Raw genomic sequence first — 108923 nt, 5'->3', positions numbered from 1 at the left:
ACTTAAGTAAATTATTTATTAATAAATCATTTCACATCATTATAAAAGCATAACAATATAAACTTTAGAGGAATGATACACTTATACATAAATTTAATACAATCAATATTGAAAAAATAAAATTTTTTAATACTAATTGTGTTAAAGTTGTGTAAAATTAATAATTATATGTTTTTCTAAGTTCTAATTTTTTTTTTTTTTTGTATTTTTTTTAAGTAATGTTAAGTATAAAACTCAAATGCATAAGCATTTTATAAAAATATAGACTCTAACAAAAAAAAGGTAATATTCATGCGATGCTTGTAAATTTAAAATTTGTATATATCTTTTATCTTTTACAAAAGGATAATGTTATTATGTTGTTTTATTTTACTTATCATTTTAATCATTTATATATTTAATTTTTTTTATATTTTTTTATTTATTTATTAAGAAAATAATTATTAGTATATTAATATTTTTCATATTTTTTTAAAATATTAAAAAATATAAATAAATAAAAAATGAGAATTTAGCTTGGCGGCACCTAACTCTTTAAAAAAAAAAAAAAAAGGTGGGACAGAAGATTGGCGCCACGTATTCAAGAAGAGGGGAGGTGGTGACGTGGATAGAGTTGAGAAGTGAAGGGAGTAGGGAGGGTGGGACGGGAATGACCTTGGAGTCGGAGAAAATTAACTGAAAATGGGTTTTAAGGTCCAAGATTGAAGGAAGTCTTTTCGTACTTGAAGGGAAAAAGGGGGAGACATCGACCGACCAACGTCATTTCTCATTTATGAAAGGAAATTGCACATGCCGTATGGGTTGAACTTGTGTCCGAGTAGCAGACTCGTTTTCAAAAGGTTAGGCGCGTAATGAAAAATTATTAAATAGTTTTTAAATAAAGAAACCATAGTACTATTAACTTTTTTTAAAAATATATAACTCTCATATGTTCTTATTAAAAAAATAGACATATTATTATAAAATATTTTTTTATATGAATCTTAAATTTATTTAATAAAAAATATTTTAATTATAAAAAAAATTATATAAAAATCGATATACAAACTAACGTGATTTGACGTAGAACGTTAAATTATACAATTAATTATATTGTAAAGTAAAATTAACATATCATATAAAATCACGTTAACTTGTATATTTATTTTTATAAAATATCTTTATTGCTATAACATTTTTTATCTAATTAATTTAAGAAAAATATATAAAATTTACACACTTTAAAGTTGTATAAATTATTTTATGTTTATCTTAGCATGTCGTAATATTAAAATTATTTATAGAAATATTTATTTTTTATGACATGACATTATTGAGAGTACTACAGTTCTTCCTTTAAAATTATCAAATAATTACCCTTTTAGAGACCTATTACTTTAGACAGGAGGCCCCATGCTATTTATTTTTTATTTTTTATTTTTTTCTCATAACTCAACCCCATAAAAAATAAAATGAAAACAAAAATATTTTAAAACTCCCAATCCAATTTAGAAACAACAAATTTGTGGCAGTCTCGTGCCTTCCAATATTATTAGTGTGGTTTGAGGAAAGAAAAAAAAAAAAAAAAAGTCCCAACTGTGCCTCTCAAGGACTAGCTATATGTATAACATGAAAAACTTGAATGCAAGTCACCATGCTTCAATCCATGGCATAACAATTCAATTGCTTGCCTGCAAATATCTTGCCATTGTCAAACTCTTTTATAAGGTTACGTTTGAATGTTGAGATGAGTTGAATTGTAAATAATAATATTTTATAGATTCCGTTTAAATGAGTTATTTTTTAGGTTAAGATGAATTTAATTTTGTAGGTTGAATTGTATGAAGTAGATTGAGATGAAATTAATTTTTTTATAAAAAAATAGTAAGTTTTATAAATGATTAATTTGAGATGAATTAAGTTAAGTTCAGTTTAACAACACAAACATAGCCTTATGAAGATTATGCAGGTCCAGGTTGATTTATCAGCAGCATCAAATGATTCAAATCATTACAACCCTATGCCACAAAGCAATACATGGCAACATTTTATAATATTATTATTGTTTTAAAATTTGAAAAAATTAAATTATTTATTATATTTTGTGTAAAAATATTTAAAATGAGATGAGTTGAGATGAGTTGAAAAGACTTTTATATCCAAACCAATATTTTGAATACTGTTTCGGTGACTGTTTCAGTCGAGACATTAAAACGAAATATTTCAATATCAATATCGTTTCGAATATCGTTTCAGAATAGTCTATATATAAATAAATTATATATATATAAATTATATTAAAAAATAACAATCTATATATGATAAATTATATATATAAATAAATTATAAATAGTCTGGTTTGAATTGGAGGTCTAAAAATAATCTGTAGTTTGAAAAAATGAAAAATAAATAAATAAATAAAGGTCGAAATATGTATATCGACCGAAATCAGAAATATCTCAACCAAAATTTTAATTGGTACAAAATTATAGCATTTTCTATACCGATTAGCTAATCAGTACGGCATATTTCGACCGTACCAACTAATACAAAAATAAATTCAAAACGTTGATCAAACCCCAAACCATGTTTGGTGATTCATGGACTTGGTAAATCATTCTACAGGGAAATAACTTTCGCAATCGTTCTATTGGGTCAGGAGCAAGTAAATATGTCCAATTACATGGTAATATGTTCTCAGCTACAATCTCTTCCATCATTTCACAGGTAAACTTTTTTTTTGACTGAATTTCACAGGTAAACTTGTAACATCATGAAACCTCGTTATCGAGTTTATTGTTTTTGCTGCACGTTTGGTCTTCTAGATTATCGTCCTTTGGACGACAGCAAGCAGTTAATGATTAACCAAGACTTAAAAAAGACCCTTCCTTTTCACCACAATTCACTAGTTAAAAGCCCCCGAAAAGACTCCGCAGCAAAAAGTACCATCTAGTTACGCATGAACAAAACATTTGAGAGTGTGCGGAATACATTTTTAATTAATATATACATACACATACCCAAGGGAAGCCGTTTATAGGTTCCCTCTTTTGTTTTAACAATTCATTTTAATTATCTTGATTTATCTAATTATTATAATTTTTTTAAATTCATATATATAATAAAATAAATAATTTAACATTTTCAAATCTTAAAATAAAAATAATATTAAAAATATATATTTTAATAATATTTTATTTAACTTTTAATTTTAATATCAATTCATCTTATCTTAACTGTAAAAAAAATAATAATAAAAAAATAAATAAAAATTTATAAATAATTATATTAATCTGAGATGGTCTGCAAACAATTATAGTCCCAAACACATTCTAGAGTTAATTCATTTCTCGATATAAGTGAATAATTATTTCACTAGGATAGCGGAGAACGCTCCATAAACAGGAAGCAAATCAAAATTGAGCAACTCCTATAAAATATTTTTGATAAGTAAAAGAAACAAGTTAAGAGAACTCCTATAAAAAAAAATTTTGATATGTAAGAGAACTCCTATAAAATTACAAACAAAAGTTCTAAAGATCAAGCAATTCTGCAAAATCCATGGAAAAAGCACTGCTTAAGGCATATATCCAATCATATTCTGAGCTATTTAGCAAGAGAAGGCAGCTGAGCTAGGAGTAAACACTCGCACCATCTCCATTTAGCACAGATTCCAGCTTTGTTTCTCAAGCCTGTTTTTCCTTCGGGAGAATATTTCAAAATGAGCTATACACCACACACAAGGCATACATTCATATCTTAATACATTAGTTTAGAGCCACATAATTTGAACCCCAGAATCAGAATAATCTGGCTAATAAGTATGCATATATAGCACGACTAGTTTATCATTATCTAAGCCTTACAGATTGATTGGAAGCATAATCCCTTGTTATATAAGAAAGCTTCATGACTACCATAGATTCAAAATTCATCCAATCCGGCACTTGAACACGACCCCTGTCGAACATTTTGATAAATTAACACATCTTAATCAATTGAATGAATATTGATAAGAACTTTTCTATATATGATGCCAAAACGCAGTCAGAGGCAAGGCTTGTTTTAGGTGAAAAGCCTTGCTATTGCATTGCAGTTTGCTGGGAAATTCTCCTCTCATTTTCACCCTTTTGCTACTAAAACGTGCCCCGTATGTATTGCTAAATATGACAGTAACTTGTAGTTTTCAAGAGCAATAAGAGCATTAGACTGCACCCAAACAACTTAAAGTTTTGGTTCAGAAGTATCTATATGCAGAACAAATGAAATAAAAGAAAATCGTTTCTTTTTGAATCACGCATGTGTATCTATCTATATAGGTTAAAATCAGAATAAAGAGAAAAAAGAAAAGGCATTTAAGCATTTACCTTTCGAATCCACCAATTCCTGAAATCGTTTTTTTTTTTTTTTAAAGTTAATTCATAAAATCATCCTAAAAGCATCATAGATTCAGCGCACACACTCTCCATGCAATGAAATCTCACAAACCCCTAGCAAATTCCAGATAGGACTATGGGAGAGTCCTCCCATCCACATGCATACAAAAGCTCCACTTCTTACATGATAAATTTCTCGCTGTACATTTAAATGATAAATTACATGTCTTAGAAGTTCGAAATAAAGTACTGGACAGTCTTGTGGCAATCCCAAAACGAAAACCTTAAGGGGCGTTTGGATTTAAAGATAAAATGAGATGAGTTGAAATGAAAGTTAAATAATATATTATTAAAATATTATTTTTAATATTATTATTGTTTTGAAATTTGAAAGAATCGAATTGTTTATTATATTTATGTATAAATTTGAAAAAATTATAATTATGAAATAAGATAAAATTAGTTGAGAATTCTTCTCAATCAAACGGGGCAAAAAGAGCAAGTTTAACACAAACGATTCTCTGATGTACATATACCATGTTAGAGTCTCTGACATCAACCAAAAATGATAAGATACATTGATTTAATGCATTGACAAAGAACAACATGTGGGAAATCCTCAATTAGCAATGATAAAAAAAGCATTTTTGCGTATCCGAATACAACATTATGGTACAACATAATTAGATGACGGTGATGTTAATCCAACAAGAAGAGCTACAGTAACGAACACCACCACCAACCTCTAATTGCCATCAAGGCAAAGCCGTGTGAGCCTCGCCTCGAACACGAACCCACGACAGAGCCCATCGCCGACGCCGCTCCCGGGCACCACGTTGATCCACCGCCACTCCCCTTTCCCTTCACAGCAATCCCACATGGCCAATTTTCCGACCCTCTTGCCCGAGAAGCAGACCCTATCACCACCCCCAAACACCTTGAACTTGCTCGACTCCTTGAAGCACTCGAACATCTCCCCGGGCATGCGGCCCGCCTCGTCCCACTCCAGCGTCTCCAGATCCAGCCTCAGGATCAGGATCGTTGAGCACGACGCGTTCAGTGAAAACGATGACTTCAGCCCCCCGATCATCAGGATTCGGTTCCCGCTCCCGCGGACCAAACGCGGTCGTTTTAGGATGTCGAACACGTCCCCCCACACGTGGCGTTCCAGGCGAGTCCAGGTCTGGCAGTTCCGGGCGCTTGTGATTTTGCAAGCGAACAACTTCCATTGGCTTCGCCAAGGTGAACCGACGTCGCAGAGGGCGTAGACCGACTCGGAGACTAGGATCGGGCTTCGGGGTTTCGCCGGGAGATTGGAAGAGAATTTGAGCCACTGATTCGACCCGGAGAAGTATAGGGCCGCGAGTTCGGTGAGTACCATAACCCGGTTAGCCGAGTCGACGAGGACTGAGCCGTGGCGCGACCAGGCCGAGCCGAGCTGGGGGAGAACTCGGAATTGACGAGTTAACGGGTTGCAGACCACGAGGGACTTGTTGGGCTCAGACGAGTGAGGCGAGTCGGCCCAGAGGTAGATGAGTCCGAGGGAGGACGCGACGGGGTGCGGTGACCGGAAGGGGAGAAAGTCGAGGGTGAATCTGAGCCATTGATTTTGGTCGGGGTCGAAGACGTTGAGGGAAGGAGGATACGACAAGTGGCGATGGTGGTGGTGGTGATGAGGGGGCCGGAGAGCGATGAGGGAGAGAGGCGATTGGGAGGAGATAAGGTCTATGAAGCATGACGAGGTCAGAACCTGGTGGAAGAGCTTGCAAACCGATCGGCAGATCATAATCTGACGGAGTGGAAGGCTCGAGAAGATCTGGTGGAGAGTGTCCTGCGGGAGCCGGTAGATCGGAGACGATTCCATTTTCCGGTGGCGTGGCTGAGCAGAGGATCGGGACGATTTGGGTGTGATAGAGAGAGAGAGAAGGGGGGGAACCGGTAGGTTGAGTTGGGGAGGGGGGTTTGATGGGGATTTCGGGAATTGTGGGGGAGAGTGTGGTCATACGTGTTCATGTTTGCCTGCTGCTTGTGTTGACACTTGTGTTGTATGTGGTTAGTGAATTCCCTAACTTGGCCTTTCTTTCTTGGAGTTGGATCTATACATTCATCTCATCAATTAATTGAACTCCATTAAATTAATTAAAAAAAATCCTTTAACATAATTTAATTTGATATATAGATTATAAAATTATTTTTATTATAAAATAAATTTATTATATTATATAAAATTTATGAATTTATTTTATAAAATTAATTTATAACTATAATATTTTTTACTACTTAAATCTTTTAGAATTGCACAAAATTAATTAGGTGTAAATATAAGAAAAATGTTACTTTGTACATTCAAAAATTTTTTTTTATTTTGACATCTTATGTATTTTAATTTGTTTTTAATTTTTTATTTATTTTATAGTTAAAGAAGTGATTATTAGTGTATTGATTTTTTTTATATTTTTTAAAAATATTTTAAAATAATAAAAAATGAATAAAAGAATTGAACAAAAATAAAAAAGCCAATTTGGCCTAACAATCAATTGAAGTGGTCCTACTTAAGTGGCAGAGTAGTACCGCTCGTAAATATAAAGCATAGAAGTGTGGCAACTCTAGACAATAATCATCTTTGTTTAAATTATAAGGATGGCATAATGGTAGTGAGCGAGATCCGGTTTGGATTAAAAAATTATTCAAACTCATCTCATTATTATAATTTTTTTAAATTTTTACACAAAATATAATAAACAATTCAATTTTTTAAAATTTCAAAACAATAATAATATTAAAAAATAATATTTTAATAATATTTTATTTAACTCATATAAAATCATTTCAACTCATCTCATTTCGTCTCACTATTCAAACCACACCTAAATCAAACATCTTGAATTCGAAATTCTCCTATTTTTATTCTTAATAATTAAGATCATTCTGATTAAACAAATAAAATAGATAAGATAATCGGTAGAGATACAATTTATTTTATAATATTAAAATAAATTATTTAATTTCTAAAATTTAAAGGCACCAAAATTAAATCAATAATTAACAAATACTTTTAAAAAATTCAGATATTAATTTGTTTGTATCACAAATTTTTATTTGGATAGAAAAATGGCAAAGTTGATATTAAACGAGTAAGGATATCACACAATATATTTAACTATATATTTTATAACATATATTATAAGATAGAAGTATTTTAATAAAATGATAATATCTTTTTTAAATACTATTGTATAAAATATTATAAAAAAATAAAATACAAGTTGAATCGAGAAAAATGACATATAAAATTGATCGATTGAATTTTTTATTTTTAATTATTTTTTACTTAATAATTAATAAAATAAATATTATTGAATTGATATTTTTTATTTTTTAAAAATGTTTAAATATATATAAAATAAAAAAAAATAAAAAAAAATACATTTAGGCTACGTTTGGTTGTAAGACTCAACTGAGTCCAGTTTAATTTTAAGTTGAATCTAATATCCAAACACCCAACTTTCAAATTACTAAACTCATCTCAACTAAAAACTTCTTTATACGTAAGACTTAGGGTAGGTTTGGGGGTGAGATGAGAATTTTATGTTTTGTTTTGAAGTTTAAAATATTAAGTTTTAATATTATTATTGTTTTGGGATTTGAAAAATGTGTATTGGGATTTAAAAAAGTTGAATTGTTTATTATATTTCGTATAGGGATTTGAAAAAGGTGTAATGATGAGATGAGATGAGATGAGAATTTTATATTTTGTTTGAGGTCCCAAACCTGCCCTTACAATCTTTTATATTAAATTCATTTTAACATCCATACATATTTTACATTCAATTTAAATAAATTATATATAACTTATTCTATTATTCAACTTATTACTATTTATAAAAAATTAAATTCAAACTCCACTTTCAAACCTCGTAAAATAAAATAGGTGTATTCGTCATTTTTCAACCTCACCTGAGTCGGTCAAACCAATGTTAACGAGGAAGAGTACTGCTAGCATTACCGCCTGCATATTGTATTTAAATTTTATTTTTTCAATAAATTTTTTAACATTCTTTATTATTAAAAAATAAAAAAATATATAATTTAATTAATAATTATTTTCTTAATCATTAAATAAAAAAATTAAAAAAATTAAAGTAATCAAACAATAAATTTTGAGCCATAACTTTTGAGAGATAGACCTCGTTTATATTCACAGTCCATCTCAATTTATCTTATTATTATTTATTATTATTTAATAATTTTAATTTATAAATCTCATTATTATTCACAACTCATTTCAACTCATATTCGAATCCAAACGACACTTCATTAGTATTTTTGGGAGCTCCTGTCGGTCTATTTTAAGTTTTTGTTTATATATTTTTAATATTTTTTTAAAAAAATTTTATATTATTAAAAAATTATTTCTTAATCATTAAATTAAAAAAAAAAAAAAAATGGGAGCGGGTGCTGCGGAGCTACCAACGGGATCCCTAGCTTTTTCCGAAAAGGAATGTATGATCTGTAGCTGCATAGGATTCTGCATCTGGGGGCAATTGTCTCTGGCTCTGAGTCTGACCTTGGCAATGGGACCCGCGATACAACTGCATGAATCAGCTCGCACTCCCCCATGCCGTCCCACGACAAACGTGGGATCCAAATAATGCACAGACACGAATTTATGAATGAAGAAAGACATGGTGGTTATCACTCATTTTCAGCCTCTCAACGAACAACTTGTCCCTTGTTTGTTTCTTTGTTTGACGAACGAGAAGATTCCTATAAAAGTATACAGCCTTTGCACTGCGAAACTTCCTTGGATGCAAGATAGTTATAGTCAATGTATCCAAAATTTGATGTGTTTTGCTATACAATTTCTATTATATTCTACATTCTATTTTTTTAAAAAATTTTTAAATTTTTTCATTTTTTTTTGAGTTTATTATTTTTAAATTATTTCAAATTTTCTATTCATTATTCATATAATAAATATTTGATAAAAAAATTATAAAAATTAAGAAAAATATGGAGTGTGAAGTGTGAGAAAGTTGTAAAGATTTATTTAAATTTTATTATTCTACAGTGCTAGTTCTTCCTGTCCCCATTTTTTTTTTTCGCCTGAACAAATCCTGATTGATACTAGTATAAAAAAAATTCGAATACACCCTAACATGGTATCAGGTTTTAAACCCAGAATTCGATTTTATTTTTTATTTTTATTATTATTCTGTTTTTGTTTGAATATTTTGATATTTTTTTTGTTCCTTTCTATCGACAGAAACTCAAAAAAAAAAAAAAATACATATTATATCTAATGAATCATTCATTTTATAAATTTTTTTACTCTTTTTTTCACGTGGCTTTTTATTGATGGTCAAGGAACATGTCGGTTTTGATTTAAAAAATTAAACAAATAGAGTTTGAATGCTGCATCAATATTTTTCTCATAAAAAAATATTCAGAACATGTAGGATTTGATTTAAAGAAAAAAATGGGTGCATTCCGGAACCCAAGTTCTGGATTTTTAAAATCAGTTTCAATTCAGGTTTTGGCCCGGTTTGACCTAGGCTAACCTGATCTAGGTTCTGGCCAAATTGGAACCCGGATGAACAGTACTATTCCGCACCACTTTTAGTTATTTCCCCATCCTTCCATGTATCAATTCTTTTTTTTTTTTTTAAATAAAATAACGAAAAATTCTATTTTGCAAATTCGTATGGATAACACGTATAGTAAAATACTTACGTGACATAATTTGATTTGATTTTTTTTTAAGAGAAATGTTTTAGTCACAAAGAGATCCCACAAAAATAAACTTATAAACTAATATGATTTGATGTGGTACATTATATTGCAAAGTTATTTTTATTGTTAAGTAGATCTAACATATCATATGAAGTTATGTCAGCTTGTGAGTTTATTTTTATTATATCTCTCTGTGGCTGTAACACTTTTTTTCTTTTTTTAAATTTAAATCTTATCAATCAAATTTTACTATATAAATGAGATAGATAATATATTCTATGCATCGGCTTAAAAAATAAAATAACTGGTAAGTACCGATTCACACAACTAGTATTTCTTGATTATTTACTTGGATCTGTCTAAGAGATTGAGCCTATTTTTCTGTAGTATCTAGAAGTGAATTTGAAAGTAACCTAAAGTCTAGAGAGTACCAAAAAAAAGAAAAAAAACAAGAAAGAGAGAGAAAGAAATCGTGAATCCTTCTTAAGAATGTTCCATCGTATCTCACTGATCGACAATGGGCTAATCCACGTAAAAGTAAGCCCAAGTCCCCTTGCTTAAAGTTCCACTTTTATGATATGACTGCAACCGGCCCATAATTTCAAGCTTTCTTAGCTTCTTGACAAGATAAATAATATTTACAGTCATGGAGTACGTAAGTATTGTATAATTTATTTTTTAAAAAATAAATAAATATAGAATTTACATGAAATAAAATTAATTTTTTAATAGTGAAACCACACTTTTTTTCAAAATAATTGTGCGGCGCTTGCACATTCCACAACTGTATGTAACATTACTTTTATATATCATTGCTATTTAAAAAAAGAAATTGCATTTTCGTAAGCTGGAAAAAGAACACTTTATATTTTTAAAATATCACTTGTACTCTAAATTATTAAAAACTGTCAATTTGCATCTCAATTTGCTACTTGTGAATATTTTGAAGGTTAATGATATCCTTACATCTATTTTATTACTACTTTACTACCTAACTATTTCTTTTCCTTTTACTTTTTGAATTTGGATTAAAAATTTCAGAACATGACTTTCTTGCATCATCTAAAAGAAAAGAAAATAAATTAACCAACGTAATCATATAATTTAATTAAAAATAAATTCAATTTTATAAAAATATCCCTTATGGCTTCCCAACCATTGCTGATAAGAAGAGCATCATATTCGTGATTCATTGCAGGGTGAGCTAATAGAATTTGAATAATACTAGGTATAAGTCTGATTTTTTGTCTAATGCTAGGTATGAGTTTTAAATAGACAAATCTGTTACGATCCCACATCGGCTAAGTATGTAATTGATGATGGTTTATAAGCCCCTAAGCACCATTCTCTTGTAAGCTAGTTTTCAAGGGTGAGTTCTACTTAGTGGGTTCATAACAAATGGTATCAGAGCCACCCCACATCTAAAGCCATGTTGCGACGGTTGCAATTGTGCAGCACGGAGGGTGATGCCGGCATGACAGTGTTCGCCCGGAGCTAGGAAAAGACCTAGTGCACAGCCAGCCGATACCAATTGTAATGAACCTAATGTGATGGTGATGTGATGATTGAATGTAAATAGGGAATGATGTATTTACGGCTAGAATGTTGCAGGCAATGGAATGTAAATGAATATAAATTTCAATACAATCTTCAATGCCTTTCTCTTGCTTCTTTTTTCCCCTTATACACGACGCACTCCCTTCAGTAACAGACTCAACAAACTCTTAACTTTTCTAAACTCACCAACACAGACTCTAAAGTAAATAATAGTAATAAAACACATCGTTTAGAGTATTTCACTAAAATGCTGCGTATGACCAACTAGGACACAACAGTAATAAAAATGACAATGTTCACTAAATGACACATCCTCAAGCTTTAATGAAACGCCTCGTTTCACCTCAGGTTCATAACAATTTTCCTCCTTTTAAAGAACCTTGTCCTCAAGGTTTAGAGAAAGGTTGCAACTGTTGAACGACCTCATACTACTTCCACATAATCTTTCCACAAGAGCAGCACTCGAGAAGCTTTCCATTTTTTTTAAACCCCATTTAATGTACTGTGACTTCAACAAGCGAAAAAAAATTATTATTTTCACCACCCTCTGGTTGTCTTCACAATTCCCATAGCTCCAAGACAAAGGTGTCTACTTCTTTTAAGAAAATACCCCCTTTCAACGGAATGATATCTAGTCTTGTGTAAGGAGTAGGAAAGCTACAAACCAAATCAGCACAACCCTTTTCTGAATATTTCTTTTTCCTGACCATACAAATTACACCTTGTGGTTGGGATATCCTATACCGCAATTTTACGCCCATAATAATCAACTAATATTGAATCTCAATGTCACCTCCCCACTTCTCTGAATCAACTATCCAAGCACAATACTCTTCATTTGGCTTTCTAAGAATTGCTTCAGAATATTCTATTGGATCATTTGCCACTGCTACAGCTATAACTTGTCTCAATTCAGATAGATGCCATAAAAGCTCTCCTTTTGAATCAATAGTAAACCCAACTGCCATGGTTCCCTTAAGAATTTGATCTCTTTTATGCTCATAATAACCCTCATAGAAAATAACTTTATCATGAGTGGAAAGCTGACACATGAACCATTCTTCAGGGCAAAGCACGTAGATGTATACAATGTTGATTTTCATAAGTGCACTAAGCTCAATACCAATGTATACTCCTCCTCTTCTCTTCCTCTATCAAAAAGCCTAAAAACAATTTTAAGGGGCACAACATCAATCTTCTGGAAAGCAAAAAGTTTTTCTTACCTATGGATCTCTCCACACCGATAACTTATTTCCTGTTATATGCCTTATAACAGAACAAGGTCCTCCACAAGAAGGACAAAAACCTCCTTATACTTACAGGCTAAAAAAATGTTGTCAATCTAACCAATTGAAGCTTCTTCTTTTTTTTTTTCTTTTTTTTTAACTGTTTGACCTCCCATGTGGGCCCACTTGTGGTAACTAAATTCAACTGGCTTCTCCTTACGGTGAACTCTTTTCACCTTTTCATCCAAAAACAATTCTTCCCTAATGATAGGAACTGCCAGTGTTAAAGCCCTGACATCATGTGTATGAGCTTTCACATAACCAACATAGGTCCATTTCTTCCTCGCTATAAAGGAATTTTTGTCATCACTAGGCCCCACTGTCTCACTAGAGAACTTATATAAAATAATCTGGCCATCACCACCAGTAGAGAGCACCCTATTATGGCTGGTAGCTACTGCCAGAGCATTCACATCACCTGTGTGGAGAGAATGTGCCTGCAAAAGTGTCCCATGCTGACTATTCCAAAACCGAACACTACCAATACTGTCTGCACTAACAAGAACCCCACACCTCAAAGAGAGTAACGACCATACACAAATTTCAGGTCTACCACTTGAACCTCCAAGTCCAGCTGCAATCTTATACATCTCAACACCAGCCAAATAGCGTGCAGTTGCAGCTGCATCGTTTTCTCCATTAAATCCTAAGGTTCTTTTAACTCTATACGTGTTGAGATAAGTAGCCAACATCCCTTCAAGCATTTCTTCAAGCAGCTTGGGCGCCATTCCTTTCCTCCACGCCTCTTTGCTATCACTTCCCCGAAAGCTGCCATTCCCTTGGTCAACCAAGGTACAATGTCGGTCCAGTAGTGACTCACGGGCCTGGTCAAATATTTCCATATGTGTATCTATATGCTGGTATTTTTCCCCATTTGGTAGACGCACACTCTCAATAGAGACATTTGGGTTTCCCCAAGAGAGAGTGTTAACAAGAGTAATCGGCAGTTTGACCAAAACATGGGAACCGAGCTTGTTGATTTGTTGTTGATCTACTTTGACCTCAAACGTTTCATCCAACACCTTAAGTACCACATTTCCTCTAATTAATTCTCCAGCCATAAAAGACGCTGCTGACCTTGGATCACAAGATCCTATGGTGGTGATGAGGTGCACACTTGCTCTAGCCAACTCGGCATTTTGGAAGAGGTCCAACAGGCCTTCTTTCAGCTTGTTCTCTTCCATGGTTATGGAGCTGAACTCCCCACACAGAATAATTGAGGATGAGGGTGAAGAGGAAGATGGCCTTGCGATAGTGTTTGTGGAGGTGTTAGAGTACCCCATGGTGGTTTGGTGAGTAGCTAGGGCGGCTCTCATCATCACTTTGTCGTCCCTTCCTCTGCGGTTTTGAGAGAGTGCGTGAATGCTCGGGTCAAAAATCCTTATAGGAATATCTCGATGGTAGTCTCCATCTCGATGAACATCACCCCTGGTTTCACACTTAATAATTTCCCTATCATGAAGCGGTCGCGAGGCTTGATCCTTTGAAAATTGAGAAATTAATTTTGGTTTTGGATTTCTAAGAACTGAAGGAAGGGAAATTTCTTGGGGATAAACCTCTATGGACACTGCCACAAATTCCATCACCGCCATTGGATTTTCTATGTCCTCCTCCCTTTCTACGGAACCTTCTTCACCGACAAGGGCTACTATGAGTTTTGGTACTGGTTCGACTCCGATAGCTGGTACCCCCTCAACCGCATCAAACACTTTTATCTTCATCTCATTTTCTACGGCCACCAATGTATTCCCATTGGAAATTTCGTTGAAATGTTGTGCAATTTCACGAAGATTTTCTGGAGTGAATAATGATATTCTTTTTTACAGCGGACAACCAATTTTAATCCATTGGAGTGATTGAGCTTTTTAAGAAATTGTCTCAATCTATGAAACCATAAATCAGCTACGAACCCATCTCTATCAATAGATTTCGAACCCATTTAGGAAATTAATTCAAGTTGGATCTAGGTTGTCATTTTAGCTCCCATGCTCCCATGCCCATGCGCTTTTTTTATGTTCACAAGTGGAAGATAACATGATAAAACCAAAGTGAATCAAGCCCATGTTTTGATATTTTCTGGCTATCATATATCATAAGAACTAAAACGCTCCACCCTTTTTGCCTAGGCTACAAATCAACAGTCTAATTTTCTGAAATGAACTCATTTGACAAAAGGTGAAGCAAGACATTGAAGAAGAAGAAGAGAGAGAGAGAGAGAGAGAGAGAGAGAGAGAGAGAGAGAGAGAGAGAGAGAGAGAGAGGGTACAGGTTGTTTAAATCTTTTTTCATAATTTTCTACTAACAAGAAGCATCAGAATAATTTCTATAAAAATGTTTCAAATCTTATTGTAGGGGCGTTTGGGAGAGAAAGAAATGGACAAGGGGAGAGGAAATGGCTACTGGGGAGAGGAAGTCGGCGTGTGGAGAGGAGAAAGGAGAGGGGATACACGAGGGAGAGGGGAGAGCATTAAGAGTGGAGAGAAATGAATTTTTTTTTATCATGCATGCGGGTGTAGAAGGGAGTTTTCTGCACCTCCTATGTGGCAAAGCAACATTGGCTGGTGTAAAAATTGGGAAGGCACCTGTCCAGCCTCGAGCTTTTTCCTAACTTGAAAGATGGAAAGCACATTGAAAAGTCTTTAATTTTTTAATCACTCGAGTCTCAAGCCTCTTAGCCTTTGGCTTCAAATCACCGTTGTTTTTTTTTTTTTTTTAAATTTTTTTTACTTATGGTTCTGATATATGCATGTCTAGTTTTATAGTCGATGTTAGCTTCGAAATACCATTCTCGTTCACTTTTTACAGTGTACATGAAAACTATTTTTTGAAAGATAGACTTGATAAAAACAGAAAAGGAAATGAGAAGACTGAGAGGAGACTTGATGTTGAGGCTTGGAACAGTCGAAAGTCTTGAGACCGATGACAAAGAACTGCCATGATTGAAGAGGAGGTGGGATTGCAATTGTTCGACGGCGACGCAAACGCGACGAGCTCTCTCTCTCTCTCTCTCTCTCTCCTTGACGCTATGCCTCTCGAACTCTGACTCCGACAATTTCGATCGAAGTCAGAGTCCGCTCCTGATTGGAGTCGGAGTTGGAGGCCAACTTCGACTTCGACAAAAGTCAGAGTTGGAGTTCGAAATTGGGCTTTCCGACTCTGTTGGAGTTAGAGCCCAACCTACTTTATACACATGATTTTTATTAATTTTTGTGCCAGAAAGACAAAAGTCATGCATACTTCCAAGGCAATGTGCCTTGTTTGCCTTCAAAATCCACCTCAACTCATCTTAACTTATCTCATCTTAACATTACAACTTTCTCAAATTCACACACAAAATATAATAAACAATTCAATTTTTTTAAATCCCAAAATAATTTTCTCAAATTCCCTCACAAAATATAATAAATAATTCAACTTTTATTCTACTATTCACAAACCATCTCAACTCATCTCTGAATCCAAACCACTAGTTGCCTTTTATTTCAATTAAGCATAAAGGAAAAGTATATTATAAAAATATAATAAATAATTTAATTTTTAAATATATATTATGAGTTAATAATTTAAGAAAATACTTATATAACTAAACTTAATAAATATAAGAAAAATACTTATATAACCAAACTTAATAAATATAAGAAAAATACTTATATAACCAAACTAAATAAATATATCCTAGATAGAATTAATAAGATTTAACTATGGACTATAGACTATGTCATAAACATTTTATACAAGATATCGATTATAATATATAACTAGTTCACATTTATTCGTAATAACTATAAATTATTTATTAGTTATATATATATATATATATATATATATATATTAGCAACATGGTATGTGTCTCATATCATACACATTACATAATAATATATAGTAACATCTCCTATATGAAATTATTAAGTCGTATCGACTAACTGTTGCATAAATTATAATTTAATGACTTAAAACAGTCTTAAGTGCTTAACTAAATAATATATATAGTATATTCAATATATATGCATAGGTGACTAGGTATAAGTAGTTATGTTATATATTATATATTTAATTATAAAAATTGACATGCTTATATATATGTATATACACATAAAGTTATGTATGTATTTATATATATATATATATATGCATATACATAAAGATGTATGCGCGCGCGCGTGCGTGCGTGCGTGATCGCGCACACACACACATATGTATGAACGAGCTTTAATCAAGTTGAGCAAACGAGTCAAGTCAGGGATAAACAAGTGAGTCTTAAGGAGTTTTAGTCGAGTCGAGTCGACTATAATTGAGTGTGTGTCATTTACAAATTGAGTGGGTATCAATTTTCACGGGCGAGTTTTTTTTTCAAGAGTCGAGCTCGATTCGAGTTTAATCCAATGAGTATCGGGCCGTCTATTAAACAGACTGATTCATTTACAACCCTATAAGGCTCCATGTAGACATATTCAGCAAGATAACTATGTAAAAAGGCATTGGACACATCCATTTGCCTAATTGACCAGCAGGGCAACTTAATGGTAAGGCCATTTAGGCCATTGCCTATTGCATAAGGCCCCCACCCTGTGCAAGGTCCCTAAAAACAAAAGTGATGTTTTAAAAAAATAAAAAACCATTTTATTAAATACAAATTTAGAGAATTTTATTTTTTCAGTATGTGCAAAGCCTCATGATACTAGATTTAATATTTAATTCAATGAATTATTTATATTTTTAAATAATTTTTTTAATATCTTACTAAATTGAGGCACAAAATTTGCATTGAGGCCTCATTTTAAGTTGTTGGAGAGACGAGATAAAGTATAAAAGGGAAGTCTTTTTCCTTTACCCAATTGACAAGAAGAACAAACAAATTCTTTATTGAAATCATTAAGAGACAATGGCAAGTCACAAGACTTAATTACTCTGTGGACTACATCATAAGAAGGATGTCCTAATCTAGACTGTCATCCCATAGAAGAGGTCTTTATTCCAATGAAAGTAGAAAAACCACGTCCATTATTGAGAGAATTATTTCCAAGCCTTAGAGGATACAACCCATTTTCACTTTTGCCATTCAAAAGAATTGCGTGATTTTGATTGTCCTTCACAAAAAAGTAAGAGGCAATAAATAGAAAATAGCAACTATTGTCAGAACAAAATTTCTAAATGGAAAGTAAGTTGGCAATGGCATGTGGACAATGTAAAACATTTTTAAGATGAAAAGAGGAATGAGTAGAGTGAAAGGTAGAGGAACCAGTGTTCTTGGCTTGAAGCCCAGCACCATTCCCTACTGCTACTGTATTAGCACTTTGAAAAGGTTGTTGTATGGTTAGGTTCTCAAGCTCCTTGGTGATGTATGCATTGGCACCACTGTACACATACCACTGATCAACGACAATGGCATTAGATTGTGCTACCATTATTGCTACCAACTAAGAAGGGTGATGACAACCTTGGTACGACTAGTCCATTCGGTGGAAGCAATCTAGGGTCTGTTGATTTGTTTTGTCACATATCTGACAAGGAACACGAGTGTTGGAGAAGTGCTGAGGAGAGGGTGACTGAGCTGATTTTACTAAAGAGGCAGAGTAGTTGCTGGATGTTGGTTTGGAAGCACTATACTGTGGAGAAGACTTTTGATACCACTGGTTTTTGGATTTAGAGTTGAAGGTTTGATTTGAACCATGATGTTGAGCTAAGAGAGCAAAGTTGGAGGCCTCTGCAAGTGCTGCCTACTGTTGGTTGAGAAGCATCTCGTGACTTAAGAGTTCATCATGAAAGTCATCAAGTGAGAGGGAAGTTTCACAGGTAGCAAATGAGAAGGAGGTGACAAAGGAATTGAAGGTAAGATTCAAGCCATTGATAATATAAGAGATTAGGTTTGGATACAAAAAGCCTTTTAACTCATCTCATCTAATTATTACAACTTTTTTAAATTTTCACACAAAATATAATAAACAATTTAACTTTTTCAAAATTTAAAATAATAATAATATTAAAAATCATATTTTAACAATATTTTATTCAAATTTCATATCAACTCACTATCCAAACCTCTTTAATTTTCATTTTCAAGAGGTTTACCCATAGCTGCCAATTGATCATCATAAAGTTTGGAAGTTTGCAGGTACTTAGAGCAAGAATTAGAGCATTGCTTGATGTTTTGAAGTTGTCTCTTCAAATGAGAGATTCGTGACCTAGGTTGGGAAGCAAATTTATTTGCTACAGTTACCTAGACCTATTTATAAGTATTTAATCCAAATACGGTGGACAACACTTTTTCTGAAAGGGTCACATTGATCCATCTAAGAAGAAATTGATCATTCTTACTCTAGGCTACAAAGGCTGGGTTAGGTAGGGGTACTATCCGCACCATACGGTGTGGGGTAGCCCCATCCCCGCCCCCCGACCCTCATGAGCCAGGAGTGGAGTTTTCACCCCCACCTCCGACCCCTACATGTTGGAGGTGGGGTATCCTGCCCCGCATGTCAGGGGGCGGGGTAGACTCCCAATCCGTCCCACCTCCCGCCCACTTCAATAATGGACTACAATCCATAAATCTAAAAATGATTCATGGGTCTAAAAGTGATCAAAAACATATTTTTGGACCCAAATTGTAAATTTAAATTTGTAAATATGACTATAAATTTGCTAGTGCATATTTTGTGTAAGTTATAGTGTAATAGGGTGATCATTTTATAGATTGTCTTCACAATACAAGTATTATACTTAAGCAATGTGGGACTCTTGTATTGTCTTGACAATCTATAAAAGGGTTACCTTACTACTAGGCTTGTGCAAGAAATCTGATGGCTCGATCAACCCGCAAGACCCGATTTAATATGATCCAATAAAGTCGGTTTGATATTAAAATCGGTTTTGACCCCCATTTTACCTGATCAATGTCGGGCGTCATTTTGAACCCGATCTTAAAACTACATTTTAGGTTGCGTTTGGTTCCCAAACTCAACTAAGTTCGGTCTAATTTTAAGTTGAGTCTAACATCCAAACACTCAACTCTCAAATTACTAAACTTATCCCAATTCAAAATCTTCTTACACGTGGGATCCACAACCTTTTTCAATTTTTCATAAAAGGTACTAAACTCATCTTAACATCTAAAAACACACTTTAAACTCAGTTTAGATGGCCCCACATAGCTCCCTCCACTACTTAATTCATTATTATTAATAAAGAACTCAATAGAATAAGTCCAAATATATGCTATCTTAGAGGATAATTATCCTGCTCAACATCCAACATCCTTATTAGAGCACTAGCATTGGCTTGACCAAATGCATCTTCAAAATTTAGCCAATATCACATTTTTTTTATATTTTTATTTTCTATTTAAATTCAATCTCCACATTGGATTAGCCATTTACTCTTTATAAAATAATAAAATATTATTAAATTAATAATTTGTTTATTTAATTTATTTATATAACATTTTATAATTCTACTAATCTAATATTAATAATAATTATATTCTAATTAAATTAATATTAAAAAAAATCATATTTTCAATGGTCATTTAAGACTAATAACCAAAAATTGAGATTAAACTTATCTAAATTTTTATCTAAATTTCTTATTTACTAACCAAATATCTAATATTCTATCTAAATATTCACTAACCATATTTTCAATAGAGTGAGAAATTATTATTTTAACTTTTGGTGAATCAATTTGGTTCTTCAAATTTGGCTAATCATTGTAGCAGAAATCTAAATTATTTTAGAGATGTCCAATCTAATGTGAGGTCTTTTTAGTACAACTTATCTAAATTTTGACAAATTTTCAATTTTATCCAAGCCAATATTAGTGCTTTAAGTAGTTATACATAAAGCCTTATCTTGTGGGCAGTTGTGCTGACCCGAGTAGTTGGGTTTGACTGGACTCTATTCTTTAACAAAGCCAACTCCTCCATTTCTTCCTCCTCACAACTTTCTATTCCTCTCTTTCTGGCTCGCTTATTGTGGAGGAGGACCTTACTATTGTTAAAGTATATAGTGCAGCCACATCAGACCCCTCAATCTCCAGCCCTACAGGTCAAGCACAGAACGAGTGTCTAAGCAGTAAGCAGTAAGCAGTATCATTATCAATATGGCAAGAACACCTCATCAAGATCATGACTACAAACCTCCAAACAGCCAACCTTACAAATATGCAAGCTCACACTTAAAGGCAAACCGCTGCAATAATCAGCTGCAATAATCATGGATTATGCAATATATGTCTTCAATATAACTCTGTAATCTCATTTATTCAGCAAATCAATAGCATTTATGTTAATTGTATCATTTGCTACTTTGTACAGAAGATATATAATATGTAACTACCTATATAATGAATACACAATATACTGGTTTGGTGTGAACGCCAAAACCATTTTTCTGCAATTCTGTTCAGCTATCTCTGTGAATCTTCTTTTCGTTTTCTTTATCAAAGGGCATTCCTTTGGTGGAGAAGGGAATAAGCTATGGTTGGGAGCATTGAGAAGTGTGGGGCAGAAGATATTCTGTCAGATATTTCCGTTCTAAAGGATGTGGTCGTGGGGCAACAGTTTTCTCCGGTGGTGGTAGCGAACGGATATGTGAACGGAGGTAGGGAGATCGTGCTGGGACGGAACATTCACACAACATCTTTGGCTGTGACGGAGCTCGATGCGAACGACGAGTTCACCGGGGATAAGGAGGCTTACATGGCTAGCGACTTGGCTGGCTACAGAAAGACCCTCCTCGAAAGGACCAAATACCATATAGGTTGTTTATAAAATTTAATCACCCCTCAGCTTAATATTCATTGCAGAGAACCGTGAGTTTGCACTACGTGGATGGAATCCTTGATAGATTCTAGCCATTATTGCTTCTCAGGAGCGAGTAAATTTTCATAGGAGAGAGTTGCTAATCTTGTGAAGAACCATGAACTTGCCACTATAATATCAGTTTAGAGAAATCCTCTGGCCACGAAGGGATTATATAAAAATAATTTCACGAATTGATGTAATTTAATATAGTTTATCAAATTTTAAAATTACTTTTATTGTAAATTAGATCTAATGAATTATGTAAAATAGTGTCAATTTATAAAATTATTTTTGTATAACACTTCTCTAATTATAAATGAACATAATTTTTTGCCTTCGTCAACCTCACTAGTATGATTGATGATTTTTTACTTCTATCATGTTTATCTCAACATAATTTTTTACTTTGAAATGCTAAGATCTCCTCTTGCAGGTTATCCTGCTAATCTAGATTTCGATTATGGTGCTTTGGCGCAATTGCAGCAATTCTCCATTAACAATCTTGGTGATCCTTTTATTGAAAGCAACTATGGTGTCCATTCAAGACAGTTTGAGGTTGGCGTTTTAGATTGGTTTGCTCGTCTCTGGGAAATAAAGAAGAAGGCATATTGGGGGTATATCACAAATGGTGGCACAGAAGCTGTTGGGAATAACTGTATATCTAAGACTAACTCGAAGTATAGTAGCGGAACTAAACGAAAGAAAAGATGACAATCACACAGAAAGAACATCAAGAATTAAGTGGTTCGACTCAAAATGAGCCTACGTCCACTGGTGGGGTCGGTATCGGAGATTTCACTATCAACAACGATGGAGTACAGATGAATACAACAAAAACTTTACAAGGAAGTTATCTCTCAAAATATCACTCTATAACTTCTCTCTCAAGAAAACACTAAAAACAAGACAAAAAGGTGATTTCTGGAGTTGTGGGAGAAGTGGGCGCCGTTTGGTATTTATAGGAACAGTAATGTTCACTTCTGTGAACATTGGCTCGAGCGAACACTCGAGCGAGTGTCGAGCGAACGTAGGTTTTCTGTACTTCGCTCGAGCCAACACTCGAGCGAGGGTCGAGCGAAGCTCTCGAAACTCTCTGACTTGAACTCGCTCGAGCTGGGTGTCGAGCGAGGGTCGAGCGAAGCTCTCTGACTTGGATTCTGCTCGAGCTACTTGTCGAGCGAGGGTTGAGCGAAGCTCTCGAAACTCTCTGACTTGAACTCGCTCGAGCTGGGTGTCGAGCGAGGGTCGAGCGAAGCTCTCTGACTTCATATTGCTCGAGCTGAATCTCGAGCGATGCTTGAGCGAGACTCTCTGTCTGACTTCGCTCGAGCCAAGTGAAACTTCGCTCGAGCGAACCTACGACACATGCACTGTTCCATCTGATTCAAGCCACCTCCTAACAAATCTCCACCTTGGCTTGAACTCTGCCAAAAAACACAAAAAACCTCTGACCACAAAACCAATCCCCACCACCAAATCCCTTACGGGAATAACAAAATGCAAACACCAATCAAGTCCAAACAAAGTTTGAACTTGTATACTGCAACTGGCTTAGTCATCATATCTGCTGGATTCTCTGTAGTAGCAATCTTCAGAATCTGTATAAGACCCTCTGTAACAATCTCTCTGAGAAAATGATACCTGACATCAATGTGCTTCGTTCTCTCATGATACATTTGATTTTTGGTCAAATGTATTGCACTCTGACTGTCACAAAATACTGAGATCCTATCTTGCTTCAAACCCAAATCATTGACCAAGCCTTTCAACCAAATGGCCTCCTTAATAGCCTCTCCTGCTGCCATGTACTCTGCCTCGGTAGTTGATAAAGCAACAGTGGATTGCAGTGTTGCTTTCCAACTAATAGCTGACCCACACAGAGTGAATACATAACCTGTCAATGATCTTCTCTTATCTAAGTCTCCAACATAATCAGAATCAACAAAACCAGTAACTTTGGAACTGAGATCGACATCTCTATCAAAAATTAACCCAAAGTTCATGGTTCCCCTCAAATACCTGAGTATCCATTTCACAGCCTGCCAATGAGTCTTACCCGGATTAGCCATATACCTGCTAAGCACGCTCACTGCCTGTGAAATGTCTGGACGGGTGCAAACCATTGCATACATGATGCTGCCAACTGCGCTGGAATAAGGAACACTAGCCATGAACCGTTCCTCTTCATCTGTCTGAGGAGATAGGCTAGCTGAAAGCTTAAAGTGCGTAGCAAGTGGTGTACTTACTGGTTTGGAATCAAACATTCCAAATCTCTGAAACACTTTCTCAATGTACTTTCCCTGGGACAAGTACAACTTTCCAGCTTTCCTATCTCTGATGATTTCCATTCCCAAAATCTTTTTCGCAGCACCTAAGTCTTTCATTTCAAACTCATTTCTGAGTTGGGTCTTTAACAAACCTATGTCAGATATGCTTCTAGCAGCAATAAGCATATCATCAACATATAATAGCAAATAAATGAAAGACTTATCAGATAATTCCTTATGATAAACACAACTATCATAGTTACTTCTCAAATAACCATGATCAATCATAAATGAATCAAACCGCTTATACCATTGCCTTGGCGACTGCTTCAAACCATATAAAGATTTCTTCAATCTGCACACATGATCTTCCTTGTTTTCAACAATGAATCCCTCTGGCTGATGCATATAAATGGTCTATTCAAGCTCACCATGAAGGAACGCTGTTTTAACATCAAGTTGCTGCAGCTCTAAGTCATACAATGCTACTATAGCAAGTAGCAATCTGATCGAACTGTGTTTCACCACTGGAGAGAAGACTTCATTGAAGCCGATGCCTTCTCTCTGACTGAAGCCCTTAGCAACTAAGCGTGCCTTGTATCTTGCATCAGTATCACCCTGGATTCCCTATTTTCTTTTGAAGACCCATTTGCAGCCAACAGTCTTCACCTTCTTTGGCAACAGAACCAAATCCCATGTTTGGTTTTTGTGAAGAGACTCAATCTCTTCAGTCATAGCTGCGCACCACTGAGCAGATTCTGCGCTCTTAACAGTTTCTGAATAATTGGAAGGCTCCTGACCGACAATATTCTCTGCTGTAGTAAGAGCATACATCACCATATTTCTGCATGAGCATATCTCTGAGGTGGTCTAATCTGCCTCCTCTGTCTACCAGTCGCTATACTGTAGTCTTGCTCACCTTGTGCGCTGCTACTTGGATCAGAATCATGCTCATCTGCAATAGCATGATCTTGGGCGCCACGAGGCAGCCCTTGTGGTGCTTCAACCTGAAACTCCACCTGCTTTCTGACATCCTGTTCTTGTCCTGTAGACCCAGTAATCTCCTTTCTCGGAATAAGCATGGATTTTTCATCAAAAGTGACATCCCTACTGATCACAAACTTGGGTGATTTGGGATCAGTACACCACAACCTGAATCCCTTCACCCCACTGGCATACCCAATGAATATGCCCTTCTTTGCCCTTGGCTCAAGTTTTCCATCATTAACATGGAAATATGCAGGACAACCAAAAACTTTCAAATTCGAATAATCAGCAGGAGTATCAGACCATACCTCATTCAGAGTCTTCAAACCAATCGCTGTGGCTGGAGAACGATTGACCAAGAAACAGGCTGTGTTGATTGCTTCAGCCCAGAAATCCTTACCCAAACCTGCATTAGAAAGCATGCTTCGGGCTCTCTCCAAGAGAGTCCTGTTCATCTGTTCAGCTACTCCATTTTGCTGTGGAGTATGTCTAACTGTACGATGTTTGGCAATACCCTCATTCCTGCAGAATTCATCAAACTCATCTCCGCAGAACTCCATACCATTGTCAGTGCGAAGTCGCTTGATTTTCTTGCCCGTCTGATTTTCAATCAAAGCTTTCCACTGTTTGAAGTTAACAAATACATCGCTTTTCTACTTCAGAAAGTAAACCCAAACCTTCCGTGAGAAATCGTCAATGAATGTAAGCAAATACTGAGCTCCACCTTTTGACGGAACTGAAGATGGACCCCAAAGATCAGAATGAATATAGTCCACAGAACTTTTGGTTCTGTGAACCCCTGTAGAGAACTGAACCCTACACTGTTTTCCAAACACACAGTGTTCACAGAAATCCAGTTTCCCTATCTTCTGATTACATAGCAAACCCTGCTTACTCAAAATTGACATCCTCTTCTCACTCATATGACCCAAACGCATATGCCACAAACGTGTGACATCTGAATCCGGATCATCTGAAACAGACACTGCAGCTGCACCTGTCACCGTAGAGCCTTGAAGGAAATAAAGACCATTTGTCTTATCTCCCTTCATCACAACCATAGAGCCCTTACTGACTCTGATAGCTCCACCTTCACCAGTGTACTTATAATCTAACGAATCAAGTGTGCCCAAAGAAATAAGATTCTTTTTCAAATCTGGAATGTGTCGAACATTAGACAATGTTTGGACAATTCCATCAAACATCTTAATTCGGACCGAACCAATTCCAGCAATTCTACAAGCCATATCATTCCCTAACAAAACGGAGCCTCCGTTGACCGATTCATAGTTAGTGAACCAGTCCCTCTTGGGACACATATGGAAAGTGCAAGCTGAGTCCATGACCCACTTGTCACTAAAGCGACTATTTGAGTCGCTAATTGCTAGAACAAGGTCTAGGTCGTTAGACCTATCATCAGCAACACTAACGGCATTAGATGAACTAGTGCCGTCCTCTCTGTTTTTCAATTTTGGACACTCATTCTTGTAGTGACCAAACTTATGGCAGTAATGACATTTGACGTTCTTCTTACTGAACGTTGTTTGTGAACTGCCCCTGGATTTTCCCTTATTCTTATCTGAACCCCTGTCATTTGATCTACCCCTGCTTGAGGACCCCTTAACAAACAAGCCACTAGCTTGTTCATTAGTGTTCTTCACACTCAATTTATTCCTCAACTCCTTAGAATTCAAAGCAGACTTTACATCTACCAAGGAAATTGAATTTCTACCATATAACATGGAATTTACAAAGTTCTCAAAAGATGTGGGTAATGAACATAAAATAATTAACGCTTGATCTTCTTCTTCAAGCTTAATATCTATGTTCTTAAGATCCATAATGATTTTGTTAAATTCATCTAGGTGTTCAGTAATAAGAGTACCTTCCTTCATTTTGAGAGTGTATAACCGTTGTTTCAAATACAAACGGTTGGTGAGAGTTCTCTTCATGTACAGATTCTCAAGTGCCGACCAGAGACCAGTTGCAGTCTCCTCGTCAGCAACCTCTCTTAAAACTCCATCAGATAGTGACAAAAGAATAGCACTGTGTACCTTTTCTTCTTCTTCTTTCGAAGGAGCCGGAGAATCTTCGGATATCGACACTTCTAATACTTTTGACAAGCCCTGTTGTCGCAGTAAAGCCTTCATCTTGATGCGCCATAAACTGAAACTGTTCTGACTGTCAAATTTCTCCACTTCGAACTTAGCCATAGCCATCCCTCCAGATCTGTTTGAGCCAAGCTCTGATACCAGTTTGTTGGGAATAACTGTATATCTAAGACTAACTCGAAGTATAGTAGCGGAACTAAACGAAAGAAAAGATGACAATCACACAGAAAGAACACCAAGAATTAAGTGGTTCGACTCAAAATGAGTCTACGTCTACTGGTGGGGTCGATATCGGAGATTTCACTATCAACAACGATGGAGTACAGATGAATACAACAAAAACTTCACAAGGAAGTTATCTCTCAAAATATCACTCTATAACTTCTCTCTCAAGAAAACACTAAAAACAAGACAAAAAGGTGATTTCTGAAGTTGTGGGAGAAGTGGGCGCTGTTTGGTATTTATAGGAACAGTAATGTTCACTTCTGTGAACATTGGCTCGAGCGAACACTCGAGCGAGTGTCGAGCGAACGTAGGTTTTCTGTACTTCGCTCGAGCCAACACTCGAGCGAGGGTCGAGCGAAGCTCTCGAAACTCTCTGACTTGAACTCGCTCGAGCTGGGTGTCGAGCGAGGGTCGAGCGAAGCTCTCTGACTTGGATTCCGCTCGAGCTGCTTGTCGAGCGAGGGTTGAGCGAAGCTCTCGAAACTCTCTGACTTGAACTCGCTCGAGCTGGGTGTCGAGCGAGGGTCGAGCGAAGCTCTCGAAGCTCTCTGACTTCATATTGCTCGAGCTGAATCTCGAGCGATGCTTGAGTGAGATTCTCTGTCTGACTTCGCTCGAGCGAACCTACGACACATGCACTGTTCCATCTGATTCAAGCCACCTCCTAACAAAAGCCAATCTTCATGGTATTTTAGTTGGGTGAGTACGTAATCATGTTGAGCTTCAGTTAGCCTGAAATTATTTTTTTGTCTAAGGAGAGTGAAACTAATTAACGTTGCTTAACTATGCATGCAGGAGGGAAATGTTTCCGGATGGGATTTTGTATGCTTCAAGGGACTCGCATTATTCTATTTTTAAAGCAGCAAGAATGTATAGAATGGAGTGTGTGAAGGTTGACACTTTGGTTTCTGGTGAGATTGATTGTGCAGATTTTAAGGTTAAACTACTGGCCAATAAAGACAAACCAACCATCATCAATGTTAATATAGGTCTCTCTCTCTCTCTCTCTCTCTCTCTCTCTCGGGGTGTGTGTACGTATGAATGTATGTATGTATGCGCTTACGCACATGGATTCTCCTTCGTTTAATTGACGCAGCGAATCAGTCGTGTCACAGGGACAACAATCAAAGGAGCAGTTGATGACCCTGAGGTTGTCATAAAAGCTCTTGAAGAAACTGGATTCACTCATGATCGGTTCTACATTCATTGTGACGGAGCTTTATTTGGACTTATGATGCCTTTTGTCAACTGTGTAAGTCTTTGGTTCTAATGGATTGAATCATCTCTCCTGATTTTCATCTCATCACAATCAAATTCGCCTTCTCTTGTAGAGAAATTGGACCTGAAATTGTCCTAAATAGTTGACATGTGATGTTTTTTAAGAGTGTCTTTTGGTCTAGCTTGTTAGTGAATGGAACTTAAAAGCTTGTCCTAAATAGCTGTTGTAGTACTTTATGTTGCCTTACTTTTTTTTCTTTTTTTCCTTTCTCATATTTAATTATAATCTTACCTAAATATTGGGGCAATTGTTTCCTTTTGGCTCATTATTCTTTCTGGTTGACAGGCACCCAAAGTATCTTTCAAGAAGCCTATAGGAAGTGTTGGTGTTTCTGGTCATAAGTGGATTGGATGTCCAATGCCTTGCGGTATCCAGATAACAAGGCTGGAACACATCAATGCCTTGTCAAGGAATGTTGAGTACCTTGCTTCAAGGGATGCCACAATAACGGGAAGCCGGAATGGTCATGCTCCCATCTTTCTGTGGTACACCCTCAACAAAAAAGGCTACAAAGGGTTCAAGAAAGAAGTCCAGATATGCCTTAGAAATGCTCACTATTTGAAGGACCGCCTACATGCTGCTGGGATTAGTGCTATGTTGAATGAGCACAGCAACACAGTTGTGTTTGAGCGACCTTTGGATGAGAATTTTGTTCGCAAGTGGCAGTTAGCCTGCCAAGGAAATATAGCACATGTCGTGGTGATGCCCAGTGTCACAATTGAGAAGCTGGATGATTTCTTTGATGAACTAGTTGTAAAACGCTCATCCTGGTATCAAGGTGGAAAAGCCAAGCCTCCTTGTATTGCAGAAGAGATTGGGAGCGAGAATTGTTTTTGTACCTCGCATGATGGTGGAGTCTTAGGAATAGAGAATCGTCTTTGTACTCTGCGTGGGTGAGTCATTGTGTTCCCATGCATTCTGGTGTTGTTTTGTTTGTAAGAAAATGCTTGATTCAAGGAGAATTTACTTCCTGGGGGTGTTTGTTTGTTGTTTCCCTTTTCCAGTTTCAATGACGCCTTCATGTTTGCTCGGAATAAGATAAGAAAAAATTAATAATGCTTCATTTGCACACTATTTTTTATTTTCCATTGCTGATTTCAATACATCCTCTTCACAAGCTGTTGATTATAAGCTGTTGATTAGACAGCACGATCTGTTTAGATAAGAGAAATGATATTTGCACTATTATAGTATGTAAGCTCCGCACACTCTTTTTGAAAAAAATAGGTAAATCTGAGACCTATATAAAAAAATCATTTTTTTAATAATAGACTCTACTTTTTTTAAAGAGTATACCGTATACGAGACTTGCACACCTAGAACTATATCTAGCATTGCTCCTTAGATAAACATATGTTGAGCTTTGGAATGACTCAAAATTTGCTAACAATTAAATAGGCTGGATTTTTCTAATATCCTACTCGTTTAATCTGATTTCGTTTTGCTTCACTAGCTCTTCAAATGACAAGAATGAGCAATGGCTGGCTTCCGTACCACTTATATGGACTCCTCTTATTTCTCATTCACCAAAATGGAAAGTTTCGAAGTTGTTACATTATTTGATAAAGCAATGGATCAGTATGTCTCTAAACGGGACAGTTGATTTTAGTATAAGATAGGTGTGTTCCAGGGGATAATGTTGTTTGGTCTTCTTCTCCTTCTGCTTAAGCTTTTATATTCACTTCCTCTGTTCTTGTCTTTCTATGCTTTAGGATTTTCTTTGACAGAAACTTTCACACAGGCTCAACAAGAATTGGATACTTGTTTTTTGGCATTCGTACAAGTGTTGGTTGCACTGATTCATCTTTCTCCAGAGGTCTCCACCTGTGATAGAAATAAAAATTTCAGAACTTGGAATTGTAGTTATTCTAATGAGGAAATGGTTAGTGTTAAGTGCTATTCACAGCAAAAAGATCCTTTTCCCAAACTCTATGAATCTTAAGAAAGTATTTGCACTGCTAACCGACAGTTTGAAGCAATTTTTCAATAGTGTTTCAGTTCAGATGATTCTTTATAAATAGCATGCACAATTATCTGGTTATTCAAAGCCTTGATGAGAAGCATTTAAATTAATTTTTGTGCTTTTTGCTCTTATATTTCAGTCCTTTTAATATGTTCATCTTACTTGTATCTGCAGACCAGGTAATGAATGAAAATGCATATTTCAAGTTTGGCCAGGTTGATTCCAGGGCACATACGCGGTCCACTACCAAAACCAAGATAGCTGAAAGGCCTTAGTGGTACCTGCATTTGATAGGAGATATTATTTCTCAGATGAAAGTGGTAGCAATAGAAGTGGACTGCCAATGGATGAATTACAAAGAGCTTACATCAAATCTGGAAGGGTCAAACTTTTGGGGATTGGGGAAAACTCCTGGGTCATGGTGGATGGACACGACATCCAGGTTAATTGACCAACCTTTCTTGATGTTGTATCCTGTAATATCCAAAAAAATATGTTACAACCGCAATTATATTAGCATTGGCTATCTGATTTTTTGAGGCATACCGCCAATCTCAAAATCCTGGGCTGCTTTTCTTGAATACCAAGGTAATATCGTGGCTCTCCTAAGAGTTTCACTAATTACCTGCACTTGAAAGAAAGACCAAAGAATTAAGAACCTGTGAGCTGTCAACAAAGAAATTACTGTTAAGGTTAATTGAGGTTAATGAGTGTCAACATGTAGCTCACTTTGTTGGTGTAAGGCATACTGTTAACTTCAGACCATGTGAGATATTCTCCAACCTCTCTGTTTGCTTGGATTTTTCTGTGTTCCTCCTGCATATCCACAACCCAAATTTAATAGAGGGTCTAAAGCTGAAGAAATTAAAACTTTCCATTATGAGCTGTCAAGTTAATAATACCCTGAGTTGTTCCAGAACTGCAGGATTTTCTCCAAGGAATTTGATCAGCCATGTGAGAGCAGCAGTTGTGGTGTCGTGACCAGCAACTAACAGAGTTAGGATATTGTCTTTCAACTGTGAATCAGTGAGTTTTTCTTCAGCATCTCCTCCACCTGCTCCTTTGCTATGTTTCATTACCAATGATTCCAGGAAATCTTGTTGGATGCTTTCTCCATTTCTTCTCTTGGAAATTGTGGAATCTAACATGGCGTACATCCTATCCCGTGCCTGGTCAGACAGATGAAACTTTGTATGAGGAAAAACTTGGAATTTCCTGTCTTTATATTTGAAGTAGCTGCACTTCTGATGGAAGATGTTATGCATAAAATTTGATACCATCATGAGGTGTTACCTTGATACCCTTATAAAAAGCTGTCCCTGGAATTTTAAATGGCATAGATGCAAATGAGGAAGAAATGAGTTTGAAATTGGCCCGAAATTTTTCCTGCTCCTCGCCTGTGGGCTCTAAGCTCATTATCATGTTTCCAATCACTTTGAGAGTGAACTGCACAAGTCAAAAGATTTCGTTATTTCTCTAGAATCAGCATTTGGGCTAGGAAATGTGCCGTTTGGACTCAATAACAAAAACTTACTGTAGAAGCCTCTTCAAGAACAAGAACTGTTCGTCCAGGCCATTGATCCAACGTCTGGACTGCCAGCATATTGATGAATTGGAAATATTTCTTCAGGCCATCAATTGACAGGGGCTCAGCAATCAGCCGTCTAATCCGTTTATGTGCTTCTCCGGTGGTCTGGAGCAAGCTGGAAGGGCCTAGCACCTGCTGACCTGTATAGAAGAGGTTCAAGCTCACCATCCCATCTTTTCCTGTTAGCAATATCTTGCTTGCTTCTCTCCCTGTCATGAAGACAGTGAATCTCCCCAAGACGAAAGATTTGAATACTTTTCCATACCTACAAATAAATTCCCCAAGTAGAAAATGTCAAAACAGACTATTTTTGGAAATTGTGGTGCTTGTTTATTACATTTTACTTTTTGGATTTGATGGATTACCTCTTCTGCCTGTTGTTCATGAAGCTGAAAATACCAGATGGACTAGAAAAGCTCGAAATGAATGAGAAGCTTTCACCTACAATAGGCCAACCCAAGCTACCTGGGATTTCCTCCATTTCTTTTGGTGAAGCCCATGTTTTCTTCAGCAAGATGAAAGCTGAAAGCACAAAAATGGACAGGAGCACCAAGGCAAGTAAGATGCTCAAATCCATTGCCACTCACTGAATCAGCAGAAAGCATCAAATGTGTGGAAACCATGAATGAAGCTCTGTATATATATACATGTGAATTGATTTGCCTCATGGTATTCATGTCAATTCTAATATTCTGGAACCTAGGCAACAACCATAACTTGGTGATATTTACAATCACATGAGACAATTTCTACATCCTCCAGTAATTATCGGTAACAACTTTTCTGTCTTTCGATATGTTTAAGTTGAGATTTATCAGATTTTACTATAAAATTCGGCTGGTATCTAGGGAGTCTTGTTCTTCTCATTGTCCTTTGTCAATACCTAAAACAGATATGACGGACTAAATATTTCAAGAAGACTCCTTTCTTGCTGCTAAATTTCTTTCTGACATTAGTCCATGGCATATGGGAAATAAACAAAATGCTGGACAATTCACGATATCTAGACTAGTGTAGCTGATAATGATATTTTGTCTGCCGTCCTTGGGCTTACATTTCACTAAATTTAAGGTCTAAAAGTCACAGTCTCACTATTTTTAAGAAAAGCACATGAAACCTCACTTCTTTTGAGGGTGCTAATGAATTGCTTATGGATTTACTTCCTTGTAGGTGGGGGCGATTGCTCGAGGATTGGAAAGGGATATTGGGACAAAAATCTTTCTCTGCTATGAACGCCCTTGTTTTATTGTAACAATGTAAATGGGCTGGAGTTGTTCATTGCATCCTAAGATAAGTTTGTGCCTGCCATCATTGTCCAAGTTCATTGGATTTGCACAACTATGCAAATCCCAGATTTTACTTTTGCCATAAGTTTAAGTGCCATGTTTCTAATTAAGGGAGTTTGCATGTTAGACTTAGTTTTCCCGCTCTTCTTCAATGTCATCAAACAGAAGAAAAAAAGAGAGGAAGATTGGAACTACTTCTTTAGTAAATTCTTGGGGTAAATGTTTCTTACCTAAAATTTACCCAAATGATGTGAATGTCTTAACCCTGAATTATGATGCTCGGTTTCGCAACTCCAACTTTTGCCATTAACGCTAGAAACATTTTCAGGTGCTCAATATTCGATCCTTTCATGGCCATGGGAATGTGATTGGACGAGGCAAGGCTTGTGTTGCCGTTCAAGTTTGGTTCTGTTAGTCATACTATGAATATGAAATGTCATAATGAATCGATCACTGAACTATTCAGGGGACAACTTCGTCTGTTTCAGCCCCCTCATCGAATCTTGTTTATTTTAAATATCAAAAGTTGTGAGTGACAAACAAGAAATACAATTTTATTTATGCCATAACACGATTTTGGATATCACAGAAAGCATAGACCTCAAATACTGCCACAACTGCTGGTGTCATGGCAAGAGAACATTTTTTTTTTTTTAAGTAATCAATAATATATTAATAGAGATAGGCAAAACCCAAGTACCCAAGATGGTATACAAGAGATAGGACATATCTAAGTCGAAGTAAGGGAAATTAGAAAATCATGAAAGTTCAGGCCATTAAAATCTAAAGCGATGGCCCATAGAAATAAAGCATGAAAAAATAGTGTTCTAAGTTCCTTCGGAGACCGCTCATTGTTTTTGAAAGTCCGATCATTGTGCTCTTGCCATATACACCACATAATACAGATCATGATTATTTTCCACACTGCCTTGATTTGTTGAACTCCTCTTGGAAGTGTCCAGCTGTCCAATAGATCTACCACAGTTGCAGGCATGACAAAGGATATCTCTATCAGGCTAAAGACTTCGACCCGCAAGCCCTAGTTGTCTCACAATGTAGCAAGAGGTGTTCCATTGTCTTACCAAATCACTTGCACATGTAGCAGTCTAGTATAACTATCCGGTCCTCAAATTGTCGGTAGTCAGAATCTTACCCAACGATGTTGTCCATGTAAAGAAGACCGCTTTCGGAGGCGCCTTATTTCTCCAAATTCTCCTCCATGGGAACATAATATTTGCGGCTTGAGAAAGAGACTTATAAAATTATCGAACTGAGAAAATGCCCTTTCCCACGGAAGTCCACCACATCCTATCAACTTGTTGTCTACTTGGGTTCATAGAATAAAGAAGGCTAAAAAAAGCCTCAAAGATGGCCATTTCCCAATCTTGCGCCGCTCTACTAAAAGTGATATTCCACTGCACTGGTCCCTTGATAGAAGCCTAAGGTCCTTTATTGAAGTTTCCTGGTTGCGTGCCAACTGAAAAATAGCTAGAAATGTATCATTTAAAGCCTCATTCCCACACCATATGTCATTTCAAAACTTATTGCGAGAACCCCTCCCCAACACCAATTTAGAAAGGCTACTAAAATCCCCCTACCCCCTCCTAGGGATAATACTCTTTTTAATTATGAAACCAACTCAATCTTGCACAATAGCTCTTTCGATAAAAGGGCTCTAGCCTCCAGTATCTACTCAAATTGTTGCAACTCCTCCACCATGAATTTTTTTTCACTCCCTTATATCTCCAAAGGATTGTGAATTCCAAAACTTAAGGTTATTTTTCAAAGATTTTAACTTATAGGCTAGGATGTATGAGAGGTTACCATAGAATTGGTAAGAAGACCACCATTGTCTAACCTTATCCACAAAGTCTTCACTTTTCAACCACATGTTTTCAAACTTGAAGTAATGATGCCCGCTTTGAATGCCGCAACAATCTAACAATATAGGAAAATGATCTGAGCAAAGACGTGGCTGCCTCTTTTGCCACACTTTCAGATAGTGCACCTCCCACTTCGGTGAGATTAGGAATTTGTCCAGTCGAGATCATGTCTGATTATTCGACCAAGTAAAGGACCCCCCCCAGTAGAGAAATATCCAGTAGGTTTAAGTCAAAGATACAATTTGAGAATTCTGTCATTGCTGGGCACATCCTACTCTCATCAGGTCGTTCACTAGGGAATCTGATGACATTAAAATCCCCTCCTATACATCAAGGAAGCTCCCACCAGCTATGTAACCCAGTAAGTTCCTTCCATAAGAAACATCCATCGTTGTCTACATTTAGACCGTATACACCTGCAAAAGCCCACACAAAATTATCCGCCACGCTCTTAAAAGAGCATGCCACTGTATACTCCCCCACAAATTTCTTCATTTTTCTCAACAACTCTTTTATCCTACATCACTAGGATTCCACCCGAAGCCCCATTCGATGCTAGATAATCCCAATCTGCATAAGTACAACTTCAAACACTTCGAATTAACCTTTTAGAAACACTTTTCAGTTTAATTTCTTGTAAACATACCATGTCCGCCCTCCACTCTCGCAGCAAGTTGTTTTATACGAAGCCACTTGTTCCCCTCATTTAATCCGTGGATGTTCCAAAACACAATTTTTGGCTTCATAAAGAATAAGCAAGCACATTCCCTTTGGATCTTTCACAGCTTGAGCTTCCTTAATAATTTAAAGACCAAGTTAGGCACTTGAGCTCCCGCTATTTTTTCAACCCTGATTTCTTTGATTGTGTATGGCCCGCTTCAATTGCAGTAAGTAAAGTAAAAAATTGCTCTTCATAGCCCACACATTCCATACCTATCCAATAACGCATTTCTTTCACCTTTTGAAACACTCAATTCGAAACATTTGATTCATTGTAGCAAACGGTTCAATGGGATAGACTCTCCTTCACTGGAAGCCCACTACAGATTAGGAGTCACCCCCCTTTCTTCCTCCCTAAATAGGTTCTTGCCCTCCCATTCAATCACAGCATTACTAGTGGGAGATTGAGTCTCAGAGATCATCATTACCTCACATCCATGACTCTGATAGAGCCCATCATCAACCACCTCCACCCTTGCACCCTCAGCCCCTAGAACTTGAGCTTCAAAGTAGAGGTTTCCCACCACGATACAATCAAGATGATCCTCGAGTTGAAAAGGAACATTTTTATTTGAAATTTTGCCTTGGTGAAACCACCAACAAATATTTTAGGTATAACAAAGTTTCTCATGAATATTAGAGAACATGCTTTTTGACTAAACACGCATGATTTACTCACTATATATGATTTTGATGTTCCATCTGTCGCAGTGCCCCTTTTTCTACACCTGATGAAAGATGGATGGTGATACTTACAATGACCTCAGGGCTCAGTCCTGTCTCTTAACCAGACCCGAAGTGGCATGAACCTGACTGTTTAAACCTCAAATAATTTGAAGGAAAAATAGAAAATATTCCCCATAATACAATCAGAAAGGATGGTCTAGTAAGTTTTACTGAGGGTGAAAAATGCTTCTGATTTTCTCATCCTGGCCACAAGAGAAACGTTCTCAAGGAGAGATATGAACCATACAAGTTTCATGATTCTAAACCATAAGCTCCTTGTCCCAAAAGAACAACGTAACAGTGTTCATCCAACCATTGGTTTTTCTAAGAGGAGTTACTCTAAAGCATATGTTAAGTTAATCCTATCCTAGGAGTAGAACTGTAGAAGAACCACAACACTATCGAAACTTATACAAGGGACTAATCCAAGCAACACCCTTTCACAATTTCTAACGGCACCACACATATATATAAATACAAACATGTACAAGATGCTACTAGGGATGGATAACCCTACGCATCAATTTAATGCTAAACCTGTGATGTTACTAGCTCCCTTGGTTAAAGTCCATAAAGCTAGGGCGAGGCTGCCCATTTGAAGTCTGGTCCCTGGTAGATGATTGCATCACATGAAGCTGTTGCTGGGACGGAGGGCTACCAAAGTGATGCAAGGCTGGCTGCTGGGAGGAATATTGAGGGGGTAACCCTCTGTTGAAAGGGTTGCTGCTTGCAGCTGAAAGTTGGCCTGCTGCTATCTTCAACCTCTGCACTTCTTCCCTCAATGCTTCATTCAGAGCTTTAGAAAAGACAAAAGTTATAACTATGTTAATTCCTTACCCAACATAATTTGATGCTGAAAACTAACTAGTTGATAATGGAGAAGCCATCAAACTCTGAACATTATCAACTCTAGGAATTTGAAAATCAGAGGACAACCATGTATTGTCTACTATTTTCAATGCCAATTAGGATAAAGAATTCATAAAATTGAAGAAATTTTATATATTAGATTGTTGGGTACCGACTTTCGTATGAAATTCTGAAAGTAAAAAATGTGTCAACCAACCCATGAGATTCCATAATCCCATTATAGATAGCATGAACACAGTTGAAAAAATGCATACCATCTCTAAGATGTGATTGTTCCTCCATAGCTTGTAATCGCAGTTTGAGTTCCTTATTCTCAGCAGTCAAGCCAGTAGTGTCTCTCTGCATTGCATGAAATAGGCATGATGAGCTTCCTCGCTTAAAAAAATCTCCTTTGATCGTTTCTGTCTTTCCTTATTTTCCTTTTAATGTGTAAACTAAAAGCAATATAAATAGCCTATAAGTTGCAACATGGGATCAAATTTAGGTGGCTGGTGGCCACGGACTCGGCCCAATAAAATTTGTATCCATCTATACAGTAATCTTTGTCATCTAGTATCCTAGCTACAACAAAAGTAAAAAATCAACTCAGATGAGTATAATATGTAAAGAATGCCAAAAGGTGAATGAGAACATGAATAACATATGGGGCATCTGCTAGAAATTTTGATGTCAAATCCTAGGGAAAACGCTAACCACATTTGTGCCCTACCTCACAAAGACTAGTTGCATTTAAATCTTCTTGTGAGCTCTTATACAATTCAGTTTCACTTAGTACACAACCAATATGGAACTTTTTTTTTTTTTTATCGGTAAACAAATTTTTATTGATCAAAAGAAGGCAAAATGCCCAAGTATACAGGACATATACAAGAGCAACGCCTATGTGTGCAATATAATCCCTGAAATCCCTATGGAACTTAGCAGATCTGCTTTCACGATCTAATCCAATTCAAATATAATCCCTGAAATCCCTATGGAACTTGGCAGATCTGCTTTCACGATCTAATCCAATTCAGGGCACAAGAGTTTTGCCCACTGAAATCCCTAACATCCTCTTCAAGGTATGGGTTGTTCTACAATGACTTAATTCCATATGAAATTATACCAAATTTACTCTCAATGCCAATTATCACGATGCAGGAAAGTGCCAATCATATCTGCATTACGTCCTAAATACTACTTGCAACTAGGGCTGTTCAAACAGCCAAAAATTTATGACCTGGAATCCGATCCAACATATTGGCTCCAGATAGCACAAGGATCGATAATATTCTTGACTTGTGTTCTGTCGGAATTTGGAAGGTGGTCGATAAGATTACAACCCACCCCACCCCGACTTAACCCAACATGATATCTGATTTATATATGTAATAAAATATTTAAACAAAAGAAAAAACAAAATATATAACATAACCTTGGAATGGGTGACAGCTTTGTTCCCATTTACTTATCTTAGTGTTGGTACTAGCTAAGATTAGCCATGTGTATTTTGCTGGGTGTACCAGCATACCAAAAGAAGTTAGAGGGATAGTGATGGCAGATAAAGCTGGTCTTCTGAACTTAAGTTATAAAGTTTAGCTTGGCTCTTTCAACATTATAGAATTTGATTAATTCATATCGCACCACGTCGATTTGGGATTCACCGCCAAGGTGATTATACTGTTAACATGACATTCCTCCACCATAAGTAAGGCCTATCAATAAAATGCCTCCTTATTTTTAAAAAGAAAAGATTAGTCACATGTAAGGAGCTGATCCATCAGGTGGTTCATGTGGTGTAATAGCTGCCAACCAGCAAGCAAGTAGGCGGTGGTAAGACTTTCAAAATTCAGCTTTTTATTATTAACAAATTTCACCGACACCCATACAGAGGTTCACTACTCTCTCCTCTCTAATCACCTCCGTCCTCAAAACTTACTTGTTCTTCACTCACTAGGTTCTCTATGCAAGCATCTTTACGTTTCTCACAGAGAGAGAGAGAGAGAGAGAGAGGCAAATATCTGAGGAAAGAACAGTTGAGACTTAATTGCAGCTCCCTACTCACTATTGGAGACCCTATAATCACTTGAATTACCCGGTTTTACCTAGTACCAACCAATGCAGGCTTAACACCTCCCTTCATAACCATTGCTGGTATTTTTAGGGCTGGGATTCATAAAAAAAAAACCAATCCTTACATAGTACAAACTAGTAACCAACTCATCCCTTCATATTATCTAGATATAAATAACCAATCATGACATGATATAGAGTTTCTATATTGTAGCAACGTTTCTTTTTTTGCTTAAAAAGTAAAAGAAAAAAGAAAAACCAATCTAATTATATGTTGTGAAGCAAATACAATCGGGGGCATTACAATTGAGCAACAACACATATCTTGATGGAAAACATGCACATGAGGAGCACAAACCCAAAACAACACTTTTTGTTTTATAAGTAGAATGATAGTGAATACTCAAGACCTGACAGGCTTCAAAAACCAAAGGGAATGTTAACATTACAGAAATAGTATTCAAATGAATCAAATCTGGACAACATAACCTTTTAACCAATGGAACTGCAATATGTAGTGTCAAGTCACGAGTCATGAAGAAGAACGTATGGTACACACCAGATAACCAAGGACTGTTCTAGAAGGAGCAGAGAATTTCAGTTTTTAGCTTCCCCTATTGACAGAATCGATACCTCCATCATGTTGTTGACTTTAGTTCTTTTTTAATTGCTCCATACCTTTTTTTCCAAGCCAAACCAGGCCTTTATTGATATCATTTCCCATATAGGCAATGTGAGTGATTAATTTGAACAAGGGCTGACTGCACATAGACCAATATATTTTCCAGGTAAGTAATCAAGCTTAATTGCCAATATCTATACAACTGATGAGAGATACCTGGAGTTGCTCTGTTTCATGCAAAAGCTGGTGAGCTACCTATAGTGTCTGTTAAGCTAAGGCTCGGTTAAATGCACTAGAACAATGTACCTATAGATTCAAAACTTATTGCAAGGTCATAGCCCCCAGAAAGTGATACCGGTGTTAGCAGCAGAGATTGGCTAGAGATATCATAAAAAATTAGTTTGAATGGGCATAAAAATAGCAATAGACGTCTTGATCATGTGAGAGCTCATTGAATATCTACTGAATTGTAACTGATTGAACTTTAAAGTAATATATTAATCTATACTAAATTTAACCTGTTGACAACACTTTCTCACTCAGTTCTTACTTTTTGAGGATATTTTTTTCTATATTAATCATATCATGTCTGTATCCCTGGTTGGTATTGATAATCTATAACTCTTCAGAGAACATGGCAGAAAAAGAAAACAAAAAAGCTTTAAAAGGAAAGCACGGATGTAGTGGTTCCCTTTAAACCACAATTTGATCTAACTCATGGAACCGAATGGCTTAGGAAGAAAGGGAACTACCCGTATAGAGAACGAAAGTAAATTTCTCCGTATATTGGGTCCATTCATAAATGCACAGCCATGAGAACTGTGATGACCCCACAATTCACAAACAGTATGAATGATATATTCAATCCTAGTTAGCCAGTGGGTTCCAGTGTATACCAACATAAGATCTCTCTCAATCCATATATCACTCCTTTAAAGCTACAAGTGTAAAGATTCGTACCTGTAGCAAAGTGACCTGCGCAGAGAGGGTGGTTGCTTCCGACTGAAGCGTCTGTACCTTCCTCTCCAGCTCACTAGTATAACGTATCTTCCTTTCCTTTGAACGAGCGGCGGATTGCCTATTAGCTAGAATCCTGCGATGCAAAATGAAACCAACCAATTGCATCAAGTTCAAACATTGACGATCACTTCTTAATTCCGAAAATCTAAGCTAAGTAAAGGAGCTAAATCCCAATCATCTACCACTTCAAGAATAAATAAGGAACATAAATCCCGAAAGCAAACTGAAAATAAAAACATCTTTTTTTTTTAATCAGAGAAAGTTGTTTATAATTTAACTAAATAGACATCACAGAAAAAAGTTAACCATAGAGGATTCAAGTAGAGAAAAGGCCCTACCTTTTAGCTCTTTTGGGATCAATCAGAGAAAGCTCAGCGAGTCTATCAGGCCCCATGGCCGTCTTCACACCGTCCATAATCACCATGGCCGAGTCGGCCTCAAACGACCCATCCATCGAGTTGCTGTGCCTGTGATGGTGCACCCTCTTCTCCCCCACCACCACTTTCTCGTCGCCAAGGCCAAGGCCATCGAAGAAGTCGGAGTCCACGGATAGGCTCCGGAAGTGGTGGCCGATGGGCCCGGCAGAGGGCTTGGAAGAGGGCCTGGGCTTGTTGGACTCGTCGGAGGACTTGGAGGAGGAATCGATGGGCATGGGAGCTCCACCGGCAGTGGGTGAAGGGGAGGGGAGGGAGGAGAGGTCGAGATCAGAGGGGTCGAAGAGGAGGAGGTCGTCCAAGTTCGGCAAGCGGAAGGAGGTGTCAGAGTGGGCCCGGCGGTGGTGGGAGCCTCGGTGGGGGGTCTCAGGCATCTGATCGATGTCTAATCCTGCCAGTGGCTTTCCGGCGAACTGCGGGTCCATTTTTCTCGGAGCTGATGGTGGTAATGGTGGTTGGGCAGTTGAAGTGCGGTGGTTTGGTTGTGGGGGCGGGGATAATAAATGATGTCGTGTCGGTCGCGCAAAAGAGAGAGAAAAAGCGAGAGTGGAGTTGAAAAGGATTTGGACCGGCCCCAAAGGACACTCTACCATCAAGTATCAACTCCAGAAAAAAAAAACTCCACAATTTTAAAAGCTGTGTGGTTTGGAATAACGACTCAATTCAACCTCCACTGTCCACATTTGTCCATCATCATTTTGAGTCATATTATTCTTCCTTTTTAGTTTTATTATTTTCTCTCGTAATTATTTGAGTAATGATAGAGGGATCCCCCTCCCCCGCCCGTCCCGATCGAGAGCAATAGATCTCGTCCCGATACTCAACTTTAGAGTCTAAATTTACCCACGAATCAACTCGCCTTTAAGGAAAAGCATGCAATGATGACTGATGAGACGGACATGCCTGACGCTGCTCGGCCGCTTCCTGCTCATAGAGACTCATACAAAACAGAACGGAAAAGACGAAAAATCTTTGATCTTATGATAAGGAAACATCGACAGATAACCAACAAGACCTACAAAATAAAACAATCAGGAAGCCACGTCGCATTAATAACGCCGTCACATAGGCATGCCGCATTTAAAGGATTATGACAAAATGAATAATAAAAAGGACATGGGCTCCACGGGGGCAGACACGATCTGTCCTCCAAACTCTTGATATAAATAGCAATTTACAGGTACGAAAAAGTTCTCTAGACTCTCTCATTATTGACAAACTTCCAAAATACTCTATTGACTTTAGCATCGGAGACTCTTTGGCCCTAATGCCTCCATCTCATAGCTTCTTTCTTCTTTGTTTTCGCAGGCACAATTTTGAAGACCAGAGTTGTTGGAACATGATCCAAAAGCGTATAAAACACGACGTCAATACTTGTAATTCTATCACAACTTCAAATTAATCTATAAAAAAGTCGCCTCATTAAATGAGAGCTCTAACGCCTCGTTTGGATAGTGAGATGAGATGAGATAAGATTTTCTATGAATAATAGTGAAATAATTTGTGAAAAGTAGTGAAATGATTTGAATTAATATGTTTTATAGGATCTTGGAAAATGTGAGAGAAAAAGTTAAATAAAAATATTATAAAGTTAAATATTATTATAATATAATTTTTAATATATTATTTTTATTTTAAAAAGTTAAATTATTTTTTATTTGAAAGTTTGGAAAAATTATAATAACTAAGTAATAATTAGATGAAAAAAATTAAAAATTTGAAATTAAAAATGATTTGTGGTTGTGGTGTGTGGATATTGAGATGAGATGAGTTTGGAGAACTTTTCTATCCAAATCAGGCCTAAGAGATATACAAATTAATCATTTTCCTAATATAAGCCTATCAATGAAACACATAGGTTAAAATATATTACATCAACTATATTACATAAAAAATGTGATTAAAGATGATAAAAAGTAACATTTATCTTAGAGCAATTATACTTTTAATCTTAGATTTTGTTATTCTTGATTATACATGTTGGTGCGACATATTTTAAGTTGTTTTATATCTATTACTCAAATTAGAGACTTGTATTTCATCATTAAATGTGTATGGTGATAACAAAATCTAATGATTCAAATTTGAGAAAGGCTTTAAAAAAATACATACATGATTTTGAATAAAAGAGGTTGATCATAGATCTTGTTTATAAATTAACTAGGACAGTAATTGTTTTTCATAAAAAACATACCTCCCAAAAAGAATAAGCAACTCAATGGTCATATTCAAGGGGGAGTAGATCAAAGGCATAACATGTATGTTTTTACAAATATGAACTCTATGAACGTAGTTAAACGTACATTGCTTGCTTTGCTTGTCAATAAGAAAAGTCATGGCATTGCAAATGTATATGTGTGTGTCTCTCTCTCTCTATAGAGAGAAGTAGTGTTATTATAAAGTTTCTATGTAGAATAATTTGATTTGAAAAATAAATTTAAAAATTTAAATCTTACAAATCAAATCTTAATATTTAAATGATGTAAATGGTGTGCTTTACTCGACTTGAAAATAAAATAATTCATATATATATATATATATATCATATTACATCTTATATATGATCAAAAGCATAATCCAAAAAAGAAAACTTATCGCTTTTTGCTATTATTTTTCCTAGTCCTTCTCTAAACCTTCAATCATTACTGTCGGGACATGTCCAACCATGGTAGTACCAAAAATTCACCACCCCACATCTACACTTCACATCTTATAAAAAATATCCATACACTTTATGAAAAAAAAAAAAAAAGTAAAGGTGTAAGGTGTGAAAGTGAATAGTAACTGATACATAGAATTCTTCTATACATAAAAGTAAACTTATAAATTGACGTAATTTGGTATCATATATTAGATCTATTTTATAATAAAAATAGTTTTATAATAAAATTTATTTTGTAATTAAAAAACTTGTTTATTATATTTCATAGAATAAAAGTTGAGTCACAATACATGTGGGATTGTCTAAAACCAATCAAAGGACTTTATTTTATTATATTATATGCAAGTGAAAATGGCCCATTATTTAAAAAAAAAAAAAAAAAAAATGGCTGAGGTAACTTGGAAAAGAAAATCATTTTTCGAGGAATATTCCACATTTATTTATGGTGCGAGTAATATAATATGGATCGATGCATGTGACGATACAGACAAATGGCTAGCTTACGTCCAATTGAAGAAAAGAATAATTAATATCAAATTAATTACGACTTTGAGTTAATAGTACTATGGTTTAATTTATTTTTTAATATTCATGTCATGAGTGGTCAGATATGCGTGGACTTCCTTGGGTTCGGTTCGTGTTTGCCATTTAATTAATTAATTAAGAGTTGATTAATCCCTAGTAATGCTGATCTATCTGGACCTGTTCGACTCATTCATGAAATGCTGAATTCAGCCAGCTTCCACTTTGAACGTACACAAGTACCAGAAAAATAACCAAAACAAAGATTAAAAAAAGGTAAAGAGTTTAAAAACACCACTCTAAACGGCTTAATTCCTATTCTTTTACTTTTGTTTTTCAAAAACCTTGTATATCAAAATTGTTAAAGAAATAAATAATAAAATTTATCTATTTTTATAAATTTAAATTTTTAAAATAAGTGATGATTTAGCATGATATCATAGTAAAAATTTTGAGTTCAAATCAAACTCTACACTTTACTTAATTAATTAAATATTTTACACATTAAACATATTTATTAAAGAAAAGTCTGGCATATATATGAAAAGAAGAATTATCTTCTCATAAGTTTAAATTTTTAAGATAAGTAGTGAATTCATAAAAAGAAAATACTTGGTGTCTCGATATTGGGTCTCGATTGTTTTTATTTATTTATTTAATAATTAAGTACGTATAATTTTTAATAATATTATAATTTTTTAAAAATATTTCATAGGATTAAAAAAAATTACCAAAAAAAGTCAGAAAAAGGCCTTTTCTCGTGCTACACGTAGCATTGTCCTTTCACAAAAATGTTTTAAGTTGCACCCTTTGAAGATGCTTTTTTAAGTACTCTTTGATGGCTTTTTGTTTCATCTAGATTCTAGCCACTTTTCGTACCAGTTTTTCTTTCAATCGTGTGCCTTTAAGATGTGGATTCATTTTCGTCCCATTATATTGGTAGTCATAATGTGCAAGTTTCAACATATTTTTAAAAAAAAAATAAAAAAATATAAAATTTATATAAAAAAATATAAAATTTAAATAAAAAAATTAATTTTTTAATAATAGATCTCACTTTTAAAAAAAAAAAATTTATAACACTTGTACATTCTAAAACTGTATCTAATATTACTTTATATATAACACTAACCTTTTTGACCTTACAAGCATTATATAAAGTGATAAAATAACATGAATTCTTCCAAATATGTTTGATTATTTAGTCTCATCTTTTTGACATTTATAGCCACTGCATGCTTTATGTCGTATCCATAGATAGAGATATCTAATATTTGGGGTGGAATCTTCTGTTGAATTCCCTCAAAGACTCAAAAAGCATCTCCCATAAAGGGTACATGAGATGAGGTTCCTACGCATCCTTTTTGTGTTTGTAGTTCATATTTTAGGCCTTTATCTTTCATTTTTGGACGAAAGGATTATCAAATATCTGGGCTAGCTGGGGTTCCAAGGCCCCGGAGTTTCCCTACGTCTAATTTACCTCAACATTGATCAGTTGAACACATACATGCAAGGCCCGTACGTTTGAATTGAGTATAGAGTAGCTGGCTCACGTATATAAATTGATATGATTTTACGTGATACGTTAGATTTACTTTATAATAAGAATAATTTTATTATTTGACGTATCACATTGAATTACATCAATTTATGAATTTATTTTTATAAAATATCTTTGTAATTAAGACATTTCTCTTTATATATTACACAAGATCATTTACGTCGAATATGTAGGATTCTAGCTCGATCGATTTGCATAACTCCTCTCCCATATATGGTAATTCATTTCAATGATTATAAATCCACCACCCTTCTTGTGCTCTACTTGACCAAACAATCTGCAACTTGATTAACCTCTTGAAACGCATGGTGAAAAGAAAGAACAAATGAGATCATTTGGAACTCCAAAACTCCATCACTCAGCTCTTATGAGACACCATGCATGAAACATACCCGTTCCCTTTCAGCCATTCATCAAGCACTTTGAGTCTGACTCAACCTCAATCATGTCCAAAAAATTTCAAGCCATCCAAAATGGTTAATTCTCACCTCAGCCCATCTCTCTCTCTCATATTCAGTTCCAATTATGTCAAATATGTTGATATTTCTTGCATCGCAAAAGATTATAATTGGCTCTTTTTATAAAGGATCCTAATGCTTGGCAAGGAATATTATACGTATGCTGTCAAATCATTGAGGATAGGTGCGTATATTGTAACTCAGCAATTCAAGTTTTATGCAAATCATATTGAGAAATAATCTCATATTGTCTGTGGATAAGGTATTGGACATGTTTATAAGAAATGAACAATTCTTTCTCTTGTAGAACCGGTTTTATGAGATGAGTTAAACTTATAAATTTCTTCACATCAGGGCTTCTTGCTGTCATGAGTTTGACATGGTTCTGGAGCATCATGAACTTCTCAAGATTGAAATATAATTATTAATTTTGCTGTTATGCCATTGATCTTTTGCTTGTTTACTTTTGGATCTTGTTGATGAGATCTATAAGAGGGATTTTCAGAACTATACAAGGACACCAAATTAAGCCTTCAAAATATTAAGAGTTATGCTTTATACTTACAAGCTAGTGTGGAGAACTTCTCGAGCAAATTATCAAATTCTATAATGTCAGTAGATGGAGGACGAGTGAAAAATGTATCTTCCACACCGATTTACAAATATAATTTTTCGTCTTGAAAAATATGGTGGTTCATACTTTGAGCTTGGGCCCATTTTAAGGTCAATTCCACTAAATTTGAATCCAACTAGACCCAATAGATAAAATCCAGGCCTATCGGCTCTTGAGGATAATCTCAGGTTGAAGCCATGTAAGCCCACTACCAAAAAACACACTTTAATTAATGGGGGGGCAACATAAGGCAAGAAATCACCAATCCGAATTGGTTTTGATTTTCCCAAAACCTCCACCATGCATGGCTTTCTCCATGCACACACAACCCTGCAACTGCAGTACCCCAGAAGTCTGAAGTACCAGTACTACCTAACTTTATTGTTTTTTTTTTTATCATTTCAATGATGAAATGTTGGTCTTCCTATGGATGATCTATGCCTACTGCTTAAAAGCTTAATCCATCCTTACATGGTAAAAAGGCACAGCTTTTCTAAATCCACTATTACACTGTAGCTCATGTTTACATGAAATGAAAAAAAGTGAACGACAAAATCATTGAGGCAGAAATAAATTAGTAGTACTGTTGCTACGTCTCGGTAGGATTACAAATATCACATTCCCTTTTGTAGTGCATTCAATCACAAAGCAAGTCCAAGTCCCCAACCTAACTTTATTGGTTTTCTTTCCTTTTCAATGAGCATAACCAGATTTGGATAATTTAAGTGACCCCCGGTCCCCCACAACTTCAATTTTCTACAAACTAATTGTGTAATTGTGTCTACAGACAATTTGCTACAAGCTCGGAGTCGGAGTTAGAGTCGGAGCTGAGGGGAGTCTATGTGAATCAGAGTCTGATTCAACCTCCGACAAAGTCAGAGTCAGAGTCAGAGGTAGGGCACTCCGACTCCGAATCAGTCGGTGCTTAATTAGGCCTAGAATCCTCCACAAACCTTTTTCATACTAGAAACAAATTAATTACCAGTGTTCTTGTGTTCTACATGTTTAATATATAGCTTTACAGATCATAGATATATAGCATTAATTAAATCTAAAGGGATATATAGTGGAAGATTATAATATATATTGAAATGGATTAGATCAATATTATTGCATGGTCAACCTTATGACTCATTCAAACAAAGCAATGAACACTGAATAAATTCTCCATCAGATCATGGCTATAGAAGAATATTAGACCTTGTAAGCCACATAAAGGCAGCATGATTGGGAAGTTGAATGGAAAGCAAAGAATAAAGAAACCTCATTTCTGTTAATGGATTGAATAAGATAATGGAATCGTTGGTGACAATCGTGTGGATTGCACACTCTCTTCAATTACTTCGTATTTTCTCAGTCCGGCCACTCTTTTCCTCTCATCACTACTTTTATTTTGGACGAATGCTCCCTCACTAAAATATTAGTGCTTTCCTCTTCATCAATCCATTTATGAGCTTTGTTTATATATATATATATAGAGAGAGAGAGAGAGAGAGAGAGAGAGAGAGAGAGAGAGAGAGAGAGAGAGAGAGATTAGAGAGAGAGTTTCTTAAGGGGAGAAAAGGCAAGGCAATCAACTTAAGAGAGGTTGGTGCGTGCATGCTATAATGAATATTGAACGTGGACCCAAAAAGTTGATAGTGTCTGCTTAAGAGGATAACTTGCGCATGATTTATGTTGGATATTCTCAGAAATAATTGGAGGATATGGTAATATCACTAGTACTTGTAGAGTTTCTTTATGTGAAACTGTCTGATATTAATTCCACTCTTTTCAAAAGTAAAAGGAGCTGAACAACTTTACATGAATTGCTCAACTAGATATATCATATATATGGTTCCAATTAAAAAAATGGTTGACATTTATCTATCGAGAATTACTACAACTATAAAAAGATTTTACAAAATTAGTAAACGTACAAACTAACATGATTTTATATCAGAGTTAGTCTATATACAGTTTCCAAATAGGGACTACTCATGCAAGCCCATACAGTTATATTTAAAAAAATTTAAAATTTCAATAATATTATTTTTAAAATAATATTTTTCCCTTTTACCCTCATTCTTCAATTGGACTGCACATGCAGTCCCCACCCAGGACTGTAAATAGAATTTCTCTTCATATAATACATTAGATGTAATTTATAATAAAACTATTAGTTTTACAATCTTAACTACTAAATCAAGTCACGTCAGTTTGTACATAGGTTTATTTTTGTGAAACTTTTTTTTTATTATTAAAGCATTTCTCTTATCTATAAAGTTATATATCATAAAAAGAATAACAGCCAAATTTAATAGATAAAAAAAAAAAATCTAAGAACTAAGTTAGCATGCATGATCTTGGTATAAAATAAATAGAACCCTTAAAATTAAGCCATTTTGATCTCCAAAATTTTGGTTGGGCAACTTGATTTTCTCGATGATCTCGACCCCACTTAATTCCTAGCTAGTTAGATTCATCAGGAGTACTGATCAGATAGGCCGTTTTCATACTATACTAGCTAGCTGGTATTCATTGATCATGAAAAATGAGGCCGGAGGTGCCATGCATGCATGAACGGAGCCCTTAATTCATGTGGATATAGTACATAGTTAGGACTGTAAATGAACCAATCTGTTTCATAGTCTGCTCGGTACTCGCTCGATTAAATTCGAATCGAACTCGACTAGTGAAAAAAAAGCTCGTTCGTGAAAGCAGATACCCGCTCGAATTATAAATGATACATACCCAATAAAACTCGACTCGACTCGGTTAAGACTTGTTAAGACTCGCTCATTTATGTTCAAGTTGACTCGTTAACTCGACTCGATTAAAAATCATTCATATATTGATAAATATATACATACACCTAATAATATATTGATAAATATATATGTAGTAACTAATAATATAAGCATACAACTTTTATAATTAAATATATAATATATAATCTAATTACTTATGTCTCTATAGTGAATATACTTCATAAGTATATTTTATAATCTGTATAATAATTAGTTGATAAAATTTAATAATTTCATATACTAGTATGTGAGAACCATATATGAAATAGATATATGCTATCATATTAAGTATATGTATTAATAATATATGTATGCATATAATATATTGTTATTTTTTTTATAAATATAAACTAGTTAGATATTAATTATTTATAATTTTTTTAAAATTTTATAATTCAATAGAGGTTCTACTTGTTAGTTGTATAAATTTAATATTAGATTTTTTATTTATTTAATTTATTGATTATTAAATCTTATTCAAAAAATAAAAAAATAAACAGTTCGAGCTCGAGCTCGAGCTCGGCTAGACTCGAACTCATTTGTGGGACGAGCTCGAGCTCGAGTTGAGAATTTAGCTTATCAAAGTCGAGTTCGAACAAAGAATAAAAAAAAAATCTTGAACTCAGGCTCGAGTTCGAGTATTTTGAGTCGAGCTCGACAAGTCAAAGACCGGCTTGACTCGATTACATCCCTCAGTAACGTAGTACTTTGGCTGTTCTGATAATTAGGTCATGAGTAAAGGCAATAAGCCATTAAACTATCTGAACTCCACTCCGAATCTAATATTTCTGTGTGACTTGCCAACATTTTATAAGATTTATACGTTTTGTCAGACAATGTTGCTGAAACATACTACAACAGATCATCATATCGTGCGTGGGTTTTTGCAACGAAAAACTCTATTGTCGTGATATTTTTTGTTTTTGGTTGGAACTTTGATTGGAATTATTCTTGTAATTATGGTCGTTCCTCCGCCTGAGTGAGGGTTTTTATTAATAAATAGAGGTGTTGCCCTCTTTTTTCTTTTTAAAAAATACATGAACAAGTTCATGCAATTAATCCTTTATTAGATGATTTTTTATCATCGACTTTTTTTTTTTAAGAAAAGGATAAATGTATCACATCTTACATAATGAGATGAAAGTGTGGTGTACTATAACATTATTCTCTAAATATATATACTCTATATTATATGCCTCCGGTATAATATATATTTTAAGGACGGTGCTACGTCCACCACTCTCAGCTCGATCCCGTTGGGAGCTACTGTTAGGCATAATTGATCTATTTTTTGTTATTTTTATTACACGTATTTTTTTACACTTTTAAATATTTTTTTAGAAAATAAAAAAATTACAATATTATTAAAAGAAATACTTTCTTAATTATTAAGTAAAAAGAAAAATAAAATAAAAAATTTCAGCGATAACACCGAGCTGTAAGAACCAGTGGCGAAAGTATCATTTTTCTTAATTTTTAGGGTGGCACTACAGCCACTGCTGGTTCCCGCTAGTTATTTCGGTATATTTTTTTTTAGCTTTTTTACATGTATTTTTTTAACTCTTTTAAATATATTTTTTTTAAAATTCACAACATTAATAAAAAAATACTTCTTTAATTACGAAGTAAAAAAAAAAAAAAATGCCAGCAATAGCTCCCGGAGCGGTGAGACTAGTATTATCCATATTATAATTTTCTGATCAGAAGAATTTGAACCTTTATAATTAGAGGCAAATTGCCATTATTATGATATCAAAAATGTCAAATGAAGATCGATCCATGAATTCCATACGTTGTTTCATCCAAAAAGTTAGTGATCAAAGTCGACGTAGTTCTGTAACCGAAGAACTCGATCGAGCAGTTCAAAACCTTTTTCCGTCCGTTTTTCTTCCTTCATTTGTTACTTGAGGTCATGATGTTGGTTGTCATGCTTTAGTCATGAACAACAAAGCTGGCTGCATGTGTAACCGCCTTAAAGTGTATCTCCTTTTCTTTCCTTCTTTTAGGATGAACTTCTCGATCGGTGTCTGGTCTGATCATCTCTATTCTAGCTGATCTTCACAAGAAAACGTAATGCTCCCAAGAAAATTCTCTCCTTGCCGGCAGTTTTTTTTCCCCCTGTTTTGCTCACTTTCATTTAGGTTGCGTTTAGATCGAAGAACTTGGTATGTATATTTGAATTTAGAGTTGGATTTCAAATCAATCATGATTGTAATTAAATCTAAGATTTTGAAAAGCTTAAATGCTTGTTTGGCCTTGTTAATATAAATCCAAATCCAATCTTAATATATAATCTGGCCAAGTACAAGTGATTTGGATTTTAAAAGCCCCGGCCGGCCAAATCTAAATCCAAATCCCCCTCCTAAATCCATCCACCCAAACATACCATTAAAAAATCTCCCAATGTTTCTTTCTAGCTTTCTTTTGGCTTTAATTATTCATGTTGGTATTCTCCAGTTTGAAGAACAGAGAAATTCTCTAGTCACAAAAAGATTTCTCTAGCTAGTTATAAAGAGATTACACAAAAGCAAATTCATAAATTGATGCGACTAGCTTGATGCGGTATGTCAGATTGTAAAGTTATTTTTATTGTAAAATAAGTCTAACGGATCATATGATGCCATATTAATTTGTAAATTTATTTTTATGTAATTTCTTTGTATACGTTACAATTCTCAATACATAATTTGCGGTGATTTTTTCTTTCATTTTCTTCGCCTGGCTCCCATTTCCTGCTACGTACTATTCCCCAGATATGGCACTCAGCCTCAGTGTTTCAAACTTCCAGTATCCATTAGCTAATGAGACAGCCATTGACATGATTTTTTGGATCATTTACAAGGTATTTTTCTATTTTTTTTCATAATAAATAGAGCTGCATTCTTCTCTCAATCAGTGGGCAGACCCCACCATTGCCTCCACCATAATTAGAGATCTCCATCCATAAATACGTACGTACCCATCTCCAATTGCGTGTGTCCTCCACACTTCTCCATCTCCTCCTCTGCAGTTCATATCATTATTTGTTCATTACCAACCATGGCATCCAACCAAACATCCCTCAATGATGCCAAATTCACCATTCCCTCCACGGACCTCGAGCAACAGTCAGCCCTAGAGCTTGAAACCAAGGAATTTGACTACTCTAAAAGATCTCAATGGCTACGTGCAGCTGTCTTAGGAGCCAATGATGGGTTGGTGTCAACAGCCTCATTAATGATGGGTGTTGGAGCAGTTAAACAAGATGTAAAGGCCATGATACTTACTGGGTTTGCTGGTCTTGTTGCTGGGGCTTGCAGCATGGCCATAGGAGAGTTTGTGTCAGTGTACTCACAGTTGGACATAGAGTTGGCCCAGCTGAAAAGAGACAATCAAAGGGGAAATGGTGAAGACAGATCAGAAGAGGAAGAGAAAGAGAGTTTGCCCAACCCCATGCAAGCTGCTGCAGCATCAGCTCTTGCCTTTTCTGTGGGTGCATTGGTTCCACTGCTAGCAGCTTCATTTATAGAGGAGTATAAGGTGAGAGTGGGGATGATTGTTGGGACAGTGAGCTTGGCTTTGGTGGTTTTTGGGTGGCTGGGGGCTCTGTTAGGTAAGGCCCCTGTGTTTAGGTCTGTTGTGAGGGTTTTGCTTGGAGGTTTGATTGCCATGGCTATAACCTTTGGGTTGACCAAGTTGATTGGATCCAGTGGGCTGTGATATTAATATACCCCAATCTCCAACTACATATATAATGTTCTTTGTTTATGTATCCCTCTCTCTTTCTCCTAGTAATGTAACAAGTCATGACAGTTTTTTTTTCCCTTCCTCGATCTCTCTTCTCTGTTGCATCTTTCCTTGTATCAGATGGATGCTAAAACCAGTTAATCACGATTTATGACCTCTCTGTCTCTCTCTGTGTGGAGTGTACTCGGCCACAGATAAACACGCATGCTGATGATCAACAAATTGAAGTCCTCCGCAGCCACAGTTCTTATTAAACATGCGTGTAGAGCCTTGTGTTGTGGCAGTGTCTCAGAATGGATATTGTCAATCAAATGCAGCCTAACATGCCATTAGTAGAGTCTTTAGAGGAAGCTCTGCAGTCTAATATTATAAGTTATGGAATGATATGATATAATTAATTGGATAGGCACTTAATTCGCCCTCGCATTATATATATATATATATATATATATATATATATATATATATGCCTGCATCAGATGACAGATATGACAACCCAACATCCTAATTGGGAGATCGTGGCAGCTTTTGTCTCTAAATTATCTATTGCATGCCCCTTAATGTATTTGTCTTGGCCAAGCTTTTTTTTTAAAAACAATATATATCTATCTTTATTGAAAAATAGCGTTAGAGGAAGTGACACTACCGTACAAAACTAAATCAAGAACAAAAATGCGAATATATATATATATATATATATATAAGTGCTTCAATTCCAAAAAATAAATACACAAACACGGGCAGATTTTAGAGTGAGATGAAAATTTTATGTTTTGTTTTAGTATTTAAAATATTATGTTTTAATATTATTATTTTGTTGAAATTTGAAAAAGTTGAATTGGGATTTGAAATAGTTGAATTGTTTATTATATTTTGTATAGAAATTTGAAAAATGTGTAATGATGAGATGAGAATTTTGTGTCTTATCCCACCCTCCAAACCTGCCCTTAATATAATACTTTAAATTTTCTTTAACTTTACAATCTAACATACGTACGTACATATCATGTCAAACAATTCGTGTATTACTTTTATGCGATGATCCATATATATGCATCAAGAATCAATTACAATGCCAGAATGAAATATCTTCTTGCATCTATATAAGTATATATTCTTTATATATTTCATACATATATATATATATATATATATATACACTAAGAAACGGCCCCGGGTGAGTTAGCCTCGATGTGCACCTGACATAATGATTTAAATAAAAAAAAAGTGAAAAAGACACTAGCTTATTTGTCTGAGAAAAGAAAATACAAAATTAAAGAAAGACAAAAAATCAAAATTAAAAAAAAAATTAAACTTCAACAAAATATGAGCATTGGTCTGCATCCATGAATTATCTATTTAGTCTCTATATAATAATAAAATATTATTAATTTTTTATTTTAAAAAAATTGAAACAAAAAGAAAGGAAAATGAGTATACTGTCAGAACAAAAACGACATGAAAAAGAGACGCCAATTCATGTGCGCCGCAAGACTATTAAGAATTTTTTGATAAAACATGATCATTCATTAAATTCTACAAGAAAGCTACACACGGTCCAAATAGTCAAAAGTTTTTAAAAGTCTTTTAGTAAAACAAGACTTAATGGATTTAACAGAAAAATAAAAAAAGTTAACGAAAAAATAACAAAAATTAATATTCACATATTCACAATTTTATAGTGAGAGGGAGGGAGAGGGGGGGGGTGGTTAAGACTATAATATTCGAGTTGACTCTAGGTCATCATGGTCTCCAAGATTTCTTATTATGGAGGCCAAGGAGTGGATGAGAAAATATATTAAGATTTGATCTTAATTATGATCAGGGAGCCAAATTAATGTTCTTAAATTATGATTGCTCATATTAATTATTTATATCGGTCTTGATTATTATAAAGACCAAATAAACTTAACTTCCAATTGATCTATATGTTAAATCATAGGAAAAAAAAAATCCAAAATCAGTGGGGCAAGTTTCCTTCGGATCTGGGGTTGAGTCGATTTGAGAATTGAGCGTTTTGTTACTCATTATTTCTACACATCACATACTATATTTTTTTAATTTTAATTTTTAAAATTTAATTTATTTTTTTTTAATTTTATTCTTCTTAAATTTATTGAATTCTTCTACTCATCATCCATATACTATATATTTAATAAGATTAAAAAAATATATAAAATGATACGTAAAGATGATAAATAGAATTTTATATATATATATATATATTTTTTTTACAATAGCTTGATTAACTTGCTGTCTTTTTCTTTCCTTTAGACGCATAAAGCAAAGTTATACTGTTATAGTCAAGAAAGTTGTCATTTAGTAGTTCGCAAAACCTATAACTTTTATCCTGAAAGCACGATAAAAGATAAAGGAGCATATATTAAAACTATCTAATTTAGTTGGTTACGCAAACTGTTTTATCTCATTTAATTATTATAATTTTTTAAAATTTTTAAATAAAATATAAAAACAAATCAACTTTTTTAAATTTTAAAATAAAAATTATATTAAAAATTTATATTCTAATAATATTTTATTCTACTTTTATCTAATATTATCTCATTTCATTTGCGTAATCAAACGAGCTTGATTCTAATATTTTGCCATACTTTCCAACATGTGAACCCACAGATCTATCAGTTATCAACGCTAACCATGGCAACATTTTTTTGAAAGTGACTTCATGGCCTTTTAGCTTTTCAATATTGGATGATTTAACACTATATCCATACCTAATAGAATTTGTATCATGGTTGGCAATCTGAAAAAGCATTTGTTAGGGGGGCTTTAAGTGCTATTGATATAAAGAATAATGCTAGATACAATTTTAAGGTCATGTACATGTCTCGTGCACTCGCCTTAAAAAAAGTTGATAAATCTATAGATCAGTGCGTGAAGCTTGCACACTCCAGAATTGTAAATATTATTTCTCTGATATAAAAACTTAAGACTATTTGGTTAAACTTTTATAGTTTTTAGAATCATTCAGTTACAATTTATCTTAAGACCCCATGCTGGATCCCTTCATGTATTAAACCTCAAATTAAGGTTCACTGTAGATCTTAGAGTCCAAAACACTTGAGCATCTATCATCTTCGCCCAAACAACCCCACCAACTGAAAGAGGCTATGTTCTGGACCAAATTTATGGAATAGAACAGGAGAACCACTGAAATCATCATCCATTAAAATAGGAGATCCACTAAAAAATTGCAGCCAAATATGCTTTGCGCAAAATACCAATAGGAGCATGAATGCTATAACACATAATTTAGACCAATGTTTCACTTTCAACTTTCCCCACTTCGCAACTGGATGGACCCTTACGTTAACAGCACTTCCTCTGATTCATTAATTGCTGGTTTGATCCATTCTTGTACATTATGCTTTTGAACAAAAAGAAATGAAAGGAATTGCATATTTCATACCCAAAATGTAGAAGGGAGACATGACAATAAATGACCAAAAGATGAAAAAAAAAAAAGTTATATCTTCTGATACTTCTCTGTGAATTATCCATGAACTTTTACTTTTCTGGGATCAGTGTTTGAAAATACCAGCTGGTATATTATATTTTTTTCTTTTTTAAAAAAATTATTGCCAAGATATCAACATGATATGACCCCTCTATATAATCATTATTACATTCCCTCGATTGCCTGTTTGTACTCAAACCTCTTTCTTATGGCACCACAAAAAAAAAAAAAAAAACATGATTTTCACAAAAATCAAAAACCAATTTTATTGGTCACTTTGGGCAAAAGGGCTTTCCTGTGCAAGACAATGGAACCTTGCACCACCCTCCCCAAGTCAAACCAAGTGGCCAGATGATAGACAAAAGCTTCTTCTCCACCACATTCCTTCTGCATCATTGTTTGTAACAGACGAGTGTTGATGAAGCTCCTTGTTCTTGAAAAGCTACTCGAAAGTTGCCTCATCATTGTATCTTGAAAAGAGTCTTCAATTTCACAACCAACTTCCACTCCTCAATAGACAGATCATCCTGCATATTATAGAGTTACAAAATAAGCAACAATTTAAACATAATGCATGAAGAATGGCAAAACCAAGCCACCCGATGCCACCAAGGGTTAACGCGATGAAAGGTAAGAGTATACAACCCAATGTGTGAGATTCAATCACTTACCCTATAATTAGCTTTAAGTACATCAATTGACTTCCTTGAGATGTGGCTGACAAGTTCATCCTCAAGCTCAAAGTGCCTACCAAACATCTTTTGCTGTTCCTCAGGATTGGTGCCAACTATCTGTAAATGTCAACTAACATTTATGGAAGCAAGGGCATTGCATCGAGACCAAAAATTCCCATTTCTTATATTCTTTTTTCTTTTATATGTAATCAAAGAGTTCTTTTTATCAGCGCAATCAAAGATTTCTTTTTATCAGCGCAATCGAAGATTTTATTTAAAAGTTCAAAAGGTATAGTTTGAGTTATGTATACAAGAGGAACACCTAGATAGGAATAATTATGAAGTCATTTGGTTGAAGCACATTTGTTTAAAAAAAAAAAACAATAATAGACAAATAATAATTTTATTTGATAGGTACCAAAAATAATTAGGATTTACAAAAGAAAAAAAAAGGCAATTCACTTTCAAAAGCTTTTTGATGTTACTGAATCTTGTAAAGGTCGATTTATGGGGAGTCTAGTGGTTTACCCAAGAAATTAAGAAGGGCCCTGGCATATTTATTTTATTTGGAAATGCTAGTGCAATGACTCAATGATGACATGTGCACATGGCGCAGAACCAAAAGCTGTATGGACTCTGAGAACAATTTGATGTGAGATTTTTAAGAAATTCAGCACTAGACTAGGTTTGTTTATAAAAAAGATTGAATCCTGCATCATAGGTACGAACATATACCTTAATTGCAACCTTCTGTCCTTTCTTTGCAATATCCACAGGTTTATGATTATTTTCAATGGATGCAATTCGTCCAATATCAATAAAATCCCTCTGAGGAATACAAATCGGAGTCCCAACCTGTGCAGAAAGCAAATGACATCAGACGTGCTACACAAACTCTATGGGCATCTGAGAATAAGCATCATCTGAAGCCCACAACTAACCCACAGTTATAAAAGTCAACATTGTATAGAAATTTCGGGACTGGTATTCATTCACATCAAGACAACTCAGGAGTTCTGTGCCATACATGATATTTACTAGTCTACGACAACACAAGCTGTAAAATCAAGCAAAAGATCAGAGAAACTGAGTTAGCCTCAGTCGAAAAAGTAGATAGACAAGATGGAGCATCCCAGCCTCATTCAAGCCATAGAAAGAACTTTTTTTTTTTTTTTTTATAAGTATGCCATAGAAAGAACTTAAGCATACACACATGAATTATACAGGAAAACAAATAACAAAAGTCCCATATTTTGACAACTCTGCTAGGTCATACCATTCACAATGGACTACATCAACCCGTGAGCACAGAAAATAACAAAGTAGCATCCACGGGCTCTGTATCTGTTGACTACTATCTGACCAACGACCAAAGCCCCCAAATCATGCACAACTCAACAAGCCAACTAATTTGATATTATTATCATTATAACCTCATGAGTGTGTAGTGGTAACATTTAGAACCTTCCTCTTACTTCTCTCCTACATGACAGCATAAAGAAAGGATAAACTCTCAATTCCCTTTCCTTTCCCATCTCTTTCCTTCAATTTTCCATCCCTATCAATTCTAGTGCAGTTTTCTAGGAAGGGGGAAGGTGAAACCGAAGAACAAATAGAGTAGGTATATAAAACAATCTCTAGGGTAAACTTTGGCCTCAGAAAAGTTCACATATGTAGATGGCTTCACTGACTTGTTCTGTTGGGAAGTACTAAAGCCAGACCTCCAAATTGGTCACTACATAGCCCCCGGGATTTATACACAAAGACACAGATTCCTTATGTACATACCCAGTTTTCCAAAGCATAACTCCTAAGCAACTCGGCAAGTTTAAAATTGAATGGATATTTCACGGAAATTATAGAGCACTTGTTAAGCTAGCTTCTTGTTTTAAGTTTATTAGCGGTTTCCCTTTTTTCTCACTTTACTGAGGTCCAAAAGTAGCTGGTCTCAACGAGATCTCCTCTTTTCTCAAACCCAAGACTTGTGAGAGTAAAGTGCAGATATTATCTGGTGCCTATAAGGACATCATATCCTGACAAATGATATTTCACTAACAATATCGTGTCCCTCAAACAACAGAAAATAAGCCATATCGGCTGAAAAATAATTACCTTAGCAATGCCTTCAAGGACATCAAGCCCCAATACAATTGGATCCTTCTTGTTGAAAATGCAGTTGGGTAAAATTTTAAGGACACATGGGAAGACCGCATCATCAGCAGTTTCCTTCTTCTTTTCCTCCTTGAGGTTGTCAATATAGGCCTTAAATTGATCAAACAAGTGATAAATGATATCAGCCCGAAAAATTGTCACACTTAGAGACTCTGCAAGTTCCTCAGCATCCTTCATAATTTTTACATCAAATGCCAAGATAGTAGCATATTCCTTTTTCTTTTCAAGCATTACACTGGCCTTCATGACATCCTTTTTATGTACCGGGCCTATGCCTATACCACTAACAGGAATGTTTACAGCTGGGGACTTCAAGAACTCGAGCAATGCTTCCAACGAGCCTAAGGTAGACGCTTGTACGTAAACTCCCTCACCACTCTTGTCAATCCTGCTCATGACTGACTGCATATCTTCCATAGCTGATTCCTTGACATCCTCTAAATCATCATCTGAACCTACAATATATAGACCAGTGCCAGCTATAGCATGGTCAAGGCCCTGCATTAAAATAAAACACAATATATCAGGTACTTCCTTCAAAAGAACCAACAATGCTCACTTTAGTAGTGCAAATGTATTGCTTAAATAATAGATAAAGCTAATAATTAGGCAGGATTGGCCTGACCTCAATATGTGAAAAAAAATACCTGTGCCGTGATCTTGATACCCATTGCTGCCTTGATTTCCTTATGGTGCAGATAAGTCCCCTGAAATCAGCATCGAATTAGATATAGAAAATGATACAAGAAGATAATCAAAACTCAGGCTGTTATAATCTATAGTGGCTGCCCAAAGGAACAATGTATTGAAAAAAAAGATTTTAAGCTCATCCATTGTCCAGCAATTCTGATATTGTGGGATAGCAGTTCTAAGGTCAACATGACTTTCTGATACTGTGGCAGATTTTTGTAAACTTCTCTCATCATGTTGTCTTTAACCCTGCCTCAAAGGTTTAATGTCCCAAATAACTCACTGTTTAATTAACAGAGGGCAAGTAGTGCAGCTTAGCAACCTTTTTCAAGATTCCAACTACTCTCTTTTTGTCATAAGCAGATTCCAAGCATTCAACAGACTACTGTTGCAAATTACCTTCAAGACCTTGGTCTTGAAATTCAATCAAAGAAAGATTCACTTTAAAGTCTCTTCTGTATGTTTGTTCTTTCCAAACAAAAGTCTCCTGTATGTTCAGATAGAATTTAATGTAAGGCTCGACTATCTCTTCTTTGCCAGTTATTTTGCTAGCAGTTACTGGAGTTCTATTTTTCCTACTCAAGAACTTTTTTGTATGTACTTTTCCTTCTCAGGCACTACGAAAACAATGTGAGAATGTCAAAAGAGAGAACCATACCTTGACTCGAAGTTCCTTCATTGGATGGGGCGTCAATAAAGCTCGAATTGTGGTGACAATAGGTCCCTACAAAGCGAGATTCATTATTAAGGATTTGAAAGCAAGCATGAGATCATGAGGAAACATGCTTTATAGGTGCTTGCCTGCATGCCACAAACAACTATTTGATCTCCTTCATGAAGCACACCATTGACTAAAACAACATCAATAGTTGTCCCATGACCTTCAATGACCTTGACTTCCAACACTGTACACTGGTGGACAATTTACTCACGATCAGATTTTCCATTCTACTATCTTGAGGTACTCAAGCAAATCAAACATATCGAAAATATCACAAACCTGAACTTCATTGCTATATGTAAGTTTCTCAACCATAGTTTTCTGAGTCCATTGAATCAATAATAATAACAAATCTGGGATGCCTTCGCCACTGGATCACCCACAAAGCCAAAATATCAGGACAATGAAAAAAACAGTTTGGCAGCTGAAGAGCCCAAATAAGTTATGCCAATACAAGACTAAAGTCCACAATTTGTACCTAATAGCACTTGTAGGTACAATGCTAAAAGTTTCCCCCATTTCCTTATTCTTATAATACAATTCAGTATTTAGACCTTGCTCCTTGAACTGGGTTACAATCTGAAAACCAACAAAAACAATCAAAATGAATGAGTTATAAGTCAAACGGATAATAATGAAACAAATAAGAAACGGCGGAATGTACAAAACCTGAGTCACCCTCATGTTGAATTCATTTTGTACATCCTTAGATTGTTGTTTCATGGCCTTCACAATTGGTGCATTGCGACATGTTTTCCATCCATAGAGCCTATCCACCTGCTCAATTGAAAAAACAGTTCTTTTTTAGTATTGAAAAAACAAAATAAAATACCCACACCAAATGCAAATTAAATAACGAACCTCACCTTATTCAATGCAATAATGAATTCTGTATTCCTCATTTTCAAAAGGTTAAGTGATTCTATTGTTTGTGGCTCCAAGCCATGCATTATGTCGACAACCAAAATTGCAATATCACATAAACCAGAACCCCGTGACCTCAAATTAGCAAAGGATTCATGCCCAGGGGTATCAATAACCAATAGACCCGGGACCTTCAGTTTTGCATCAGCTTTCAGTTCCTTGGTTCTCTCACGAATGTTCTCAGCAGGAAAATATGTTGCACCAATTTGTTGAGTGATACCTCCAGCTTCACCTTCCTGAACATTAGTGCCTCGGATACAATCCAGCAACTTAGTTTTACCAGTATCAACATGGCCCATGATGCAGCAAATTGGGGAACGAAGGTTATCTTCACTTGGTTTGGAGGTAGAATCAGACCTTGAAGCTTCTTTTTTCAAGGATTCATCTTTTCTATTATTTTTTTCAGCAACTTCAGCTTCCTGTTTTTCCTTGTTCTCAAGATTCAGAGATGTTATTGGATGGGAAGGAGTGGTTTTCTTAGCAGCACCCATTGGTTTGGCAGTTGCAGGAGGTTCTGTAGATTGAAAAACGGAAGAAAGGCAATAGGTAGATCAGTGCTAGGACAAAGGAAAAAATAAAGAAGCATGATAGTTACTCCAAAGGCAATATACTTTAGCAAGGTAATTCCTAGCAGTGCCATGAAATGACAATATGCCTAGACCCTAGACCTTGCAAATTCAGAGACAGGTTAAAAAACACACGATTTATCGACATGTTTATTTTTATTTTTTACTTTCTTCTTGTTTGGCAATGTGGGTTGTACAATAGGCATCTGTTATGCCAAGAAACTTGAGGTGATTCAACATCTCTGTAATCCTTATAAATAAAATTTCCCACCTATGCAGAAAAACATATATGTTGCTGGAAAGTAGGACCATAAATTTTACTTATAAAAAAGAAAAGAAAAAGTAGGACCATAAATTTTTTTTTTTTTTTTTTTTATATGTAAGAGATAAATTTTATTAATGAAAAAGGCCAAAACCATGTACATAGGAAGTATACCACAGAACACCTAAATACATTCTAAGAGCGATGAACTAAAGACAAAAAGTCATGAATATTATCCCCAACTAAAACAATAGTAGAAAACCAAAGCAGTAAAGTATTTAAGAAGAAATTCTTCAGCTCCGCCACTGTACGTTCCTTGTCTTCAAAATAGCGCGCATTCCTTTCCATCCAAGTACACCACATGATACACAGCGGAATCATCTTCCATACTGCTGCCACTTGACGACAGCCCTGCAAATTCCTCCAACAACCCTGCAAATTACCCAAGCGACATCAACCCTCCTAAAGATCTCATCCCACAACACCCTTGTTACCTCACAATGTAGTAAGAGATGATCCACCGATTCTCCATTCTTTTTGCACATGTAGCACCAATCCATCACTACACATTCTCTCTTCCTCAAATTGTCGATGGTCAAGATCTTCCCTAGGGCGGCGTTCCAAACAAAGAAAGCAACTTTGGAAGGCACCCGAGATCTCTAGATGTTCTTCCAAGGGAATGGAGTATGGTCATGAGTAATCAAAAGGTTATAGTATGCCTTAACAGTACATAACTTATGATCCTTAGACCTCCACTTCATACTATCATGTTGAAACCTAACAGTTCCCGAGGAATGTAATAAGCTGAAAAATTCAGTAACCATGTCTAGTTCCCAATCGTGAAAATCCCTATAAAATAGAATATTCCACTGATGCGAACCATGAGAAAATAACCGCACATCAGCCACTGAAACCTCCCTATTAGCTGCAATACGATATAAAACCGGAAAAACCCTTTCCAAAATCTGATCTCCACACCACACATCCTGCCAAAAACGGATTCGGTTACCCTCACCGGCTTCAAAGCGAATATGTTTTTTAAAACCTTTCCACCCCTTCCTTATATACTTCCATAACCCCACTCCATATCCCCCCCTCACTTCGTTGGGTATCCACCCTCCCCATGCAACACCATATCTCGCGTCTACAGTTTCCTTCCACAATGCTCCCCCCTCCCGATGATATCTCCAAAGCCATTTCCCCAATAGTGCTTTATTAAAGGTTCGCAAGTTGCAAACACCCAACCCACCATTCACAATTGGGGCACAAACCTTCTTCCAACTAACTAGGTGGAATTTCTTCTCCTCCCCTAAGCCTCCCCATAAGAATGCCCTAAAATTTTCTCAATCTTATTTGCCACCCCTGCAGGCATTGGAAAAAGAGAAAAGAAATATGTGGGTATGTTAGAGAGTGTGCTCTTAATAAGAGTAAGACGCCCCCCTTTTGATAAGTACACCCTTTTTCCATCCTGCCAGCCTTTCCTCTATCTTCTCCACCACTCCATCCCAAATAGCTCTATTCTTGAACGGTGCTCCTAATGGAAGGCCCAAATATTTCATAGGAAAATAGGACACCCTGCAATCCAAAAGATTGGCCAGACTGCTTATATTATGAACCTCACCCACCGGTAACATCTCAGATTTGCTAAGGTTCACCTTAAGCCCTGACACTGCTTTGAAACAAAATAACAATGCTCTTAGAGTTTGGACCTGACCACTATCCGCTTTGCAAAATACTAGTGTATCATCTGCAAAAAGAAGATATGAGATAATAAAAGGGCCACCCAAGCCATTTCCCCACCTTAAACCCAGATAAAAAACCCCCATCAACCGTAGCCTGCACCATCCTACTCATTGCCTCCATAACAATGACAAATAAGAGAGGAGATAACGGATCTCCCTGTCGCAAACCCCTTGAGCTATCAAAAAAACCAGCAGGAGTACCATTGACTAAAACTGAAAATCGAGCAGTTGAAATACAATGCTTCATCCATGAAATCCACCTATTTTCCAAAGCCACACCTCTCAAGCAAGTATAAGAGGATTCTCAATTCACATGATCATAAGCCTTCTCCATATCCAACTTGCATAGAATACCTGGGCTTTCCTCCTACAATCTAGCATCTAGGCTCTCATTTGCTATGAGCACCAAATCAAGTATATGTCTCCCACGAATAAAAGCGTTCTGTGGCTTGGATATAATCTTTTCTAACACTGGACTAAGCTGGTTAGCAAGAACCTTCGAAATAATTTTGTACACACTGCTAACCAAACTTATTGGACGAAAATCCTCAATGAGTGAAGCCCCGTGTTTCTTGGGGATGAGGGCAATAAAGGTCGCATTGAGAGATTTTTCAAACTTCTGATAAGTATGGAATTCACTGAACACCTGCAGGACATCCCCTTTCACAACATCCCAATAGGTTTGGAAGAAACCCATTGAAAAACCATCCGGTCCTGGCACTTTATCCTTAGCCATACCAGTGATGACTTTGAAAATCTGTTCATCATCAAACGGTCTCTCCATAACACTCACAAATTGCGGATCAATTGTTTCAAAGGACAAAGCATCGAGCTTCAGCCTCCAATCTGCCGATTCGGTGAGAAGATTCTCATAATACTGTACAATATGACTTTCTAATTCTGGAAGGGAGGATAACACCTGTGTACCAGAAATAAGCGACTCAATGTTATTGTTTCGACGATGTGAATTAGCCACTTTGTGAAAAAACTTTGTGCACCTATCTCCTTCTTTCAACCAAAGAGTCCTGGATTTTTGACGCCATGATATCTCCTCTGACAATAAAACCCTCTCCAACTTTGCCATCACCGTGCCCTTCCTCACTAGTACCTCCTCCAATGCATCTCCCAATAGTTCTCTACCCTCTATCTCCTGCAATTCCTCCAACAAATGAGACTTCTGATTGTCTGTGTGCCCAAAAACTTCCAAGTTCCATTTTTTCAGATCTTGTTTTAGAGCCTTGAGCTTGGCTACTAAAATGAAGCTTGGCGTGCCACTAAACTGATACGATATCCACCAAGCACGCACCGTGTCTACAAAACCATTCGCATTTAGCCACATGTTCTCAAATTTGAAGTACCGATGACCCCTATGTATGCTCCCACAATCTAGAATAATGGGAAAATGGTCTGAGCTGACTCGAGCTAATCTTTTTTGGCTTACTTCTGGATAGTGTGCTTCCCATGATGGAGAGACAAGGAATCTATCCAACTTCGACCAAAACACGCCGTTAGACCATGTGTATTCACCCCCCACCAAAGGCAGGTCCATAAGATCCAGATCAAAAATGAACTCAGAAAAATCCTCCATGGCCCTAGAATGTCGATGATGCCCTGACCGTTCACTAGGAAAACGGGTAATGTTGAAATCACTTCCCATACACCACGGCACATCCCATAATGAGTATATACCCGTCAGTTCCTCCCACAACCTTCTCCTATCACAGTTCCTGTTTGGACCATAACACCCTACAAAAGCCCATTCCCATCCATCACACACATTTTTAAATAAAGTCGAAACAGAGAACTCACCAACACACTCCTCGATCACCTCGACCACTCTTCTATCCCACATTAATAAAACTCCACCTGAAGCTCCCAATGATGCCAAATAAGACCAACCCACATGCGAACATCCCCATAAGCTACGCACAATATTTCTATCTATAAGACTCAGCTTTGTTTCTTGTAGACATACCACATCACCCTTCCACATCCTCAATAAAGTTTTGATACGAAGACGTTTATTACTATCATTAAGTCCCCGTATGTTCCAGGATAAAATCTTGGGCTTCATAAAAAACTTAACTTGCCCCTCCCTTTCGTCCTATCCCTTCCACTACTTCCTTCCTTAACGTCATAATTGATGGAACACATTAAACGTTTGAGTTCCCTATCCTGTTTTGTGGCGGATTTCGATCGGCTAGCTTCAATAGCCACAACCAGTGCCATAAATTGCTCTTCAAAGCCTCCAAAAGAAACCCCAAAAATATCTTGAAGCTCTTCTACCTTCTTAAAAATCCAATTAGACGAGCAACTCCCGTGGTTACTAGGAGGAAGTGTACAAAGTGGAGTAACTGCCCCCTCCTCACCTACACTGTCCTTAGGAGGCAACGACAGTTCCGATCCCCCCCATAGCTTGGTTCATTTCTAGAAACCTCATTTCCCAAGAAACAATCTTCCCCTGACTTTTGCCCAAGAGACACTTCCATCTGCATTTCCGAATCCTCCATACTCGACAATCCCAAACCAGGCAAAATAGCCTGCACCGGCATGGCATCTTGGCCTTCCTCCACACACGGCTCAAGCTGGTCACTTCCCAGTCCCACTTCAAGAGACAGCGGCGGATCCACCTCACACGAAGTCTTCACCGCGTCAATCTCCAGCTCGATCTCTCCTTCCTCCAAACCCTCCCATCGGGATAGCTCAACCGGCACACCAAGGTGGTCGACGAGGCCGGTGCAACTTTCTGTGCCGGTAGTGGTGCCGGCAGACTATGAATCGGCTCCCCCGAATTCTGTTTCAGTCCCTATCCGGTATTTCAGAGGGAGCCCGAGATAAGCAAGGCTTGACCCGCACCCCGGCCCAAACCTGGGCCCCACGAACCCACGTTTTTCGGCCCATTATTATGGCTCGTAACCCGACCTAGAACAGGCTGCATCTCTGCCTTACCTTTTACGCACCGTTTCAAATAAACGATTTCCTCTAATACTGCACCCACTTTTTCCTCTAGTCCAACCAGCATGCACATAATACTTTCCTCATTCAACCCCAACATCCCACTACCATCTCCCGCATGTCTCTGTATAGCCTCTGAGGTGGGCACGTCTGACACGGCTCGAGGCACTGCCTTCAGCACCTCACTGTACAATCTTTCACCTCCTAACTTCGACAATGGAGCAACACCACCATCTTCTCTGTTCATCCTCCAGTTACCTGTTTGGACTACAGGAAACGCCCTGGTTCTCTTCCCCGAAGCAGAGGATGCATGGAGTTCCATTAAAACATCACCGAAATTTTTCCACCCCTCCCTCTTCCTCCCTTCGGACACAACAATCAAACCTCTCCTCTTATCACGACCAAACTCTGAAAGAGAAATGAAACTTCCATTGTGATTATGTCCCTTCCGCACCATTAGCACCATGTCTCCTTTTCTACAGGTTCTCAAAAACTCATGAGCACCCCTAAACACTGCACATTCCCTCACCATCGAACCTAGCCACCCCATAGTTTCATTATCTAAAGTTATATATTTCCAATCACGGTGACTACTTTCTATAATTTTCCACCACCTATCGTTTTCCTTTTTGAACTGGAAAAGCTTCTGATCAATGAAAACTTCATTGCAACACCCCATCTATTCCAACCCACAACGAAAACCCAAAACTACAATTATACGTTAAACCTCACTAATAGCAGAAACCATTCACCAATCTGAACTTAACACCCAACAGGACTACATGCTAATCACCACAAGGAACTACCACCATTGATAACCCAACACCAGAAGCAAAAACAAAGGAAAACCAAGAAAAGCAAAAAGTGTACAGAGAGAAAAACAAAGGACTCAACTGATATATCTACATAACGAGGGGTGCAACACGAGGACTTCCCAGGAGGTCACCCATCCTAGTACTACTCTCGCCCAAGCACCCATTTCAGATTAATCAAGTTAGATCCAATACTAGTAATAAGTCATAGTTCAAACAAAACAAAAGAGAGGGCATTAGACAGAAAACAAGAGTTGCATGCAACGCCCCACTTAGTCCCATATTGGGTGAAACATGATAATGGTGAATGTACATTGAGTGCCACGTCTCAAATTGGTCCCTTAGTAAGTTGGACTGAGCTTTTTAAGGATACCAAAGAGCTCAAATTTCACCTTGCCAAATTGCTTCCTTCTAGTTTGCCTAGGTGTGTAGAAAAGCTTCAGCAGAACTTCCTTTGGGGTGGGTTAGGTGAAGAGATCAAATTTCACCTCGTCAACTGGCTGACGTATGCACTTCAACTTCGAAGGATGGTTTAAGAGTTCGAAACCAACTCTTAATTGATTGTGCACTCTTGGGAATTGGCTTTGGAGCTATCAGAACTAGAGAGACCTTGTGGAGTTCAGCTGTGAACTCTCAATACGGACCTTATGGGTGGGATTATGGATTAACACAAGAAAAGGTTGGGTGAAGTTTTTTTTAACATACTAGAATTGAAGTGGGAGATGGAGCTACAATGAGATTTTGACAAGTTATGGTAGTAGGGCTCTCAAGGAACCTTTTTCCATATGTGTAGTGTTGCTCATACTAAGATGCTTATGTGACGAACCATTAGCTTTATCTGAAAAGCTCATGAATGAGAGGTAGATGTCTTCACTGCATTCTTCAATTTGTTATAGACCCATAGTTTGAGACGAGGACATAGAGATAACTTCCTTCGGGCTCCTTGCAGTACACCTCACGAACATCACAAAACCACTGTGGTGGTAGTGCTGGCCAGCTGGACAAATCTAGGAGGTGTACAACAGATTAAAGCTGTTTGGAAGATGATCCCTATATGCATTATGTGGTGTTTGTGGCAGATGCGCAACGACCAGACGTTTGAAGACAAGGAGAGATCGCTGGAGGTGCTTAAAGATTTATTTTTTAGAACACTATGTACATGTGCCATAGCTGTTGATTTCAATGGCATGGACCTACATGATTTTCTTCTCTATAATGAGCCTACCTAGCCTAGGGGCTGCCTTTTGTATTCTCTTTTAGAATTCTGTACATGGCTTTGTCTATTCTTTGATCAATATAATTTGTTTATTTATAAAAAAAAAAAAAAAAAATCACAAAACCCACCTCACCAACTGATTAAAAGGTTTTGCGAGAATGAAACAGAAACATATCGTTCATTAAATGGCTCATGAGCTTCTTTTTAAGGTCTAGACATTATTAATGAAACAGAAACATAAATGGCTCGTGAGCTTCCTTTCAAGGTCTAGACATTATTAGAATATAACTAAATCATGTATCCATTTCCATCATCTTCATTCCCATAATTCCATGCTGATGTGTTTACAACAGAAAGTTGTTGCTCAACTCGTTGCTATACTCCTGGACTGCTGGTTCTGCTTTTTTCCCCAAAATATCATTTCACAAGCATATACAAGCCAAATGTGCAGAACATGTGGCGTCAAATGCTGAATTGCTAATATAATTATACAGGTCTGCACAGGATGCTAACAAAAAGAAATTACAAAAAAGGATAAAAAAAAACAGATATATCAGCGACAAAATTGTAACTCTCCTTCTTACTAATAAAGAAAATTGTACTTATAAAAAAAAACTAATAAAGAAAATTGTAACTCTCGAACCAAAAAAAAAATGCAGCGTTTGCACGGTGCCCAGGATTCCTTGTCATAAAAAAATTGTAACTCTCCAAATTCTGAAAATTCTATATGTAAAGAACATCGAAGGCTAAGGAGGAAAAACAAAGAAATGATATTTCAACATAAAACTTACCTGCATTGTGAGAAGTTGGTATTGCAACCTTTGTCTCCTTTTTAACCACAGGTTCAGGCTCAGAGTCAACCTCTTCATCAGCAAACGCACTTTTAATAGAAAGATTAACAGCAACATCATCCCAGCTCTTTGCATCCCATTCATCCTCATCATCATCTTCTTCCACTCCATTATCTTCGACAGCCTCAGAAACTTCGGACTTGTCCTCCATGTCAATAGACTCCTCATCAACTTTCTCTGAATCGATGCTATCCATCTTAGCCAGAGTCTCTAGTGGTTCTTCCTTTGCTTCTACATTTTCCACCCGCTTATCAGGGGCACCACCATTTGCTTTATCGTGAGTTGGTTTTTGCTTCTTGTTCTGATATTTGGGACGTTTATTTTGTGCAACAGTGTCTGTAGATGGGGGAAGCATCCCTGCATTAGCAAGGAACTGGTTCTTCATTGCTTCCAACCTTCGGGCTTCTTCCTTCTGCTTCGTAGTTAAAAGCTTGCCTTCCGCTTTTTTTCTCTGCAATTTCTCTTTTTCCTTTTCCTTCTTTCTACGCTTAGCTTCTTCTGCTAGTCTCTCAAGTTCTTCCTGCTTCCGCCGCTCCTCTTCTTCCTTCCTCAACCTCTCCTCTTCTTCCCTCTTCTTCCTCTCTTCAGCTTCTTTTCTCCGAGCAATTGCTTCTTGCATTTCCCTTACATGTTTTGGCACTTTCTTGTCCACAGCTTTACTCTTAGATTCGTTCTTCTTTGGCTTTGTTGGTTCAATTATTACTTCATCCTGGGTTTCATCCTTCACCTCCAAAACAGTGGCAGCAGCTGCTGCTGCTGCTGCCTTCTTCTCTTTTTCCTTCTCCTTCTTCTTCTTCTTCTTCTTTGCTGCAGCAGAATCCACACTCTCTTCTTCACCTTCCTTCTCATCAGCCAGAGCAACTGGTTCAGGTTGAACCTCAATTTTCTCTTCTTGTGGAGGAGTAGCCGGCTTTGATATAGGAGGCGCCTCACCGAGCTCTGCAAGAATCTTTTCTAAATCATCCTCCTCCTCAGCTGTCCTTCCACTCTTCTTCTTTTTCTTCTTAGTTTTAGAAGTCGCCTTCACCTCTTCACTCTTATTAACTTTATACACTTCAGCTACCGCATTACTAGTTCCCATACTCGGTTGTTCAGGTTCATCTACACTCCTAACTTCAGCTTCATATCTCAGTTCAGTAAAAACACTGCTACTTTTTTTCTTTGAAGACTTTTTCTTACCCGAAAATGTGATTGCAGAGAAATCTTCATCCCCAACAGTATCATCACCAGCTCTAGTATGCTCAGACACGGAAGTATCTTCATCATTCTCCTCATCAACGACAGCCAACACAGCACTAAAGGAACTACCACCAGTCTTCTTTGAAGACTTCTTTTTCTTACCCGAGAAAGTAAGTGGGGCAACATCTTCATCCTCTTCTTTCTTTTCATCCCCATAATCCAGCCCATCAAAATCAGACGTTGTGAACACACTACGACCACCACCTTTGCTGCCAACTTTGGCTTTGGATGACTTCTTCTTCTTTCCTGTAAAAGCAATTACTTGCTCATCTTCATCATCGCCATCCTCAACTTTACTTTCTCCCAAAGAATTATCCACCTCCTCCCCCTCGTTATCATCAAGATTCTCACCATCATCATCAATAGCATCAAACGCCGATGCACTAAACAAACTACTACCACCCACGCTGGAGTCCTTGGACGGCTTCTTCTTCTTCTTCTTCTTATTCCCTGAGAAGCTTACCACTTGCTCACCATCATCTTCCACACTGTCTGTCTCATCAGTTAGTCCAGAGCGTCCATCATCATCGTCATCCTCGTCTCCCAACAAACCGAACCCAGAAGCGCTAAACGCGCTATTCCCACCGCCCTTCTTCGACTTCCCTTTCTTCTTCCCAGTGAACATCGTATCAGGAGCCTCGTCCTCTTCCTTTTCGACATCGTCACCCTCATCGTCCTTGGGGTTCAAAGCTTTCACGCCCCCCTTCTTACCCTTCTTCTTCCCAGTTACAGCAACCCTATCTTGAGCCTCTGGCTCCTCGGACAGCTCAACTCCGATAGAATACTCATCGTCTTCGATGACGACCTCCTTCTTCTTCGACTTAGACACCGCAGCCGGGGCGGTCTCGTCGTCCCCATGAGCCATCGGCTTCTTTCGACCCATCAAAAATACGTTCTTTCTTTTCGACTAATTGGATTCGATAACTAGACCGAGAACCAAAACCAGAACCAGAACCTATACAATCAGATCTATCCTACAACATTTCATTTGTAAAAGACCTGAAATTTATCGCTGAAAAATGGAAAAGAGTCTCAAAACAAAATCAATCAATCGAGAGCAGACATGCGTAGAGAGAGAGGGCGACGGTGGGAAACGAGAAAGAGAATCTGAGCAATGGCGAGAAAAAAGGAATTGAAAGGAGGTAAACGGAGTAGGTAAACCGGAAGGAATGGATAGCTGAGACAGGGCAAAAAGTGGTTTGGAGAAAATGCAGAGAAGACGAGAAGGGAAGCAGAGAGGAGACGGCAATATATACTTTGTTCAAGGGTTGTCTTTTGGGTCTGTGCATGATTTATTCCATGAGTCGGGTTTGGTTGCAACTCTGTACCCATCTTGGACTTGCGAAGAGGTTGCAATTCGTGTTTGGATAGGAACATTCCTACTTTTTATTCTATTACACAATGAGTTCACATTCTTTGTCTATATTTGAGTTGTATTTTAAAAAAAAATGCAAAAATTGATTTGAGGTAATTAAAAAATAATGTTATATACAAGATTCTTATATCAATTTTAACACATTATATATAATGTTCATCTGTTATTTTTTAAATAAAAAACTTTAAGGCCGATGATCAATGCTATCTCGTAAGTTCGTAACAGTAAAATGAGAGTGTAGTGTCTAGAATTTTTCTACAGTAATTAAGTTGCTACCAATAATACACTTTTTGGGTATGTGTGGGTGATTTCAATCACATTCTCACTAACGAAGAACAGTGTTGAAAGGGAATGAGAGTGCTGTGCCCAAAGTTGTCTCTTTCATAGAATTGCTGGACAAAGTATAATTTTATCGATCCTATATGTAAAGGCTATGCAAATTTCAGTTCGTCTAATACTCAATGCAAGGTTTGAGATTAATGTTACTCACCAATACACTTTGTCTTCATGTTACCTGATACCGGTTTCTATGTTCAATTGTTTCGTTTTGGCACCATACTCCCAATGAAAAACATAATGATGACTATGTCTGTAACACGCCTAAAGCAGCATTATCGAGATGTCATTTCAGTGCAATGTCTCGAATGATTCTGGTCTAAAAGTACCATAATTTCTTACTATTCTGAGGTTAAGAGATGTCATAATTCTGAAGACTCAAATAATCAGTGCCAACATGTTCTTTTGAGAGGTTCAGGTGTCGGCAATGGAGATTTCCTCAAGACAAGGCAGAAGAGAGAGAGAGAGAGAGAGAGAGAGTTTCAGTGGGAAGCAAATCGCCATTCCTGCCAACAAAGAATCCTTCATTGGAGTATCTATGCAACTTTCTGGAGCCCTCAAGTCTTATTCATCATGTCTTCTAAACTATCTGGATCGAGTCAATATTCAGATGCTTTCCTGACCTTTTTATTGTCCGAAATACAGAATTTGAGCTGTTACAATGTCATATATAATCCGATTACATATTCCCTGATACATAATTAAATTAAAAGAACCATCTTGAATGATCATTGATATTCCAATAAAGAAGAAAAAATGGCGATGGGCAAGCCATGGAACGATATCAACCTCCAAAAACTGGGAAAATTACATACGGAAAGTTAATATCTTGAACCTAAGAACATACCGCAATTGGATTTTATGGAACAGCATCATCAAAGAGAACTTTATAGAACCTTTTTCTTTCTTCCGGATCAAACAGACCTCCCAACTTATCTCCCCCATCATCATTGTCGGACATTTCAGAGCTTCTGGTCTTGTTTTTCTCTAATCCCCTCAATACTATGTCTTTCTTTTTCTTCTCCAAGTTCAGTAAATGTCGCCTCCGATTATATTCATGAAGTCCGTCCTGCATCAGTTCCCCAAAATTTTCTTTAGCAACAACCAGAGGATCTTTATCAATCAGCTCTGACCCTTTATATCCTTCTCTAAGAAGCACAGTATAGATTTGATACTTATTCGAAACGTAGAAAATGCCTGGATGTTTGAGCAACAGAACATTCAGTTTCTCTGGCAAGCCAAACTCTCTCCTAAAATGTCCTAGCTTCAAAATTGACGCTTTCTTCCACAGTGTCAACGACAACAGCTCGTGCACCAAGCCCACAGTCCTCTTCTCCATCTCCATTGATCCCTCCATCAAACCTCTGATTTCCAAGTATGGCGAAATATACGGCGTTGAGTTGAATTTGCGAGATCTCTCCCATGACTTCACCCAACTAGAGGGCAATGAACATGAAAAACATGGCTCAGAACCCTGCTTCCTAGAGGCCGCTTCAATGGCGGAAACTGCGAAATCAGGGTTCCAGGAAGCCAGTTCAATCTCCATCGAACTCCGTCTTCCGCTGTAATTAACAACCCGAAACATATCCGAATACTTGGGCACGATTCTAATCAGATAGTCGTCTGGAAAACCGAAATTCCTCTTTATTTCATTGAGTTTAACGACATTGAGTCTATGATTCGAGCTCATCATAAGCAACTTCCCCAACCTCTCGACGAACACCGGTTCCTGCATATCTTTGACAGCCTCTTCCTCTTCCACCAAAAACATCATCCGCTTTGTCAGCCGGCAGTAGTACTCGTCGCCTTCGAGATAAACGTCGAAGCAGCACGGGTATTTCTTGAGCCAGTTCAGAGCTTTGCCCTGTAGATCAAGGGTCTTGAATTTCTTCTGCAAGAACTTCACCGGCGCCACCCGGTCGGGGCACCGAAGAATGATGTTCTTGATTTGATTATTGACAACCCACCTACGGTTCCTAGACAGAGCAGATTCGAGATCCGGTTCTTTCTTCATTGACCAGAGTGAGAATTTTCGGACAAGATACTGAAGAGATTGAGGAACATAAAATGGATTGTTCCTAAAACTGGGGTTTTTCCGAAGCATTTCGATTAACAAAAAGTTCGGTTCTTTGCAAACTGATCTTAAAGACCCAGTACTGAGGGATAACACGGGTGCCTACCGTTAATCTCCTCGAGGTTTTTTCAACTTCGCCATGCCTTTTTTTCGTACGAAGATCATACACATTGATAGTTGATTCTAAAGAGCTGCTGCCCCTTTCCGAGCCTTCGGCTAATAAGAATAGTTTAATGGCTGCACAGAATGAGAGTACTTATTTTTTCTCTTTAGGTTGTTTTATTATTTTAGCTAATTTTTACTTTTATAAATTATATATTTTAATTAATAAAAATAGAAAAACATTATTCTTTATTTTAAATTTTATCATTCCAAATCATTTAAATGGATCAAATATATCACATTAATAGGTATAATTGTTGAAAGTGACAAAATATAGAATAAAGAATAATAATGCTCTTAAAAATAATTTAACATTCAACAAATTGACTCAAATTTCATAACAAAAACCTTCTTTTCAAGTAGAGAATTGTGTATATAATCTGCAATTTATTGATGTTAACTAATGGAAATAATTTAATTTTCCTGGAAAAATTGACTCAGCTTCACTAATCTCTTCAAATTCAAACAAGGTTCACTCGGCTCGGTCCGACCCGACCCGACCTTCTAATCAAATTTTTTGTATTTTTCATTGGTATAAACAGAACTAACAAGTAGGAGTGAGTTAGGAGTCTGTTTCTCAATCCAAAAATCAATAGATCCCTTTATTTCATTTATTTTGAAAAGATTATAACATGAACTAATAATGATGGAAGGATAAGTAAAACAAGTAGCTCTAAGGTCTAAACTGCAACACTTTAAGCATTCTGAAACAAAACAGATAAAAAGCAAAAACAATACGGAAATAAATAAAATGATAGAGAAACAAGACAGTGGAAAACGTACCAGTTGGTTAACAGGTCAATATGTTTTCCCACTCAAAACCTCAGAGTGAGAAAAACTAGGGACAAAGGAAACCTCAAAAAGCTAAGGCCATGATATTATAACCACCCCAACAACAACAACAACAGAAAAGAAGAAAAAGAAAATGTTCATCTAATCGATAAAGTTAGACATGAATGAATTTTACAACTCGAGTGACAAGAATATCACAAAGTTCCTGCCGTTTTCTTGTGTTGACATATCAAAATCTAATTGGGAGTCAAACATACAGAATACAGAGTACAAATGGCTATGCACATATTTCAGACTGACAAAACCAGTTCATGGACCCGATTCATGTGCCCCGAAACGCAATCAAACCAAACAAGCAAATCTATCCTCACTTTACCTGTGCTTGCTTTTCCATTCATGCTGTCTATGGTTCCCACAGCTAAGAACGAAGGACCCAATCATTAAATAATTCACACAATACTAGGGTGATCCCCCACCCAATTGCAAGTAGCACGGGGCCAGCGTGTTCTTATGCAGTCCACCAAAGGTGCATGCTGAGATGGCTCCGGTTTAGCTTCAGTCTCTTTCCCTCCAGATTCGTTTCCACCAGAAGCCGAGGACACTGCTACATCAGCCATGAATTCCTCAGGCGTCCACCTTGGTGGTACTGAAACCCTCAATTTTGTAAGCCTCGGTCTTTGCACGGGAGTTTCGCCTCCAATTGTTATGTGGCTGCCATTCAAATCTGATTTTGCAATCCCATTAAAATGGTAAAGGTCAAACACCTTCTTGCCCATCAATCCAGATGAATCCTTTAAACCTCCCAAGCTCTTGTCCAAATCTAAAATAACCTGCCAGAACTCACTCCATACAATAAAACCCGTGTTGCAAAGGTGATCGATTTTCTCAGGGGTGAGCTTTATGTTTGTGTCCCTGAGAACTTGATGGAAGCCTTCCACACTAATGAAGCCACCACCTCCACTCTGATCTTGAGCATCAAAAGCTTTCCGTACCTGTGATTCCCTTTCTTCCAGCTCATTCTCGTCTTGAACAGTTGTATCAAGAGAAAATATGACTGTATAATGTGACTCACTCCCAACGACCCATATTGGCCATTTTGGGCATTTCAGAAACTGTCCAACCTTACAGAAATTGAGAGATTCTAGCAGAGTGAGGAATCCAACTTCCACATTTCTGAATATGCCCTTTAGAAACATGCCACCACCCAAATCCATCCTCCCATCAAACACGTTAGGGACAGCCTGCCCGCAGAGCAGTAGGTTTACAATTTCCTGTTGCATAGCATTCAAGAGAAGGACTTAATACTACGTACAGTCCAACAGTGACACAAGATTTATAAGGGAAAGCATCCAACAGATCAATTGCCAAAGCACCAAATCAGATAAGTCAACACAGGCTTATATACCTGAGAGGCATGCCCAAATGGAGCAGTGACTAGAGGTAGGCTGGGATCATCCCTGTCAGCTTGAACAGAGTCCTACAAAAAAATAGTTTTGGATAAATTGGTAACATTGCCAACCCAAGCAAAGAACTGAAGAACAACCACAGTAAGTGCATTCAATTGACAATATCGTCACATCAGATTATGAGATTCAATAGATAAACATAATATGACTAAAACCTTTAGATGTATTTTTTATAGGTACTGAAAGTTTTAGATATGGGCTTATACATACTTCAATGGCTCTACAGATCTACTTAAGTCCTTCAAACCTCAGACTAATTGCTTCTTAGAAATCTAGATGGTACTTTAAAGTAATATTGCAATGGACTTCTGATGAGGTTTCTGGCTTTTTCTACAATGATAACAATGGTATTGACTAAGCAAATCTATATCAAACATTTCTCATGGAACATCCATTAGAATTTGGAAGCTTCCATTCATTTAGACAGCTTGAATAAATGGAGCCAATTTAAGCAATTGAAAAGAAGCCAGAGTAAAACATGTCAACAGTTCTAAATAGACTTGTTTTGTTTATATTGTGCCTCAGGACTTGTTAAAAGGTGAGTCTTAAACAGACTTAATTTATGCATAACATGTTGTTCGTATATTGTGAGAAGGTATAATCTATGCATCTGATACTCTCTTTTGGCAAGTGCATGAGAATTGGTATACAACTTGGGTTGATAAATAATGGATCATAGAATCCAATTCAAGAAGAATAAGTTTGATCCACTAGACTATACATTTTAACGCTTTGGGGTTAATGATAGTCTCAATACCAAAAGACTTCACTAACTTCGCGTCTTCCAAACCATTAAAATCATCTACACTAAGGGCTTGGAAATTTAATTATTATTTGGCATTGAATCAAGTTATATTTTCAAAATTGAGAAAACAATTCCGCACAATTTTTATAATTTTACAGGTGGTACCCCATCTCTTGCCCTTATAATCACAAAATGAGCTCTAAGTCTAACTGAGAAAACATCAGTACGTTTATATTTTAAAAAAATGTCTAAAAAAAGAGACGAGGGTACCCTGAAATACAGGGGCAGACAAGCATACCAGTCCTCGTGAAAGTAAAGCAGAAATAAGAAATAGCATTGCCCCCATACGACTTTGGAAAAAGGGAATCAATTGTTGGAGAATCTGAAATGCACTTTCTTGCGATGTGTATGTCTCAACTCTTAGAATTTTCTGTAAGTCAGGTGCTGATTCAATTGACAGTCCATCAAGTGATTTTGCAATGATCTGTGAAATAGAGCAAATTACCAATCAGAAATGAAGGAATGCAAAATGTATTCAGCAAAGAGAAAGAAATGACAAGTTTGGACTTTCAATTCAATTAAAATTTTCAACTATATGATTCAATAACAAAACAAATTCACATTACCTCCTCCCTCAAACTGTCTTCAGCCTCGACATTGTGGGTTATGACATTCAGAGTTGCCACCACAACACTTTTACCATCTCCGCATAAAAACAATACCTCAACCATACTTCTAACCAGGGCTCTGTAAAAAATTAAACATAGTTTTCAACAACCATATTCCGTGAGTAGCAGTAATCAACTATCAGTCATCAAATAATCACCAAGTTGTCCAACATGAATCAATGCTTACCAGTTAGTATCACAAGAACAAAGTAACAAACAAGAGATATTATCCCCAGTTCACAATAATGAGGAACACTTTATCTGGATGAGAGAATATCAAGATTTCAAGCCACCACTCCAGGCTATTTTTTGTGTGACTAATACTCAGATGTGTTTATCAATGTAGATTAAAACTATGAACAAAAACCTGAAGATAGAATACGGAAGAAGTACATGTCATTTGAGACTTGACTGAAACCAATTAAGCTAAAAGATCACAAGCAAAAATGAAATTAAAAAAGCCACATTGTACAAAAACAAAGCGCTGCACATAAAAACATAATAGAGAATATATTTAAAATTATGGATCAGGCACCAACATAACCATAAAAAAATAAAAATAAAAAGTTTGATTAGGTCAAAAGGAAACAACTTGAAGAAAAACCCAAAATCCTGAATTTATGTTATAAAGCAATTTTTTTTTTTTTTTTTGATAAGTTTTTCTTTTTTGATAAGTTAAAAATATTTATTAAGCACAATGTAATAGGCGAAGCCCAATTGCCCAGGAAGTATACAAAAGAAACACCTAGTTACATTCTAATACTAGAAAAGTGAAGACAAGAACTCGTTTACATCCCCTCCTTTGAGTACAATAGCAGAGAACCAGCTAAGTAGAGTGCTTATAAAAAACTTCCAAAATACATCTCTATTGCGTTCCCTATCATTAAAGCACCTCTCGTTTCTTTCCAACCAAATACACCACATAATACATAGAGGCATCATTTTCCAAGCAGCTGCCACTTGGGAACAAGTATAAGCTTAACAAAAGTTCAAAAATTATACACATCCAGAACATCCTAGAAATAAACATCATCTCTGATTTTGGACAGTCAATTTATAGCTTAACAAAAAGGCCCCATGTAATTGCATTAACTCTAAGAGAGTTAAAAAGGTATGCACACTTGCAGATCAACACGCAACCAAACACTACAACAGAGATGGCATAGAATCAATCTATGCATTCCAATACTTTTAATAGTCAAAGTTCTTTCTTTGCATGAAGTATTAATCAATTGAACTTGAACTGTACAGTTAAAAACAGTGTCTGTACCTAGACTAAAACATGATGTATATGCTTTACCATCTAAATATAATTCACCTTGCTTTTGCATCTTCGGTGAGAGAAGGAAAATTATTTGATGCAACACATTCACCTGTAGACAATCTCCTTGAACCCAAATTCTGTGTCACGCTACCTAATTCATTTGGAAAGAAAATGTGTTTGAGAACATATGCCTGCAAAACCCGAAAAACAGTATTGAACACATAAGTACCAGAAAAAATGTTACGTCTTGCCAACTTTAAAACCTTTTTTATATGTAAATTAAAGCAATTTTAAAACATCTTTAAATAACATAAACTTTGATCGGACTGGAACAAATTCTATTAGCGACATATCTGATATATTAACAACATAAACAAATTTATCATATGTAGCAAAAATTTCCATGATAGTTATTAACAACGTCAAATTGAACAACTAAAGATCACAAGATGAACCCTTCACATGCCATATTCAAGTAAAACAGAAAGGAAAGCAAAGAACAAAAAAAAATCAAGGCAAATGACATCATGCAAAGATTTCATAATTACATCAGTATAATGACCAAGATTTTTTTTATAAGTAAGAAGATATTTTATTAATATTGAAATAGGCATAGCCCAAGTACACTAGAAGTATACAAGAGAATACACCTACTTGAGAACTAGAAATGGATGCAAGCTAATCATGAAGGCTGAGCCCATCAAAATCTGTAGCAATGGCCCATATAAATAAAGTCTTCAAGAAAAAACTCTTAGGGCTGATTTGGTTACACAAAACCAAACTATCTCATCTCATATATTATTAAAACTTTCCCAAACTCCCACACAAAATATAATAAACAATTCAACTTTTTCAAATTTCAAAACAAAAATTATATTATAACAATATTTTATTCAACTTTCAACAAAACATCTCATCTCATTTGAACTACATAACCAAAAAAGGCCTTAAATTCTTCCAGGGAGTGCTCTTGATCCTCAGAATTTCAGTCATTTCTTTCCCTTCAAATGCACCATAGTAAACAAATGTGAGCCATCTTCCACACGGCTGCAATCTTGGGGATACCCTTAAGCCCTCTTTAACTAGCTAGCAGATCAACCACCCTCCCAGTCAACCAGACAAGATTATCAGGAGGAAAGTTATCACAAAAACATACTCCATGTATAATATAACAAACTTCTTTGCCTAATCATCTTATTTATTTGATGGTTTCTAACACTAAAAGTTCACCAGACAGAATCTTTGGGAAAGGAGGGAATAGTGAGGGAAAACGGTCTTGTAAAGCATTATCGCCACACCATATATCTTTCCAAAATTTAATCCTGGACCCATCACCCAACTGAAAACCAGTGTGTCTAAGAAAAACCCCCCAACCTCTTCTAATATATTTCCACAAGCCCACTCCATTAGTATCACTAACTTCTTTGGTGCTCCACATTCATCTTCATATTTGCACCCAATCACCCCTCTCCACAAGGTGCTTATACGTGTTCAAAAGGATTTCTATGGTTTGTTTATGTTATGTGATTTTAAAAAAAAATGATCTATCAGTTACCTTAATAGGAGGAAAAATAGAGCTACTAAAATTTAACAACTCCAACGTCCAACTTCAAAGGTCGTCACATGTCTTCTACAATCGCACTTTACACCATTAAAGCTCCCATAAAGGTTTTTTTATTTTATTATTATTATTACTTAAAGCTCCCATAAAGCTCCACCAATCAACTAGTTAAATAACTCTAAAACAACATGCACCAACAGTTTTGCGACTTAACATTAGCCCAAAGTAGTAGATTTAGAGTTCAACATCAAATGAAATTGCAAACTTATCATGTTGCTGCAGGTATATGTCACAAAACTAGGATGTTCAAAACAAGGAACCATTTCAGAGAGCATATATGCTCTATAGCACCACAAAATATCCTGAAAGCAATAGGCACAGCACAAAACAAAATTGAGCCACACACTGCATGATACAGGAAACATATATACACTATTTTGTGTGATTAGGGCATTACTTGTAGGGCTGCTAAGACGCCACAGGGCCCACCTTCATGTTGCACTAGGCCCATAGATGTTTCTGGATCAGAACTAAACCTGTATGAAAGTTGTTTTGTGATATTAGCAAATGGAGTGCAAGAACATGAAACCACCATAAAGATTAGTTGTTTAATTATTATTATTATTATTTTATAAGTAAAAAAGATTAGTTATTTAATTATTACAGGGAAGTATATACATTGGACATATTTTTGAAAAGGAAATGACTTTCACAGATATCAACTATCTCAAAACATACTCATAAAAAGATGAAGGATATATGTACTTACCAAGCAAGATGAAAAAAGATGAAGAATGCATGTAGACATTCTCAAGAAAGGAAAACAAGCCTACTTTTTTATAATAATGCAATCACAATGAAAGAGCAGAGGAGTGCAATGCCAACCTAAATTCAAGACTGCTAACATATAAAAAACTGCATTGCAATATCACCGCAAAACAACCACTACACCTCTAAAAAATCGACAGCACTAAGTGAATATATCAAATTCCAAATTCCAAATCCCATCCATCAAATCCTAATTGCCTAAACGCAATGAAATGATAAGAAATTTCAGACTTGCATCGAATAGAGAAAAACTTCATCCTTTGAGAACCACGTTCACAAATAAAAGGTTACCACCTTATTCCCTGATTAGTCCATTGTGCGAGAATGTCCTTCGAAACCTCATTCCCAAAAACCATCGAAAACAACTGCTTCGCTTCCTCCTCCGATAGCTCCTTCCCCCAAGTCACCTCTTCCGCCCCCAATTCCCCCTCTTTCTTATCAACCTGCAATGCGGAACCTGAACGCACACCCGCCATGGGAGTGGCGGTCCTTGACGGCAACATTCGCCTCTCTGCGGCGGCGGCCATGAGCTCCCGCTGCATCCGCCGGTTCTTGGCCTCTGGTGACTCCTTCGAAGAGTCAGCCGGAGATCCGGGTGGGGCGTCCCTGGGCTTGCTCCGTTTTGGCTCGGGGGGAGAGTGCTGCATACTCATCCTCAGGGCCATTCGCAGGTCCTCCTCTTCCTGATCCGCCATTGAAACCCTCCTCGTAGATCCAAAACCAAAAATCAATGCGAAACCGAACAGAATTGAGAAAACTCGGGCTACTTCAGTAATTCAAAACAATTCTTTATAGAAGTCCATCATCGAATCGCATGTCTAGAAGAACCGAACGAATTCAACGAAGAGTAATAGATCTAGGGCTTGGTTTTAGGGAAAGGAGGAGGAGAAGTGAATGACGACGAACGAAAAGAGAAACTCGAAGAGAGAGCAAAATACAGCGGCGCCCGCATGCCCATTGTGGGTCGGGGTAGTTGAGACGGTGTCGTATTTGGAACCCCGAAATGCACATGTGCAGGAAATGCCAGGAATCGGTGGCGGAATGACGATTGTACCCCCGTTTATTGGGTTCGTAAGGGTAATAAGAGGTAAAGGGTAGTTTGGGGAGTTGGAGGGAGTGTTTGGATTTAAGCGGGTGTTGGCGTTGCCATGTTGGTGTATTTAAATGACCGGCGATAACTTTCCTTTTGACGGAGAGCCAGAGGAAAGCGATCGGAGAGAAACCTCGCCGGTGAAAGGCGGAGTTGAAGAAAAGTGTGGATTTCCAGTGGGGTTTTAAGGCTGGCTAGTTTGATGTTTGTAAGGAGAAAAACAGCTTTTCAATGATTGATGGGGGACCATGAGCTCCATATCGTGATTAACGGGCCTGGAAAGGACCGATCGAGGACTGAGGTAGCAGGCTAGCAGCATTGACCGAGTGGTCGGTGATAAGGGGTTTCGGTTCTTCGGGGACGGAGGCCATGCATGGCTAGCTCAAGGCGGGATTAAATGTTGAATCAGATGACGACGTTTTGAGAGATGCATTCATGATGATGATGGCTGCTTAAGAACGACTAAATCAACAGCCCGGATAGTAAGACTACTTCTTCCTCATCCAATCTTTCTTAGTTCAGTACAATGGTTTATTCTTTAGTGAGAATGTGTAGACAAGCACGGTCTGTGCAGGCAAGGGGCCACGTTAACGTTCTGATCAATTACCCTGTTCATATGCTTTCTGAATCTCCTAAAGACTGATGATAAATTGATATTTGATGAGTTCTTATCAATCTCCTAAATGCAGATATGTGAGAAAAAAGCCGCTCTATCTTTGTGTCTTTTCAACGCTATTAGAAACATTCTTAAAAAAACAAACAAACAGTAAAGATTGGTTAAGTTTTAATAGTTAATTTATAAATGCTTTAGCCAAATATCCTTTTGTTTATTCAAATGGTTATTTTATTCATTCACATTGATAAAAGATATTACTTATCTCAAGCTAATATATTTTTTATCGATGTAAATGGTTAATTTCTAATATAACCAAAATATAATACCACATGTTTTGATTATCAACTTGTTTGAAACACTATCTCCATGGTGATAATTCTTTCTAGTCGAAAGAGTTTTAGTAGGTTCAAACTCTTAGCTCTCTACTTACCAATATATAAATATATATACACACACTTCTAGAATGACAAATTAACTCTACGACTAATTAAATACACTTCCTTGAAATTAATATTTTTTTTATGTCCAGAAACCTCTCCAAAGTAGGCCCTTCGGACCCATCCCTGCAGAGTAAACACCGGTCCCATGCACCGCACCTTTAGAAATTTTCCTACACAGAAATGGTTATTTTATTCATTCACATTGATAAAAGATATTACTTATCTCAAGCTAATATATTTTTTATCGATGTAAATGGTTAATTTCTAATATAACCAAAATATAATACCACATGTTTTGATTATCAACTTGTTTGAAACACTATCTCCATGGTGATAATTCTTTCTAGTCGAAAGAGTTTTAGTAGGTTCAAACTCTTAGCTCTCTACTTACCAATATATAAATATATATATACACACACTTCTAGAATGATAGATTAACTCTACGTCTAATTAAATACACTTTCTTGAAATTAATATTTTTTTTTATGTCCAGAAACCTCTCCAAAGAAGGCCCTTCGGACCCACCCCTGCAGAGTAAACACCGGTCCCATGCACCGCACCTTTAGAAATTTTCCTATACAGAACTGGTTAAATTGCTGATTTTTTACTAGGAGTGTGACCCCAAATGATCGTTTGCACCCATGAGGTGTTGAACCTTGGATGTTGAAGAGAGTGATACCGCAAGACCAAGGCCTTCACCATTTGGGCCTACACCTCCACACAATAATGATAGATGAAAATAAATTCATAACAAGGGATCAAAATCTTTTAGAGCTTATTGTTAAAATTTATATTCTCGACAAGGCTTTCTCGAAGTGAGGCTAGTTGCTCTTTTGGCCTTGTCTTGTTGTGAAAGACACTTCTCATCCTCAATCCTTTTTCTTATATTTTTTTTTATCTGTCTATTCATTTACTTTTGGAACTAGTTTAGGCTAGGTTATGTTGTATGATACAAGTATACAACCATTTCCTTCTTAAGGGTTTTTAGATTGGTACTATCCCTGTTCATTTTTGTGTAAACCCCATGGAGAATGTAAGATGGGCTCCTCTTCCAAGTTTCCTCCATGATTGTTGGTAACTGTGTTGATGGAATGTTTTATTTTGGTTATGCCTAAGGAACAGCTATTGGTGTTGGGTTGGGTTGGCTATTACAAAGTGGCCTGGAATGATCAAGAAACTTACACATTGTGATGTGATTACTGCGGTAGAACAAGCCATCATTGATGGTGCCTGATGTGATAAACCTTTCCATAGGTGATCTAGGGGCAGGAAAACCATTGTATGAAGATCTAGTGGCAACAGCTGCATTTGCAGCCATGGAAAAAGGGCACGGTGGTCGTATCTGCTACGGGAAATTACGGACCATCATTGGAAACACTAAACAACAAGTTCCCCTGGGTATTAACTGTCACCACAACCTCAATTTATAGATGGTTTGCTGTAGTTTTGAGTTTAGGAAACGGTGAAACCATTTTTGGACAGTCGATGTACCTAGGTGATGCCCTTTTGCAGAACCAACTATTGGTATACAAGGCTCTATCACAATGTACTTCACTTGGTCTGTACGAGACCCCTAATGGGATTATTGTATTTGATTCTGGCCATATTGTTCATCAACTTGATTCTATAGTTAATTCAACTGCATCACCGGCAATTCTTCTTTCCAATGGTGATCCCATATCACCAGAATTTAGACATTTTGCTTGCCCTTGCGTTGTGGTTAAGCTTTAATGACGCCAAGGTTCTGATGACATGTATAAACCAATAAATTGGACTATAGCTGCCATTATGACGACTACAAACCCGTTGGATAATACTCATAATTCATTGAACGCTATCAAGCATTAGACTCAGGTTTGATTTATGATGCGACCCCACAAGATTTTGTGGATCTCTTGTATTATTTGGATTTCAACGGCGAGCATTTCCTCAAGATTAGCAAGCGAGATAAGAGTTCTTGTTCCAACCCATCTCTTGATCTTGATTACCCATCGTTCATCTCCTTGTATTTATCAATTTGTGAGGACTGTGCCGACCTATGAAGTAACCGTAGTTGCACCAACTGGTTCCACGGTTGTAGTCTCTCCCCAATGACATTGGTGTTCCAAAAGAATTATGAGCAACAGACTTACAATGTCAATATGACATACGAAGGAAACCAGGTATTGAAAGTTTAATTTGGTTATCAAATTTGGGTCCATATAAATAAGAAATACAAGGTGAGGAGTCCTAAATGAAAATTGAGTTTTGCTATATACAGTCATTTTTTCAAATTTTTTATGTACTCCATTAATGTGAATGGCCAAAGTAGTTATTTTATATTAAAAAAAAAGTAACACAACCAATCACATTAGTAAAATGCGTAAAGAATAGAAAAAAGTGATTGCACATTGAGTTTTTTATGAAAATTATGTTAAATTAGCTGTAGATTACACTGCTTTTATTGTAGATTGTGGTATAAAATAAGTTGGTCTATGTAAGAGCCTTCATGGTGAAATCGTTAAGTCGTTTTGAAAATATAAATTAAAATGGATAAATACATGAAGCCTCGTCAAACTAATATGCCTTTGCAAAGATCCTAGATAGGTACTTTAATAGTGGCAAGAAACAAAGTAAACTCAATTTATCTCAAATTAATTATCGATAAAATTTACTATTTTTTCAACTTTCTATAAAAAAGTAAATTTATTCCTTACATTTCAACCTAAAAAGTTAAACTCATCCCAACTTAAAAAAATTAAATCAATTTCAATAAGACTCACAAGATATTATTATTTATAATTCAACTTAATTCATCTCAATATCCAAGCTTATCCTAAAACCTCTGATTTGGAATTATTTTCCTGGCAGATTATGGATGCCTACAGAGAATTGATGGCGCAATGCAGGCTGAATAATGAAACATCAATTTGAGCAAGAAGATCCATTTTTATGATGTATGCTCTCTCGTTTTCTTTATTTTTCTTCCATCAAACATACCAAATATAAATGAAAGAAGATGAAAATGTCTAAGAAAAGGGAGAGATTTTGTTTCCCGCAAATATAAAATAATCTAATTTGAAACACATCCCCCCAAATAGATTTTATCATTGTAATACACAAAGAGAATATTCATGTAACGAGTCCGGCGTGGAGCATCCGCAAGCGGTGGTGCCGAGAGATTAGAGGAAGGTGACGATGGGAAGGGTTAGGGATGAAACCCTAACCCACGTGCAAGACTTACGGAGGATAAGGAACTGCCGAAGAAGAGAAGAAGTGTTTCACTTCAGTTCCGTGTACTTGCCTTCTGAAGTGCCTAAGTGAAGTATCATGGGCCGGGCTTGGGCCGAAGGTTTATTGCTTTCTGTTATTTAGTTATGTGCTGTTTGGGAGCCCTAAGATAATTGGGCCTTCATTTGATTCTAGTTATTTGCATTCCGCAAGTTGGATCTTATGGAGATGGGTTTTGTGTTTGGTATGGTGTTTATGGCGTGGTCATGGGTTCGTGGGGGTGGTAGTCCTTTTGGCTCGGCAAATATATCTTTGAAGTGATTAAATAGGTTCTGAATTGTGGCTGGAATGTGTGTTTTTGCTTGCTGGTCAGATTCAGTTTGCCCCTCTAAAAGCTGTAAAATAACTCCCTTATTTTGGAACTTGTCATTGCTGTAGAATGAACCTTCTTCTATCATGTGTGTTGTTGTAAGGCCCTGCAAAATCACTTGTTTTCCATTATAACATAATTTCATTGACAGCTTTTTAAAATCCCATAAAATTGAGCCCAAGTCCCTTAACCATTTGATACCTAGCACCATGTCACATCCTGCTAGTACCAGAATCTGGACTTCCAACATAAAAACAGTGCCTTGAATTAAAAGTCTCACATCTTGGCATTTTCCCTCACTTGGAATGAGATCCCCATTAGCAACTCTTACCTTGACTTTTTCAGTGTCATCAATAGTTAAGTGAGATTTCTTAATGATAGCCGAGTCCACAAAGTTATGGGTGGATCCGTTGTCAATTAATATAGTGAGCCACTGGTTTCCCACTCTCCCTTTTACCCTCATAGTCCGTGGGTTATGAGATCATGTGATAGTATATAATGATATTTCTGGATTAGGTGGAGTAATGGTGGTTTCAAAGGTAGCTTGGGTTGTATCATTTTGGTCACACAGCTCCTCCCCAATGATCTCACTGTACTCACTGTCCAGCAGTACCTCCTCTAGTAAATAGAGCTTAGGATTTTTACATTTATGACCTGGCACCCACTTGGCGTCGCAATTGTAACACAATCCTTTGTCCCTGCGTTCTTTCATCTGAGTGTGGGATATTTTGTGGATGAGAAATTGTGGCTTGGTGTGGTTGGTTTTGGAGTAATCTGTTGGTTGGGTGGGAGGATTTTTTAAAATGCCGGGGTCGAGTGAGTATGGTAAGCTGAATCTGGTATATCGTCTGGGTAGGTTAACATTTTCCTCTTGAAGTTTAGTTAGGCTATATGATGTGGTAAGGCTAATGGGATTGAACATTCGAACGGTTAACCGGATCTCATCTTTTAAACCACTTAAAAAATAACTCAACTTGTAAGTGTCCGACAAGCCCTTTAATCTGTTAGATAAAATCTCAAACTTGCTTGATAGTCTTCGACAGATCCCACTTGTCTCAGTCTAGTGAGGGCTTCCATTGGATCGTCATAAGCATTAGGCCCGAATCTAATCAACAAGGCCCTAGTGAATGTGTCCCAATCCCGAAACTGGGCAGTATCCTCCATTTTTTGAAACCAAATAAGGGCTTTTCCCACCATATGGAATGATGTAAGCCTAAGTTTTTGATGTGGTATTGTATAGTGAAAATGGAAAATTTTATTAACTCTATAAAGCCAACTTGCAGGGTCTTCCCCATTAAAAATGGAGAAATCTAACCTTACTGTGCGAGCTTGCACATCTCCCATATTTTGATATTGAAATTGCTGGTTGTGAGGGATTTGTTGCTACTGGTACTGCTGCTGTTGTTGCTGGAACGGGGGAGGCAGATTTTGTTGCAGCTGCATTTGCTCAAAGTCATTCCTAGATTGCTCACTAGAGGATGAGTCCTTATAGCTGACATAAGGCTGCTTTTGCTTCATTCCAGCTGTTAACATTGCAAGCTGTTGTACGATGATCTCATTTTGCTGTTTGAGAGTAGCCATTTCATTCTCTAAGTGTACAAACTTAGCATCAGATGATTTTTTTATTTTAGTGTATTGATTTTCGAAAGTTGTTTTTAGGGCAGTGAGCCCCTCTTGTAGTTGATTGATTCTTGTTCCTTCAGCCATTGTAAAACATGTCATGTTGCGACGGCTGCAATCGTGCGGCACGGGGGGTGATGCCGGCATGGCAATGTTCGCCCGGAGCTAGGAAAAGATCTAGCGTACAGCCAGCCCGTGTGAACGCCGGGACCGCCGTGGACATCGGTTGTGAAGCGTGGTCGTTGTTACGATCCCACATCGACTAAGTATGAGATTGGTTGATGGTTTATAAGCCCCTAGGCACCCTTCCCTTGTAAGCTAGTTTTTAAGGGTGAATTCTACCTAGTGGATTCATAACAATTCACCTCTATATGCAAGCTCTTAAATTTAAAAGGGAAAAAGTTCGATGCATTTAAATTTTGAGAGAAATATTATATAAATATTATGCCTATAAAGAAAATTATAAAAATTATATTACGAAATAACATAATTTGATTGATGCAGTTTGTAATAAAAAGAATCTGAAAATATTTAAAAATATTATTTTTATTAAAAATTACATCATTTAGGCCTTTCTTAATCAAAGCTTTCGAATAAGAAACAATCATTGTTGACGGGCGCAGTCTCGCAGATGGTGGCGGTGTTGGGGATGGAGGTGAAGGTGAAGGTTTCGGGTCTCGATTGGCCTCAAAGTTGTGGCCGATAATGGGGATAGATCTTGGGCCAAGCTTCAATGGGGGCACCAATTCTATCTCGGTGGGGGAGTATTTCTCCGTCACGGTGGGCGAGTATTCGTCAAAGCTGTTTTTGGATGAAGCTTTCTTATGGTTTTCAGACACTATTGCCCCCTAAACCTTTCACTTCCCACAAACGGAAACAGACACCGCAAAGCAAGAGACTTGGCAAGGCGTTGAAAGTTCTTGAACTTATCGCTCCGAAATCCAGTGTCAACACAACTGGCCAGAGTCATCTTCGGCTTGTTCAAGACATTTTACGAGCAGGCTCAAAGCAACATTATTACGATGATTTCTCTGGTTCAAATCTAGAGGTTCGAATCCCATATGTGGTTGATGGAGTCCTCAAACCATCCTCTAGGAAGAATTTGATTCCTAAGCGTAATTTGCGACGGGAATGTTTGGGAGTCGATGCGGATGTTTTGTCTCATGCTTTGAGTTTATGCGGGTCTACACGTGATCTTATTGGTGGTATTCAATATCATTGCTTGGCAATAGGAACTGGGTTTGTCGACAATGTATATGTTGGCAGTTCTTTGATAAGTTTGTATGGGAAATGTGCAGAGTTAGAAAATGCTTATAGGGTTTTTGAGGAAATGCCTGTTAGAAATGTGGTGTCGTGGACATCCATTATTTCTGGATTTGCTCAAGAGTGGCAGGTTGATGTGTGTTTGGAGCTTTTCCATCGGATGAGGAACTCGACGTCGGAACCCAATGAATTTACGTTCACGAGTCTTCTGAGTGCTTGCACGGGAAGTGGAGCTCTTGGGCATGGGAGAACTGCTCATTGCCAAACAATTCAAATGGGGTTTGATTCGTACGTTCACATTGCTAATGCTCTCATCTCAATGTATTGCAAATGTGGGGTTGCTGAAGAGGCGCTTTACATTTTTGAAAAGATGGACAGTAAAGATATTGTATCGTGGAACTCCATGATTGCAGGTTATGCCCAGCATGGGCTCTCAGTTCAGGCAATTGATCTTTTTGAAAAAATGAGGAGGCAAAGCGTAAAACCTGATGCCATTACTTTCCTTGGTGTCCTCTCTTCCTGTCGCCATGCAGTTGTTGTTAAACAAGGCTTGTTATATTTCAATTCAATGGTTGACGATGGTGTACAGCCGGAATTAGATCATTATGCATGTGTTGTTGATCTTCTTGGCCGGGCTGGTTTACTGGAAGAGGCTCAAGATTTTATTGAAAAAATGCCAATCTCTCCCAACGCTGTTATATGGGGTTCCCTGCTATCTTCTTCAAGGCTTCACGGGAATGTCTGGATTGGCATCCAGGCTGCAGAGAAAAGGCTGGTTCTGGAACCAGGTTGCCCTGCTACCCTCGTGCAATTGGCAAATTTGTACGCCGGCGTGGGCTACTGGAATCAGGCTGCAAGGGTGCGAAAATTAATGAAAGCTAGAGGGCTGAAAACGAATCCAGGATACAGTTGGATTGAAGTTAAAGATAGTGTCTACCAATTTAGAGCAGAAGACATGTCAAACACCAGAATGACTGAAATTCTTGGTATATTGAACATTTTGATAGATCATATGAAAGCTTCAGGCTATGAGCCTGAATTGCAGCAGGAACTTGATAATACAAAATCCGATTGGGTAAGTTAAGATGAATGACTATGTATATGAGTATTATTGGAGGCCATTATTCTATAATTTTTTTTAATCACCGTTTTCCTTATTTTATATCTTATATTAATAATATTATTATTGTTTTAACTGTCTCGGATTTATTAGATTCAAAGATACATTTTCATTGAAGTTTGGCATTCTGGGAGGGAGAGTAGCTATTCTACTCTACGTTCTCTTTGCAGAGATTCTGTTTTGGGTGTGTTGTGGCAGGCATTTTGTAACGACTGGGCATATACTGGAAACTTCATATTCTAATGTTACTTGCTAATTTGAACCATGTTGAACTTTGTTGATATTCTTGCCTTCCTTTTCTTTCAAGTTGTCATGGCGGTTAGTTGCTGGCTAAATAGTCAGCCCTTTTACCTTGTGTTTAAAATCTGCAGGCGTCACAAGCAAACTAGTTCAGTTGTCATTAAACTTGGTATTTCAAGTGGCTTTACATTTTATTTTTGGTCCAACCATTTGGAGAGTCTTAACTGTCTTATAAGTTATAACCAAATCAGATTGGTTTTCAAAATATTCAGTTGGAAAGTTGGATTCAATCTTTAAGAGTGTTGAGTGTTGACATTTTGAGAGTAAGAAATAATATTGGGAGTAAATTAGAAACTCAGTGATGTCGGAAAAATTCTATCCAAATTAAATTATTAATGTAGATTTTATATATTAAGAATTGTTATTTTGTGTCCAATTAGGATTAGACATTTAGAGTTAAATTCTGATTAGTATTTACTTTCTTAAGAGGATTTAATTTCTAATCTACAGTGAAGCTATTTAAAGGAACTACTGAACACACAATTTACAATTGAGCTGCCACATCCCAGCGAAGAAGCAAGAGCTCGTATGTTGCAGGTGAGTTTTCAAGAGTGATTTATTTGACTATTCAGTGCAGTCAAGCTGGCTCTGTCCAGGATTCTAATTGAACCCTTTTCCTTGACATATTGGATTCAGTTGAGGAAGACGACTGTTCATCCAGATGTAAATTTTGAGGAACTGGCTCGGGAGCACAGCTAAAAGCTGTTTGTATGGAGGCAACCATGCTAGACCCACGACTTGACGCGACTGAATTGCTCATTTTCCCTGATTTATGAAGCACAAAGGGAAAGTGTTGATTATGTTCAACTCCAAGTGGACCATGAAGACTTCAATGAAGGTATCGTCCAAGTTCTGGCAAAGAAAAAAGCGAATTCAATTACTATGCTTAGACTGCAATGTTATATTATTCAAGCTAGGCCAAGCAGAAAGGAAAGGTAGTGGTTAGGAACTTGTACAGAGAAGTGAAACCTTTCTTTGTAACTGTGTAACTGGCTTTTGCATTTTGTCTTTCTATAGGATCTCAAGCCAAGTTTCTTTGAACTCTTTTGCATGTCATAGATTTATCAAAGAGTTGGTCTGTTAAGATCTTCAAAGACTGCAAATTTGCCCACAAAAGTTCGTGCTTTTTTGGGGATATGAAATCTACAGAACTGTAATTGAGTTAAGTTTGAGAACTTTTCTGTCTTAGCTCAATTTGTGGTTTGACAAAAAACTGATTTGGTTTGATTCGACTTGCTTATCATTTTAAAAGTTTTTCAATATTAAAAAATAAAAATTTAAAGTTTTAAAATAAAATATCAAAATCTTATTCATTACTCAAAATATAATAAAAAGAAATGATATTTGCAGTCCTAGAATGTACAAGTTTCATACACTCCTTTTGAAAAAAGTGGATAAATTTATAATCTATATGAAAAAAATTATTTTTTTTAATGGTGGATCTTACTTTTTAAAAACAAAAAAAGTATGCAAGACTTACACACCCGAGATCTGTATCTAACATTACTTCTAAATCCATTGAACAAGATTATAAATAAAAATTTACTTTTATCTTATAATTACAAATATAGTTCACAAATACAATCATGTAAAGGCCATGATTTAAAAAAAGTCAATCGTGTACATTAAAAAATGTTTCGTCTCTTCCATAATTTTCTCAAGGTCTCCTAAGTTGAAAAATATGCCACGATGGAGGTTTGATAAAAACATAAAGTCTAATTTGCTTTTATAATAGGGCTGGAATATCACACGTTTTCAAAGGTCTTGACTAATGAACCACTAAATTATTATTTATTAGATTTAATTCCCTAGCATTATTTAGGTGGGGTCTGGACATCAAGATGAGATGAGATAGTTTTAGATGATACTTGAAGTTGAATAAAATATTATTAAAATATTATTTTTAATATTATTATTATTTTAGAATTTGAAAAAGTTAAATTTTTTATTATATTTTGTTTTAAAATTTAAAAAAATTGTAATGATGATATGAGATGAGATTAAATACTTTCACTATCTAAACGGGGCCTCAAATTTTATTAACTCGGTAAACATTTCAATATATAGGTTCATAATTACATTAAACATTTGAAAATCATACAATACCTCAATTGTTGACAACTATTCTTTTTTATACAATAACATTAAAGCTCAATAAGATTGCATTATGTGGCAAAATTCATCAAAACCTAAATAAGTGTCATTAATTTTATAAAAATTATCAAATTATTGCTCTTGTCCTTATTATAAATAATGGCTCTAAATTCACTGAAGTAATTACTCATTATAATAACATTCACATATTATAAAAAATTAGCATCCAATTTGGCATATTTATAACATTCATAAATTATCAAGTATATAGTATTAAATATATACAATATTAAATATACTTTTTCTATTGGCCTAATAATGGATTTATACATACGAAATTTATCTAAGAATAATGTTATATACAAAATTAATGTATGGCTCTTCGCGTAGTGTATATGGATAATACATGGTCTACCGAGATTCTCACCGGTTTGAATTTTTTTATTTTTTTTATTTAATAGTTAAGGAACTATTTTTTAATCAATTTATAAAAAAAAAATTAAATGTTTAACTTGTTTAAGAGGTTTAAGAAATTATTTGAAAAAAAAAATTAATAAATCACGTGGCATCAAATGTAATATCACGTAAAAAAAATCATTTGAACGAAACTTTAAGATGGTCAAACATTATTCTTTTCCAAATAATATTAGATACAAGTTTTAAATAAATAAATTATATGCAAATATTTTTATAAATTTTTTATAAAAAATTAGATCTCATTAATAAATAAAATTATTTATAATTTATAAATATAAGATTGACATTTTTACAAAAAATTACGCGATATTAGGTCTAATTTATTTTTATCAAATATCTCATCTCATTTAATTTAATAATTATAATTTTTTTAACTTTTAATACAAAATAAAATAAATAATTCAAAATTTTTAAATCTTAAAATAAAAATAATATTAAAAAATATATTATAATAATTTTTTATTTAATTTTTTAATTTTAATCTCATCTCATCTCATAGAGAAATGATATTTATAGTCGTGAGTGTACAAGCGCCGTGCAGTCATTTTGAAAAAAGTGAATAAATATGAAACTCATATGAAAAAAAATTAATTTTTTAATAATAAATCTTAATTTTTTTTTAAATAATTACACGATATTTATACATTTTACGAGTGTATATTACATTACTCAATCTCATATTATTACATATATGAACAAACGAAGCTTTACGTTAAGTATATTCCTTTTATTTCACAGCAGCTTTGCGTTAAGTGTCCCCGGAGAAAGAGAGGAGTTTGGAAACATCATAAATTTTGTCGAAATCAACCAAATCTCTCGGTGGTCCTAATAGGACATAGAGAGAGATATAGTGACAAGTGACAACATCCTTGTAACCGCCAAATCAGAGCAAGGAAGAAGACGGAAGGCGTTATCCGCACCTATCAGTCACCACCACTCGCTCACTCCCTCCCTCCACGCCCGCCACGTGTCGTGCGAAACTTCCCTCGACGCCAGATAGGCCCATCTCCTTCCCTTCCCCAAAACTTTATCTCTGGCCAACCCAGCCATTCTTATCCTTCTCCCTCCTCGAACCGAGCAACCTTAGGAACATATATAGAGAAAGAAACAGAGAGAGAGAGAGATTTTGTTAATCGGAAACGAGTAAAAGAAGAAGATGGATCACGCGGCGGACGCCCTCCGGACGGACTTGATGACCATAACTCGTTTCGTGCTCAACGAACAGTCCAGGCACCCGGAGTCCCGCGGCGATTTCAGCATCTTGCTCAGTCACATTGTCCTCGGCTGCAAGTTCGTATGTTCCGCCGTCAACAAGGTATTCCCATCCCCACCTCTCTCCCTTTGACTTCCTTCCTTCTTTTATTCGTATTTTTTTTTTCCAAATCCTAATTCTATAGTTTGGTTGGCGATTGGGATGCGAATATTTTCTATTCCATTTCATTGCCTTACGTTGTTTGCGTTTTTAGAACTGTGTAACTTAAGACACAAGAACAAATTTTTCTTTTCCCCTTTCTTATCACACGTTCAAGTATCGGACAGATTGTTCTGTTGTTAGATATTTAGCGGAAATGCTAATGTTTTCTTCTTGTATATAGATCAGATAGCCCGGAAAATTTCAGATACTTTTTCTTCTCGTATATAGTTGCAAGGATAGAGGATTTTGACGTTTGACTTTTGATTCTTAATGGTAAAAGTTCTCTATTTTTCTGTTTGCAGGCGGGTCTTGCCAAACTCATTGGACTTGCTGGAGAGACCAATGTTCAGGCTAGTAATATATTATTTCGGAAACCCTTGTATGGCTTTTCTGTGTTCAATTTTTAGTCAACTTACACCATCCCCGTTTTGTCCTTTTTATCTGCTCTTTAGAGATTATTAACTTCTTATCTTGTTTATGTGAGGTTTTTGTGCCTTTGTGACTCTAGGGTGAAGAGCAAAAGAAACTGGATGTGCTTTCAAATGAGGTTTTTGTCAAGGCTCTGATAAGCAGTGGCCGAACAGTGAGTCCCTAGAAGATTGTTGATGGTTATTATCTGAACTCGTTATGAGTTTTCTAAAAGCCTGGGTCTTCTTGCAGTGCATCCTTGTATCAGAAGAGGATGAAGAGGCAACCTTTGTGGAGGCATCTAAGCGTGGAAGGTGTTTGCTTTCACCCACTGTTGTTCAGGACTTCATAGTTGATTTAAATATCAGATATGAGATTTTTCTATAGATCTTATCTTAAATGCTTTCTTACAACACAGGTATGCTGTTGTTTTTGATCCATTGGATGGATCCTCCAACATTGACTGTGGAGTTTCAATTGGAACTGTATGCCCCCTGATCTCTTGATAATCGTAATGATGTTATGATTTGATGATTTATATGTGAAGTAATTATTGGTTGAGAATAACTTGAAATTGAAGTATCTTATTGATTGCCTCTTCTTTCATCTAGATCTTTGGGATTTATATGGTTAAACATACCAACGAACCAACACTAGATGATGTGTTACAACCTGGGAAGAATATGGTGGCAGCTGGCTATTGCATGTATGGGAGCTCTTGCACGGTACAGATTCAGTTGATCCTTTTCTAACTTTTCCCCTCAATTTTTCCTTTTGGTGGCGCACTGATAGTGTGTTCCCATTGTGATAATGGGCTCTGTCATGACTTGTATATTGAGTGATAGGCGGAACCTATAATTAACAACCGTTGATTGAATCTTCTGTGCTGATGGATACAACTAATAATGAAGTTTCTTTATTTGCATCCTAGAAATGGGCTTTGTTATGTCTTTATTTTCTCATGGAACTTTGTAATTTTGCAGCTAGTGTTAAGCACTGGAACTGGTGTCAACGGCTTTACTCTTGATCCATCTCTCGGGGAGTTCATTCTTACTCATCCAGACATCAAGGTATATATATATATGTTACTCGAGTAATTATAAAAAAAAATATGTTACTCGAGTGCCAGATACGGCATTCGTAGATTTTTCTGTTCTCCATGAATGCTATCCTGGACGTTCCCATCTCAGAATATATGTAGATTTTTTTTCCTATTAATGAGTCGAATGAGTGAAATTAAATAATTTCTCAATTTTTTTTATCCAAATAATTGACTACGGTAAAGTGATTTATTTTCTATAGTAAATTCTCTTCAGGCAACTTTACATGCTTGTAATTTATAAACATCTATTGTTTACATTAGGCTGGTGCACATGTAGTATACTGACAAAATTGGCTTCATGGTGATCATGCGTGTGTTCTTTTCTTAAATGGGAGAGAGCAATAATACAGTGATATATATGTGATAATAGGGACATGCAGCTCTGTATATACCAGCTCAGGTTTATTTGGTGTATTTAGAACATGTTTACGATATTCCATTTTGCAGATTCCAAAGAAAGGAAAGATTTATTCAGTAAATGAGGGAAATGCCAAGAACTGGGATGGTCCAACTACTCAGTTTGTGGAAAAGTGCAAGTTCCCTAAAGATGGTTCATCATCAAAGTCTCTAAGATACATTGGAAGGTATCATGGTTCCGAACCTAGCTACTAAATATTTCTAGGTGTTGAAATTGTTTTTCTGATATTTGGTTGCTGGCTTGCCACAATTAATATTGTAGTTGTTGCCACGTTTGAATGGCAGCTCTAATCATTAACTAAAATGGATGCAATCTTTTTTAGGCAGTGGTTATATAAGGGATTAACATTAACATGCAGAAATATTGAATTGTTGTTTCTGCTGACATCTATGCAGAGTAGACCGTGGTTATGTGCATTCATGCAGTCTTCCTAACATTAATCCCTATGCTTATTAGTTACATGTTTGTAACCACTCAAATTCCGATGAAAAAATGTTTGTGGCCACTCTTATGACTCTGAATGCAGCCAAAATAATTTTCTGCATATGCTGGTGTACAAAAGCAGTGACCAAAATGGATGTTAGGCTAGTTAATTGCCTTTCAACTAAACATCATGTAAAATTGTCAACTAACAATATTGGTTGATCTTTGTGTTTGGTTTACTACCTGACTTCATCTCTTTCAGAAAGATTAATGTGGTTTCATATATTATCATGATTGACAGCATGGTAGCCGATGTCCATCGCACATTACTTTATGGGGGTGTCTTTTTGTATCCTGCTGACAGGAAGAGCCCCAGTGGGAAACTGCGGTATGTTATGTGTGGTTAGATTACTTGTTTTTTCATTCTAAGTAATCAAAACTTGATGTTAGATCTTAAAGCTTTAGGTCATAAATCTTGGGGAGGATTAAATTTTGTGAATTTGACTTCTTTTTTTCTTTTTATAATCTGAACAGTGTTCTTTATGAAGTTTTCCCAATGTCATTCTTGATGGAACAAGCAGGAGGTCAGGCTTTCACCGGCAAGCAACGGGTATTCACTTGATGAACTTTCTTGACTGAATATGATCTAACTATATACTAAGATTTATCATGAAAATAAGTTTGGTATTGCTAAAATTCACCTCCAAATATCTTGTTTGTAAACCTTTTTTGACAAAAAACTAGTTCTTGACCTGATGTTTTCGAATTTAAAAATTTGAGCAAAACTTAAGCAAGTTTTTAGTTCTTTTCAAACGCTTGATACCAAATCACCATTTAGTCTACACACAGCCGATAAATCCAAAATAATCAAAGGTTTAGTTGCTCTGTTTTTAGTTCTGAGTCGACTGCCCAAGTCCCTGGTCTACAGCCCTCGGGAGATTTTTTTTGCGAATTCCTAGGAAGACTTAACCGTTAAGAAAATCTATCTCGCTACTGTTGGGCTAAAACTAGAAACTGATTGAAACGGGTTATCTTTGCAGGCACTTGACTTGATTCCAAAGAAGATACATGAGAGATCTCCGATATTCCTTGGAAGCCATGATGATGTTGAGGAACTTAAAGCTCTCTATGCTGCTGAAGATAAGGAATGAAGTCATCCTTCTCATGTCATTCGTATCACTACGATAGCCTCAACAATGTCTGCAGTTGGTGGAATTTAATATGGATCTTCAAGGAATAAATAAATAAATACGAGTCTTCAATGCAAAATCAGGGTCTCTGGCTCTCTGCCATTTCACTCTTATGTTCATAAGATAAACTCACTGGGGTTTTGTAATGGGAAACAAAAATTCTTCATTTATAAACCTGCAAATGCATGCCTCGTTCACGTATTTACGAGTAGCATTATGCATCTATAGCATCATATAAATGGATCCTTCTTTATCAATTGACGAGAATGGATATCTGCGTGATTCTAACTTGAGAATAATGCTAAATACAATCGCGTCTAAATTATCTGTATTTATTTTTAAAAAGAAGTAAATTTTATTATTTAAAAAATAATTTTTTTTTATGTGAATTCCAAATTTACCATTTTTTTAAAAGCATGTGAGACTTCAGCCTGATTTATTTTTACAAACCATCTCATTTCATCTCATTTAATTATTATAACTTTCTCAAACTTCTAAACAAAATATAAAAATAATTTAATTTTTTTAAATCTCAAAATAATAATGATTAAATGAGACTTTACACACCCCATGATTGTAAATATCACTCTCTAAACTTATTTTGCGGCTATGCATGTGTTCAATATTTGGAGTATGCTACTCTTGCAACGAAAGCCAGCCGACAACACCCTTCATTTTGTCCCTGCCCTAAAAGAAAAGGAATCTACCATCGGCCAAATTTAAGGAGTGCCCACTCTTTTTAGCCATCACAAAGTATGATCCTGGGTCAGGTCCAACATATCAGTCTTATCTAACCAATCCTGTGTAGTGCACTAACATCAACCTTATATTTTTATGCGAAAAGGAAAATGGAATCAAGTGTTATCCAAATCAATAAGGAAACTCCAGAATATAACTTGTACATAATAATTCAGTCGATGCAAAAAACTTAGGGTTTAGAATACAGGGGCAATAAGGTGAATGATAGCAGGCACGAAATAGACTGGCATGCTTCCCCTCGAAATCAAGCTGTCCTCAATGGCGGGGAAACCAATATCACACCATCTCCTCTAACAAAGAGGAATGGCACTGTGCGCCTTGTAGTCTGTAATGGAGAAAAAAAAGTACATCAGTAACAAAAATAGAGTGGTCAAAGAACCAGCTGGACCGACCCAACCGGAAAGACTGGTTCCGGCCAGTTTTATCAAAATCTAGTCCAGGCTATATGGTTTTTTTTTTTTTTTTTTACAAGTAGTCCAGGCTATATGTAAATGTGAAAAACCGATCAAGTTAAACCTTAGAAACCCTCGAAACATTTTTATTCTAGACTTTTACTCTGCCATGTTGTTTCTCACTCACCACTCTCAAACTCATCAACCCTGTGCCGCTGTTCAGACCATCAAGTCAAGTCTCTCTCTTTTTTCTCCTCTCACTAAAGTTTGGAAAGGTACTAAGTATTCTAAGGTTACTTTTCCAGTATTAGAATTTGAATCAATATAGTGATTCATAAATACTACATGCTCCAAAGGGGTAAATCACCAAAAAATAGTTACCATGCATTGCAACACAAGGAGTAATGATGTCCCATTAGTGTCAATATCTACGCACCAAGTTTCACCTATATGTAATTCCTACGTATATTATCCAAAATTGATTAAAAAGGATAAAAAGAAGAGTAAATCCAGACTATAAAGTGATAAAGATGATTATTAACAATGCAAAAAAAAAAAAAAAAAAGAGATGTCGACTTTACTTCCATCTCAAACAATTTCTTCCATGCAATTAAAAGGTTTTCAGACATATATGAATTTGAACTCTAAGTATAGGGGTGGGTTATATGGGACCAAACTCCTCAATGCAACAATAGAAACAAACTTCCATGATTGTGAGTCTGATTCATGAATCATAATATAGAGCCAAACGTTTCACTAAGTTAGCATATATTTCTACTTATAAAAAAAAGTAAGCATATATTTCTCGTTTTCATTGGCAATAAAGGTTGCTGTCCTGAATAATGCAAGGTTCTTTAACTATTAAAGCTACCAGAAACACCAGAGTGGCCTCCACCCAAGGTGCAAGGCATCCCATCATTTTTTCTATTTCCATATTTAGCTTCCAGAGGAGACAAGATAACCTTTTATAAATGAGAATAATGTAAAGAAACAAGGTGAGATTAAAACATACCCGAACTATCTCTTCATATGTTTCATCATCGATTTCAACTGTGGTAACAATTTCTTCAACATCACCAAGAATCATATTCAAGTGCTGATCGTAGGCCTGCAAGCCAGATTTTCAACCACAATATTTATCAATGGTTGCATAAACATATCTGTTGCGTAATGACCAAATTGCAAGCCGAAATCAATGAGAATATACAAGGTCTTGTTTTCTCCTTTATGTTCATTTCCTTTTCAATACAATTGTCTTCCTGAGCAAAGCTTCAAATCACTAGTTCAGACATGCTGCATCCAAGTACAAAGCCTTCACAAACTTGAGAACCAAAAATTATTTTGATCATTTTTATCTTCGAAGATCAAAATACTTCAGTAGAAGACTACTTTGTCTTGCAATTTTTTCTTCTAGAAGAGACTGCTATATAGATTGTTGTGGGAATCTCTACTGGTTTAAGCAGAAATGTAGCAAAGGTCAAGTGGGACTATAAATATATGAATTGGGAAGTGTTCTTCTTAGCTCGGTGTCAGCTATAACTTTTAAAAAAACAAAGTTAGTGTCAGCTAAGAAGAACTCTTTGGCCAATACCTAGACAAACTCACCCATGCTAACTCTACTCTTACATGTTTAGGATTGGATGGTTTTGGACAGAGAGAAAAGTTGAGAAGCATAAGGTTGAGCCTGGGAATCTTTTCTGGGATGGTCAAGACCAGTTATAACGTTGATGATCCAAATTAGACACAATCTAATGTACAATATTGTAATATACATTAACAAATATTTATGCTAATGAGAAACCCCAACCAATTTGATGATCGCACCATCAAGTTGCATTAAATTACTAATTTACAACAAAACTAAGCTCCCTATCTCACTCATATAATTTTTTTTTATTGGCACCAGATGTCCAGGAAAAAGTATCGGCTAATCCCAAGGGTGGAGATGCCATCAACAAGGAGTTTCCGGCAAGGACACCTTGGGTAACTTAAGGAAAAATTCCCCCAATTCAATGGCTCCAAGAGTGTGAATGTGGAATTTCGAACCCATGGCGTCCGGTTTATACGGCTCGCCCCAGGCTCACTCATGTAATTTTGTCGGATATACATTTCTCTTAACCAAGACTTTAAGAATTCCCGCATTTCATCACTACATCTGAAAAAATAATCAAAGCTCGTTTGACATTCTTAATTTGCACAGATTGCACCGAAAAATATAATTTTTACCTACACTGTAATTTCCCCAGTAACAACCGATTACGTACTTAAAAAATGACACCTTTTCAATGTTATCGAACTCAGTCAAGTGGACCACCAATTTCTTAAAAAAGAAACATCTTCTGAACGACTCCCTAGTCCCTTGAAATCACAAATGCCCAAAATTAGTTTCAACGAAACATTATCTTCCGCTATTGCTAAAGGATGTTCTTTCCTCGTTTGAAATAACCAATCCATTCACTTCAGAAACCCTAACCTTCATTGTTTTAGGTCCGTAAAGCAGAACCCTAGGAACACAAGAAATGGATAAATAATACAAATACAGCCCGCGTTCAAGTTTGTGTTTGTGTGTGTGTGTGTGTGTGTGTGTGTGTGAGAGAGAGAGAGAGAGAGGAACCCACATGGAGTTTGCCGCGGAGTTCACGGTCTGATCGGAGCTTGACGTAGATGCGCTCGTCGAGGCTGAGCCTAATGAGATCCAAAGGCTCCTTCACCGCACTATCTTCCTCGCTCGCCATTCTTTCTTTTCCTTCTTTTCTCTCTCCTTTCTTCCTTTTGCTAGCCCGCCCCCAAATCAAACTGAGAAACTCCACAACACCTCCTGGCACTTCTTTAAACTCACCTCCAGAAGTTTTACGGTCATAACAAATATTTTATAAATTAATATAATTTATTTCTTATAATTTCTCTTTAAATTTATTTTATAATAAAAATTATTTTACAAATTAATATATCACATTAAAATATTAATTTATAAATTTATTTTTATAAAATTTATTTGTGATTAAAAAATTTCTCATCTCTTTTTCTCCTGATAGTCGGTAGATAAAGCATAATATTCATATCAATCGCAAGTATATATTTACACGATAACTTATAAATAAAAATTTTTAATTAAAATATATTCATTCACATGAAATTGAATTTTATAACATTTTTAAAAAATTAATGGTGACTGCTTGTCCTTCTATTCCATCGACGGCTGGCTATCGGATTCCGGCCATCGGCCAACGAATTCTGACAAATTCTGGCGGCTAACTATCAGATAATGACCAATTTCAAGGATTCTCCAAGTAACGATTGAAAATGATGTAAAAAAAAAAATGTAACGATTGGAATGGTGACTAAAATAACTTTTAAAAATAATTAGAATTAAGATTATTAAGATTTATATTTTAGAGTTCCAAAATTTTTCTTTTAAAACAATTCAATTGGGTATAATTTAATTTGTTGTAGAGTTGATAAAATCATGACGTTGTGTATGATTCAAGGGTATAAAAAATAAGAAAAATATTATTTGTATTTACAATTTTTAATTACATAATTATACGGCTGACCTATCAGTCATTAAAATTATGAATATTTTGAAAATTAAAATTAAAATAAACTAATAAAATGAGATTAGCACTACTCATATATGAATATTATTCCTAAGCCAGAGGAAGAAAAATAGTAGTAAATACTACACGTTTGGGTTGACATTTGAAAAGGCTACTAAGTTATTCTTCTACTGATCACTTTTTAGTCTGATTTTAAAATTAATTTACATTCTCTCATAATTGTACTAGTAATGTTAGATACGAGTTTAGTGTCTTCAAATTTTGCGTATTTTTTTTTAAAATATGAGGTTTATTATTTTTTTTTTATGTGAATATCAAATTTATCATTTTTTTAAATAAAATGTGCGAGACTTACATATCTAAAACTGCAAATATCGTTTCTGTAATTGTAACTCATTGAGTATACTTGGATGCTATAGACCTCTATTATTTTTGAGATTTATTGGTTACTCTTTATTGTAGAAAAATTCTATCCTTAGCCGATATGTTAAGCAAACATAGTAGATTGTTTATATAATATATAGATAAATTTTGAATTTGACAAATTAAATTTTATCATTTAAATAATATATATATTCTACATGCAGACTTGAAACTAAAATACCTCTTTGATATAAGAATATTAATGACATGGACAAAAGTATTTTATAATTCATTTTATAAGCTGTCAATCAAACATATTATTTTTATTTTTTTAATTTTAAGATTCTATCTCATTAGAATCTCAAATTTGGCATATGTACCTTTTATTTTATACAAAATTATTTAAAAATTGTAAAAAAGATTAATATTATAAAGTTAAAATATTATTATAATATAATTTATTATTTTTATTTTTATTTTAGAATCTGAAAAAATTGAATCGTTTTTTGTGTTTTCTTGAAAATTTAGAAAAGATGTAGTGATTAAGTAATAATTAGATAAAAAAAATTGAAATTTCAAAAATTTAAAATTGAAAAATATTTGTATCTGAATAATATTTAAATGTTGAGATGAATGAGATAAAATGTGATAAGATAGAATGAGACTATCTGTAAAACCAAACAGGCCTAATTAGATGTTTAGACAAATTATAGGTATTGGAGTTTACCTATGAGACATTCTTAAAAACCATAGAGCAAAAATGTTTGACGAATTAGAAAATGAAATTAACACCTGCGAGTTAGATTTTTTTTTTCTTCTTTTTAAATAATAGCACTCAATTATTTAAAAAATCACATAAAAGATTGTTAAATAAATTAATGGACATACTGATTTATATCAATAATGAAAAATATTTTTCTTTATTTTAAATTATCACAATAGAGATCCTTAAGCACTCTCAATAGATTCTTCATCTTATCATTTAACATACATAATTAAAATTTATTTTTTCTATTTTACATGCTGATTTTTACAATATATCATACATCAACTTATCTATTTTTTCTTCATATCATTTAAATATTATACTTTTTAATATATTTTTATTTATTTCAAATATTTTTTTCTAACTATCAATGATATCTTCAAATCTTTTGATATTTACAATATCTCTCCATATACAATGTTATATGATCATGTTATATTTTAAATTAATCCAAATTTATAAACTAAACTAAAATATAAATTAATTCAAAAAATAAAAAGAATAGATTATATAATGAAAAGAAGAGATTAATTCAGCTTCAGATTTTGTCTTTAGTGCCCAACAAAGAAGAAAGTGTGGGAATGAGAGAAAGAATCTGAAATGAAAATCAAACAGTAGGAGAGAGAAACTAATTTAAAATGTTTACAATAATGAAAAACTCCCTCTACATATAGCATGTTACTGTAGCAGAATACAAAATGAAGAATGAAATACAAGATTCATTGGAGGGTACTTTAAGATAATTTTTTTTATATTTTAAAGAAAAATGTATTATAGAGCATCTATTGGAAGTGCTATGCTCTAGTAATGACATCTTATTATTTTAAATTATCACAATAGAGATCCTTAGCCATGACGTCGTGTTACTCAGTTATTAAGTTCCGGTGGAAAATGAATGCTCAGCATCTAAGGTAGCAAAATAATAATAATAATAAGGCATGCACGAGAGTCACACAAAAGAGTCCACCTTTTTATAAGTCTTCTCTGAGCTTACTACTATGAGGATAAAGCTTGGATGAAAGGATAGTCTCAGCTTGTTTGTAGAGTGAGGGAGGAGTCGTCTTCCCTAGTCAATTCACAGGACTGAGGTAGGCAGCGATGGAGGATCTGGAGGAAAGATGGAACAAGCTTTAACTTACAGAGGAGGGAAATGAGGTAATTGAGTTTAATACAGAGCATATGCATGGGAAAGGTAACAGCAGAAGGAAATAGAAACTTAGTAGGGAAACTTTTTTCAGATTGTAAAACAAGTAAGGAAATTATTAGATCAATTATGACTAATAGATAATTCGTTTGCATTCAAATCTCACCTTAACTCATCTCATTTAATCATTATTATTTTTTTAAATTTTCAGACAAAATATAATAAATAATTAAATTTTTTTAAATCTCAAAATAATTTTATCAAATTTCAACACAAAATATAATAAATAATTTAACTTTTATTCTACTATTCACAAACCATCTCAACTCATTTCTGATTCCAAACTACTCCGATTTGGAGGCTGGGAATCGTAAAATAACTTTTAAAAATAATTAGAATTAAGATTATTAAGATTTATATTTTAGAGTTTCAAAATTTCTCTTTTAAAAAAACTCAATTGGGTATAATTTAATTTGTTGTAGAGTTGATAAAATCATGACGTTGTGTGTGATTGATGGGTATAAAAAGTAGGAAAAACATTATTTGTAATTACAATTTTTAATTACATAACCATACGGCAGACGTGTCAACTATTGAAATTATGAATATTTTAAAATTTGAAATTTAAATTAAAAAAAATAATAAAATGAGATTGTTATTCAATATGTATAATATTATACATAAAATTGTGCATACTTATAGCACTATGCCACTACTCATATATG

At 36.0% G+C, this 108923-nt stretch overlaps 11 protein-coding genes across 13 annotated transcripts; 4 read left to right on the top strand and 7 right to left on the bottom strand.

Annotated features, from left to right (window-relative positions):
• Positions 1 to 3546: 3546 nt before the first annotated feature.
• Positions 3547 to 6360, bottom strand: LOC109011796 (SKP1-interacting partner 15). Its single transcript, XM_018993130.2, has 2 exons — positions 5099 to 6360; positions 3547 to 3939 (listed from the first exon to the last, which is right to left on the bottom strand). Exon 1 carries the CDS (start codon positions 6217 to 6219, stop codon positions 5101 to 5103), a length of 1119 nt encoding a protein of 372 aa, XP_018848675.1. The 5' UTR covers positions 6220 to 6360; the 3' UTR covers positions 3547 to 3939; positions 5099 to 5100.
• A 15038-nt stretch (positions 6361 to 21398) lies between these two features.
• LOC109011835 (serine decarboxylase-like) lies at positions 21399 to 29600 on the top strand. Its single transcript, XM_035686042.1, has 6 exons — positions 21399 to 21681; positions 22159 to 22380; positions 27990 to 28014; positions 28111 to 28304; positions 28431 to 28567; positions 28880 to 29600. Exons 1-6 carry the CDS (start codon positions 21399 to 21401, stop codon positions 29489 to 29491), a joined length of 1473 nt encoding a protein of 490 aa, XP_035541935.1. The 3' UTR covers positions 29492 to 29600.
• Positions 29601 to 30062: 462 nt separating this feature from the next.
• LOC109011849 (abscisic acid 8'-hydroxylase 1-like) lies at positions 30063 to 32803 on the bottom strand. The gene is made up of 9 exons (XM_018993190.2): positions 32511 to 32803; positions 32092 to 32410; positions 31851 to 32003; positions 31460 to 31726; positions 31287 to 31373; positions 31104 to 31182; positions 30925 to 31031; positions 30720 to 30838; positions 30063 to 30418 (listed from the first exon to the last, which is right to left on the bottom strand). Exons 1-9 carry the CDS (start codon positions 32720 to 32722, stop codon positions 30328 to 30330), a joined length of 1434 nt encoding a protein of 477 aa, XP_018848735.2. The 5' UTR covers positions 32723 to 32803; the 3' UTR covers positions 30063 to 30327.
• A 4108-nt stretch (positions 32804 to 36911) lies between these two features.
• On the bottom strand, positions 36912 to 42435 carry LOC109011801 (transcription factor VIP1-like). The gene is made up of 4 exons (XM_035686096.1): positions 41663 to 42435; positions 41265 to 41397; positions 37885 to 37969; positions 36912 to 37556 (listed from the first exon to the last, which is right to left on the bottom strand). Exons 1-4 carry the CDS (start codon positions 42349 to 42351, stop codon positions 37309 to 37311), a joined length of 1155 nt encoding a protein of 384 aa, XP_035541989.1. The 5' UTR covers positions 42352 to 42435; the 3' UTR covers positions 36912 to 37308.
• A 9965-nt stretch (positions 42436 to 52400) lies between these two features.
• On the top strand, positions 52401 to 54245 carry LOC109011799 (vacuolar iron transporter homolog 2-like). Its single transcript, XM_018993134.2, has one exon. The coding sequence runs from the start codon at positions 53403 to 53405 to the stop codon at positions 54060 to 54062; it is 660 nt and encodes a 219-aa protein (XP_018848679.1). The 5' UTR covers positions 52401 to 53402; the 3' UTR covers positions 54063 to 54245.
• Positions 54246 to 57414: 3169 nt separating this feature from the next.
• On the bottom strand, positions 57415 to 73712 carry LOC109018998 (eukaryotic translation initiation factor 5B-like). 2 transcript variants are annotated; one of them, XM_035685668.1, is made up of 12 exons: positions 71093 to 73709; positions 62691 to 63262; positions 62494 to 62601; positions 62303 to 62403; positions 62104 to 62194; positions 61905 to 62015; positions 61762 to 61827; positions 61061 to 61120; positions 60354 to 60911; positions 58977 to 59096; positions 58239 to 58358; positions 57415 to 58094 (listed from the first exon to the last, which is right to left on the bottom strand). In XM_035685668.1, the coding sequence occupies exons 1-12, from the start codon at positions 73272 to 73274 to the stop codon at positions 58029 to 58031; spliced, it is 4155 nt and encodes a 1384-aa protein (XP_035541561.1). In that variant the 5' UTR covers positions 73275 to 73709; the 3' UTR covers positions 57415 to 58028. The 2 variants fall into 2 exon arrangements, with proteins under 2 accessions (XP_035541561.1, XP_035541562.1); XM_035685669.1 differs by lacking the exons at positions 57415 to 58094; positions 58239 to 58358 and adding an exon at positions 58715 to 58877 and having other exon boundaries at positions 71093 to 73712.
• Positions 73713 to 74130: 418 nt separating this feature from the next.
• On the bottom strand, positions 74131 to 76410 carry LOC109011758 (protein WHAT'S THIS FACTOR 1 homolog, chloroplastic). 2 transcript variants are annotated; one of them, XM_018993079.2, is made up of 2 exons: positions 74950 to 76410; positions 74131 to 74755 (listed from the first exon to the last, which is right to left on the bottom strand). In XM_018993079.2, the coding sequence occupies exon 1, from the start codon at positions 76204 to 76206 to the stop codon at positions 74962 to 74964; it is 1245 nt and encodes a 414-aa protein (XP_018848624.2). In that variant the 5' UTR covers positions 76207 to 76410; the 3' UTR covers positions 74131 to 74755; positions 74950 to 74961. The 2 variants fall into 2 exon arrangements, with proteins under 2 accessions (XP_018848624.2, XP_018848625.2); XM_018993080.2 differs by having other exon boundaries at positions 74131 to 74725.
• Positions 76411 to 77197: 787 nt separating this feature from the next.
• Positions 77198 to 84647, bottom strand: LOC109011757 (ubiquitin carboxyl-terminal hydrolase MINDY-3-like). The gene is made up of 7 exons (XM_018993077.2): positions 83957 to 84647; positions 83292 to 83370; positions 81328 to 81464; positions 79968 to 80088; positions 79640 to 79825; positions 78536 to 78607; positions 77198 to 78401 (listed from the first exon to the last, which is right to left on the bottom strand). The coding sequence occupies exons 1-7, from the start codon at positions 84355 to 84357 to the stop codon at positions 77580 to 77582; spliced, it is 1818 nt and encodes a 605-aa protein (XP_018848622.2). The 5' UTR covers positions 84358 to 84647; the 3' UTR covers positions 77198 to 77579.
• A 6967-nt stretch (positions 84648 to 91614) lies between these two features.
• Positions 91615 to 94866, top strand: LOC109013865 (pentatricopeptide repeat-containing protein At2g37320). The gene is made up of 3 exons (XM_018996093.2): positions 91615 to 93346; positions 94142 to 94228; positions 94328 to 94866. The coding sequence occupies exons 1-2, from the start codon at positions 91742 to 91744 to the stop codon at positions 94142 to 94144; spliced, it is 1608 nt and encodes a 535-aa protein (XP_018851638.1). The 5' UTR covers positions 91615 to 91741; the 3' UTR covers positions 94145 to 94228; positions 94328 to 94866.
• A 2330-nt stretch (positions 94867 to 97196) lies between these two features.
• LOC109013864 (fructose-1,6-bisphosphatase, cytosolic) lies at positions 97197 to 101474 on the top strand. Its single transcript, XM_018996092.2, has 11 exons — positions 97197 to 97577; positions 97979 to 98026; positions 98185 to 98259; positions 98337 to 98398; positions 98503 to 98569; positions 98696 to 98809; positions 99068 to 99154; positions 99634 to 99770; positions 100329 to 100415; positions 100562 to 100637; positions 101068 to 101474. Exons 1-11 carry the CDS (start codon positions 97419 to 97421, stop codon positions 101176 to 101178), a joined length of 1023 nt encoding a protein of 340 aa, XP_018851637.2. The 5' UTR covers positions 97197 to 97418; the 3' UTR covers positions 101179 to 101474.
• Positions 101475 to 102022: 548 nt separating this feature from the next.
• Positions 102023 to 105219, bottom strand: LOC109013863 (sm-like protein LSM3A). Its single transcript, XM_035685686.1, has 3 exons — positions 104987 to 105219; positions 103381 to 103476; positions 102023 to 102301 (listed from the first exon to the last, which is right to left on the bottom strand). Exons 1-3 carry the CDS (start codon positions 105101 to 105103, stop codon positions 102221 to 102223), a joined length of 294 nt encoding a protein of 97 aa, XP_035541579.1. The 5' UTR covers positions 105104 to 105219; the 3' UTR covers positions 102023 to 102220.
• Between the last annotated feature and the right edge of the window lie 3704 nt (positions 105220 to 108923).

This window comes from Juglans regia, chromosome 15, assembly GCF_001411555.2.
Source record: "Juglans regia cultivar Chandler chromosome 15, Walnut 2.0, whole genome shotgun sequence".
NCBI classification, from domain to species: domain Eukaryota; kingdom Viridiplantae; phylum Streptophyta; class Magnoliopsida; order Fagales; family Juglandaceae; genus Juglans; species Juglans regia.
The sequence above is the reverse complement of the archived record's forward strand: the minus strand, read 5'-3'. Positions and strand labels throughout refer to the sequence as shown.

What these genes read in the sequence shown, in the direction of transcription:
- LOC109013864 (XM_018996092.2), top strand. Translation starts at nt 97,419, where the DNA reads ATGGATCACGCGGCGGACGCCCTCCGGACGGACTTGATGACCATAACT. An exon ending in TGATAAGCAGTGGCCGAACA is followed by an intron (nt 98,260 to 98,336) that starts GTGAGTCCCTAG and finishes GTCTTCTTGCAG; the next exon opens with TGCATCCTTGTATCAGAAGA. An exon ending in GTGGAGTTTCAATTGGAACT is followed by an intron (nt 98,570 to 98,695) that starts GTATGCCCCCTG and finishes TCTTTCATCTAG; the next exon opens with ATCTTTGGGATTTATATGGT.
- LOC109013863 (XM_035685686.1), bottom strand. Translation starts at nt 105,103, where the DNA reads ATGGCGAGCGAGGAAGATAGTGCGGTGAAGGAGCCTTTGGATCTCATT. An exon ending in AACTCCGCGGCAAACTCCAT is followed by an intron (nt 103,477 to 104,986) that starts GTGGGTTCCTCT and finishes TCTGGCTTGCAG; the next exon opens with GCCTACGATCAGCACTTGAA. An exon ending in CATATGAAGAGATAGTTCGG is followed by an intron (nt 102,302 to 103,380) that starts GTATGTTTTAAT and finishes TCTCCATTACAG; the next exon opens with ACTACAAGGCGCACAGTGCC.
- LOC109013865 (XM_018996093.2), top strand. Translation starts at nt 91,742, where the DNA reads ATGGGGGCACCAATTCTATCTCGGTGGGGGAGTATTTCTCCGTCACGG.
- LOC109011796 (XM_018993130.2), bottom strand. Translation starts at nt 6,219, where the DNA reads ATGGAATCGTCTCCGATCTACCGGCTCCCGCAGGACACTCTCCACCAG.
- LOC109011799 (XM_018993134.2), top strand. Translation starts at nt 53,403, where the DNA reads ATGGCATCCAACCAAACATCCCTCAATGATGCCAAATTCACCATTCCC.
- LOC109011758 (XM_018993079.2), bottom strand. Translation starts at nt 76,206, where the DNA reads ATGCTTCGGAAAAACCCCAGTTTTAGGAACAATCCATTTTATGTTCCT.
- LOC109011835 (XM_035686042.1), top strand. Translation starts at nt 21,399, where the DNA reads ATGGTTGGGAGCATTGAGAAGTGTGGGGCAGAAGATATTCTGTCAGAT. An exon ending in AAGGACCAAATACCATATAG is followed by an intron (nt 21,682 to 22,158) that starts GTTGTTTATAAA and finishes CTCCTCTTGCAG; the next exon opens with GTTATCCTGCTAATCTAGAT. An exon ending in CTTCATGGTATTTTAGTTGG is followed by an intron (nt 28,015 to 28,110) that starts GTGAGTACGTAA and finishes CTATGCATGCAG; the next exon opens with GAGGGAAATGTTTCCGGATG.
- LOC109018998 (XM_035685668.1), bottom strand. Translation starts at nt 73,274, where the DNA reads ATGGGTCGAAAGAAGCCGATGGCTCATGGGGACGACGAGACCGCCCCG. An exon ending in GACAGAAGGTTGCAATTAAG is followed by an intron (nt 58,359 to 58,976) that starts GTATATGTTCGT and finishes TGACATTTACAG; the next exon opens with ATAGTTGGCACCAATCCTGA. An exon ending in TACTTAAAGCTAATTATAGG is followed by an intron (nt 58,095 to 58,238) that starts GTAAGTGATTGA and finishes TATAATATGCAG; the next exon opens with GATGATCTGTCTATTGAGGA.
- LOC109011757 (XM_018993077.2), bottom strand. Translation starts at nt 84,357, where the DNA reads ATGGCGGATCAGGAAGAGGAGGACCTGCGAATGGCCCTGAGGATGAGT. An exon ending in GCGTCTTAGCAGCCCTACAA is followed by an intron (nt 81,465 to 83,291) that starts GTAATGCCCTAA and finishes CGGGTTTTGCAG; the next exon opens with GCATATGTTCTCAAACACAT. An exon ending in CATTTGGGCATGCCTCTCAG is followed by an intron (nt 78,402 to 78,535) that starts GTATATAAGCCT and finishes GCTATGCAACAG; the next exon opens with GAAATTGTAAACCTACTGCT.
- LOC109011801 (XM_035686096.1), bottom strand. Translation starts at nt 42,351, where the DNA reads ATGGTAGAGTGTCCTTTGGGGCCGGTCCAAATCCTTTTCAACTCCACT. An exon ending in GATCCCAAAAGAGCTAAAAG is followed by an intron (nt 41,398 to 41,662) that starts GTAGGGCCTTTT and finishes TTTGCATCGCAG; the next exon opens with GATTCTAGCTAATAGGCAAT. An exon ending in CGCAGGTCACTTTGCTACAG is followed by an intron (nt 37,970 to 41,264) that starts GTACGAATCTTT and finishes CATGCAATGCAG; the next exon opens with AGAGACACTACTGGCTTGAC.
- LOC109011849 (XM_018993190.2), bottom strand. Translation starts at nt 32,722, where the DNA reads ATGGATTTGAGCATCTTACTTGCCTTGGTGCTCCTGTCCATTTTTGTG. An exon ending in CAGTTCTGGAACAACTCAGG is followed by an intron (nt 31,374 to 31,459) that starts GTATTATTAACT and finishes GTGGATATGCAG; the next exon opens with GAGGAACACAGAAAAATCCA. An exon ending in TACCTGGTCTGCAGATACAA is followed by an intron (nt 30,419 to 30,719) that starts GTAAGATGAACA and finishes TTTCTATCACAG; the next exon opens with GTGGAGACCTCTGGAGAAAG.